This window comes from Zingiber officinale, chromosome 9B (genome assembly GCF_018446385.1).
Source record: "Zingiber officinale cultivar Zhangliang chromosome 9B, Zo_v1.1, whole genome shotgun sequence".
NCBI lineage: Eukaryota > Viridiplantae > Streptophyta > Magnoliopsida > Zingiberales > Zingiberaceae > Zingiber > Zingiber officinale.
In genome coordinates this window covers 86416732-86560910 of record NC_056003.1, presented here as the reverse complement: position 1 = coordinate 86560910, position 144179 = coordinate 86416732, and the positions used below count along the sequence as shown (strand labels likewise).

At 37.0% G+C, this 144179-nt stretch overlaps 5 protein-coding genes and 1 long non-coding RNA gene across 14 annotated transcripts; 5 read left to right on the top strand and 1 right to left on the bottom strand.

The window, feature by feature from the left end:
• The first annotated feature begins 35902 nt into the window (after window positions 1-35902).
• LOC122023612 (calpain-type cysteine protease ADL1-like) lies at window positions 35903-60988 on the top strand. 4 transcript variants are annotated; one of them, XM_042581821.1, is made up of 33 exons: window positions 35903-36109; window positions 36478-36661; window positions 37942-38192; window positions 39198-39380; window positions 39571-39706; window positions 39853-39983; window positions 40089-40203; window positions 40282-41314; window positions 41421-41531; window positions 42019-42077; window positions 46421-46577; window positions 48047-48320; window positions 48441-48591; window positions 48673-48784; window positions 48885-49050; window positions 49145-49215; window positions 49365-49456; window positions 49620-49782; window positions 49894-49965; window positions 52061-52438; window positions 52515-52630; window positions 52716-53013; window positions 53596-53915; window positions 54072-54423; window positions 56331-56651; window positions 56761-56865; window positions 57024-57152; window positions 58052-58432; window positions 58511-58648; window positions 58773-59009; window positions 59090-59540; window positions 60528-60580; window positions 60654-60988. In XM_042581821.1, exons 2-31 carry the CDS (start codon window positions 36534-36536, stop codon window positions 59393-59395), a joined length of 6486 nt encoding a protein of 2161 aa, XP_042437755.1. In that variant the 5' UTR covers window positions 35903-36109; window positions 36478-36533; the 3' UTR covers window positions 59396-59540; window positions 60528-60580; window positions 60654-60988. The 4 variants fall into 4 exon arrangements, with proteins under 4 accessions (XP_042437755.1, XP_042437753.1, XP_042437754.1 ...); XM_042581819.1 differs by having other exon boundaries at window positions 60430-60580; XM_042581820.1 differs by having other exon boundaries at window positions 60528-60988.
• Window positions 60989-70003: 9015 nt separating this feature from the next.
• On the top strand, window positions 70004-87074 carry LOC122023922 (histone acetyltransferase HAC1-like). 4 transcript variants are annotated; one of them, XM_042582354.1, is made up of 17 exons: window positions 70004-70530; window positions 71990-72263; window positions 74879-76467; window positions 77346-77481; window positions 77621-77836; window positions 77975-79509; window positions 81038-81361; window positions 81444-81722; window positions 81987-82115; window positions 82222-82422; window positions 82528-82670; window positions 82753-83038; window positions 83424-83563; window positions 84539-84617; window positions 84690-85073; window positions 85903-86114; window positions 86195-87074. In XM_042582354.1, the coding sequence occupies exons 2-17, from the start codon at window positions 72236-72238 to the stop codon at window positions 86286-86288; spliced, it is 5775 nt and encodes a 1924-aa protein (XP_042438288.1). In that variant the 5' UTR covers window positions 70004-70530; window positions 71990-72235; the 3' UTR covers window positions 86289-87074. The 4 variants fall into 4 exon arrangements, with proteins under 4 accessions (XP_042438288.1, XP_042438287.1, XP_042438289.1 ...); XM_042582353.1 differs by having other exon boundaries at window positions 77346-77547; XM_042582355.1 differs by lacking the exon at window positions 71990-72263 and having other exon boundaries at window positions 77346-77547.
• Window positions 87075-88244: 1170 nt separating this feature from the next.
• Window positions 88245-102436, top strand: LOC122023363 (ATP-dependent DNA helicase homolog RECG, chloroplastic-like). 2 transcript variants are annotated; one of them, XM_042581425.1, is made up of 18 exons: window positions 88245-88414; window positions 88684-88778; window positions 89015-89097; window positions 89175-89310; window positions 89983-90561; window positions 90646-90758; window positions 91110-91341; window positions 91942-92099; window positions 94210-94291; window positions 94680-94769; window positions 96122-96355; window positions 97230-97301; window positions 97419-97571; window positions 97649-97792; window positions 99695-99853; window positions 100825-100908; window positions 101442-102014; window positions 102135-102436. In XM_042581425.1, exons 2-18 carry the CDS (start codon window positions 88737-88739, stop codon window positions 102225-102227), a joined length of 3027 nt encoding a protein of 1008 aa, XP_042437359.1. In that variant the 5' UTR covers window positions 88245-88414; window positions 88684-88736; the 3' UTR covers window positions 102228-102436. The 2 variants fall into 2 exon arrangements, with proteins under 2 accessions (XP_042437359.1, XP_042437360.1); XM_042581426.1 differs by lacking the exon at window positions 88245-88414 and adding an exon at window positions 88453-88588.
• A 2052-nt stretch (window positions 102437-104488) lies between these two features.
• Window positions 104489-113023, top strand: LOC122025643. Its single transcript, XM_042584481.1, has 3 exons — window positions 104489-104706; window positions 106204-106361; window positions 112658-113023. The coding sequence occupies exons 2-3, from the start codon at window positions 106214-106216 to the stop codon at window positions 112798-112800; spliced, it is 291 nt and encodes a 96-aa protein (XP_042440415.1). The 5' UTR covers window positions 104489-104706; window positions 106204-106213; the 3' UTR covers window positions 112801-113023.
• A 6100-nt stretch (window positions 113024-119123) lies between these two features.
• LOC122024143 lies at window positions 119124-119743 on the top strand. The gene is made up of 3 exons (XR_006123346.1): window positions 119124-119260; window positions 119334-119424; window positions 119516-119743. It is a non-coding gene; the product is annotated as an uncharacterized LOC122024143 (long non-coding RNA).
• A 66-nt stretch (window positions 119744-119809) lies between these two features.
• On the bottom strand, window positions 119810-123719 carry LOC122024142 (proline-rich receptor-like protein kinase PERK9). Of its 2 annotated transcripts, none has more exons than XM_042582698.1 (8): window positions 122111-123719; window positions 121577-121972; window positions 121391-121477; window positions 121230-121300; window positions 121064-121140; window positions 120831-120978; window positions 120287-120448; window positions 119810-120184 (listed from the first exon to the last, which is right to left on the bottom strand). In XM_042582698.1, exons 1-8 carry the CDS (start codon window positions 123081-123083, stop codon window positions 119999-120001), a joined length of 2100 nt encoding a protein of 699 aa, XP_042438632.1. In that variant the 5' UTR covers window positions 123084-123719; the 3' UTR covers window positions 119810-119998. The 2 variants fall into 2 exon arrangements, with proteins under 2 accessions (XP_042438632.1, XP_042438633.1); XM_042582699.1 differs by having other exon boundaries at window positions 119810-120126.
• Window positions 123720-144179: the final 20460 nt, after the last annotated feature.

Sequence of the window (144179 nt, the reverse complement as noted above, 5' to 3'; positions counted from 1 at the left end):
GAAAAATCTAATTTCCACAATTTTCAATAACAACGTAAATTTTTTTTTTAAAAAACTAATTTTTGTAAAATTTAACTTTCAAATCAAATTGTCAAAATTAAGTAAAATCAAATTTTAAGAACTAGATTCAGGACAATTTTCAAAATAAAGTTAAATTAAATTTAAATCTTTACTTTTAGTTTTCAAAGGAGTTTGGTAAAATTAAGATCATATTTTTAGAATGTTTTTGTAAAATTTGTTTTCCAAAATCAAATTTTCAAAGTTTAAAAGTACTAGTTTCAAAACCATGGTTTAAAATACTTGAAAAGTTCAGTTTTCAAAGACTAAGTAAAAAGGATAAAAAGTTTGTGATTTAAAAAAATTTTCACAATTTTAAACAAGTTGTTTTTAAACTTTGATTTTCAAAATTAAGTTTAAAATTCAATTTGGAAACCTAAAGTAGTTTTATTTCTCCCCCTGAATTTGATACTCCTTTAATTTATTACTCTCATTTAATTTATTAAATTTTCTAGGGGATTTAAAAAGAAAAAATTGAACCTCCCCCTGAATTGGTTACTCCCCTTAATTTAATATCTCTCCCTTAAGTTAATACTAAGGTTTGGTTGTGTTAAATTTCAAAAGCCCTAACACATTTGTCTAATTTAGTAACACTTATATTATTATCTCTGTATCCTTGGTATAACTGTTTATTTGAATTTAATTAATCAATTATTAATTAATTTTAGATTGCGCTTAAATTTAGTTTAAGATTAAATAAGATAAGATTTTATTAATTCAATAACAGTTAAGCATTATCAATAATTTATTGATTAGTTTTTACTTGATTTAATAATTTAATACTTAGTGAAATAATTTAAATTTCATATTACCTGATTGAGTTGGTCAATAAAAGTGTTAGTTATAATTATTATTATTATTATTATTATTATTATTATTTATTTAATTTTTTTTTAAAGGGATTTCTAAAACAGCATTTAAAAGGAATTTAAAATGATTTTTATAATATGTTTTATGTCAATTAACATACGTTTGATTCAGTTTTGATTTTAAATTTAAATTAATATTAGTGGTTAATTTAAGTTTAAGTTTAATTTTAAGTTTAGTTAAAAAAATTTTAATTTTAATTGTAATTTTAGTTTTAATTTAAGATTTAATTTTCAGTTAAGTTAAATTAACAAATAATTTTAAGGTTAAAATGGTGTTTAAGATTAAAAATGAGTTTAAAGTCAAAATAAAAATTTTTAAAGTGAAAATAATTTATTATTATTACTATTTTTTAAGTTAACAGAATTTTATTAGAGTAAAAAAAATAAGAATAATTTTTCAAAATGATACATAATTTTTTAAAATAGTTTTAAAATGATTTTTAAAATAATTTTTTTTTAATGATTTTTAAAAGGTTTTGAAAAAAATTTTAAGTTAAAATAATTTTAAAGATATTTTTTAAGTTAATTAAAATAATTTTTATGTTAAAATAATTTTAAGATAAAATAATTTTTAAGTTAAAATGATTTTAAAAATATTTTTTAAGTTAAAATAAAATGATTTTTAAAATAGTTTTTAAAAAAAAATTAAAGAATTTTAAAATAGTTTTTAAAGAATTTTTAAAATAGTTTTTAAAGAATTATTAAAATAGTTTTTTTAAAGAATTTTTTAAAATAGTTTTTTTTTTAAAGAATTTTTAAAATAGTTTTTAAGGAATTTTTTTTTAAAATGTTTTTAAAAGAATTTTTAAAAAAGTTTTTAAAGAATTTTAAAAATATTTTTTAAATAATTTTTTTAAAAAGAGTTTTAATGAATTTTTTAAAATACTTTTTAAAGAATTTTTAAAAGAGGATTTAAAGAATTTTTAAAATAGTTTTTTAAAGAATTTTTTAAAATAGTTTTTTTTTTTTTAAACAATTTTTAAAATAGTTTTTAAAGAATTTTTTTAAAAATGTTTTTAAAAGTTTTTTAAAAAAGTTTTTTAAAGAATTTTTAAAAAAGTTTTTTAAAGAATTTTTAAAATAATTTTTTTTAAAAAGAGTTTTAATGAATTTTTTAAAATACTTTTTAAAGAATTTTTAAAAGAGTTTTTAAAGAATTTATAAAATAGTTTTTAAAGAATTTTTTAAAAATATTTTAAAAGAATTTTTAAAAAAGTTTTTAAAGAATTTTTAAAAAAGTTTTTTAAAGAATTTTTAAAATATTTTTTAAATAATTTTTTAAAAAAGAGTTTTAATGAATTTTTTAAAATAAGAATTTTTAAAAGAGTTTTTAAAGAATTTTTAAAATAGTTTTTTAAAGAATTTTTTAAAATAGTTTTTTTTTTTTAAAATAGTTTTTAAAGAATTTTTTAAAAAAGTTTTTAAAAGAATTTTTAAAAAAGTTTTTAAAGAATTTTTAAAAGAGTTTTTAAAAGAATTTTTAAAAAAGATTTTGAAGAATTTTTAAAATATTTTTTAAATAATTTTTTTTAAAAAGAGTTTTAATGAATTTTTTAAAATACTTTTTTAAAGAATTTTTAAAAGAGTTTTTAAAGAATTTTGAAAATAGTTTTTTAAATGTTTAAAATATTTTTTTTAAAAGAATTTTTAAAATAAGTTTTAAAAATTTTTAAAAGAAATTTTTTTTTAAAAGGTTTTTTTTTTTAAATAATTAAGTTAAAATAATTTTTAGGTTAAAATAAATTTTTAATTTAAAATAATTTTTAGGTTAAAATAAATTTTTAAGTTAAAATAAAATTATGTTTTAAAATAAATTTTTAAGTTAAAAAAAATTAAGTTTAAAAATAAATTTTTAAGTTAAAAAAAATAAGTTTAATTTTTAAAATAGATTTTTTAAAAAATTTAATTTTAATTTAATTTTAATTTAATTTGAAATTCGAAATTTAATTTTAATTTGAAATTCGAAATCTAATTTTAATTTAATTTGAATTTGAAATTCAAAATTTAATTTTAATTAATTTTAATTTAATTTGAAATTCAAATTTTAATTTTAATTTATTTTGAAATTCTAAATATAATTTTAATTTGAAATTCAAAATTTAATTTTAATTAATTTTAATTTAATTTGAATTTGAAATTCAAAATTTAATTTTAATTAATTTTAATTTAATTTGAAATTCAAAATTTAATTTTAATTAATTTTAATTTCTTTTGAAAATTAATTAATTTAATCTTTATTCATCTCACCCGATCTAGATTATCAATCATGGAATCTTATAATTTTGTGAGATGAATTAGATTTAATTACAGAGTTTGGTTTAACTTGTGTTAGATTCAGGTTTAGCTTTGGTCTTAACAAATAGGCATTCTTCGGATAAACTTCTAAGCTTGGTGAGTCACTTGGACTTCATTAGAAGTAACCAACCTTTCGAGGTTTTCCGAATAGTTCTATCCACGGAGCTTAGTATTAAACCTTGGTCTAACTAGTTAGGATCCATTTAAAGGTAGCTTCGGTCGGTTCCACTTGGCCAAATGCACTAGATTGAAGCCATATCTTTTGTAACGACCACCCTTCTTACTACTACTACTCTCTAAGAGTGACCGTTACTTAACTACTAACTCTACTTAACCGGTATAATTAAAAACCACGAGGAATCTCTACCGAAAAATTTCGGCAGAGTCTCCCCTGTACCAATGACTAAATCATCAATACAAACAAACTATACTCAGCCACAGGCGGCTGGAACATATATCTTCACAACCACGCAGTATAATATCACAAATAAAAGAAGGAAACTACCCTAATAATAGCAAACAACAATATCACTCCATCAATAGAACTCAACTACAAATGCGGAATAAACTTAATTACAATCTTGACTCATAATAGCATTTAAAGAAAACTAAAGAACTCTAAATAGAAAAGTCTTAACAATTCCTTAGCAAACTCTTGATCTCCCCATAGTCCAGCCATCACACACCTTCATCACCACCACCTTGTCGCCTTCCTTGCTAAATCCTTTCCTTTCCTTTATCTGCAGTAGGAGGAAGTGCAGTCTATAAGCATAAAGCTTAGTGAGCGCTATCTACTCACAAAAACTCGATATGCATGTATATAAATAAAAACATGCTAAAACTGAATGCTAACATGTAAAGCTACTCATACTCATAAATAGCAAAGGAATCATACTATCTGAAATACTAAACATGTATAGCTATTCATGCTCAAAATCCAATAAAGGAATCATACTAACTGAAATACTAAACATGTATAGCTGATCATGCTCATAAACCAATAAAACTATAACTGCATGCTGAGAGCAAATAAAGCTAAACATGCTGAATAATCTAATAGCAAGAAACAAATAAAACTACTACTGCATACTTCAAATAACAAGAAACTAAACTTTCTAATTCTAAACATATTTGAAGCTTGTTTCATTTGTTTCAAAACTTATACTTTAATACTTTAAAATAATAATCAACTTCTCTTGGGCCCGGCATTGTACCACTTTGCGCGCATTCTTAATAAGAATCGAGGTAGCTAATCCCGAAACTACTAAGATACTTCTAGGCCTTGTGCCTAGGGGCAACTTGGAGCCCATCCCTTGGACCTTGTGTCCGGTACATGCCCTTTAAAAGTAAAATACTTATTATCTTATTTACTTCTTTAAATGCCTTGGCATATTAATAAGCACCTTGTGTGCTAAAATCCCTAAAATCTTGACTTTGGGATTTAATTAAGGCCCTTGGCCTTTTCTTTCTTTTCTTTTTCTTTCTTTTTACTTGTTAATGCTTCTAAAAGAATTTGATAAAACTCTTATTTTCCCACTAGAATACATGGTTGTTCATGCTTATTAAAATAGCAAATAAAAACTAAAGAAACTGCTCATGTGTATCTAGTAATAAAGAAAACTGATCATGCTCAACTCATAGCAATTAAAAACTGCACATGCTCAATAATAGCAAATGAAAACTAGAAAATCTGCATATAAGACTAACACAAATCTGCGCTGTGAATGTTACAAAATTCTGCACTACAATGCTTATTAATATTTCCAATAAAGGAATGCTTCTACAAAACGAAAATGTTTAAACAGATTCTAAATCTGATATGCTTAAACAACTCTAAACTTGAAAAGCTTAACCAAAGAAAAAAAAACATGAATCTGCATATCTAAACTTCATGCTCCAATTTGACATAAGTAAATTCTGGAATTTGAACTACATTACTCAAACAATGACTTAAAACTACAACCCAAGATTTGCAAGGCTACACAACCAATTTAAACTGACTGTAAAACTAAAACAATACTAATATAAAACTTATTCACAGCTATACTTTTATAAGAAAATCATAACCTTTAAGCCTGTTACAACTTGGTCAAAACTGGATTGCTAAGATACCGGCTGTTCTTATTCCTTTCCTACTGAATTAGAATTAACTTTAGAAGGAAGAACCACATGACTTTATATCTGCTACTAGGAGAACTAAAAGTGAGGTTAATGATTCTATTAAATCTGTTCCAAACTAAACTAAAGAAAAGTTTAAGCATGGCATCTATAGCACATGGTATTATTAACCCAAGCAGAGCATGAAACAAACTAATTCATTATTACCTACTTATGTTAACTACTCCCAAAACCTTTATAGAGCATGGCTACAAACCATAACCAAACTAGATGCTAAAGAAAAGATAAATCTATACTATCTCATGTTCCTTTCCTAGTAGTAAAAATCTCAAGAAATCTGTAAAACTCCACATGAACTAAACATGCCCATTATGATCCCAACAGGAAGATCTATATCAAAAAGGAATCTGAATTCCTAACTACAAAGCCTGAAGAAACCAAACCACATGCTAAACAAACAAATCAATCTCCTTTCTTTGAGATTCTCGGCAGCAACTTCAACCGGAAGCAAAACTTCTGAAACAAAGAAATTAACAAGAAATAAACCTCGGAGCTATCCTACTGCAGGTGAGTAGCAACTCACCTTCATTTTCTTGGACTTACAACCGAGAAAGAGAGGTTCTAGGGTTTCGGTAGCTCGACTTTCGGCTCCTCCTCGTGCCCACAACCTCTCCTCGACGAGAGGATCTCAACGGTGTGAAGAGCTCTTGGAGAAAAGTGCTCGCCGGCCGCCGGAGACGAAGCCCTAGCCGCGGCTTCGTTTCTGCCCGAGAGGAATCGCCGACGCCGCGTGAGAAGAGGTGAGAAAGAAATTAGGTTTCGGGAAACCTAAATCCTCTTCATATAACTAGAGTTATTTTTGGTTCCAACTATAGCTTATATATTTGCCGCTGCCTATTCAATTAGCAACGATCACTAGTCCAGTTGGTCCGTTGGGCGTTGCTCGAAGCCAAAGGTTTGTGCTTCGATTCTCAGCCGCGCCCCTTTTTCTCCAATTTATTTCAAACGTTCCAGCTACTGCATATATATATTTCGCTCCATATAAGGTTAACAAAAATCGTGTAGCTCAGCTGGTTGGGCTGGTTTTGGCTGAGGTTCGGCTCGGGTCGAGGTTGTGGGTTCAAAACCTGGATTATATTTCTTCTTTTTTTTTTAAAAAAAAACTTCTTTCTCTTGGTAAAAATGTCAAACGAACTTCAAAAATTATATAAAAATACTCTAAAAATCTCTAGAATATTTTAAAGGTATTTCCAAATATTTTTATGGACTTTTAGAACTTGAAATAGGGAAAATTGGGTCGTTACATCTTTCTAGACATGCGATGCCCAAGCTTCCCTAACGTACTATCATCCAAAAATTTCACCAGTACCATGATTCAAGTTAAACTTTGTCTCTTTTTAACTAATCCTAATTACCCTGCCGGGTTAGTTTGTTTTGGGTTACCCTGTCGGGTAAATTAGTTTTGGAGGTGCCAACTATTCTGGAGCCTCCCCCTGAATTATTGGCCATTAATTTAAATTTTGGTTTTAGGTTTGTGTCGATTCTTTTTATAGTTATGGTTAACTTGGTGATAATTTTGTTGATTTTTAAAGTGTTTAGATTTTGAATTTGATTTAGGTTTGTTTTTGGATTTTGGTTTGGTTTATTCGATTTTATATAATGTATTTTTTCTTTAGGTATATAATATTGATTAAGTCCTACTTGCGTGGTCAGACACGCTTTTGGAACCCAAGCTTGATTAGTTGATTTGTATTGAGTTATTAATGACTTAAAAGTTTTATTTGAGTTTGACTTGTATCCGAGTCCGGTTTTATTATAACATGCTTTTTGATTGTTCAGGATTAAGTCAAGATTTTTTGATCTTGTTGTGAATTTTTCTAACATTTCTTTTAAATTGTTAATCTCATTTTTAAGTGATAAATTCTCCTCCTCAAGTGTTAAATCTTGAGTTGGATTTGAATTTTTGATTTGTTCTTTGAGGTTTTGATTTTCCTCAATAAGTGACTTGTTTTCATTTTCTATTTTAGTTAATTTACTATTTAAACAGGAAATAATTCTAAAAAAAAATTTGTTTAAATTAAAATATACCTCATTCGGGCCTTCGGAAACGAGTATGGACTCGTGGCTTGTTTCGGGTTCAGACCCGTCTTCATCTTCCGACTCGTCTTCTGTTTCATCTTCGCGGGCCATCAGTGCGAGGTGACTCTGATGTTTCTGCTCTTCTTCCTCCGATTCGTCCGAGGAATCGTCCCACGTTGCTTTGAGTGCCTTCTTTTTGGTTGGCTTTGGTTTGCCGAACTTCAGTTTTGGGCATTCGTTCTTGTAGTGTCCCTTTTTATTGCAGCCGTAGTAAGTTACGTTCTTTTGTTCTGAGGGAGAACTGATCTTTTGAAGCTCTTCTTTCTCCTGGTGAACATTTTTCTTACCAAGTTCACCAGGTGTTCTTCGTCTTCAGAATCTTGGTCGGAATCTTCTTCAAATTCAGGCTTGCTTTTCTTTTCTTTGGTGGAACCTGCAAATAAAGCTATACCTTTCTCGGCTCCAGCATTAGTTTGTTCATGTAATTCTAATTCACAGAAAAGCTCATCTAACTTTAACTTAGAAAGATTTTTAGAAATTTTGTATGCATCCACTATTGATGCCCACAAACTATTACGTAGAAAAGCATTTAATGTGTACCTTATTAAGTCTCTATTTTCCATCTGGTGGTCTATCGCATGAAGCCCGTTGAGGATGTCCTTGATCCTCGCGTGGAGCTGATTCGCCGTTTCACCTTCCTGCATTTTTATATTAAAAATTTTATTTAAGAGCAAGTCTCGTTTGGTTACCTTGGCATCGCTCGTTCCCTCATGCAGCTCGATCAATTTGTCCCACAGCTCTTTAGCGTTTTTGTGTGGACCGACTCTGTTTAGTTCTTCTCTTGTTAATCCGCACTGTAGAGTGTTGATTGCTTTATTTTCTGTTGATGCCTTTTTCTTCAAGTCTGCTGTCCAGTCTTCAGGATCCAGTAGATTCCCGGAGTTGTCCACTGGAATTTTGTAGGGTCTCGTAATGCTCATCCACTGGTCGAAGTCTGTTTTGAGGTAGACCTCCATTCGCTTTTTCCAGTACGGAAAATCATCCCCGTTGAAGAGTGTAGGTCGTACTGTGCTGAATCCTTCTGTCTGAGACATTTTAGTCCTGCGCACAGACGAAAGAAATAAAAAAAATCCCAAGACTTGGTCTTGGATTAGTAGTGCGGGAAGAGAAAATAGTAGAAAAATCTAGATTGGTGTTGCACCAATTTAGATTTAATTGAAAAAAAATATTAAAAAAAATGATAAACCAGTTTGGAGTTTAAGTGTAAAACTGAAGAACACAAAAAAATAAAATTTCACCCCCAGTATGATTGATGGTTGCACCAAATCAGAGCGGTACCTGCTCTGATACCACTTGTAGGACCGTTAGATTCGATAGAGGGGGGTGAATATCGATTCGAAAAGTCGAGTAAAAATACGCAGCGGAAAAGTAAATGAACACAGTTGTTTTTACTTCGTTCGGAGCCTGTGACGACTCCTACTCGAAGGCCCGTGGTCCTTGACCACTTTCGTTGGGCAATCACTAACAATTCGAATATGATTACAAAATGAATACAGGGAATGCTAGTGAAACAAAGTAATACCGACAAGGAAATTAATTAAAAACCGAAGGAGCACTTTGTCGGAGCTTTGTTGGCGTCGCAGTAGAGCAGCAGGACCAGCAGTAGAAGAGTTCTCAGATTGATGATTGATTCTCTGAAGCTCCTGCCTGGGGCTTCTTTTATATGTTGCTCCGGGCGCTTGGATTCCTACCGGGCGCCTGGAATGTGACGTAGCTGCTCAAACCGTGATGCTCCACGTGGCGACGACTTGGCTGGATATAATTTGCCTTCCGGGCGCCCGGATCCCCTCCGGGTGCCCGGACCACCTTGTTCCAGAAAACTCCCTTTTCCTGCAAAACAAAGTTAGTCCGAGGCAATATATAACCTGCAACATAGATTATTAGCACATTTTATAATAGTATGAATTAGCACAAATAGTATGACTTAGATTCCGTCTTTCCGAGACCGGAATCTAGTCACGATCTCGACTTAGATATCCGAAATGGATCTAAGCCGGATCGACGCCTAATGTTCCCTTCCCGGGAACGCGTCCTCGCAGTCACTCCCCTCCAGTGACTTACCTCACTTACCTGCCAGACGTCCGGTCAGCCCGTCGACCCGTCTGGACTTCTCGCCAAGCGTCCGGTCAGCCCGTCGACCCGCTTGGACTTCTTGCCAAGCGTCCGGTCAGCTCGTCGACCCGCTTGGACTTCTCGCCAGCTATCCGGTCAGCCCGTCGACCTAGCTGGACTTCGTGCCAGACATCCGGTCAGCCCGTCGACCTGTCTGGACTTCTCCTGCACACTCGATCAAAGTGTCAGACAACAACAAAACTAACTTAACCTATTTGTCATTCATCAAAATCTGGGTTAAATCGTTACTGCTAACCACACCAACAATTTTAATATCCTCTTCCCCACTTTCTAGTGTCACGATCCTAAGTTTAGCTAGAAATGCCTAATCAAACCAACAACATAGCTTATATTAGGACGAGTATACAACATAGTATACATCAAACTGTCAATATCACTAGCATATAATTTTTTCTCCATTTTGACTATTTCTTAAAGAGTCTTGGGATACAATGCTCCAATCTGATATATTGAAGTGTTGTAGCATCTTAGTAATATAAGCCTTTTGAGACAAACCCAAAGCCTTTTTGATCGATATTTTATGATCTTCATTCCTAAGATATACTCAATTTCTCTTCAAAAATAATACCCTCTGTTTGGATATATCCTTTTACAACTAGTTAAGCTTTGTATCGATTAATCGATCCATTCACTTTCTTCTTGATTTTGAGAATCTATTTATTCCCAATAGCACTTCAGCCCAGAGAAAGATCGACTAAATCCCAAACTTTATTCTTTCTTATTGACTTCATTTCCTTATCCATTGCAACTTTCTATTGTTTCTCTAACTGAGTATCTTAATGCTTCCTCAACCATTCAGGTTCATTGTCATCAACTGAGAGTGTTATAAATGCCTCATTTTCAATATTAAACCATTTTCAAGGTTTCATCTTACGAACACTTCTTTGTAAGTTAAGTTATTGAGAAGTCTAACTTATGACTTAGTAAACTACTCCCACTAAGTTGACTAGATTCAGACACTTCTAGTGATTCATGATTTGTTGATAAAGGAACATTATCCTCTTCCTCTATTTTAAATAAAGAAATTGTCTTAATAACTTTACCTCTTGTTGGGAACTCAATTTTAAGAAAAGTAGCATACCTTGACTCTATTTCAGATATGGTTCCATCTTGTTACTTACCAATGAAGACATTGTTGGTGCAATCAGCTTCAAGAGTTTTAATGTTTGATAATATACCTAAGTTTAGTTAGTTAACCAAGGATTTATCCAAACAGGACTTAATGTTTGGAAGAGAGAGGTCTAGTTAGGACTAAATGACTAGCAAAAGTCTTAACTTAGGCAAGGGTAAGTTCTAGTGAGTGAAGTTAGACAGTGGAAATCCTAGGGGAAGGTAATCTTGATGGTGGAAGTCCTAGTGAGTGAAGCTTGGTGGTGAAAATCCTAGAGGGAGGTAACCTTAGGTGGTGGAAGTCCTGATGAGTAAAGCTAGGCCCTAGTGAGTAAAGTTAGGTGGTGAAAATCCTAAAGGGAGGTAAACTTAGGTGGTGAAAATCCTAGTGAGTGAAGCTAGGCAGTGAAAATCCTAGGGGTAGGTAACCCTAGGTAATGGTAAAGTCTTGGATGTTGTCCAAGCATGAAGCCTAGCAGATCGGGTATATTTACAAGAGTGCGGCTTGATCCTAAGGGATTGACCCTTAGGTGATAGAGTTGGAGGAGGGACTTCCAAGCAAAAGGTAAGCCTAGTGGGTTAAGCAGATTTACAGATATAGGCTAGGTTGCCTGTTTGTGTTTGTATGATTATTTTACAAGAATCTAGAGCTAGAAGCAAAATAGAGAAAAGATAAACACAAATGGATGAACCAAACTTGACTCGGGTCAAACTGGACCCAAACCGATTTAATAGATCGAACCAGCGGTTTAGTAGACTGACTGAGCTTGATCCAAATTGCTAAGTTGTGAAATGTTAATATGGAAGATGATGTGCTAAAAGATTTGGTTTATCTTTATGATTTAGATGAGGATAAGGATAAGCCAGATGATGTGGATAGAGGGAAGGCTTAATCCATATATTGCTTTATCCAGATATACTTCATCTAGATATAACTTTATCTAGATAAGAGTTGATCCAGATAAGAATTTCATCCAACTCTATAAAATGAGATGAAGGCTCTACGTTCAAGACATCACTTCTTCTACTACTCATATTTTGTGTGCTCAAAAGGAAGGCTACAATGCAAAGCTTTGCTACCAAGGAAGCTCTAGGAAGGGTGTGCTACGCTCGGGACTTCCGGATCGGCTCAGTAAAGTTTTTGCTTGTATTTATTTTATTACAAGCTAAATTTACTTTATCATTCTTTTATGCTTGTATTTGATAAATTGTAAGACGGGTTTCTCCGCCTCCGGAAAGGAGACCACTAGTGGACTCGCGCTTGAGTGCATAGGCCTTGGACGTACTGACCATGGGGGGTTGGGAACCAAGTAAATTCCGCGAGTATTATTTTTCCCGTACTTTATTTTATATTCCGTTGCTACTAACGACTTTCATAGAAAGAATGGACGAAATGGAAAAGTAAGCGACAAGTCGAGATTCATCCCCCTCTCTTGACCACACCGATCCTACAGACATAACTCTTAGAAGTCTTAGAATACTTTATAAAGATATACTTCTTACTTTTGAGTCTTAAGTTTTTATATTTGTGAATCTTATCATGAATATAGGCAGTTGACCCCCAAGCTCTCGGATTACTCAAATCTAGTTTTCTGCCTGCCCAACATTCATATGAGTAGATAGAACAAATTTAGAAAGCACTTGGTTAAGTATATAGGTTGTAGCTAATAACAAATCTCCCCAATAGATCCCCAATAGGAAATTGACAAATTAGCTTGAGCTATCATAGACCTGACCATATCTAGAAGAGTTTAATTTCTTCTTTCAGCAACTCCATTTACTGTGGAGTTTCAGGAATAGTGAGTTATCTAATAATCCCTTTTATTTTTACATATTATCTTGAACTGATCAGACAAATATTTACTTCCACGGTTAGTGTATAAGGTTTTAACCTTATGTTTCACTTGATTCTCAACTTCATTCAAATAACGTTTGAGACAATCTAATGCTTTAAATTTATGAGAAATCAAATACACATGACTAAATCGTGTGAATCCATCAATAAATGTAATGAAATATGTGTCGGTCCTGTTCGGTCGGTAAGAGGGGGTGAATTGTTTGAAATTATAAATATACCCTTCTCACCACTTTCGACTTTGATTAAAAAACACTTGTTAGAAAATCAAAAATAAATTGTATAAAAGTAAACGAGGCTACTGGATTTACTTAGTTTGCAACTAAAGAGATTACTAATTCAAGACAAAAGAAGTGCCAACTTAGAAAAAGTTATAAGATTTTTTTAGTATTTTTAATATTAAAAATTAATATTTTATAAAAAAATTATAGAAAATCCATTAACGGTTAGAAGATTTCTAAAAAACGTATTCTAATAGAGGATTTACTATCTTATCACTAAAAATTTTGATTAAAAAAAATTCTAACAGAAAGTTTGCAAAAAATATTTTTCTAAGTAATGCAGTTACAATCTAGTAAATCAATTAAATTTAAAGGGAATTTAAACTAGGCATGATTTTATAACCCAATATACGTTCTTACCTATTAGATTGATAAGATATTTTCTAGAAATAAATTTTTATAATACTTTTATAATTTGACCATTATGACATCCAAAATATCGTTTAAGCTTACCATGATTTCAAAAATTTAAATTTTGGAAAGAGCCTGAATTTAAACATGCATCATTATTTTTCAAGAGTTATATTTGTTCTTTTAATTATTTTTAATTTTAAATTTATCAGAATATTCTAATTGATAAGAGTTTGATAAAGTTACTTTTAATTTTACATTTTCCTTTCTTTAATTTATTATTTTCTATTTCTAATTGATAAGAACTTTTAGAAATTATTTTAACAAATTTGTATAATTTATCGAGAGGTAGAGATCGTACTTCATTTACCTTGTTGATCTCGTTGTCCGACACTCTCCCTTCATTACTACTTCCCTCTGAAGTAGTTTCCCCTTCGTCGATGCTCTTAAAGCTCATTTCAGGTGAGCTTGCTTCATCGTCTTTTTGGTGGCTTGCCATCAGTGTAAGTCTGGCATAGGCTTCAATCTCCGACTCTGATGACAACGTTTTGTTCCACACCACCTTTAGGTTCTTATGCTTTGTCTGGGTTGGTCTTTTGTGTAGGCCCCTTGTGGTCGGCAAGAGGGGGTGAATTGCCCTGCATAATAAAACAAACCAATACCTTTCTCAAATAATTAGGCTTAACACAATTACACACTTAATTAAACAGAATAATAGAATCAAAATAAGTATGAGACAAGCAAGGTTTTTACATGGTTGACAATCAAAGGATTGCTACTCCAATGAAAGTAGGCTCAGTAAGAAAATCTCATTCTTGAATAAAACATCGGAAGCAGAGAAGCCTCGTACATGAAAATGAAGCTCGAAAGTGAAGAACTAAATAGAACTTAAAGTACAGAGTGTGTTGTTCGAAAAGAAAAAGACAAGGGCTCTATTTATAGCCCACTAGTCAAAAACAACTGTTTGCTGATGTGGCATGGTCTAGACGCCTGGACCCTCTCCGGATGCCCCCAACGTGGCAAATCTTATCTCCTCGTAAACAGCTACGCAATGGGCAAAAGATAATATTTTATCTGGTCTGGATTCCTGGACCGCCTTTGAACATGGGCTCCTCCGTGAGGTGCCCCCACCCGGATCAAAGTGGTCCGGGTGCCCGGAACTATTGACATTCTATCCAGAAAATCTACTCCAACTTCGCTCACTTGGGTGATCTCGGTCATTCGGAATATGACTCACTTAAACCCATTTTTTAGCCTTTTTGAGCAATCTTCCGTTCCGGCTTCTCATCCCTAGGAAATATTGCGTGCTTCCTTCTCGTTCGTCAGTGTACTCTGTTAGAATCGATTGATGTTGGAGGGGGTGAATAGCTTGTCACGCTCATTGTCTTGCTTCGTGATGATGATTTACAACGGTATGAAACACAAAATACACTTACAATGCTAACATAAAGGATTTACTTGCTATCCACCTCAAGATGAGATGACTAATCCAAGGATCCACACACGCAAGTACTCTTCACTAAGAAAAAAATACTCCTTCTCAGTAACTACCGGAGGTAGAGAAACCTCGTACAATACTCACACAACATACAGCACAACGCAAGAAGAAAAATACAAGCACACAAAGGAAAAAACCTCTTTTTGCTTGACCTTGTTGTAGTTGATCGCCTCTTGAACCTTGGAAGTGTAGCAGCACTTGTCCCCAAGAGCTTCCAAGAACTGGCGATGAGTGTCGAAGAGGATCGCGTGAGCTGGAGAAGAAAAGTTACAGCGTTTGAATTTGTCGCCTTTATATCTGCGCTTCTAGGGCTTCCAATCGATTATCACGTCAGATCCCAACGATCTCGACCATCCAAAACCTACATCCTATGCAACGATCATATCCCAATCGATCAATCGATTGGGGAGGCTTGAATCGATCGGTTGATCGATTCAGAGCGCCTCTGTGCTCCTCACTGGAAAAGCTTGAATCGATCAGCTGATCGATTCAGCTTTCTTGCGTCACACATGATTTCCAACCCCCAATCGATTGGTTGATCGATTGGTGGTGCCCAATCGATTGGCTGATCAATTGGGGAGGCTTCTTTTTACGTGATAAACACCCCTAATCGATCGACCAATCGATTGGGCTGCTGTTTATCGCAGCATTCTCCTAATCAATCTGTTGATCGATTGACCACCCTTGACTTACTTAACTCAAGCTCAAGGGTCCCCAAATCCAACATCCGGTCAACTGTGATCTGTTGGAACTCCTTGTGCCTAGCATCCAGTCAACCTTGACCTATTGGGACTTCTTCACCAAGTGTCTGGTCAATCCTTTAACCCACTTGGACTTTTCTCCTTGTGCCAAATGTCCGATCAACCTTAACCCACTTGGACTTCTCGTTTCGTGCCGAGTATTCGGTCCTTCATAACCCACTTGGACTTCCACCAGATGTTTAGTCTCCCTTGACCTATCTAGATTTCCTCGTGCCAAATATCTGGTCAATCCTTTGACCTACTTGGGCTTTCCAACACTAGGTGTCCAGTCAACCTTGACCCACCTAGATCTCCACGTGTCTGGCTTCACTCACCAGGTCTTTCCATTTGCCTAGCTTCACTCATTGGGACTTTTCATCTGCCTAGCTTCACTCACCAGGACTTTCCATCTGCCTGGATTCATTCACCGGGACTTTCACCTAGCTTCACTCACTAGGATTTTCCCACTGCCCGGCTTCACTCATCGGTACTTTCACCTACCTAGCTTCACTCACTAGGTCTTTCACCTGACTTCATTCACTAGGATTTCCAACTACCTGGCTTCACTCACTAGGACTTTCCCTTGACTAACCTCCAGTTAGGGTTTTCCCAGTCAAGTATCCAGTCAACTCTTTGACCTACTTGACTCTTCTTCACATCAGACTGATCAAACCTTGACCAGAGGGGAATTGCTTCAATAATCTCCACAATCAGACGATCACTCCTACAATCTCCATATATTGTCAAATATCGAAACTTAAACATCAAGACTCAAGCTTGAGCCAATTCAAGTTCAGTCAACCAGGTCAACCTTGACCCAGGGATATTACACCAACATTCTCTTCCGCAATGCCTTGTCCCTCGGACTAGACCTTACCACGGTTCAGAACCGACGGTTCGACGGTTCCAGGCAGGTCGACCTTTAACCTTAACCGCCCAAGACGGTTACGGTTCACGGTTCAGAACCGCCGGTTCATGGTTCGGTTCACGGTTCGCCACCGTTCAAGATTAATATGTTAAAAAAAATTAAAAATTAAAAATTAAACATTAAACATTAAAAAATAGAAATTAAAATTTATTGAAAAAAGGGCTTACACTTATTTAAGTTGCCTACGTATCCCTTTAGGGGAATCAAAGCCCACGTAGTTCTTTTACATTTTTATCCTTTTACATTTTCATTAACTTCCATTTCCTGTTCCTGTCGTATTTGTTCCTTCAGTATCAAAATCTTCAACTTCGTCATCTGAAAGTTGCATTCCTTGGATTCTTTTCTCCGCTCTGGTCCAATCGTCCAGTAATGCTTGGGCTTCTAATAAGTCGGGAGACAAAGTTGATCGTCGTTCATCTAATATGTTGTCGCCGGCACTGAACGTCTGCTCCACAGCAACAGTTGACACTGGACAAGCTAAAATTTCTTTTGCGATCACGGAGAGAACGGGAAAACTTTGAGCCTTCTGTGACCACCACTTTAAGATATCAAAGTTTTCGCTATCTGCTTCATTAAAATCAAAAGAAGTCGTAAAATAATTCTCAAGTTCCTGTGTGGAACTTGAGGATCCTCGTGGACGTTTTGTCCATTCTTTTAATAAGAGTTATGCTTTTGTAAGTTTTAAATTACTACTAGTAGTTTGTTGAATTTCAGAAATATTAATTTGTGTTCCATATTTTGCATAATATTGATTATAAATATTATATAAATAAAATCTAACATTATATATAATATTAACTGGTTAGGGGAAGAAGAATCTTTAATTGGAATTAAAGCATCATAATATAAAGTTAACATTTCTTGTAAAACTTCTAATTTAAATCTAGGATCTAAAGCAAATGCAATTAAATAAATTTCAGGAATTAAATAAAAAAAAATTTCCCATTTAGTTTTCATAGCTAAGATGCAAGGAGATAAAGATTCATTATTAATATGTTCATTTAAAACTAATACTATATTAGAAAAATTTTCTAAAACTAATTGAGCAGTGGGATAATAAACACCGGAAAGTTGTTCGGTTGCATCATTAAATACTTTTAAAATTTCACAAATACTACTACAAATATTCCATTGTTGTGAAAATAAATATATATTAGTATTAGTGTTTTGTGCAAAAAATGAACATAATAATTCTTTATATTGAAATGAATCTTATAATAATTGGTATGTTGAATTCCAACGTGTTGGTACATCACGTGGAAATTTTTTAGGTCTCATTCCATTAATTTTACAAAACCTACCCCATTGTTTCATTATAGATGGATGAGACCATAAATAAGAAATTGCAATTCTAATTGGTTTAATATAACTTTCTAAAATTTTTAAACCATCTTGAACACATAAATTTAAAACATGGCATACACAACGAATATGAAAAAATAAACCTCCAATAATAGGTTGACAAACAAATTTTAGATCATTTATACAAGCGGTATTAGAACTAGCATTATCTAATGATATTGAAAATATTTTATGAGTTAAACCATATTCTTCTAAAATTAAACATAATAATTGTGTGATATTATGAGCATTATGTGATTCATCAAAAACTCAATAAGCTAATAATCTTTTTTGGAGGTTCCAAGAGTTATCGATCCAATGGCAAGTCACATCCATATACAAATGTGTTTGCCAATGATCACTCCAAATATTGGAACATAAAGAAACTTTATTATCTAATTTACTAAATTCATCAATTAAATTCTTTTTTCCTTGTTTTACTAATTTTTTAATTGTACGAGTAAGTGTAGTCCTAGGAACACGTTTAGCACATGGATTAAGAGATTCTTTACAAAAATCTTCAAATGTGCATTTAGATCCAAAACTAAAAGAAAGATGTTCTACGGAAACAAATTTAGCTAATGATTCTCTTAATTTATTATCCGAATATAAAAATAAATCAGAATCGGTACTACCGCCAGTTGAAGAAAATCTTGATAATTGTGTTTGAGAACGGTCGAGTCCATATTCCGTCGGGTGCTTCGTTTCTACATGTCGTTTCAACAACCCATAGCCGCCGCCGGCTTTGAATTTGTAGAAAGCATTGCAGTGCTTACATTTTGCACGCATTTCTCCCGACGGAAGAGTGACCTTCTCAAAATATTTAGTAAAAATAGAAGACTTTAGAGGAGGAAGTTCCCGAACCTTAGAAGTAATTGCATCGGTACTTCCTTGTGTTTCAGGTGTCGGATTCGGAAGATGCTCGATCTCATCATCGGTGGATTGAATGTTGGGGTCCTCCTCCCGCGGATTCATTATTTGCTTTCCCTTCCGAGCTCGAGATGATGCACCTCCGCGGCCTCCTTCCATTGTAATTGAAAATTGAAAACGAAAGCGTGTAGAGATTAGAGAATACGAAAATGAGATTAAGAGTAGAGAAGATGTGTGTAAAAAATGATGAAATGAGCTCTCTATTTATAGAGTTTTGATAGTAACGGACACTAAATCATAATCATTGATCAAAAACCGGTCAAATAATCCTAACCGTTGAAAAAAATACCCAAAAAACCCTCCCAACGGCTATGAACCGGCAGTTCACCGGTTTTACAATCAATGAACCGGAACCGGAACCGGCCCGGCAACTTGCCGGGCAGGTTCCGGTTCGACCCGGCGAACCGGGTCAACGGGCAACCGGCCCGTTGACCCGGTTACGGGCTCGGGCCGGGTCCGGGCCAGACCCGGCCCGGGGTCGGGTCTACCTCAGATGCACCGAGCCTGTCGACTCTCTCCCATGTTGTCCTTCTTGCTAGCTGCGTCTTTTGCTCGTCTTCATGTGCTCCTAAATTTTTGCACACTTAGACACAAGACATCAAAAGATAACAGAACCTAGCTTGACTTAGTTGATCACATCAAAACTATCACGAGGTATTTACAATCTCCCCTTTTTTTATGTAAACAACCCAAGTTAAGTTAGGGTAAACAAAAAATAAATAACAATGAAATAACAAGTACTTAATATGCAATTTATAACATTTAAAAAAATTACCCTCCTCCCAGATTTAATCTCTAACTCTCCCCCTTTGGTCAAATTAAAAATAGGAGAAATGTTGAAAAATAATTTGGAAATAAATCTGAATTAATCTCCAAGGGTAAAAAAATGACGAACATTAAAAAAATAAACATTAAAATTTGAAAATATGAACTTTTGCGATTTATAAAGTAGTTCTAGAAAAAAGAATTTTAAATTTATTTTTAATTCTTCAAAATTAAAAAAAAAAATTATAACAATTAAGTTGACATGCCTAAAGCTGTGATAAAATTTTCATGAAAAAATGAAATTAATTTAATCAATAATAAACTATTTTCTATAGAAAGTTATATTTTCTAAAAATATGCATAAAAATAGTTTATAAGCTTAAAAACTTGTGAAATTTTTTTTGAGAACTTAATATAGCAAGTATTTTTATAGAAAAAATATTTTCCTAATAAATTAAATCTTTGAGAATTTTTAATAATAAAAATTAGCATTTGGATAAATAATTCATAGAAAATTTAATAACGGTTAAAAAAAATTAAAATTTTTTTCTTGGACAGAGAACATGATAAATTTTCACAAAAAAAATAAAGTTTGCAAACATAACACTACAAAATATTTTTAAATTAAAAAATGTAATGTTTGTTCAAAAAAATTATAAAAAAAAATTTAATGGTCAAAAAATTTAAAATTTTTTATACTGATAAGTAATTAAACTCTCTTTCTCAAAAAAATTAATATCTAAGTAATTTTGAAGAGAAATCATACGAAAAAAATGTTAGACAACTTTAAGCAAATAATTATAAATTTAAAATAAAATAAAGCATGTATCATGATTTTTAATTTATGCATGATTTTGAAATACAATATAGGTTCTTACCTACTGGATTAATTCAAATTTTTTTAATATATTTTGGTAATAATTTTCTAATTTCGCCCTTATGATATCTAAAATGTCAATTAAGTCCTTGATAATTTCTAATTTGTTGAAAATGTGAGCATCCATAATTCTTCAATGTTTTATTTTCAATTTTTATCTTGTCGAAATCTTCTAATCGACAAAATGTTGCTAAGGTTAATTTTAATTCCTCATTTTCCTTTTTAAAATTTTCATTTTTAATTTCTAACTTACAAAAAATTTTCAACAACATTTTTATAAATTTAAATAACTTATCAAGAGGTGAGATCGTACCTGACTTACCTTGTCGATCTCGTTATTTGATGCCCCCCTGTAGTGCTACTTTCTTCTGACATTACTCCCCCTTCATCAATGCTCTCGATACTCATCTCGGATGAGCTTGCTTCTTCATCTTCTTCATGACTTGCCCTCAGTGCTAGTCCAGCCTAGGCTTCAATTTCTAACTCTGATATTTTATCCCATGTCACTTTTAGGTTCTTGTGCATCTTTAGGGTCAGTCTTTTGTCCTTATCGTTATTCTTCAGTTTTGGACAGTTATTTTTTATGTGACCTTCTTTATTGTAGTGATAACATCTCATTCTTCTTTTTCTTCTTTTGGCCTACACTTGATTGAATTTATTAGCTTTAAAGAATTTTTTAAACTTCCTTATCATAAATGTCATTTCGTCATCGTCAAGAAAAGTTTCAGACTCTGGTTTATCTATTTTTGCCTTTAAAGCTATATTTTATTTAGACTCATTCTTTAGATCTACACATCTTGTTTCATGTATTTCAAATGTAGAAAATAATTCCTCTAAATTACTTACCTTCAGGTCCCTAGAGATGTAATATGCATCTACTAGGGTTGACCATTTAAGTTTTCTAGGGAAAACATTAAGAACATACCTTAGTGAATCTCTATTGGTTACCTTTTCTCCAAGATTCGTGAGTTCGATGACTAGCTCCTTTAGCTTGGTGTGCGGTTAAGGAACTGTTTCACCTTCCTTTAGTCGCAGATTTACCAGTTGGTTCTAAAGTAGATCTCTCCTTGTGAACTTGGCTTTAGATGATCCTTCGTGAAGCTCTAGAAATTTTTCCCAGAGGTCTTCTGCAGACTCGTAGACTCTGATTCGATTTACCTCTTGTGGTGGCAGTGCGCTTAACAGATTAAATTATGATTTTCCATTTGCCATAAATTCGGCTTATTCCTTCTTCGTCCAGTGTTCTTCTTTTTTCAACTTGTCGTTATTATCGGTAACTACTGTAAAACCATTTTTCAAAATTAAAAATATATAAAAATCAGTTTTAAAATATATCTCCATTTTTTTCTTCCAGTGTGCAAAGTCTCCTTCAAACTTTGGCTAGTGGATGTTTGTTCCGGCCATCATCTTTTGCTTCAGTTGGTGGTTAGTCCTTCTGAGGTGACCTTGCTCTGATACCAATTGTAGGTCCCTTGCGGCCGACAAGAGAGGGGTGAATTGCCCTACATAATAAAATAAACCAACACCTTTCTCAAATAATCGAGATTAACATAATTACACACTTAATTAAATAAAATAATAGAATCAAAATAAGCATGAGACAAGCAAGGTTTTTTACTTGGTTGACAATTAGAGGATTGCTACTCCAAGGAAAGTAGGCTCGGTAAGAAAATCTCTTTCTCGAACAAAACTTCGGAGGCAGAGAAGCCTCGTACACGAAAATAAAGCTTGAAAGTGAAGAACTGAATAGAACTTGAAGTACAGAGTGTATTGTTATAAAAGAAGAAGACCAGAGCTCTATTTATAGTCCACCGGTCAAAAATGATCGTTTGTTGACATGGCATGGTCTGTGCGCCCCCAGCGTGGCAAATCTTATCTCCTCATAAATGGCTACGCAATAGTTAAAAGATAATATTTTATCTAGTCTGGGTGCCTGGAACAACTCCGGGCGCCCAGACGGCCTTCAAACAGGGGCACCTCCACGAGTTGCCTCCGCCTGGACCAAAGTGGTCCGAGCCTGGACTCCAGTCAACTCAATGTTGACTTTTTGTCTGGGAAGTCCGCTCCGGCTTCGCTCACTTGGGTGATCTTAGTCATCCAAAATAGGACTCACTCAAATCCATTTTCTGGCCTTCTTGAGCAACTTCCCGCTCCTACTTCTCGTCCTTCGGAAATGCTGCGCACTTCCTTCCATCCACTAGCATACTCTTCTACAATGCCTCGTACCTGGACCAACAGAGCCTGTCGACTCTCTCCCATGTTGTCCTTCTTGCTAGCTATGTCTTTCGCTCGTCTTCTTGTCATCCTAAGTTCCTACACACTTAGATACAAGGCATCAAAAGATAACAGAACCTAACTTGACTTGGTTGATCATATCAAACTATTATGGGGTACTTACATTTTGTTCTTGCCCTTGTCCTTCAATTTTGGACAATTGTCCTTGATGTGCCCTACTTCTTGGCAGTTATAGCACCACACCTTTCATTTGCTTCGTGAAAGTTTCTTAGCCTATAACTTGTTAAATTTGTTAGATTTAAGGATTTTACCAAACTTTCTTACCATAAAAGTAGCTTCATCTCCGTCGAGTGATGTGTCTGAATCTGGTTTGCCTTTCTGGTTAGCTTTCAGTGTTAGGTTTTGAGTTATCTTTTCTTCTTTGTTTCTTAAGCCCACATATCTCAATTTGTGAAGTTCAAAAGTAGAAAATAAATTTTCAAATGTATTCACCTTAAGGTCCTTAGAGATATAAAATAAGTTAACTATGGATGTCCACTCGGGTGTTCTCAAAAGCGTACTTTAATGAATCTCAGTTTTGTTGGGACCGAAATGTAGCTAGAGGGGGGGTGAATAGCTCATCGCGTGCTCGTGGTCGGCGTTGCTTCTTTCTTCAAAGATGTGCAACAGAAATATACAAGAAACAACACACACAACGCTAACAAGTATATTTACTTGGTATCCACCTCCAAAGGAGGTGACTAGTCCAAGGATCCACACACTCACACACATCTCCACTAATAAACACTCCTTTTCGGTAACTACCGAAGGCAGAGAAGCCCTACAAGTTCACACTACAAGAAGAAAGGGAAAGGGAAACAAAATACAACACAAGCTTACAAGGAAACCCTAACCCTAGCTTTCTTCTTCAGCTGTAGATCCGCCTCTTGACTTGGAAAACCTCCAAGAACTTTCAAGAACTGGCAATCTGAACTTTGTGGAGAAGCTGTGGAGTTGCTGAAATGATCTGAGATGAAAGCCGAGAGTTCTGACGAAGAAGACGCACGCCAACGGCCTTTATCTACGCCAACGGTCGGATCCCAATCGATTGGATTGCTCCCAATCGATCGGCTGATCGATCCAGAGTGCCTCTGTGCTCTCAGGAATACGCCTGGATCGATCGACTGATCGATCCAGGGCTTATCGCGCAACATCGCCATCTCCCAATCGATCCAGAGGCGTTCTGTGCGCTCTGCGACTTGCCCACTCGAGGCTTGTCACGGGGACCTTCCCAATCGATCGACTGATCGATTGGGCATCAGCTAATCGATCGGTTGATCGATCCAGACATTGGTTTTTGCCCAAAACCAAGTTCCAAGCCCCCAAACCAACATCCAGTCAATCCATGACCTGTTGGTTCATCATGCCTAGCATCCGGTCACCCTTGACCTGCTAGGACTCCCTCACCAAGTGTCCGATCAATCCCTTTAACCCACTTGGACTTTTCTTCATCATGCCAAGTATCCGGTCACTCCCTTGACCTACTTGGACTTTCACCAGATGTCTGGTCAACCTTAACCCATCTGGATTTCCTTGTGCCTGGCTTCACTCACCAGGACTTCCCTTCTGCCTAGCTTCACTCACTAGGACTTCTCTTCTTCCTGGCTTCACTCACCAGGTCTTTCGCCTAGCTTCACTCACTAGGATTTTCACCTGGCTTCACTCACCAGGATTTTCTTCTGCCTGACTTCACGCACCAGGACTTTCACCTAGCTTCACTCACTAGGATTTCCTCTCTGCCTAGCTTCACTCACTAGGTCTTTTCTTCTGCCTGGCTTCACTCACCAGGTCTTTCACCTAGCTTCACTCACTAGGATTTTCACCTGCCTTCACCTGCCTAACATCCCAGTTAGGACTTTCCCAGTCAAGTATCCGGTCAACCTTGACCTACTTGACTCTTCTACAACCAAACTGATCAGACCCCGATCAGAGGGGAATTGCACCAAACAATCTCCCCAAATGAACAACTGCACCTGCACTTGTCCATATCATCGAAGTCTTGTATTGCCAAATATCGAAACTCAAACCAAGACTCAAGCTTGGTCAACCAGGTTAGCCTTGACCTGAGGGATATTGCACCAACAAGTTTGTTACCATTTCTCTGAGACTCGTGAGTTCGGTGATCAGCTCCTTGATCCTTGAGTGTAGATGTGTGATTATTTCACCTTCTTCCATTCAGAGGTTCTTGAGTTGGTTCCGGAGCAGATCTCGTCTTGTGAGTTTTGCCTCTTTGGTTGACTTGTAGGTTCTGATCTGACTGACTTCTTGTGATGGTAAAACGCTCAACAGATGGAATTCTATTTTTCTATTTGCCACAAATTTAGCTTTCTCCTTCTTTGTCCACAAATATTCTTCTTTATCAGCTCTTTACTGATCTTTAGGTGCTACAATACCATATTTCAGTATTAATAATAAATTAAAATTTATTTTGAAAAATATCTTCATTTTCTTTTTCCATGTTGTGAACTCCTCCTCGAATTTAGGTGGGTAAATGTTTGGTCTGATCATTTCTTGTGTGCTTTAGTCGATAGTTAGTTCTTCTGAAATGTCTTCACTCTGATACTAATTGTTGGTCACATGTGACCGGTTAGGTTGCTAATCCAAGATAAAAGAAGTGCACTATCTAAACTCCTTCTTCGAGCAAATTCTCGGAGGCAAAGAAGCCCTGTACAATGATTGATAGCTCAGAAAAATGAAAACAGAACTCAAAGATTTGAATACAAGTGTTGTTGTTTTGAATGAAGATAACCAGAGTTCTATTTGTAGCCCACTAGTCAAAACCAGTCGTTTGTTAACGTGGCATCTCCGAGCGCCCCCAGCTGATCGTCCAACACCTTTCTAGAGTTAAGCTCACTCGAACCTAATTATAACCTTCTCCTCGAGTAGTCTTTTGCTCCAGCTCTCGTCTGTCGGAAGCGTCGTACGTACCTTTTCGCTCCATCGGTGTACTCTTCCTCAACTTCTCGTCTCTCGGATGCACTAAGCCTGTCAACTTGATTCTCATGTCATCCTTCTCGTTTGTTGTGTCTTCCGCTCGACTTCTTGTGTTCCTAAGCTCCTGTACACTTAAACATAAAGATTAAATACACATGACCTAACTTGACTTAGTTGATCACGTCAAAACTAACACAGGGTACTTACAATATGAACTTCCATTTCTAGCCTTCACATTCATTGGGTCACAAATATCTGAATGAATTAATTGCAATGGTGACTCAGCTTTAGTAGACATACTAAATGGTTTCCTAATTATTTTTCTAGCAAGACAATGCTCACATACAAATAAGTTAATCTTAGCATGAGCGCCTAATAGACCCTCTTTAGCTAATCGATTCATTTGTTCTTGTCCTATATGTCCTAATCTATAATACCAAGTTTCATCATTTACATCGACATCGTTAGTAAGAGCAATGTTTGAAAAACAACTATTATTGTGATAATTAATATCTGGTTCTACATAAAAAACCATGAAACCATCTGATATATGACCATATCATATTCACACATAGTTAATTCTCAATTCCACATAATGACTGTAAAGTTTATACAATAACCCAAATCAAGAAGACTATTAACGAAAACTAGATTCCGTCAAATCTGAGGAGCATACAGGAAATCATGTAGAAACAAGATATATCTACTACGTAGGTTGAGTTTGTAAGTGTCAACTCATTTGACTGCAATCCTTGCATTGTTTCCCATATATATCTAGTTGTTGCTAGCTGGTATCCAATGGTACTCCACGTATGTAGCTTGATCACGAGTTACATGGTTTGTTGCTCCTTAATCTATAATTCATAAATGATAAGAATCAGCTAATAACACTGAACTTGCAACATAATGCCTATAGAAAGAAGATAAAGATATATCTATCTTTTTTGGTTCAGTACAATCCCGAGCAAATGACCATTCTTACCACAATTATAACAAGTCAACTTACTCTTAGGTTTTTATCCATATTTATTTCCTTTCTTCTTGATTATGTCTTGCCCAGCAATAACACGAGCTTCTTTTCTTTTTCTTTTTCCTCTCTTAAACCATCTTTTCTTATTCTTGGAAGCATAACCTTTAGCTACAAAAGCTTGTCTAGTAATCATTGCGAATTCTATTCTCTCCGTCTCAAGTTTAACATGACGTGAGATATCAGTAAAAGTCTTGATACTTTCACAGTGTGTCAGATTTTGTTTCATTGTTTCCCAAGAATTAGGAAGGGATTGGATTGCTGCTTGAACTTGTTGTTTATAAGTCAACTTATTACCAGCAGTCTTTAGCTACTAAATCATATTTGTCATTTTCCTCAAACATTGGGTCATGGTGGCATTTGGGCGCTTTTTACATCTGTCACACTGAATTGTCAGTTGACGAACCTTATTGAGACTTACTCCACTGTACTTCTCTCTAAGGGCTACCAGACAACATGAGCCAATGGTAATGACTCATACTCAAATACCAGGTCATCCACCATTGAACTAATTAATAATCCCTTAATAGTGGAGTTCTTACTTTTCCATACCTTATAGGCATCAAGTTCACGTTTGTGTTGTCTTGTAGAACCATCAGTCGGTTCTTCCATGAACTAATTTATGGCCTCTAGAACTTCTTGCTCCTCAAGAACGTATTGTATCTTGAGGTGTCAGATTTTATAGTTATCCTTATATAATTTCCCTCTCTTATTGAGTTCAAGTATGATGTTCTTAGTTACCATAATTTATAAATAAACACATTATTTAGTTATTCAGTTTAATTTATATGTGTGTAATATATGATTAACTCAATGTTAATTTGAATTGGTTTACAAAATCAAGTGATAACTATGTTTTCACTCATTATTCGCATGACAAATTAAATCAGCATTGATCAATACTATTACACACATCCCAACTAATAAACTAATCATTATTCAAGTTTGTTAACAAATAGCATAATTTTTCATAAAATAATTCTATTTGTATATAACAACAGTAACAATAATAGAACTCTAATAAACTAGTTAGGCAAACACCACTCCCACTAGGACAAACACTAGGACATATACTAGTGCAGTGACCAATATTATCCCTTTTATCCTGGACTTGATAAGGGCAATCTCAGGTAGACCAACTTTAGGATTCTCTATTGGATCTACATTCGGATCCTCTTGTAGATCCTCTTCAAACTCTTCGGGATCCTCTTGATCCACATGGTGAAGTAGTTCCACACACAACTGTGCATATAAGATTCATCCTTCAGAGAGTCTCCGTAAATGGTGTGTTACTTCATTAAGGTGTATTGGTAGTGATCAGACTAAAACCCAAATCCTATAATTATCTAGGATTGAAAACTCTTCCTACTTGAGCTTCCAGAATAATCGATCGAGTCATCCAATATGTCCTCTGAGTCCATAAATCGGGTCATACTCAATCTCCTCTCTCAGCTCATTGCATCAAATGTGTGATGGGTCATTGTGTATATCATCCTCGACATCTAGAATTAAAAATAACAATGTTAGTATAAAATCGACAAATCAGTAACAAAACCAGTTAATTTCAATTCACATATATGCATAAAACTAATTAGGGTTGTATATGAACCAAGCGTTCATGAACAAGCTTGATGTTCGACTTGGTAAGAGCTTGTTTATGTTCGTTCAATATACACGAGATTAATTAAACAAGATTGAATAACTCATTAAACTAAATAAACAAATTTAAACACATATGTGTTCAGCTCGTTAATGTTTGTGAACAACATTAATAATAAACTTAATGGCTGCCAAAATAAACTTTGCCGAAATATATGCACGAAACTTAACACTTGGTACGAAATCTAATGCTTCGGTTTTTGTTCACTATCACCCACGCCGCTTTTCTCTTCTTTGTCACCAGCACCCGCGCCACCATCACCTCCAACCCCCTTCGCCCGTCGGTCATAATTAGAGGACTGACCTCCTAATTGTCCACCAACTAAAAATGGAGATAAACTTCGTGGTTATTATCTGCTGCGCTCGGGGTTCAGCGATGGTCGCAGATCACGATTGTGTCTAGTGATGGGCTCGGCAACGACAGAATCGGATAGAGAAAACTCCGTTGATGATTCCTCTGGAGATGAATAGGTGCATACCATTCGAATAGATCTACTGACATATCTTACATAGATCCTTTTATAGTAACATGATCTACAAGCATAAGAGATCTTATGCTTTCACGGCAACATGATCATATGGTAAGTAGAAAGTGTTGGAACCCCAATGTTATTTTTGTGTGATCAACAAGTTAAGTTAGGTCCTGTGGCATGGGATGCGACCGAGGGATGAATAGTGCGGATGAGTACGCTGGCGGATGAGAAGGAAGCATGCGGCGATTCTAAGGGACAAGAAGCCAGAGCGGAAGCCTACTCGAGAAGATCGGACGTTGGGTTCGGGTGAGCCCTATTCCGAATGACAGAGATCACCCAAGCGAGCGAAAAACTCGGACTGAGGTGAACGGAGCCAGAGCAGAAGACCCAGGCTGGAAAAAGTCAACAGGGTTGACTTTTTCAGCCGGGGCGCCCGTAGTTGACTTTTTGACCAGATCGCGTCAATCGTGATCTGAACGTTGGGGGATAAAGTTTTATCCCCCCTCAGGGCGCCCGGAACCCCTTCGGGGTGCCCCAACCAAGGCTATAAATATAGCCTTGGTCCAGAAGCTTTTAATTAACTCAGAAATTGTAATTCCAACACTTGTGTGCTTCTTTTAGAGTTTAGCTTCTTTCGTTTTGCGCTTTTATTATTGTAAGAGGCTTCTCCGCCTGAAGGAGATATTCTAGTGTGACATCTTCCTTGGATTAACAATCTCCCCAGTTGTAACAAAGTAAATCTCTCTGTGCCTTGTCTTTTTAGTTTTAATTTATTGCTTTCTTAATTTATGTAAGTGTTAGTTTAAGAAAGTTCGAGAAAGGTCTTTTTTTTGTTTACAAGTTATTCAACTCCCCCGTCTAGCCGACCACCGTGATCCAATAAGTGGTATCAGAGTCAAGGCGCTTCAGGAGGACTAACCGCCGAATGAATGCAACGATATAATGGTCGGACCAAACATCTACCCACCGAAGTTCGAAGGGGAATTTGCTAGCTGGAAAAAGCGAATGCAGGTATTCTTTAAAATTGATTTTGATTTAATGTTAATTATGGAATTCGGTTTTACAGCACCGGAAGGTAAGGAGAAATACCACTGGACGAAAAAGAAGCAGGCCGACTACGTGGCAAATGGCAAAGATGAGTACCATCTACTAACCATTCTTCCGCCACAAGAAGTCAACCGGATCAGCAACTACGACTCCGCGAAGGAACTTTGGGAGAAGTTCCTTGAACTACACGAAGGAATGTCCAAAGCAAAGCTCGCAAAATGGGATTTACTCTGCAGCCAGCTCACCAGCCTGCGACTTGGGGAAGACGAGACAGTTGCGCATCAGCACTCAAGGATAAAGGAAATCATCACCGGACTTTTGAATCTCGGAGAGACGGTAAGTAACCGAGATTCGCTAAGGTACACACTAAATTCCTTTCCTAGAAATTCAAAATGGGCGTCACTAGTAGATGCCTTTTATATTTCAAAAGACTTAGAAAAAATTGCATTAGAGGAATTCTTTTCTATATTTGAAGTGCACGAATCAAGATGTGCAGGTATGAAGGAGCCCAAGAACAATGTCGCCCTCAAAGCATCGAGAGACGAACCTGAGTCGGAGTCTTCTCTCGACGACGAGGAAATGGTAATAATGATAAGACGATTCAAGAAATTATGTAAGTCTAGAACTACTAACCATTTGTAGAGTAGAAAGAAAAGGACCATCCGCTGCTACCACTGCGACGAAGAAGGGCACGTCAAGGACAACTGCCTCAAGCTGAAGAACAAAGATAAAGATAAAGGTAATAAGCCTGTTCAAAAATGCAAAGCATTAAAAGCGACGTGGGACGATACGTCGTCTGAATCGGAAGTCGGGGCATTCTTCGGGCTCGCATTAATGGCGAGTCATCAAGACGACGACTGCGGGTCAATCTCTTCCAAAATGAGCATCGAGAGCATCGATGAAGGGGGAGCCACGTCAGAAGATACTAGCAGTTCAGGGGGAGACACGGACAATGAGATCGACAAGGTAAGTCAGGTATGATCTTTTCTCCCGATAAACTCTTTAAATTCGTTAAATTATTAACAAAAGATTGCTGCAAATTAGAAAAAGAAAATAAAATTTTAAAAGTAATACTAGCTAAATCTTGTCCTCTAGAAAATTTAGACAAATCAAAATTAGAAAATGAAAAATTGAAATCAGAAAATAATAATTTGAAAATGCAAATAGATAGTCTAAAAAATCATGCATGTTCAAATAAAACATATTTTAGAAAATACAACAATTTAAATTGATATTTTCGATATCATAAGAGACAGATTATAATTATTTCAAAGAAAAATGTCCCTAAGAAATTCCTAATTAATCCAGTAAGCCAAAACCTATATTGGGTTCCTAAGTCTTGTTTAACTTGAATTTTTAATCAGATTTAGAGCTTTCAGTGAGAAAATTAGATATTAAAATTTCTCTATGAGGCTTTGTCTAAGGAAGTGGTTGTTGCTCCAATAACCAAGAAGGCACTTGGAAGCCAAAATATTAAAATAAAATGTTTAATTAACTTTATGATAAAGCATTAAGATTAAAATTTAATAATGCTTTAAAAAGTTTGTTTAAACATTTTTTTAAAAAAAAAATTCTTAGATTTTTTTTTTTACGTAAAACTTTTGCATAAAAATTAAAAGTTTTTCTGAAATTTATGCTTAAAATCTTTACTTAGAAAAATTTTCAAAGATATTTTTGCAAAATTTCTTAAGTCAGAATTTTTTTTCTCTTACTTAAAGCTTTACTTAGAATTTTTCCTTAGAAAATTTTCTTACCTAAAAAGTTTTACTTATAAATTGTTTAACTTAGAATATTTTCTGCTGAAAATTATTGCAAATTCTCTAATTTAGAATTTATTCAACTTAGAATTTCTTTTAAGAAAGTTAGAATTTTTTTTTAACCCTTAGATTTTCTTCGGAACCTCATTTTTTTTGTGATCAAAGGGGGAGAAGGAAAAATATAAGTCTAGGGGGAGGTAAACTAATTTTTCTATCTTTTTTCACTTTATTGCAAAAATAGTTAGTTTATTTTTTTATGCCTATTTACCCTAACTTAACTTGGGTTGCTCACATCAAAAAGGGGGAGATTGTTGGGAACCCAAGGTTGTTTTAATGTGATCAACAAGTTAAGTTAGGTCCTATGTGTTTTTAACCTTGTGTCTAAGTGTGCAGGAGCTTAAGAGCACAGGTAGTCTAGCGGAAGACGCAGCTAGCGAGAAGGACGGCACGCGGTGCGCCCGAGGAATGAGGCGCTGCGAAAGAGTACACCGACGGAAGAGAATGAAGCGTGCGGTGGTTCCGAGGGACGAGAAGCCAAAGCGGAAGACTCCTCGATGAGCAAGAGACGCAGCTAGCGAGAAGGTCGGCATGCGGTGCGACCAAGGGATGAAGACTGCAGATGAGTACGCTGGCGGACGAGAAGGAATCACGCGGTGATTCCAAGGGACGAGGAGCCGGAGTGGAAGCCTGCTCGAGAAGACCAGAAGTTGGGTTGGGGCGAGCCCTATTCCGGATGACAGAGATCACCCAAGCGAGCGGAAGACTCGGACTGAGGTGAACGGAGCCGGAGCAAAACACCCCGGCTGAATAAGTCAACGGGGTTGACATTCCCAACCGGGGCGCCCGGAACCCTTCCGAGCGTCCGGAGTTAATTTTTTGACCAGATCGCGGAATCATGATCTGAACGTTGGGGGATAAAGTTTTATCCCCCCAGGGCGCCTCGACTAAGGCTATAAATACAGTCTTGGTCCAGAAGCTTTTAATTAACTCAGAAATTGTAATTCCAACACTTGTGTGCTTCTTTTAGAGTTTAGCTTCTTTCGTTTTGCACTTTCATTGTTGTAAGAGGCCTCTTCGCCTGAAGAAGATATTCTAGTGTGACATCTTCCTTGGATTAACAACCTCCTCGGTTGTAACCAGGTAAATCTCTCTGTGCCTCGTCTTTTCATATTTAATTTATTACTTTCTTAATTTATCCAAGTATTAGTTCAAGAAAGTTCGAGAAAGGTTTTTTTTTTTATAGGCTATTCAACCCCCCCTTCTAGCCGGTCGCCGCGATCCAACAGAAAGTTCTATCATGCATTCAACGTTTGCTCCGATACCATCGTTGATCTAAAAACATAAAATATAGAAATATGAAATTTATAAAATTTATAGCGATCTCCCTTAGTAGATTTTGATCTTTGCTTATCGTCGGAAGAATGATCACGAATGAATCGAAAAGTTCTTCAAGATTCCACGAACCAAATCTCAAGCCTTCTCTTGTGTTCTTCCTTCACTCTTATGATGAATTCCTTGGGCAGACTTATATAGGAGAAGAAGGTGAACTTTTCACCTTCCAAGCTTTTCACCTTCCTCCATAATGTAAGCTTTAATTTCACATAATGGATGGGAGAGGAAGAGGAATGGACAATCAATCAATACTCATTCTTCCATCAACGTGTGAAGTCAATGCGCACACGTCCAACATCTAGTTCAGCTGATCTACTAGGCTTTCCTTTTACCTAGTATCTACTAGGATTTTTTCCTTACCTAGTATTGCTAGGGCTTTCAGGTTGAACTACCTACATACTTAATCAATCTCATTAGATCACAATACAACTTAATTTTGATCCTTTGTTAATATAGATCAAAATCAGATTTGATTATCTAGTGTTTTGTGTATCAACATATATTTTTTTTTCAGATCTCATTTAATACAAATAAAGGATAACCAATAGTCGTCGTTATAAGAGGATATTTAAATAATTTAGATACTAAAAATTGGAAAGTTTTAACTAGATTGATATTATATTGTAAGTACGATCAGAATTGAAGTACTTTCACGGTGTGATGACCTCTTTTCTTAAAGTGAAAGGATATCAACATTCCTTTCAAGAATAATCTTTCATTTCCTAAATAAATAATCAAATAATAATCAAATAAATAAATAAGTAATAATATACCAAGACAAAATCAAAATCAAAATCAAATAATTAGTGCGGCTGCCAGCGCTGCCGCCGGCCTACGGCAGTGGCCAAAGCATCGTGTGACCGCTGCTGCATGAGTTTGTCGCACGCACAGGTGCAAGATAAGAAAGATACTATTAATTAACTGTGATATGTCCCCTTAAAAATAAATTTTGAGTTGAGCAATGGGGCTAAGTTATATATATAGCGCATGAGATGTTGTCATCATGAGATTTGGAGTTCGAATCTCAGCAAAGTCGAGGTAAATATATCCCTTATGTGTTAGTCACTATTCCAAAGACTAGTAACCGTCCGTGATTTATCTCCTCCGTGTTAGCCCTGAAATGAATTGAGAGGACGCTATAAACGAACGTATTCATCTTTTACCACCATATATATAGCACGGTATAACTCCAATGAAAATCGGTAGCTATGCGCTGGTATAGGATTCTATTGCTGTAGACAGCATCAGCCCAACGTACATGGTGCGATGGTCCAAGTGGGTTTATCCGGGCTACGTCAATATTCTTTTGCTTGATCTTCCCGGCTCGACACCATTAGAGTTTGGTTTATTTCAGTACCTATTTAACTTTTGAAACCTCGGTTTAAAATGTTGTTAGGCCATTGCGACTGATACTAAAACAAGCACGTAGATCGGCCATTTAAAGTGACTAAACCATAAATATGATAATTATTTTATATTAAAAAATCACAACGCAATAGAGAAAATTACATTTTCAGTCCTGTAACTTGTATCTTTTCAATTTTAGTCCTGTTATGAGTTAGTTTACGTTCTTAGTCCTGTAATTTATAATATTTTTCAATTTCAGTATTTTTTCCTCCAAAATTAAAATTTTTCAACGGAAAATGTCTAGTTTGTGGTTGGAATATAAAAAACACATGAGTCATAAAAAATCAAAATTCCCAAATTCAATTTACAACTCATCATTTTCCGTTGCAAAATTTCAATTTTAGAGGAAAAATGATTGAAATTGGAAAATATTACAAGTTACAGGACTAAAAAAGTAAATTGACTCATAACAAAACTAAAATTAAAAAAAGTATAAATTACAGGACTAAAAATATAATTTTCTCCAACGCAATAACACTTAAATGTGAACAAACTAAATGAAAAAAAAACAATATAAATAGTAAAATACATATTAACAATTGAAATATTTAAAGTTTACCTTTTTAATAGAACACAACCTGTCAAGCGTGGAAAGAAAATGAATCAAGTTTAATCATATCATTATTCATGTGTTTGATAAAATTTAATTTAGATTTGATCTAAGTTTCTAGCATATGTATTATTGTTTTATTTGATAATTTTGATGTTTGATTTGATTAATTCTAAAAGTAAATAATATGTTCACCTATCCCCATAAATTTAAAATACATATTCATGCTCATCTGTTTGATCATGTGCTGACACTAAATTTCATAGGTGGAAAAATCTATGAGTTTATCTTTGCAAGCGAAGTATGATTCAAATTGGTTGGTATTTTTCGAAAAATCTATGAGATTGTCTTTGTGAGTGAAGTACGATTCAATGTTAGTTAGTTAGTACTGATTCAATGTTAGTTAGTACTTTCTCAATTATTTGATAGTCGATGAAAATTTTTTATAATATTAAATTGGTCATCTTTAAAATTAATCAAGATTATAAAAAAAATATATGTATTTATTATTTATGTATTTTTAGGGTGTGGACTTGGACTCGCTAATGTAGACAGACATTCGTTCTAATAAGTCAATTGGCAGCATAGTTTTTAAAATATTAATCTTTCTTGAGACTCAAATTTTTGATCTACTTCTTTATTTATTTTTTTGTATTTTACTACTACATCACATCACCGTCCATGGGGAAAAATGTATCCATTATTTGATAAATAGTGTAGTTGTTTAAAAAAGGGTAAATTAATCTCACACTCATAAAAAGATTTCTTAATAAATATATAATTATCTTTTATATATTTTGTTTTCCTTTTTTTAATTCCTTAAAAATATTTTTATTGTCAGAATCACACCAACCAAAAGCAATTCCTGAACCATTGTCGTACACTAGTGTCTCTTAAATCCACCCGCTCATTTCGGCGACACTGCTGAATCACCGTTGAGAAATTTCCGAGCAAAATTATCCTATGTCAATTGCGGCGCCCACTGATGACACCTAATCGAAATTTGGCACGTCACCCAGAATCATTTCATGGGTGATCCTGCCGCGAAACAGTTAAGCGCACTTCCCTCAGTCACTTTGTAGCAGCACACGAGTTGACGGAGGTCACCTTGTCTTCTCACTGGGGCGACCCACCGCCCCTTGCTCTCTCTCTCTCTCTAACATACGCACGCACGCGTCGTCAGCTCGATTTCGAGGGTTTTCTCGCGCGGAGGAAACAATCTCTCGCTTCTCGCTGTGCGCCTCGCTCGGATTCGGACTCCGGCACCTCCGTCGAGGAAAATCTCGCTTGCAGGAGCCAAAGGTACGGCCTCTCCCCTCGCTTCCGCTTCTCATCTTTGCCCACCAAACGCCGCTGCCTCATTTAGGGTTCCGTCTGCAGATCAAGGTTCGTCTCGTTGTTCTTTGTCCCGAGAGTTCGATGTAGGATCCTTTTTACTCGGTCGGCTTCCGCGTGTCCTTTTTTTATCTGCAGCTTTTTTTTTATTCCTTCTGAATTTTGCACTTTCGGTCATTCGCGGAGCCATTGTTCAAGAACTGATTTCGGATCGTGGGATTGGAATGTGGAAAGTGTGGTATTTGTGCATTTTGTGTTGCTAGGTCGGATTAGTGTTTTTCTTGCATTTGAGTGGTTCGGTGCGGAAATTCAACTGTTAGTTTCTTTTGCTCTAGGCATCTATTCCTGTTGCCATGGTTTGACTGGAAACTGGGTGGTGGGAGAAGAAGGCATGGAGGGAGATGAGGAGCATCAGGTTGCTCTGGCATGTGCCATCTGCGGTGCTCTCTTCTGTGTCTTAAGTCCTCTCAGTTTCTGGATTCTCTGGTCTGTAAATTGGAGGCCGTGGAGGATATACAGGTTTTCTATTAACTTTTCATGTGGTGCTTATGCGTCAGGCTTAGCTTGCGGAATGATACATAACTGGGATAGTTATTATTTTTGTGCTATCATCATAGTGCTTCATAGAATGAGGCTGTATTGGTTTTTTCTGATCCCTAGACGATGATTGTGGATAATTATAACTAAATCTGAAATAATATTTATACACTTACTCAATTCATTTATAACTTGCCCATTCAACAGTTGTAGTGATAATCTGATGTCCTATTTTTAATTGGTTAATGAGTGATTATGATGTGCCCAGCACATTTTTAAGCTTGGGTGCAACAAAGATAATGGAGCATTGGAATGGCAATGCATCTCTGTTATACTCTAGAAAGCTTCTTATCATTTTGCTTACTTGAAAAAAGATAGATTTCTAAAAATAGATTAATGTGATGCCTTGGACTCATTAGGTGTTACTCTGAATCCTTTTAAACTTAGACTATTTCCCTTGTGCATGCAAGCATAGTTGTTCAATTATTTTAATTTGTGTATCTATAATTATTTAAATTTGTTGTCGGTTCAGCTTATTTCCATTCACCCTAGTAGGCATTTTAAAATGAACATGGGGTACATGCCATTCACTATTGCTCTTCACCATAATCTTTTGTTTTGTGATTAGAATTCAAATTGAAGTTACACATTATTGTGTCAAGCAAAAGACTGATTTTGTCAACTATGCTGCAGTATTTTCTAAGTACATACTTCTTGTCTCCAGGATAGGATATCTGTAATCCTTAACTCTTTGTGAAGTATGGATAGATACGGTGAATTATTTAAGTAGGCTGGCCATCTTGTTTTGGGTATTTGTAAATGAGATTTCCTAAGGCAAGAGAAACTGCCTGTAAGCCTAGTTTGGAGATGTGGTTTTCTGGCCTGGCAAGTCAATTATGGGCCACCAAACCTCGAGAAACAATAAGTTTTTGGGATGAATATGAATTGCTAGCATATGGCTGCTATTTTTTCTCTTTTCAAATCTATTATTGATTTATTTTTTTAATCTCCTTGAATGAATAATACTTTTTTTTTCTTGTTGATTAGTTTACTTAATATTGCTCAAGTTAAAAATATGTGGCTTCTGTAATATTTTTTTTGGAAAATTTCTTTGATGATAATGTGTTTACCATAGTCGTTGTTTTATCACAGTTTTCTTACCTCACGACATGTAGTTTCTTACACTTCTGCGTTATACTGCTTTATTTAATATTCATTGCTTATTGTTGAATAATTTTCTCCCTCTGAACTATAATTGTCAGTTGGATATATGCAAGAAAATGGCCTGATATTATACAAGGACCTCAACTAGGCATGATTTCTACTCTTCTATCACTAATTGCATGGGCTATTGTTCTTTCTCCCATTGTTCTGCTAATAACATGGGGAGGCATAATTATTGAACTTCTGAGACGCAATATAATTGGTTTGGCTGTAATAATGGCCGGCACGGCTCTTTTATTGGCATTCTATTCTATAATGCTTTGGTGGCGGACACAATCACAAAGTTTAAGTATGTATTCTCTTGTGTTAGCATATTATGATTTGTTATTCTCCAGCACCCATATATGCTAACTTTATCACAAACATTGCCTGAATGTGTGAAATTCATATTTTGATATTTCTCATTGGATTGATGATTTTTTAGATTGGATATCCTTATATAGCTTACATAAAGCTCAATTGTATCTTGCCTGCTTTATGTTGTTTTCTTTTCCTTTTAGTTCATATGATGATTCATATTATTTTTTACTACTTTTGTTTGAATTAGTTTACTTTAATTATTTAATTCATCTAGTTGTTTGTTTTTTACTAATCAATATACACACGAATTGATTATAATCATATCATATATATCATACATGTACTGTAGCAGAGAGTGATGGATGCACGAAAAAATATTAATATCTGAGAAAATTATTTATAGCTTCAGTAGATTGTAAAACAAGAGAAAATAGGTTGAAATAGGATGGATATGTTCAAAGATAAATTCTATAGTTAGAAGAGTTGGATCAATTAGATTGGAAGATATAAAGCGTAGAGTGACAAAGGAAAACATTAATAGTGTAATGAATTATGATATAATTTATTCAGATGTTACTAATGATATAGCATTACATAATGCTCAATAAAAGTTTAAGATTCATGTAGCCGGCCCTGAATAGTTGGGACGAACATGACTTGAAGAGGATGATGAGGAGAAGATGTGAATAAAATGTTCATCTTATTTTAGATTAAATTCCTCATCTAGTTAATCAGTATTATCTGCTATATGCTGCCTAAACTAATATTGATGTTCAATGTGGCATTAATGATTTTACTTGATTGAAAAGGGATGGATGCACTTGACTATATGGGGTTCCAGTGTGAATGGTGACCAATGTTTAACATTGGTGTAACTTGGGATTTTGGGTCCCATTTATGTTAACAATTTTAAGATAACCCTCATTTCACTCAATAAATGAGGACTGATATATCATCTCTGTTTGGTTCACTAGCCCTGAATTCTTCCTTGCAGGGGGAGCTGCTTATATTCTTCTTCTGGCTGTGACATTACTTTGTGCCTATGAGCTCTGTGCTGTCTATGTAACTGCTGGTGCGAGTGCCTCTGAGCAATATTCACCATCTGGCTTCTTCTTTGGTGTTTCTGTAATTGCACTAGCAATCAATATCCTCTTTATTTGCAGAATTGTCTTTAATGGTAATGCTTGCTGTTTCCTTCTAGTTTGGTCTGTCATAGTTATACTTTCTTACTTCTCATATGGATGAGTAATATTAACTTGGAAACCATAGAATTGCTATTTTTCAATATTCATCTAGCTTCTTTATGTGCTGTAAACCAGTTTTCATAATTGATCTTATGCACTCTAACGATCACTTATTCTGTTAAGGAAATGGGTTTGATGTTGATGAATATGTACGGAGATCATACAAATTTGCATATTCTGATTGTATTGAAGTCGGAGCTGTTGCTTGTTTGACTGAACCACCAGATCCAAATGAGTTGTATATGCGTAAATCTAGCACGTAAGTTGTGTTCACTTTTTGATGAAATTCATTTGTTAGCTACTTAGCTTATATATGATGTCAATATTGCTATTTCTTCAATTCTGTTGGATATGAAGTTCATTGATTTCACATTTTCATTCTTCCCATTAAATGCTTTTGTGCAGGGCTTTACATTTAGGACTTCTGTATCTTGGTTCACTGGTTGTTCTTGTAGTATATACTGTTTTGTATGGGTTGACAGCAAAGGAAGCTCGTTGGCTGGGGGCAGTAACTTCAGTGGCTGTTCTTGTTCTTGGTAAATGTTTGTTAGTGTTTGTCTGTCTTCATAGTTTTGTCCCCTTTGTTTGTTGTCTTACAGACACAATCATCGAGCCTCGTTAATTATCTCTTTCTGTGGTAGATTGGAATATGGGTGTTTGCTTGTTTGCATTTGAGATAGTTAGAAGTCGCATAGTAGCATTGGTTGTTGCTGGAATTTCCAGAATATTCCTCATCTGCTTTGGAGTGCATTACTGGTACCTTTGTTTCCTTTGTCTCTTTTCCTGATATATTGGGATTTATTCCATCCTGTTTATAAGCAATCCATCCTGCAGGTACCTGGGTCATTGCATAAGTTATGCTTTTGTAGCATCAGTCCTTTTGGGTGCAGCTGTTTCTCATCGATTGTTTGTCTCCAACCCATTGTTTGAAAGGAGAGTTGCTTTAAGAAGTACTGTATTACGGCTTAGAGAAGGATTCAGGCACAGTGGACAAAATAGTTCCTCGAGTTCTTCTGAAGGTTGTGGATCAAGTATGAAACGTAGTAGTAGTAGTGTTGAAGCAGGTAATCAAGCTAATTCTGTGGAGGATATTTATGGAAATAACCATCTTTCTATGAGTGGCTACCACAGGAAAAATATGCTTTTTGGTCGTTCTCGCAGTTGCCAAGAAGATGTTAATTGTGAAAAGAATGTAGATAATGGGAGTGCAAGCATAGGATTTCGTAGCAATTCATGCCGCTCTGTTGTACATGATTCTGAAGTGGTCAGAACTACTGATAGACATCTTGATCACAATAGTTCCCTTGTTGCTTGTTCTAGCAGTGGTCTAGAAAGCCATGGCTGTGGATCAAGTGGATCAGGTGCTCCATCCGGAAATCACTCTGGTTTGGATGTGAATATTGCACTACTTTTGCAGGACAGGCTGAATGATCCAAGGATTACATCTATTTTGAAAAGAAAAACTGGGCTTTCAGACCATGAATTGGCTAGTCTTCTTCAAGATAAGGGTCTTGATCCAAATTTCACCTTCATGTTGAAGGAGAGAGGGCTTGATCCTAGGCTTCTATCCTTGTTGCAGAGAAGTAGTTTAGATGCAGGGAGAGAGCATCAAGATGCTACAGATGTTGCTGTCCCAGATTCTGGTAGACTGGACAGTACTGTCCCAATTCAAATATCCTTGTCAGAAGAACTTAGGCAGAAGGGATTAGAAAAGTGGCTCAGGTTTTCTAGGTTCATGCTGCATCAAATGGCTGGTACTGCTGAACGTGCCTGGATCTTTCTTACTTTGGTTTTCATTGCAGAGACAGTGCTTGTGTCAGTTTTCCGTCCCAAGCCTGTTAAAGTAATTAATGCTACACATGAACAGGTGATTTTGTATATGCCAAGCCTAAAATAACAGCTTAAATGTGATTGTAAACTCACCAGTTCCATACTTTATTGTTTTTAAATTATTTGTTTTCTTTTATCTACAGTTTGAGTTTGGTTTCTCTGTTCTGCTTCTGTCACCTGCTGTCTGTGCAATCATGGCATTCCTGTGGTCTCTACATGCAGAAGGGATGGCCATGACATCTAGGCCTCGCAAGGTATACAGGGAAAAAGTGGTTTCTTTGTTTTGCACATATTGTTTTGGGAGAATACGTTGTGTACCTTTTTTTCCGTGCAGTTTATTTAGCAGTTAATGATTATATTCATTTAACTGGATCAATATTTTGGGTCTGTGCTATTAGTATTACAAATAACAATACTATTACATTGTGGACTGGAATATTTCTGAAGGCATCATATGTTTTTCTCTCTTATTAGCTTTTCCCTACATTGATCTTGGTTCTTAAGTTTTTTATAATTTTACTTAGTATGGCGTGTTGTTTATTCATTCATTCTGTTGTTACTTTAATTTGTTAGTTGCAATTGATCCATTACGTCTCCTCTGAACTTAATGTGCAAATTTATATTATGTTTATTCATTCTATAGAATGTGCCTTTTGTTTTCCATAATTATGAAGTTGAAATATTTGTTAATCAAGTGTATTTTCTCTTTTGTTATCGTGCTGACATATCCTTTCCCTTCAGTATGGTTTCATTGCATGGCTCTTGACTACGTGTGTAGGGTTGCTTCTCTCTTTCCTAAGGTATCCAAGTTCATTTTTGCAATGCCTTCTTACATTTTTTACCTTAATAATCCGATGTCCACTGTATGTGAGTCATTTGAATTATGAAATTATAGTTGGATGTTGGTTTGTAACTATTATCTGTGCTAGTCTTCTGTGGATTTCTATTTTCTATTTGTTCAGTGGATAACACCTGGAAAGTAAATTAATAGTCAAGGTAGTGATGAGAAAAGGCTAGAATGCAACATTACTTGTGTAATAAAAGGATTGTTCATATAGCCACTCTTATGACAATGTTTACTATTTGTTTAATAGATAACGCCTGAGCTGTTTATTTATGGTGAAGCTGTTGATAAGAAATGGCTAGATAACTTGTGTAATTAAAGGGTTAATATAGACACTCTTATGATCATTGCAATTGCCAACTAATACTGTGCTGACATAAATAGCTAGGTTTAGGATAAACAATTTCCAAATTCTTCCAGATATATAAAATATTTATGGTGAAGTTGGTGATAAGAAATGGCTAGATTATTTGTGTAATAAAAGGGTTATTCATACAGACATTCTTATGATCATTCCAATCGCCAACTAATACGTGTTGACATAACTAGCTAGGTTTAGGATAAACAATTTCCAAATTCTTCCAGATACATAAATCAAAGTGTTAGCATATAAAATATAGAAAGGAATAATGCTTAACTAGACAAACAATCCAAACTTCACTTTTTTTTTTAAAAAAAAGAAGCATTGTGGTTGAATGCATGCCACATGAAATTCTACTTTCAACACTTACTTTTTTGTCCACCGATGTCTTTGCATGAAGAAACAGTCCCCTGATTTTTATTAATGGTTCTTTGGTGGATAATCTACTTTAATATAGAGCAATAATCATCATTTTTTGTTTGTTCTAGTCTTGTAATTTGGTCTACTATTCTAAGTTGCTTATTATGTTTTTCATATCTACTTTTCATTTTAAAAAAATCCATTTTCTTGCTTGTTTCTTTAACTTATTGCTTTTAAATGTATGTGATTTTGTTTGAAAGTGGTGGAGATGGCGCGCTGGATAGGTGGTGCTGTTGTTAACCGGGAGATGACTCTGCTAGGGAGAAACAATGACGCCTGACACTTCTTCGGGTTCCTCTCTGTGCACACTTGAAAGAGTAAATAGAACGTTAGGGTGAAAACCAAGGAGGGAGTCCCTGGCGTAGACCCTCCGACACTCAAGTGTATAGTGGCCTAGCGAAAAGTGGAGAAGATAAGCAATAAAATGCGAGTGCATAATGTTGCGTATTCAAGCGTAAAACATAAAGTATCAAGCATACAACATACCTCGCCAATGGAGAGAACCCTTTTTTATATCATCTCTCATAACCTCCGTAATATTGAGATGACAAGGAATATTCGGTGCCAGAAGATGTCGGGTAATGGAAGGCGTATGATCTTCCTCCGAGGAAACTTCAGTTACAAGTGTATGAACAATCTTTTGTAATCCCTGCAGTAATGATAGAAGCTGAGTAGCCATTCTCATAAGAAAGTTCCGTTGCATTTATGTGTCAGATATCAGAATATTCCCTGGTGAATAACTATTATTCTTTGACGGATTGTTACGATTCGCTAATAATGTTGTCCCTTGAGGTAATCCGATATAACCCATATCTGACTGACTATATGTAATAGGCGACTGTAATAAGAATGAGGAAGTAAGTCCCTCTAGTTCGACCAACTATTAGGTCGACCGGGCTGTATGCTGAGCTGCATTGTAATAGTGAGCAATGAGCTATCTTTTAAGTCCGAATGACACTGTGTCCGACTGGCTGCATACTGAGAGTGCTTTTGTTGGGAAGTGGGGAGGACGGACTTAGACACTTTAGACCGAGCAACCATATGTAACAAGATTTGCCCCTAAACTATTATGTTGGAATTTAGAAGTCCGACCGGATCTCATCTTGGCCGGCTGTATGTTAGGAGATATTGCTTTTGTTGTATGTTGAGAGAATCTTCTGGAGGATGGGGGCTAAGACCCATTTGCCCAGTCGAAATTATGGTCGTAGCATCAAGTGGAGCGATAAGTCCTCCCAGGCCGGTCCCTAGGGTCGTCCGACCATATACAGAGAGACTTGTACCCAAAGAATGAGGAATTGAGTCCCTTAAGTCTGACCAGCTTTATCCTGCGAGCCATAGCGCTGAGTGAGGAGTTGAGTTTTGGTGAGAATAACCCGTTCAGATGCATCCATTCTGACTCTAACAGCCACCTCACCTTAACTTTGACCACTACCTCATCATGACTTTGACTTACACGTCATTTCTGTGTTCACTTACAACACACCGTATCACTAACCTTCCCCTCAAGTCTAGTCGAAGGAGGCTAATGTCCGACTGACTAGACCCCCAAGTCTTATTTCCATCCGATCGTCTAATTTACTGGTCTGACCGGCTGGCCGTGCTTTTGCTTGTCCATTTCTGTTACCGTCAACATTATTTTCCTTGGAAAAATGCGTGTCAGATGCTTGACATGCTAAGCAATGGGTCGATGATATGCGGGAAAATGCTTTTAGCGAAATGATTTGGGTTGTCTTGTCCATCATAAATATCCATTTATGGGCAAGTGCCACGTGCCCTACTATCTTATTCTCTGAAACGACAGTTGACACACGCCTTTTCGTATGGACCGACGGTTGCTTCTTTTCAATCTGACAGTCCCGGATGATCAAGTTGTTTTGGTTAGACGGTTGAGATTGAAAATTGCTTAAGACTTTGATTTAAAAAATCCTAAGCGTCAATTATCTGTGCTTCGTCTTCTCCAACCATTTCTTCCGGTGATTTTTGTCGACGAACTTCCCCTTCTTGTGACTTACAGTAGTAAATTCCGCCTCCAATCTTCCTTTGTTCTTCTTTCATCTTCCTTCATCCATCCATGGCCCAAGAGATATTCGCTCCTTGGTATACCTTTACTCGATCGGACTTTCATAGTTGTGACTTAGAAACGCTTCGTCTATCCCTGAAAATCCCCAAAAACTATCGCATCCGCATTCTTACCTCCCAAGACCATCCTTATCATCCTCCTCCTCCTCTTGGTTTCGTCATCTTCTTTAAAGATCAACTTCTAGCGGGTTTGCGGTTTCCAACCCCCTCTTTTCTTTCTGAAATAAGTTGTTACTTCAACATTCCACTCCAACCACTTGCACCAAATGCCTTTCACACCATATGCGGAATGTATATTCTATTTCGCCTTATGACATTCCTCTATCTCCCTATAGCTTCCACTATTTCTCATACCCTAAGAAATTGGAAGCAGGGTTTTTTTTGTTCCAATCTCGCCTCAAGGGCAATATCTCTTAACATACAATCGGCCCGAATGAGATCCGGTTAGACTTCCAAATCTCAGCATAATAGTTGGCAAATCTTATTACATATGGCTGCTCGGTCTAAAGTGTCAGACGGATCTAAGGCTGGGCTCCCCACTTCCCAGCAAAAACACTCTCAGTATACAGCCGATTGGACGTAGTGCCGTTCGGACATAGAGGACAGGTCATTTCTCACTATTACAATACAAAGCATATAGCCCGATCAACTTAAAAGTCGGTTGGACTAGAGGGACTTAGTTCTCCATTCTTATTACAATCGCCTATTACATATAACCGGCCAAATATGGGTCCTGTCGGATTACCTCTAGGGACAACATTGTCAGGAAATCATAACAACTCGTTGAATAACAACTATTCACTAGAGAATATTCTAATATCTGACACATACATGCAATGAAACTTTCTTATGAGAGTGGCTACTCAGCTTCTATCATTACTGCGGGGGTTACAAAAAACTGTTCATACACGTGTAACGAAAGATTCCTCGGAGGAAGACTGTACGCCTTCCATTATCCGGCATCTTCTGGCACTGAATATTCCTTGTCGCCTCATTATTATGGAGGTTATGAGAGACGATATAAAAAGGGGGTCTCTCCGTTGGCGAGGTATGTTGTATGCTTGATACTTTATGCTTTACGCTTGAATACGCAACATTATACACTCGCATTTTATTGCTCATCTTCTCCACTTTACGCTTGGCCAGCATACTGACTTGAGCGTCGGAGGACCTACGCTAGGGACCCCCTCCTTGGTTTTCGTCCTAACATTCTGTCTGCTCTTTCGAGTATGCACAAAGAGGAATCGTAAGGAGTGTCGGGCGTCATCGTTTCTCCCTAACAAAGTCATCTCCCAGTCAACACCTGCTAGCGCACCATCTCTATCGCTTTCAGACATGATCATATGTGTGTGTGTTACTTTTCTAAGAGGAATGCTATTATTGTCTTGTTTATTGCTAAATTTATATCCACTATTCCTAATTATTGTATAAAATTGTAGCAAATCATCTCTTATTCTGGGCTTAGCTCTGACGCTCCCACTCATGGTGGCAAGTCTTTCTGTTGCCCTCCCAATTTGGATGCGTAATGGTTATTGTTTCTGGATATCAGGAGGATTTGAAAGTCATGGAAACAGGCATCAATCCTCTAGGAAGGAGGTCAGAATTGTTCTTTGTACTTCGAATCTGTCGTATGGAACTTTATGCTTCATCAGTATTTCTAATGGTGCTTGAGTACGACGCTCTCCTTACAATTCCCTTTTATCCACAATGAATTGATTTACTTGTCTCCGTCAAGGGTTTACCATTGTTGCTCCTGCACTTGCTCTGCACCGGACAGGGAATAGTGTGGAGGTACCTTAGGTTCAAGGCCAAGGAAAAATGTTTTGATTTACTTGAATCAAATTTAGGTGTGATACTTATTAGATTAGCATCTTGATGAACCATGCATGACGCTATTAAATACTAAGATTTTGTAGATTTAGATCCATAGTTGGAAAAATTAGTGGATCCCAATTGGCCAAGTTAGATTTGGATGAGATGAGTTTGTCTTGAGATCTTGGGCAATCAAGAAGAACCCTAGGAATTGTCATAGAAAACTCCATGAAATTGCAGATTGGGTAAAAATCCGCAAAAACTAGAATTTTGCAATTGGAATCTGGCAATATCAAGATGAAAATAGAAGAAAGGAATGACAAAGTACCTTAAGGGGAGGAAGCTGCAAGCAAATATAACATTGGAGAGGTGGAGAGGTTTTTAGGAGGTTCAACAGGGGAGGAGAGCTCAGCAAGAGAGGATGACTGCAACGACATTGTGAAGCTTTCTGAGTTGGGAGTCAAAAGGTGTGCAAAAGGTTGGTTAGGGTTTTACTAATATCTATAGTATTATTTGGCGAAAAGAGCCTTGAGTTAATTTTTTTTTCAAAGGATACCCTTTTTTAGAAATTATAGAGGATAGCCGTCAGATATTGCGTTCCTACTTGGGAATACAAAGAGGTTCATAGTACCTAGGAATACAAAGAGATTCATAGGTTCAAATCGCATGATCAGAACATAGGATCGAAAAATCTTGCATGTGTAATTGAAACCCTTTTAGAACTATATTTGACTTTGTAATTTATCATATCCATTAATTTCAATATATAGCATTCTTTCAAACATTTTAAATATTATGATTCTAATATCACAAGGACAAATAAAATTGTTGACTTTATAATTTATCATATCCATTAATTTCAATATTTAGCATTCTCGTAAGCATTTTAAATGCTGTCATTCCAATATCAAGAAGGATATATAAAATTGTTGCAATAGTAAACATAAGAAAAATATAGTAAAATTCTTAGTACTACATATTTAATATAGTAAGTAACATCTTTTCTGACATGAATGTAATTATAAGATAGGTAGAATGATAATAATTATAAGAATTCGTCTACTTAAAAAACATTATATAAATTGAAAATTTTCTTAAATGCAATGACATGAAAAATGAAAATATTTGCTATAGTAGATATCAAGTTTAAAATTTTAATTGAACGTAGACATGTTCTATTTTGTCATGATTTTTTGGGATCAAAATTTTATCATCTACTTGGTTCTTATCTTATGTCTGTTTTGTTTGTTTAGGCCATTATACTTGCAGGCAGTCTATTCATATTTATGGGATCAGTTGTAGCCCTTGGTGCAATCATATCTGCCAAGCCCTTGGATGATTTAGGCTACAAGGGTTGGAACACGAACCAATACGGCACATACTCTCCTTACACAACTTCTATGTACTTGGGTTGGGCTCTAGCTTCAGCAATCGCACTAGTATTTACTGCTGGAATGCCCATTGTGGCATGGTTTGCAACATATCGTTTCTCATTCTCTTCTGCTATATGTCTTGGTTTTTTCACTGGTAACTTTTGAACTGCATAATGCTTCTGCACTGCTGTGGCATATCTAGGATACTTTAGATGATGATATCATTTTAGTTACATTGTAATAAAAGTTGCCATTTTTCTTTTTCTTTTTCTAGTTGTTCTTGTTGCTTGTTGCGGCACATCGTATTGGGGGGTGTTGAGTTCTCGAGATGATAGAATTCCAATGGAGGCTGATTTTCTTGCTGCCCTACTTCCATTGTTTTGCATCCCTGCCTTTTTATGTCTATTCACTGGTTTGTATAAATGGTAAGGAAAATATTGACTACAATTTCATAGCTGAGTCTTCAGATGTACTGGAGACTGAAACTTCAGACATTTTGTTTGCAGGAAAGATGATGATTGGAAACTCTCTCGAGGAGTTTATGCCTTCATTTGCATTGGCTTTATGTTATTACTTGGTGCTGTTTCAGCTCTGACAGTTATGGTAACACCCTGGACGGTGAGTGTTGTTCTATTGTTTCCTGTATTGAGATTTTGTTTTACTTTGCAGTGCCATTACCATTGAATATTCTTATGGATTTCTTTGTTTCACTTGACAGGTTGGAGTAGCTTTCCTTTTAGTTGTACTTCTTATCCTTCTTGCAATTGGTGTGATTCACTATTGGGCATCAAATAATTTCTATCTTACAAGGACTCAAATGTTGTTTGTTTGCTTTCTTGCATTTCTTCTGGCACTGTCTGCATTCTTTTTGGGTCTTTTTGAAGGTGTGTATCACCAGTATTACTATCCTTTAATTTTTTTTTGTATTGGGTTCAATTTCTCATTTTGGATTACAACTTATATTTTAACTTCATACAGGAAAACCTTTTGTTGGTGCATCTGTTGGATACTTCTCTTTTCTCTTCCTGCTTGCAGGGAGGGCATTGACTGTAAGTGTGTCCTTCTAAAACTGCATTTTTTATTTGTTGAAAATTGTTTTGTCAAATATCATATGTTGTGTTCCTGATTTATTTTTCTTTAGGTTTATTTCTTTCTGATAATTAATGGCATTGATTGTTTCTTTTTTAAATTTTCTCAGGTACTTCTTTCACCTCCAATTGTCGTATATTCACCTAGGGTTTTGCCTGTTTATGTTTATGATGCTCATGCTGATTGTGCTAAAAATGTTAGGTTGGTTTTGAACCTTCTTTTTAATGTTAATTATTTTCATTCTATGGAAACTGGGCTTTGTTTTTTTAGGGTTTTCTCCTTTCTGCTCCTGTGGGATTAGTTTATATTGTTCATGGTTGGCTGATTAATTTTTGTGTTGCTTTTGAAATTCATTATGCTTCAGTCATGCCATTCTTGTTCTGTTTGGTGTTGTTTTGGCAATTGAGGGATGGGGCGTGATTGCTAGCCTGAAAGTGTATCCTCCTTTTGCTGGTGCGGCCACATCAGCTATTACTCTTGTTGTTGCCTTTGGTTTCGCTGTATCTTGCTCTGACTTGACATGTAAGGTTGGTACATTCCTAATCAACACTAACATGAATATCTGCCCAAGATTTTTTCTGTTTGGCTTAATTTGAAGGTCTTTAGTTTGTCTTGCTAATGAAAACATTCATGCACAGATGATGGAGGATGCTGTGCATTGTCTTAGCAAGGACACCATTGTGCAAGCAATAGCACGTGCTTCCACCAAGGTAAGCCTATAATCTTAATTAACTGTTATGCAGTAAATTGTAGTTTCTTGGACTACGAAGTTTCTCTCTCTTTTTTTTTTTGGTTTCACACAGCTTTTATTTGTTTTTACTTGTGTTTATGGATTTCTTTCAAGCCCTTATCCACCTTATTCATAGAAATGTAGTACTTCAGCTTCAACTTTTGCCCGTTGAGATCTCAACCAGTGATTTCCACACTGATTATCTTTTCATTTAATTCAGATCATCAAACTTCTATGTGTTCTCAGTTTGTAAGCTCCATTTGGTGTGTGGAAATTTAAGCCCGAATTATTCATGACATTCAAAATTTAAATAGTCAAGTTCCAGAGGTCCTCCTAGGTAGCTATTAAAACTGATGATTATAGCTTTTCCATTTGCGTAGCATACGACATATTAGACGTTGAGAATCTCTCAGCTAATAAAAAAAGGAAAACCTTAGTTCATAGAAATTCTACTTTTAATTTTTTAGGAATTTTGGGATTTAAGCTATGTCAAATATAAATCTATGAATTAGTGGGAATTTTCTATCAGAACATATTTTCAACATGAATGATTATCTATAAATTCGTGATATGGTATGTATTAGTCTCCTCGGGATGGATAGCTGGCTAGCGTATGGTGGTGTTGCCACCATGAGGTCTGGGGGTCTAATCCTGGCTAGTAGCCGGGTGCTTGCCCTCCCCATGTACTATTCAGCTGCCCAAGGCTAGTAGCCACTCGTGATTTACCTCTTCCGTGTTAGCGGGATGGGCACAGAGGCACTGAGGGCGAGCAAATCGCCTTTTACCACCGTGATATGGCATGTATTAGAGTGTTCGTTAGAAGTTTTTGTCTTTGGGATTTGTTTTTTTATGTCTTAACTGTATGGAAGCATTTTTGTGTATTTATTGGGATAGAACTAATACTTTTTTTTTCTTTTCCTATTTTTCATTATAATTTCTCTCTATACACACACTCTCTATATTATATCAAATGCTGTGCTGTTAAATCTCCCCAGGTTCCACTTTATTTGTCCTGTGCATTGCAAATAGGCACTAAGATCTTTGCAGAATTATGCATCGCTAGGCACTTGCTTGATCATGTTTTTTCCCGTTTGCTGCATTTCATCTGTGATTTAGTAACTTTCTATGGATTTCTTTTGTGCCTTGAGGATTTTACATTAGTATGTGGAACATGTTATAATGTTAATATATTTTGACACAAATATCCACATCTAACCACGGCTACTGAAGTTGTTTAAAATATTGGTCTCATATTCTGTGCTTTCTCTTTTCCCCTTGATATATGCAGTTTGATTGATGATCTCTTAGCATTTTAGCATTGGAAATGCTAAGCACTTGTTATATTATTTCTACTTGCTAAATGCTAATTATAATATATAGTAAAATCTCTGCGCATAGCTTGACTCCCTACTTTGTTGCTAGTATGCTTTTATACTTCAAAATATGGCCAACTGAAGGCATCCATGTGTTGTTATTATCTATTTAATTGGCCATGTGGCTATCATTCTATTAACCCATGCCATGGGCCAAGATGATTACCAACTATGGTAACTTCTAGCAATTCTTTTATTCTCACCTTCATTTATTTATGGGACTCTATCCTATTATTTTTTTAATGATCATAGTTATCCATGCTTTGTGTATTGTTATTGTGATTTAATTGCACATATAGTTACTTTTTGACTTCATTTTGAATTTGTTACAAATAAGTCAATTGTTTTCAATATTAAAACGTACATTATTCATAGAGAAAATCTTATTTTGCACTTTTTAAAGGCTTTTAGTAATTTTTTTCTGGAGTATCAATATAATTGACATACTCTTTATATTCATATTCTACTCATTGTACATGTAGTTCTTTTTTTGCTGAGTTACTAATCCTACTAATTTTACCTTATTCAAGCCCTAATGATTTTAGGGATGAGGGGAATTTTTGTAAAGACTTGTAATATGAGAGATTATTTAAAGTTTTGGGAAATAATTATTATAGTATACATTAGTTTATGTAAATTTAATGTTTTTGATAGTATATCTAAAAATGCTACATGTCTTCATTTAATTTGGTTGGTATGCAGACACGAAATGCATTAGCTAGCACTTATTCAGCACCTCAGAGATCTGCCAGTTCAGCTGCTCTTTTAATTGGAGATCCTACAGTTATGCGGGACAGAGCTGGAAACTTTGTGCTTCCGCGAGCTGATGTCATGAAGCTGAGAGATCGTCTCAGAAATGAAGAAGTTGCTGCTGGTTTATTCCTTTGTGGAACCAAAAATGGCCTAACATATTGTCGTGAGTCTCTGAATAATGCCAACTATAAGAGAAAAATGTGTGCACATGCACGGATTTTAGCACTGGAAGAAGCAATTGATACTGAGTGGGTGTATATGTGGGACAAATTTGGTGGTTATTTGCTTCTCTTGATGGGTTTGACCGCTAAGGCTGAACAAGTACAAGTACGCAAATGCATCAGCGTAGTGTTCTAGTGACATCATTTAAGGTTTATCTTTGATATTTTAAATCTTGTGCCAGGATGAAGTCCGTCTTAGGCTTTTCCTTGATAGTATAGGCTTATCGGATTTAAGTGCCAAAGAGATCAAGAAATGGATGCCTGAAGACAGGAGGCAGTTTGAAAACCTTCAGGAGAGGTAAGACTCTAATTCTTTAATTGTTATTTCAAGTTTCAATTTACTAGCAGCAACTGTCATGTTTTAAAAATGGTTAATTTTACAGCTACATAAGGGAAAAAGAGATGGAAGAGGAAATCTTGATGCAGAGAAGGGAAGAAGAGGGGAAAGGAAAAGAAAGGAGAAAAGCGTTGTTGGAGAAGGAAGAGCGAAAGTGGAAAGAAATTGAAGCCTCTCTTTTGGCTTCAATGCCTAATGTAGGAAACAGGGAGGCTGCAGCTATGGCAGCTGCAATACGTGCTGTTGGAGGAGATTCTGTTCTGGAAGACTCCTTTGCTAGGGAGCGAATCTCGAGTGTCGCTTGTCACATTCGCACAGCAGAGTTGGCTCGCCGAGCAGAGCAGGTTTCTTTTCCATTTTTCAGCTTTTACTTCTGATGTGAAATTTTCTGCACATAACTAGCAAATGTCTTACAAAGCATATAAAGGGTATTGTCATATGAATCATATTTTGGATTTTTTGCCAACCATGTTAACTTTTTGGTCAAACCTCTTACATAAAAGTAGCTAATAGTTTTAATTCAACGGATTGTTTAGTGGATACAAGCTACCAATTCACAAGCAATGTTAATGAGGAAATTCAGTCGGCAGATTCTCCTCTTTGTATTAACTCAAGTGTTCAAGGCTTAAACTACTGTAGTTCTTATTCTCCAAAACTTGGCGGTATGAGGAAGTTGTGGGTACAAAATCTTATTGAGGCGTTAATAAGCATGCTTAGTAACCTGGCATCTCTTTGGTGCCTCTAATCTTGACCAGGCGTATCTGTTTCTGACTATGATCGTAATTGGGCAGACCTGTTTGATGCTATATAGGCATGTTTTTATATGCTAAGTGCATTTGGTGGGATTTGAAAATCTTCTAAAATTTTGTTTAAATATCTTTTAACTCTGCAATTACAATTCTGTGGAATTTGTGCTATTTTCTCAGACTGGCATCCTTGGTGCTGTATGCATTCTCGATGATGAGCCTAGAAGTTCAGGTAGACATTGTGGACAGATCAATCCAAGCCTTTGTAATAGTCAAAAAATTACCTTCTCTATCACAGTGATGATTCAGCCTGAGTCTGGTCCAGTCTGTCTATTGGGGACAGAATTTGAGAAGAATTACTGTTGGGAAATTCTTGTTGCTGGTTCTGAGCAAGGTATTGAGGCTGGACAGGTTGGTCTCAGATTGGTTAACAAGGGTGATAGGTTGACAACTGTTGCTAGAGAATGGAGTATAGGTTCTGCCTGCATCACGGATGGAAGGTATACACTACCAATAAAGCAACACAGTCATTTTTTGGAATCTCAAATTTAATATTATGATACAATAACCTTCGATACTGTTGTAATTTTAGTTCTTGGTTATTTGTACTAGCATACAGTCAAATGGTCATGATGCAAGCTTATAATTTTCTATAGGTGGCATATTGTGACAGTGACTTTAGATGCTGAGTTAGGTGAGGCTACCTCCTATGTTGATGGAGGTTATGATGGATGTCAAAGTGGCTTACCACTCCATGGGACTAATTGCATATGGGAGGAAGGAACTGGTGTTTGGGCTGGCATTTGGCCACCTGTAGATTTGGATGCTTTTGGAAGGTCTGACAGTGAAGGTGGAGATTCTAAGATGCAAATAATGGATGCTTTCTTATGGGGAAGGTGCTTGACTGAAGATGAGATTGCAGCACTCCATGCTGCCACAAGTGCTGCTGCATATGATTTGATCAATCTCCCTGAGGATGGTTGGAACTTGGGTGATTCACCTTCAAGGGTATATAACTAAATATTCTACTGCTTTTAAATTCACGTTCTTTAGTCATGTTAAAATAGTATTATGTATCTTATAAACTTTACCATTGGCTTCTTATCCATTGTGCTTTCATGATTGACCTTGATTCCTTTTGTTTTTTGAGCCTTTTCTATACACATCTTTAGTTTTTCAAAAATTTCTTTAAATATTCAATTCTATCAATGCATTTAAGGATGACAATGCAGTGGGACGAGAAGAGTTATGGGATGATCTTTTCTTTCCCTTCCCTGCTCTATCCTGCTTCTTGTTAGGGGCGGATTGGTCGTGGGTAACAGTATACATGAGATAACTCATAAATATACATAAATTATATTAAATTCCATGCTGGAGAAAATGGAGTAGACATAATAATCTTTCTTCATTCCTGCCCCACTTGCGTATTGCAATTTTGCATCCATTCCAACCCCTTCTTCAGTGGGGTGTAAATAGAAGTTCATTGGTGTAATTCCCTCAAGTTTTCTGATTACTTTTGATCAGTGAAGAGCCTCATAACTTCAGAGTATCATTTCCATATCTATTTTCAGAACTGGATCCAATCTCTTTCCTTTTTTTTTTGATGAAAGGATCTAATCTCTTTCTTGTGTGGCAAAAAGGCGATTTGCTCGCCCTAGCGCCTCCGCCAACATGTCCCTAGGCCAATACGGAGGAGGTAAATCACGGGTGGCTATTAGCCATTAGTCCGGGGAGGGGCGGGGGGAATGCACGCCGAGTTTTGACCCCAAGACCTCATGTGGTAACACCCCATGCCTTAACCACCGCACCACCCCGAGGGAACGATCTAATCTCTTTCCTGGTGGCAAAAAGGCGAATACGCTCGCCTCCAGCGCTTCCGCCAACCCGTCTCAGGGCCAACACGGAAAAGGTAAATCACGGCCGGCTACTAGCCTGTGGAATAGTGACTAGCACATAAGGGAGGTATTTACCTCGGCTTTGCCGAGATTCGAACCCCAGACCTCATGGTGACAACACCTTATGTGCTAGCCACTAGACTATTCCTACTTGCATGGAAAGTGGTTGGCAAGCTTATCTGTTCATTACCACTAATAAACTTTTGTAACCTACTGAAACAATACTTCGTTTCAAGAAGGATCGATAACTCTTTTACATCTTGTATCATAGTCTTTGTGTTAGGCCTTTGCTGTTCTTCAGATCTCCAGCGATGCTTTTATTCTTACAGAGTGACTGGCTTGATTGCATGTATATCTCTTTTATGCAGTGTTGCTTCCTTCGCAACACATCTTAGCCTAACAGAATTAGTCATTGTTTATTGCTTTTCAGTACATACTACACTTTGTTATTCTTTTCATTCATTTATCTTAAATGTCTTGATATTTATATTGTCTCAGGTAAAGGTTACTTCCTAAGGATTTATGTTAAATGGTATTTTAAACTTTAAGAGATGCAGTTCTGTGAAAAATTTGCTACGTATGTGACCAATTAATTGGAATTAATGCTTGTTTATCTCATCTGGAGCCAGGATAATTGTAGATCATGAAAGGGTTGATTCAACTTTGTATTGTCCAATTGGTGGATACTGCAGTAGGGTCTATGTTAAATGGTATTTTAAACTTAAGCTATGCATTCTGTGACTTTCTTAGGTGACAGCTAGTTTCTAAGGATTTGTGTTAAATGGTTTTTTGAACTTAAGAAATGCATTTTGAGAAAAATTTTCTACATATATAAGTAAAATATTAGTTGGAAATAATGCATGTTTATCTCATCTGGAGCCAGGGTAATTGTAAATCATCTAAGAGTTGACTCAACTTTATAGTGTCCAGTTAATGCTTATTTAAATGCAATTTATAGAATTTAGATAGGATCTACAATATGAACTTATACTTTTGCCCATGCCTTTACATAATTATTAGGTAGATGACTGGGAAAGTGAAGAAGCAGAAGTAGATCTATATGACAGGGAAGATGTAGATTGGGATGGTCAATATTCAAGTGGTAGGCAAAGGAGGTTAGGATATGAAACTGTGACAATAGATGTGGACATCCTTATGAGAAAACTGAGGAAACCTCGGTTTGAAACTCAAGAGGAAATAAATCAGCGTATGCTATCTGTTGAAATGGCTGTGAAGGAAGCTCTTCTGGCTAAAGGGGAGAAACATTTCACTGACCAGGATTTCCCACCTGATGATCGTTCTTTGTATGTGGATCCAGTAAATCCTCCTCCAAAATTGCAGGCAAGTAGCCATGTTGATTTATTTTTTGTACCAATTCAGTATGTTTGAACAACTTACAATTTCATATCATTATGTGTCTTTCGTGAGTAATATATACTCTTGATCTCAGGTTGTTTCTGAATGGATGAGACCAACTGATATAGTGGAATTAAGCTGTGTTAGTTCTCGGCCCTGCTTATTTTCTGGTTCTGTAAATTCTTCAGATGTTTGTCAGGTATTGGCCATCAGCTGTTATTATCAAGAGATTTTTGTTTTAACTATTAGGCTTTAGTTTTCATCATAAATTGCAAGAGGAATACCTCATGTGACCTAATTTAGAAAGTAATTTACTTGAGAAATTACTTTTAAAAAATTTGAAAAATAATTTTGCAGGGTAGATTAGGTGACTGCTGGTTTTTAAGTGCTGTTGCTGTTCTGACAGAGACGTCTCGTTTATCGGAAGTAATAATAACACCTGAGTATAATGAAGTGGGGATTTATACAGTTCGGTTTTGTATTCAGGTGCACACCTTCAAACTTTCATCAATTATAGTGCAGAATGCAGTAGCATTTTCTGAGGCTGTACTCTTATGAGCAGTAACAATGATACATTCGCTAAATTCTGTTTGATTAAAAATGTGGCTGTGATGATAAACCTTTTCAGTCAATACTAGTCAATCGATTTCCTATCAATATTTGTGTATAAATGTTAGTTTATGAGAAATTATTGTTCATATAGAACCAACTTATACTTTAATTATACTCCAGCTCTCTTTTTTATTTGCTCAAGTAGGATTTTAAATTTTGATTTTTAACTATCATTTTTTATAATTCAAGATGATATTTGTCACAACTGAAGTCACATCAATCTACATTATCTCACTCCACTGACAATTTGAATTTCGTTTTTTTTTTTCAGAATTTAGTAAGATAATCCATTATTATTTTTTCCCATTTTTTATGTTAACTTATAGATTCCCTGTATGTAAAAACTAGTGAAAAATTTATCAAGGATATTTTTACTCTATTCTTGTTCTTCCATGGCTAATGCCAAATTGATTTCCATAAATAATCATCCTATTACCTTTGTTTTTCAAGCATTGTCTCCCAATGTCTGTCTTATGTCTGATCAATTAAGGTCCCTTGAGCAAATCTAAGTTAATTCTGAAAGAAGTTTCTCTTTAGATAATTAGTGACTGCTAAATCATTCTAGAGTTTGCCTCAAAGTTTAAAGAATTACAATAATTGTATGTTTTAACTGCATGTTTTACTATTTTATTGGAGGATAGAGTAGAATTTGTTTGGAGCTTAAGGGTTACTATTTTCTGTATCATTGTTTGGAGTAGAATATGTTTTGACTGCGTGTTTTACAATAATTTTTGTTTGATCATTGTTAACTTCTAAAACTGAACTTGTTGTAGGGTGAATGGGTCCCTGTTGTAGTGGATGATTGGGTTCCTTGTGAGTCTCCTGGGAAGCCTGCATTTGCAACTAGCAAGAAACGGAATGAACTCTGGGTTTCTGTTTTGGAGAAAGCGTATGCCAAGCTTCATGGTTCTTATGAGGCATTGGAAGGTGGGCTTGTCCAAGATGCACTGGTTGATCTGACAGGAGGGGCTGGTGAAGAGATAGACATAAGAAGTGCGCAGGTGCAGATTGATCTTGCAAGTGGACGGTTATGGTCTCAACTGTTGCATTTTAAAAGGGAAGGATTTCTACTGGGTGCTGGCAGTCCATCAGGGTCGGACGTACATGTTTCGCCTAGTGGAATTGTGCAAGGTCATGCTTACTCGATATTGCAGGTACACTGGTTGATCAACACTCCTTTTTCTGCATTAGACTTGCTGTAAGTATACTGATTTCCTACATTGGTCATCCAGGTAAAAGAAGTGGATGGCCATAAGCTTGTTCAGGTTCGAAATCCATGGGCTAATGAAGTTGAATGGAATGGCCCTTGGTCCGACACATCGCCTGAGTGGACAGAGCGGATGAAGCACAAGCTCAAGCATGTGCCTCAGGTGCCCCTCTATCTAATTCTATCACGGGTTGCTTTCCGATATGCTTTCCTTTTAACCCTTTTGCTTGATGAGTATAAACATATGGTACAAAAAAATAATTTCTAACTTTTTCCTTGTCTGACAGTCAAAGGATGGGATATTTTGGATGTCTTGGCAAGATTTTCAGATTCATTTTCGGTCTATATATGTTTGCCGAATATATCCACCAGAGATGCACTACTCTGTACATGGGCAGTGGCGTGGTTATAGTGCAGGAGGTTGCCAAGATTACGAGTCATGGCATCAGAATCCTCAATTTAGGCTTAAAGCAACTGGCCCAGAGGCATCTTTCCCAATTCATGTGTTTATCACTCTCACCCAGGTATTCATTTTACTCATTTGTACACGAGCCTCATTCTGAATTTAGTCTTGTTCTTATAGTTATGATCACATTTATGTTAGGGTGTCAGCTTCGCTAGAAAGAGTAATGCTTTCAGGAACTTTCAGTCTAGTCATGATTCTTCATTGTTTTATATTGGACTGAGGATTCTCAAGACTCATGGGCATCGTGCTGCATACAATATCTACTTACATGAGTCAGTCGGTGGTACTGATTATGTCAACTCGAGAGAAGTTTCATGTGAATTGGTCTTGGAACCTTATTCAAAAGGATACACCATTGTGCCCACAACTATACAACCTGGAGAAGAAGCACCATTTATTCTGTCTGTCTTTACAAAAGCAGCAATAACTCTAGAGGTTCTATGATGCATAGTTTTAACACTTTCTGGCAGCTACTTTTGCAGACAAGGGGTGAGGGATTCAGTATTGCTTAACTAGCTTCGGTGCCATTCAGACTCCGGCCTACCAGTAGGTCGAGTATGCCACAAAGTAGCTCGGATGTGGATCGATGGTAGAGTTTCTTTTATCCACTCGTTCCATGCTTTTTTGCTTCTTATTTAGTTTGCTTTTTCAAAAATGGCAACTTTGAGTCTTGTAGTTGGAATGCTGAGTCTTGTAGTTGGAATGCTTAGTAACTAAAACACCTGACCCAACCCTAAAAACGGAACTCAGCCGACCAAAAATTTCAGGCTTTCATGTCAGGTCAGATTTGGGGAATGAGATAAGAGGGTTTTGGGTTTATGTTAAAGACCCAACAGAACTGACCTGAATTGGTTTTGATGCTTATTATTAATTATACACCCATATATATCAAATATATGAAAACATTATAATCACCCAAAACCCCTAAAGAATCTGGAAATGCAACAAACTTGAAATTGGTAAAATTTCAAAAACTTCCCAAAAGTGAAGTGCCCATAAACCTAAATTTTTTGAAACCCAGCTTGTTCTGATCCCCAAAAGTAGTTTTTTCCCTCTATAAAAACAAAATTGAGTTTAAGGTATGTATTTGCGTTTTTTATACCCCAAACCAATTTGGATTGGATCGGATCTGGTTCCTTATCCCGACTCAATACGTGATGTGGCCACCCCCAATCCCTTTGGCTTGTTAAAATTGTAAACTTAGTTCAGAATGTTGCGGTCATTGAGCCATAAGTCCCACCTGCCTGCCTTCTCGATACTTTGAAGTTATTATCTTGAAATTTTGATAATCTTTTAAGCTTAAAAATGCCATTGCTCATTTGATGATATCAGTAATTAATACATTTCAGTTTTAGATATTTGATCTATAATTTAGGATCAGAATTTTTTCGTTACTTATCTTTTTGTTGCTTAGTTCTTTAGTTCAGTTGTTTTTGTGAAGTTTGGTTTCATTCTTATTTCGGCTCCTATTTCAACAGGTTGGAGCTCATTGCTATTTACATTGCATTAGCAAAGCCCTGTAAACCAACACGTCAAACCTTTATTCTAAGAATTACATATCTGTATCTGAATTCAGGTTACATAATGCGGAGGCATAAAAATTGCTCGTTTTGATCGCAACACTTCCTGGTAAGATTGTTGCTTCTTGAAGCTTGCATCAGCACCCCTTGACCTATTTTAGATTCGAGTCTGTATATAACAGTGGCGGTCTGGTTTGAAGAAACAGCGCCTGATAGGTGTAGGTATCATCCATGATGTATAGAAAAATAGGAAACAGGAAGTGGAAAATAGCTAAAATATGGACAGTGTTAACAGAAAGGATGCAACTGAAACTGTTTCAAGCGGATTGTGCTGCAGCTGCAGTTTTGTAATTCCCCCATTTTCTTCATTATCATAGGCTTAGTTTTTTAAAAAATATTATTATCTCTTTTGTGTGTATTCTATTCTCATTTTGTTGTAATGTTCAATTAGGTTCTTGATTCTTGTTGTCCTAATCACGTCTTATAACTCATTGAATGATCTGTTTTTATTTTTCAATTGCTTTTTAAATCCCTTCCGAGGCTTTGAATTTGTGAAATTGGCCTGTAATTTTTTTCTCTTATTATTTAACATTTTAATAAATGGTTTGGCTTTCATTACTCAGAATAAGGACTTGATAATAGCTCTACATTATCATTTTGTTTAGGAAAGTTATGATGCTAGTGTTTAACATTTCATATAAAACATGCAAATAGCTTACAAACATAAGTATTTATGAATTAGATAAGTTTTATTTCTTTAATTTTTTTTTATGTTCAATAATATATTTGCATTTTTAGATTTGCATTTGTAGTAGACTTCTTACATACTTTAGTTTATTATATATTATTAAAAATGTTAAAGATTTATTTATTGGACTAATGATTAGTCTAAAGCAAAATAAAAATTCAAACTTTATTAGCTTTTGAAAAAAAAAAGCTTAAAAAATTTGATAAATAAATAATAATTATGAGAACCATCAAACTCAACTCTTTCATTTGATTCTTGATATAAAATTGAATTCACAATCACAATGGCTAAGATATGTTACAATGGGTCACATATTTGTAAAATTAAGGGTTTATTCTCAATAAGGTTGATGGAAATTTTCTTGTGTGGTGGCTTGTTTGATTTTTTTTAATGATGACCATGGGGTCAATCATATGGGGGCGTCGGAGGTCATCTATTGTAGAAAAAAAAATATGATATTACATCCCCCCAAGGTGTGGCTTTCTAGCAAATGATGGGGTATTTTTTTACCCAAGAGGCGAGGGTTAGAATCCAATAAGAGCACTATTGAATGTTTGGTATGTATGAGTGACGTATCAAGAGTTAAATTCATCTTATTTGTGTTGGTGTGTTTAGTACTAACGGTCTAATTCAAGTTTTGATAAATGATAAATAGATTAAGTTAGTTTGTTGTGATCTAATATTTTGACTGAGTGTGCAGGAGAAATCTAGCTAGGTCGACGAACCGATCGGATAACTGTGTGAAGCCTAGCTAGGTACACGGGCCGATCGGATAGCTAGCGCGAAGTCTAGCTAGGTCGACGGACTGATCGAATAGTTGGTACAAAGTTTAGACGGGTCGACGGGCTGATCGGATGTCTGGTAAAAGGTAAGTAAAGGTAAGTTACTGGAAGAGAGTGACTGTGAGGACGCATTCCAGTTGAGGGACAGTAAGCGTCGATCTAGTTTAGGTGGATCTTTAAACTGAGATCTTGATTAGTTCCTGATCCTGGGAGGATAGGAACTAATTACTCCATTTTTATATTGTGTTAACACTTGTCTTGCAGGATATTTTCGACTAACACATTTATTGCAGGGCAAGGAAATAAGTAAAGAAGCAAAACTGCCTTCGGGTGAACAGTACCCGAAGGCGTCTTCCATGGTTATGGAAGGCGCCTTGGTACTGTTCTTAGAATGCGTCTTCCACTGGATGAAATTTGGTCAAAGTTAAGGATAAGCACCGATCACTTCGAGATGGATTTTGCCTCATTAGAGGCGCCTTCCAAGCCTTTTATAAGGCAATTTCGAAGAGGCATTGGATCATCAAGTACATTTGAGCTACTACGCGTACATTTGAGCTTACGATTGCTTCTGGTTCTTTTTTTGACTCTATTGCGAAGCTGCTGAACCCGACGACTGCTCCAAGGAGTTTCAATCGCGCTCGACAGACATACATCAACTCAAAGTGCTTTGTTATTTGATCCCTAAAAGTGTTGGTAATATTTTTCTATTGTACTTAACTATTATAAAGACAAGTGCAGGCTTTATTTTTATTGTACTCAATTCTCTCTTCCGGGGGTATCGGAAAAATTTCAGTGGATTGTCCATCGATAGGTCCGTAGGACCTGGGCCTTGGAGTAGGAGTCGCCGAAGGTTCCGAACTAAGTAAAAACCGCTCATGTTTTTCTAGTGTTGCTTTCGTATTTACTTTCCGTTGCTTACTTGATAACTATTTTCAACGAACACTATTCACCCCTCCCCCCTCAAGTGTTTTCACTATCCAATAAGTGGTATCAAAGCAAGTACCACTCTGATTTGGTGTAACCATCAATCAAGAAAGGGGGTGAAAGTTTTTTGTTCTTTTTCGATTTTAAGTTTTTTCGATATAATTCAAACTGGTATTATTACCTTTTTGGAAACATTTTCTTCGTAGCAAATTAAACTGATCTGGTGCAACACTATTTCAGTCGGAATATTTTTCTTTCTCCCACACTACTAATTCAAGACCAAGTCTTGGGACCCTCTCTTTTTTTCTCTCTTTGTGTGCAGAATTCATGACCCAGACCGAGAGTTACAGCACCGTCCGCCCTCCCCTATTCAGTGACGGCGACTTCCCATACTGGAAGAAATGAATGGAAGTTTACTTGAAGACCAACTTCGACTAGTGGTTCAGCGTCACCGGAGGCTACAAGACACCTATCGACAACTCTGGAAATCCAATGGACCCAAAACATTGGAATCCGGAAATGAAGAAGAAAGTCCAGATCGACTTCAAGACGCTCAACACACAACAATGTGGGCTAACAAAGGAGGAGCTAAACTGAGTTGGCCCACACAAAAATGCGAAGGAACTGTGGGACAGACTTATCGAACTGCACGAAGAAACTAGCGACGCAAAGGTAACCAAACAAGATCTGTATTTAAATAAATTGTTTAACATTAAGATGCAGGAAGGAGAATCTGTGAGTCAACTCCACGGGTGGATCAAAGACATTCTCTTCGGGCTTCATACAATCGACCATCAAATAGAGAATCGTGATTTAATAAGGTACGACCTAAACGTGTTTCCTCAAAATACATTGTGGACATCCATCGTGGATGCCTACAGGATTTCAAAGAATCTTTCAAAGTTAAAATTAGACAAATTGTTTTGTGAACTTGAGCTACAGGAGCAAACTAACGTCAGAACCGAGAAAGGTACTGCTCTTTTTGCAGGTTCCTCCAAGGAAAAGTCCAGAACCGTTCCTGGATTCGAAGGTGAGTTAGACCAAGACTCAGAAGACGAAGAACACCTGGTGAACTTGGTAAGAAAAATGTTCTCTAGGAGAAAGAAGAACTTCAGCAGAAAAGACCTACAGAAGATCAACTCCACTACCGAATCAAAGAATGTGACCTGCTTCGAATGCAACAAGAAGGATCATTACAAGAACAAGTGCCCAAAGTTGAATAACGACAAAACCAAGACAACAAAAAAGAAGGCACTGAAAGCAACATGGGACGAATCGTCTTCAGAGGAATCGGAAGCCGAAGAGCAGAAGAACTGAAGCTACCTCGCGCTGATGGCCCACGAGAATCGGAGGACAAATCGGAAGACGGGTCCGAACCGGAATCAAGCCACGAGTTTGTACTCGTTTCCGAAAGTTCCGATGAGGTAAATTTTAATTTAAGCAATTTTTTTTAAAATTTATTTCATGCTTAAATAAAAAATTAACTGCAATCAAAATAAATTGCTCCTTGAGAAAAACCAACAACTCAAGGAACAAATTGAAAAATCAAATCTAAATCAAGTCGTAAAACTGGAGGAGGAAAATTCAATACTAAAAATTGAAATTAACAAGCTTAAAGAGTTATTAGAAAAGTTCACAACTAAATCTAAAAATTTGGATATAATATTAAATAATCAAAAAGGAGTATACAACAAATCTGGACTTGGATACAAGTCTAGCTTAATAAATAAATCATTTATTTCACTTGTATCTCAAAATAAAAAACAAATCAAAGCTTGAGTTTCGAAAGCGTGTCTAACCATGCAAGTAGGAATTAATCAATACTATATACCTAAAAATAAATTATATTACGTAAAATCCAAAAACCCAATTCAGAATTCTAACTATAAAACTAAATCAACAAAACCGAAATCAAATAATAGAAATAACTACAAAACCAAATCAAATCCAAATTATCATCAAGTGCATTACAATTATAAAAGTAATCGACATAAACCCAGAACTAAAATTTAATCTAGATCAATAATTCAGGGGAAGACTCCAAATTAGTTGGCACTAGGGGTGATCACGGATCGGGTTGGTTCGGTTATTGGGATAAAAAACTATCCGGCCCTATTAGATCAGATAATGCAAAATCGGGACCTACATCCGGCCCTATATCCGACGGTTCTTATGTTTCAGATATCCGACGGGTTGTCAGTTATTTGGATATCCGACCCTATATCCAATGAAATATAAAATATAAATATAAATATATATATAAAAAAATTAAAATGATAATAGACATTACTCATTACACGTTATAGCAGCTAATCAGAAATAACTATTACAATTGGTTCGGTTATTGGGATAAAAAACTATCCGGCCCTACTAGATCAGATAATACAATATTAGGACCCTACATCCGACCCTATATCCGACGGATTATTTTTTTTCGGTTCGGTTCGGGTCGGTATAAGCGGGTTGGTCGGTTTGACGGATTGACTGCTCACTCCTAGTTGACACCTCAAAAAATAACCTACCCGACAGGGTAATTAAAATTAGCTTAAAAATGGACTAAGTTTAACTTGACCTATGATACTGGTGAAGTTTTGGATGATAGTAGGTTAGGGAAGCTCAGTCTATGCATGTCTAGAAAGATATGACTTCAACCTGGTACATTTGGCTGAGTAGAACTAACTGAAGCTACCCTTACGGATTTTAGCTGTTAGACTAAGGTTTTGTATTAAGTTCAGTGGATAAAACTATTTGAAAAACCTCGAAGACATGGTTACTCTAATGATGTCCAGGTGACTCACCATAGCCTAGAAGTTTATCCAAATAATGCATGTTTGTTGAGCCCAAAGCTAAACCTGAATCTAACTTAAAATTAAACCAAACCTTGAAATTTAACTTGTCTCATCTTACAAAAATTATAGGATTATCTGATTGAAAACTTAGATCGGGTGAGATAACTAATGACCAAAATTAAATTAAATTAAATCAACTTAAATTAAATTAAATTAAATTAAATTTTAAAAAATTAATTTAACTTAAAAGATTAATTTAAATTTAAAAAATATTTTAAAAATTAACATAACTTAAAAAATTATTTTAAAAATTATTATAACTTCAAAAAAATTATTTAAAAAAATTAACTTAAAAAATATTTTAAAAATTAACTTAACTTAAAATTATTTTAAAAATAAACTTAACTTAAAAAGTATTTTAAAAATTAACTTAACTTAAAAATTATTTTAAAAATTATTATAACTTCAAAAAAAGTATTTAAAAAAATTAACTTAAAAAATATTTTAAAAATGAACTTAACTTAAAATTATTTTAAAAATAAACTTAACTTAAAAAGTATTTTGAAAATTAACTTAACTTCAAAATTATTTTAAAAATTAACTTAACTTAAAAATTATTTTAAAAATTAACTTAACTTAAAAAAAATATTTTAAAAATTAGTTTAAATTAAAAAATTATTTTAAAAATTAGTTTAACTTTAAAAAATATTTTAAAAATTAGATTAACTTAAATAAATATTTGAAAAATTAATTTAACTTAAAAATTATTTTAAAAATTAAATTAACTTAAAATTTTATTTTTTAAAAAATAAATTAACTTAAAATTTGATTTTTTAAAAAATAAATTAACTTAAAATTTTATTTTAAAATTATTTTAACTTAAAAAAATATTTTAAAAATTAATTTAACTTAAAAAATTATTTTAACTTAAAAATTATTTTGACTTAAAAACTATTTTAACTTAAAAATTATTTTAAATTTAAAAAATTATATTAAAAATTATTTTAAACTTAAAAAATATTTTAAATTAATTTTAACTTAAAAAATTATTTTAACTTAAAAAAATTATTTTAACTCAAAACAAATTATTTTAACTTAAAAATTAGTTCAAAGCTATTTTAACTTAAAATTTATGTTAACTTGAATTTTTATTTACTTTTAAAATATAAAAAAAAATACTATCAGATTTAGGGAGAGTATTAATATTTTGCAAACTACTTATATTTTTTAAAAAAATTATTTTTAAAATTTTTATTTACTTCCTTAATCTTTAAAAGCTTTAAAGATAAGTTTTAAAAATCAATTTGTCAAAATTTTTGAAAACGACTTGACTTAAAATTTATTTTTGAAAAGATATTTTTTGAAAACATCCTGTATATCTTTTTCAAATTTCAAAATGTTGTTCAAATTGTTAAAATGTTTTCCAATTTTTTTTTCCATTTTGAAAAATGTTGTTTTAGCATTTTTTGTTAAATTTTATATCTTTTGAAAATATAATAAAAGATAGTAATTGTGAAAATTATGTGAAATAAGTGTTGGTACCCCAAAGTTATTTTGATGTGATCAAACAAGTTAAGTTATGTCCTGTTGTGTTTAACCCTGTGTCTAAGTGTGCAGAAGCTTAGGAGCACAGGAAGTCGAGCAAAAGACGCAGCTAGCGAGAAGGACGACACGAGAGAGACCCGACGAGTTCGGTGCTTCTGAGGGGCGAGGTGCTACGAAAGAGTATGCGGGTGGACGAGAAAGAAGCATGCGACGTTTTCGAGGGACGATAAGCTGGAGTGGAAGGTTGCTCGAGAATGCCGAAAGTTAGGTTCGGGTGAGCCCTATTCCGGATGGTCGAAATCACCCAAGCAAGCGGAGCTAAAGCGGAAAACCCAGACCGAGGTGAGTAGCATTGGAGCAGAGGGTCTGGACCGAAAAAAGTCAACACTGTTAACTTTAAGGGTCCGGACGCTCAGAATCAGTCCGGGGGCTCGGATCAGTCCAGGCGTCCAGAATGTGATATTATCCAGATCGCGTTTGACCGCAATTCGTTGCGAAGGGGATAACATTTTATCCCCTTCCAGGTGTCTCAACCAAGGCTACAAATACAGCCTTGGTCCAAGAAACTATATATAGCAAGCAATTCTTGACACAACACTTGTGAGCTTTTCTATTTTGTTTAGCTTCTTCCTTTCTGAGCTTTCATTGCTATAAAGAGGCTTCTCCGCCTTAAGGAGAAATTAATACGCATCATTTCCTTGGATTAATAACCTTCCCGGATGTAACCAAGTAAAACTCTCTGAGTCTCTATCTTTCAGTTTCTTTTATTTATCGTTTATACAAGTGTTCTTTTAAGTCCGAGAAGGGTTCGTTTGTTTTGATTTTGTACAGGACTATTCAACCCCTCCCCCCTCCTTCTAGCCAACCAATGGATCCCAACAATAAGTAGACTTTGAAAATTATTTCTAACTTATTTGAAAATCTGTATTTTGAACAAGTTATTAACTTATTTTTATAAGTTTAAACTCCCCCATTATACGTGAAAATTTTTTGTTGTCCAAAATTTCTTTCCTTAGTTAATTTTTTTTTTACACTTGTCAATGCTTATTATTTTTGATGAATGTCAAATGGGGAGGGTTAGGTGGATTAAGTTAATAAAAACCAAATGATACTTCAAAATCAGACTAACTTAAACCATGTCATATGTTTATTTATTTATTTTTTTTGCATATTTTTCACTAACTTAACCCAGGTTGTCATTGCATCAAGAAGGAGGAGATTGTTGGTGCAGTTTGCACAAATGGTCTAATTCAGGTTTTGATGAATGACAATGTAGGTTAAGTTAGTTTGTTGTGATTTAACACTTTGACTGAGTGTGCAGGAGAAATCCAACTAGGTCGACGCCCCGACCGGATAGTTGGCACGAAGCCCAACTAGGTCGACGGGTCGATCGGAATATAGTTAGCACGAAGTCCAGACTGGTCGACGGGCTGACCGGATGTCTGACAAAAGGCAAATCACTGGAGGAGAGTGATTGTGAGGATGCGCCTCAGTTGAGGGATAGTGGGCGTCGGTCCAGTTTAGGTCCATTTTGGATCCCTAAACTGAGACATTAACTAGTTCCTGGTCCTGGGAGGACAGAAACTAATTACTCCATTTTTTTATTATGCTAACACTTGTCTTGCAGTGTATTTTTAACTAATACATTTGTTGCAGGGCAAGAAAACAAGGAAAGAAGCAAAGCTACCTTCAGGTGAACAGTACCCGAAGGCGCCTTCTATGGCTATGGAAGGCGCCTTGGTACTGTTCATGGAAGGCGCCTTGGTACTGTTCATAGAAGACGCCTTCCACTGGATGAAATTTGACCAAAGTTAAGGATAAGCACCGATCACTTCGGGATGAGTTTTGTCTCATTGGAGGCGCATTCCATGCTTATGGAATGCACCTTCCAAACTTTTTATAAGGCAGTTTCGAGGAGGCATTGGATCATCAAGTACATTCGAGCTACTATGCGTACATTTGAGCTCACGATTGCTTCTAGTTCTTGCTGTGACTCTGTTGCGAAGCTACTAAACTCGACGATTGCTCCAAGGAGTTCCGATCACGTCCGACAGATAAATATCAACTGAAAATGCTTTATTCTTTGATCCCTAAAAGTGTTGGTAATATTTTTCTATTGTACTTAACTATTATAAAAGGCAAGTGTTGCACTTGGCTTTATTTCTATTATACTCGATTCTCTCTTCCGGGTGTACCGGAAAAGATTTTTAGTGGATTGCCATCGATAAGTCCGCAGGACCTGGACCTTGGAGTAGGAGTTGTCGAAGGCTCTGAACTACGTAAAAATCGCTCGTGTTTTTCTGATGTTACTTTCGTATTTACTTTCCGCTGTTTACTCGATAACGATTTTCAATGAATACTACTCACCCTCCTTTAGCGTTTTCACGATCCAATAATTTGGAGCTAGTAATTTATCATTGAGTTTATTACCATTTTTATCATGCTAATTTTATCTAATTTTATTTTTTAATATTTATTAAATATTATTTTATCATATTTAAATTTTGTATTATTTAAAAATTTTAATACAATAAAATAATAACCGAATTAATAAATTAGAATCTGAATTTCAAATAAAATTAAAATGAATTCATTTGGTAGACATGTTAAGAAAGTTAAATGAATTTACTTGAGGATCAATTTATTTCCTTTAATAAATTTAAAATCGAACCGAATTTTATATACGTAGATTCGATTTCGTAGATCGTTAATGTTTTTTAACGAGTCGGCATTATATAATATCTGTTATCACTCTTCCCACGCGTACTCACACGAACCCTACCCGCCGCCTCTCCTTTCCTTTCCCGATCTTTTTTCCCTCTCACGACGTCGCCGGCCTCCTTCCGCCGGCAGTCTCTCCCTCACTATCGCTATCTATTTCTCTCTCGTTTCACTCTCTCGCTCTGCTCTGCGTGTGCCCGGCGTGCGGTTGTCTCCGTCGTCGCCTGAGCACCCACTACCGCCGGAGCCGAGAGAGGCCGCTTCAGGCCATCTCTTCCCTCCCTTTCCTTCCTATTTGTCTACTTCTCCCTCTCCCTGTGCACCCCTGGCCGCCGGGAGCCTAGAGGGACCGAGCCCGGACCACCATCTGGTGCTTCTCAGAGCCAGGGCACAGCCAGGAGCTAGGGCAAGCAGTCGGCCTCTCCTTGTTGTCTCTCTTAGCCACCGTCTGGTCCATGTGCCCTTGCATGAAGCCACCGCTCTTGTTGCTTTGCATCCAACATATCACCGCGATGAACAGATCTTGCCTTGCGCGTTGGTCAAATTAAAGGTCAGAATTCAGTAATATTTTTATGGACATTTTGTAAGATTGTTTAATTTTCATTAATAGTTAAATGCTATTTATGTTTGATAGCCTCAAGCATTTTGTAGCATTGAAACACCTATCCATTTCTGTTCAATTGAGGGAAAATTGGAAAATAAATACATGGTCTTAGTATATTCATGTCGTTTGCTCATTTTAGTACCTAGGAGTGTATTTTGGATTAGCAAGGGAATAAAAGGTTGTTTGTTAGCAGTGTGAATTAAGTTTTATAAATAGGGTAGTGTAGAGATAGGTACCTCAAGATTGGATCTATCAACTCTGAAGTTTAATTATTTTTTATTTTGTGTTACTATGGTAATTAGAAATTTATCTTAATTTTTTTTCCTACAATATTTTTATTTTTATATTTCTAAATATCATTGATGGGAGCACATTAACTTTTAGATCCTCAATCCTACTTGCTACTTATATATTTGACATGGATAAATCTATAATTGAACTCATTTGCATCTTCTTTGTGCATACATATAAATATATGTAAAAATAGATTCTACATATGTAGCTATAACTTATTTGTAAAAAAGCATAGAACATTAAAATAATGAAATGAGTTTTATTTGAAAGTAAACCTTGAGGGGTTAAATAACTCATATTTTTTCATGTTGTATATATGTGGGTGATTATATGGGGATTAACATAAGAAGAGTTTGATTTCATTAGGTAAAAATTGATACTGTGTTACTTCTTGGCTAAAACCTATCTTTAGACTGGATTACCCTTCATGCTACTTGTTAACTTTTGTACACCTTTAACTAAAGATCATATGCTAATATACAATTGAATTTACATAATTATTATAAAAAGATTAAATTAGGTCAGTTCCTTAGACTAACTGATACAATGTAAATCCAAAATAAAATGCTTGTGTATAAGGATTTAAAGTGAAACAACAATGATTATAAATGGACGAGAATATAAATACTATAGAGTGAAAACATTGAGCATAACCTTTTATAAGAGTACTTGATTGGCTACATGATGAAGTTGTGGCATCATGATGTCACTTGCACACCACTATTTATTTACACGATGATGCTAGATCATTGTATTTAACTAGTGAGTGCTTTAGCCCCATATGTTAGATGACGCCACTATACATTGAGAATTTTGTGATTAACTTAGTAGGTTTATTGGTGATGATTAAAAGGTTACAATTAAAAATATATTAAATTGTGATAAATAAGTGGAAACAAAAATAAAATTTTGACTATATATATATAACTAAAGACCAACTTTAAATTTATGCACATCTTTTTTGATTTATCTATCTAACAATTTGTGCTCAATATTGATTTTGCCTTAGTCTCCAGATTTATAGACAAAGGTTGATTTTAAAGTCATAATTGGTTTCGGTCAGTGTACAAAGAAATGTTAATTTGGAAGTCATTGTTGTTGTTTTTTATAGGTAAAATTTTATAGCACGAATCAAATTACAAAAAACAGTCTTTAGGAGTTCCTCATGTTTGATGAAGTATCAAATCAGAGAAAGCATACACCCAAGGACTGGTACACAAGAATTTTCATACACTTGAAGATCCTTTCAATATCTAATTGCCCCTCACCAAAGAAACTTCTATTTCGATCCTTCCATACAAAATAAATCATAGATGACAATGCAAGATGGCGAACCTTCATCAACATTCGGCTCATAATGTCTTCCAAAGACTCAACGTCCGTTGGTATGGAGCCTATCTCTGATCCTCCTCCATAATTATTGTAATAGGGGGACACCCGAAGAATAAGTGCTCATGTTGCAGAAATGTAACAGTAGACGTCTCTGTGTCAACATCTAGAAAGTGACTGCATGACTCAATTGTAAGTAAGTTTTCCATGCTATCCGAGCCCATAGTTTCTTAGGACTAGCATGCCAAAAAAAAAATCATATGCCCTTACTACCCCTCCATCCTGATTGAACCAGTCTGCTAGTCTTTGTCCAAGAGCCTCTGGGACCCTATAACCAATAATATAAGATCCCGTATATGTAGCAGTCGCTTAATTAGAGAGGAATCCAAGTGGGTTGCCTCCCATGTCCATAAATCAACACACCTCAAGGATGTATGATGTGCCCATTTGATCCAAAGGGCATCTTTCTTCGTGTGTATTTGCCACAAAACTTTAGCCCGGAGGCCTAAGTTCCAAGCCCGTAAGTCTCGAAATCCCAAGCCACCTTCTTTAGGCCTGCACATATCTACCCATAACACCGGGGATGCTTAGAGGTCCACATGAAAGACGTAGATGCGGTCAATGATGCTCTGCGATAGAAGCAATATGGATAGTCAGTAGCATCCCACTCCCTAAAGTACAAAAGTGATGAGTTGTTCCTTGCTAGCGTAGGATAATGTCTTCTGTGGCCAAACATTGATCTTTTGAACCAAAGACTCAAGTAGAGGGGTATAGTCAGAAATCCGAAGTCGCTCAGTAGCTAGCGGTATCCCCAAATATTTGAAAGGCATCATGCCCTCCTGAAAACTAGTGATGGAATGCAGCCTCCCGTGTGTCGTGTCATCAACTCCTGCCGGATAAATGCTTGACTTCAGTTTATTCACTTGAAGTCCCATTGTTGCCCCAAACTCCTGTAAACAAGAAGATAATATGCCAATCGAGTATCTCCCCTGCAAAAAAGAAGTAAATCATTTGCATATGCCATGTGTGCTAATTTGAGGTGGGCACATTGGCAGTGGAACCTGAAGCCAGGTCGTAATGTACTTTGTTGTATCTACCATCCAAAGATCTGACAGAGATACTAAATAAATATGGCGATAATGGATCCCCTAGCGCAGTCCTCTGGCCCCCTTGAAGAGTTCAAACATCCCCCTGTTGATGGCCACCGAAAAAGAAGTGGTGGTCACACACTCCATAATCCATGCAATAAACTGCTCAGGAAAATAAAGTCCAAGAAGAGCCCCAGGTAAGAAATCCAAATGTACTTTCTAGAGATCAATCTTCATAATGCATCTCTCTAGATGTGTTTCCTGTTATATTTCTGAAAGAGCTCTTGTGCTAAGTGGATGTTATCAGTAATAGCACAAAAACTGAGACTGGTGAAGGATACAGTCCTATATTTTGGTGATATCCAAGCTGCCAGAAGTTTGGAAATAACCTTGTAGAACAATGTTCAACAAGAAATAGGTCTCTAATTTGTAGCCTTGCATGTGCTGATGTTGGAACTAGGGCTATCAAAGTATGATTCCATCTCTGCAACAATTTGCCTATGTTGAAGAACTCCAAGATTGCGGTAGTAAAATCTGCCCCTACTGTCTCCCAAGCTTGTTTGAAAACTTAGAGCCGTATCCATCTGAGCCAGGGGCTCACTGATCTCTGATATCAAAGAGCGCCGTATTTATGTCTTCTACTGTTGGTAACCAAACCAGCTGAGCATGCTGGTCTACTGAAATAAGCCAGCCAAACTGCATGCTGGAATGTGAGAAAGCTGTTCGATCAGGTGCTTTGCCAAGCTGACTTTTCAAGTGGACTGTGAACACACGAACAACCTCCTCAAATGACATTGTGATGCTGCCATTTGAGGTTTCAACTGCAGTGATTTCTTTCCTCTGGTTGTTCCTTTTAACTAGAGCATGAAAAAAGGAGGAATTGCGGTCTACTTGTTTGGAATACTCCACCTTTGCTCGCTGCATGCAGAAGCTGTGTTCAGCAGCGCTGAGATGAGCTGCGGTTTGCTGGATTTCCTTGTAGTTGTCGGCCATTATGCAAAGTTGCTTAGAGATACTTGATGTACCAATAGTGGGCTTAACTTTATTTGTTGCATTTTTTGTTCTATTCGTATAACATTTTGGTACTATATTCTGTTGGAAAAGAAATGAGCATATATGTTTTGCGAACATCTCTTACTTATCTTGCTTTATCGATTGCTGGTATACTTCGTAGTTATTATTATACCGTCACTAAGTGGGTACATCTTGGTAAATGGAATTACATCCTGGATCTTGATAATATTGGCTTGAGCAGGATATATGCCTAACAGGCACCATCATGTAGTTACCCATGCATCTCTTTTAGTTCCGGAGAAACCTTGCACCTTTGTCTGAAGGAACTCTGAGTAGTCTCCATTTTTGTTGCCAAACATCAGCAGAGCAATGTTGATCAGTTTTCCTTGAAAATAAGGGTAAAGGGATGTGTTGCATGTCTCAGATGCCTTTCTACAGCAATAGTAATAAGTTTGATAAATGATAGCATACCTCTTTCTGGGGCTTGTATTGATATCTTTTATGAGTTTATTTCTTTTCAGTCCAGAATCTTAATTTTTTTGACCTACCTTGGTAAATTGATTTGTCAGGTGATACCTGCTTGAAGTTCAAATGGAAACTATCCAATTTTAAAAATTCCAGCATGCACATGTCAGATGCAACCAAAGATTCTAGTGTCACAAATGTGTCATTTATAGGATCTAACCAAAGATTGCCTCACAAGCTCGGTCGGCAACAACTGTCAGATGCATCAAAAAGCACTCCAGAATCTTTATATTTACATTCACAGCTGCATGACACAGAAGAAGAATCTGTATGTCGGAGTCAGGAGTCTCAGTCAATGTTGCTAAGGCCTCATCAAACATATGATCCAATTGGGCAGCCTCAATTGTTGCATAAGGGTAGATATCTAAAACGACGGCACATATTAGTACAAAAATGTGATTTTGAGCCCTTGCATTTGCAAAGCAATACCAAAGTTTCACATTCAATTAATTGCAATAATTTGTCAGAGCAAATGCCGGGTGGGCCTTTGATAGCCCATGATATGATTAAGCAGGAGCTACCTCTGGGAATGAAAGAATACATTTCATCAAATAGTTCTGTTCTTACAGATGTTTTATTTGGTGATCATTCCATGTTCCCAAGAAAACCAGCACAATATCAAGCAATTCAGAATCTTCTATTCCTGTATGAACATGCTAGGAACTGCCAAAATCAAGAAAATCATTGCAATTTCTTCCAATGCAGGAATTTGAAAAGTGCTCTTGCTCACATTTTACATTGTAAAGATGCTAATTGTGCCAAGGGTTGCTACAAGTACAAGAACCTCTTTGATCATTATGCAGAGTGCTCTAATAATTTTTGTAGTATTTGTGGTCCTGTGAGAGCAAGAATAGAAGAAGTTTCTCAAAGGAATATTAGCAATGGTTTCGCAGATTTTAAGACTCCTCTAGCTACTGTTGCAAGCATGGATCAAGAGGAATCTGCCTGCAAACGTGCCAAAACTACAAGTCATTTTGGTCAAAACCAAATTTTTGGGGTCAATGTAGAATCAACAAAACCAAACCATCATTTTGGAGGAGAGCTGCAAGCAGACCAACTGGTGAGACTGCCTTTAGACACAAATACTGGGAATCAGAAACTAATAAAAACTTGCACACTTGGAGATGCAAATACTACTAGTGCAAAACTAGTGGAAAGTCAAAATACGGACTCCATCCTTGGAAATTCTGGAGAAACCTATGGTTCTACTGAGGACGCCCAAATTGAGATCAAAGAAAATCCTAGCGTGGAACCTGATGAGTTAGCAAATGTGGCTATATGCTCTGAGCCAGCAAATGAAATTCAGCTTGGGTTTCCTATGGTTGAAATCAGTGATGGTAATGCCGAATCATCTGCATCTGCTAATGTGGTTGAGACAAGGATTGGAACCCCACTTAGTGTGGATAATGATGAGTTAGCAAATGTAGCTATATGCTCTCAACAAACAAATGTAGTTCAACTTGGGTTTCCTATGGATGAAATCAGTGATGCTGGTAATGTGAATCTATCTCCTTCTGCTAATATGGCTAAGACAAAGACAGGATCGCCAAAACGAGTGACTTCTAATCTTGATACATCCACTTCGGAAATGCATAGGGTTCACATAGGCAGTTTCGAGCAACATGTGGACCAGGTTAGTCTTCAATTTAGTGGAAATTGGGTCTTTAATTTATTTAGCTATTGTGATGCTGACTTTTCTTGCTTCCTCTGCGAAGGTAATTGAGGCATATGTTTTTAAGCATTTATGCTTAGTTTTGTTCAAGATGGTAGCTTTCATCGGGTATGGATTGTCTTGTCATCATTGGTTATTATTTTAATGAAATTAGTTTACTTTCTGACCCTTTATTTTTACCCTTTTTTCAGTGCTTAAGTTATTTAAGGAATTGATATTAATTTGTTTTTGTTTTGAACAAGGATTGTTGTGGCAAAGGATGCACTTTTATTAATTTTTATCTTGCTTCAAGGACCAGTCCATCTGACTATTGGTTTACAAGCACGGACAAACTAAGCAAACAACTATATTTTGGAAAACTACATGAGCATGAGGAATAATGAAACCAACAACTCAACAGTATCCTAATCAAATTGAATGTTAACTATGTATACTATTGAGTCAGTATACCATCCCTCCATCGTCTTTTAAAAAATCTTATTTCTCAAGGTTGAGTAGGAATTCATTCTGTAATGTGTTCTGTTGCTTTCATGATTTGTTCTCATTGATATGTGTCATGGCTTGTTGCATCCTCTTGTTATTTGCTACGCTGAGCTCTTTAATCTCATGGCAATTTGCAGTGCACTTAACTTCTTTACATGATTTGTAGAATATTTTAATCTCTATTATATTGTATTTTGTCTTGAAACCGAAGAATTAAGTTCAATGTGAGATAATACTTTTTCTGTTTATTGCATTATCAACAACACATTTGCTATAAATGATCTTGTTCTATGTACCTGAATACATGGCTACTAGAATGGAATCTTAGAAAAATTCTTTTATATGGTTTCATACAGCATAGAAGGAACATGCTTTTCTCCTCCCTGATGTCCAATCCGCATGTGGGGAGGCTAGAAAAACCCCAAGAGGTGAAAACAGCCTCACCAACTTCAAGCACCAATGAAGAGAAAGTATTATGCGACATGTTGCCTGGTATCTCGTTCAGTAATAATACATTTAAGAGCCCTGTGATTGGTGATCTATGTTCTGCTTCCCAAAGTGTGTAGATTTATTAGTATCAGCAATTTTGTTATATTTATTTCATTTAGTTACTTTATATTGGCCTGTGCAGGATATATACCTAATGAGCACCATCGTGTAGTTGCCCATGCATCACTTAGTTCTGGTGGAAACCTTGCGCCTTTGTCTGAAGAAACTCTGAGTAAACACCATTTTGGTTGCCAAATGTCAGCAGAACAATATTCTGATAGTCAAAATGATCAGTTTTCAAATGAAAATAGGAGTAAATGGATGCCTTGCATGTCTCAAATACCTTTCTACGGCAATGGTAATAAGTTTGATAATGATATCATACCTCTTTCTCGGGCTGATACTGATATGTTTTATGAGTTTATATTGCTTTTCAGTTAATATAGATCCAGAATCTTAATTTTTCTGACCTTACCTTGCTGAATCGATTTGGCAGGTGACACCAGTTTGAGTTTCAAATGGAAGCTATCCAATTTTAAAAATTCCAGCATGTATGCGTCAGATGCAACCAAAGATTCTAGTATCTCAAATAGGTCATCTGTAGGGTTTAACCAAAAATTGTCTCACAAGCTCAGTCAGCAACAACTGTCAGATGCATCAAAAAAGACTCCACAGTCTTTATATTTACATGCACAGCTGCATGACTTGGAAGAAGAGTCTGTATGTAGGAGTCACGAGTCTAAGCCAATGTTGCTAAGCCCTCATCAAGCATATGATCCAATTGGCCAGCCTGATTTTGAGCCCTTGCATTCGCAAAGCACTGTCAAAGTTTCACATTCAATTAATTATAATAATTTGTCAGAGCAAATGCCAGGTGGGCCTTTGGTAATCCATGATATGAATAAGCAGGAACTAGCTCTGGGATCGAAAGAATGCGTTTCAACAAATAGTTCTAATCTTACAGATGTTTTATTTGGCGATCATTCCATGTTCCCAAGAAGACCAGCACAATATCAAGCAATTCAGAATCTTCTATTCCTGTATGAACATGCTAGGAACTGCCAGAATCAAGAAAATGATTGCAACTTCTTCCAGTGCAGCAATTTGAAAAGTGCTTTTGCTCACATTTTATATTGTAAAGATGCTAATTGTACCAAGCGTTGCAATAAGTACAAGAGCCTATTTGATCATTATGCAGAGTGCTCTAATATTTTTTGTAGCATTTGTGGTCCTGTGAGAGCAAGAATGAAAGAAGTTTCTCAAAGGAATATTAGCAATGGCTTTACAGAATCTAAGACTTCTCTAGGTACTGTTGTAAGCATGGATAAAGAGGAATCTGTCTTCCAACGTGGCAAAACTACAAATCATTTTGGTCAAAATGAAACTTTTGAGGCCGGAGTAGAATCAACAAAACCAAACCATCATTTTGGAGGAGAGCTGCAAGCAGGCCAACTGGTGAGACTGCCTTTAGATACAAATACTGGGAATCAGAATCTAATAGAAACTTGCACACTTGGAGATGCAAATACTAGTAGTGCTAAACTAGCGGAAAGTCAAAATACGGACTCCATCCTCAGAAATTCTGGGGAAACATATGTTGCTACTGAGGACACACAAATTGAGATCAAAGAAAATCTTACCGTGGAACCTGATGAGTTAGCAAATGTAGCTATGTGCTCTGAGCCAGCAAATGAAATTCAACTTGGGTTTCCTATGGTTCAAACCAAAGATGTTGGTAATATCGAATTTTCTGCAGATGCTAATATGATTGAGACTAAAATTGGAGACCCACTTAGTGTGGAGGCTGATGTGTTAGCAAATGTAACTATATGCTCTCAACAAATGAATGTAGATCAACTTGGGTTTCCTATGGATGAAATCGGTGATGCTGGTAATGTGAAACTATCTTCTTTGGCTAATGTGGCTGAGACAAAGACAGAAGCCCCCAAAAGAGTGACTTCTCTTCTTGATACATTCACTGTAGAAATGCTTAGAGTTCACATAAGCAGTCTTGAGCAACATGTAGACCAGGTCAGTCTTCAAGTTAGTGAAAATTGGGTCTTCAGTTTACTTAGCTATTGTGCATGGAAGTGGCAAGGCCATATGCAGTTTTAGATTTTGACTGTTCATATAATTTTATGCATGATTTTCAAGATTTTAGTTCCAGTAACTTAACATCCCAAATTCAATAAATTTCAAATCCTAATGCACTCATCAGGATTCCAACTACCGATGAAGCTTTTGTTTTCTGGGTCAATTTCCTTGAAATGTTTCTTATTTTAAATCTGCATTGTTTTTTTTTCTCTGAATTTTGTCTCCATCCTACAGCATATAGTTGTTTCTACTATTGCACTAACATTATTTCATAAATATGTTTGAAATACCTTTTTTGAGATACCAGTTTGGCTGACTTCTTCATATGGTAGTCTTCCATTTCTTCATTTGACTGAGTTCTTCACGAATATTTTCTTCATTTGACTAGGCAAAATGCTAGTACAAAATTCAGAAACACAGCTGTTGTTTTCAGCAATGCATATTATTCTAAATGGCTGCTGCCTAGGCATATTCGTCAAGCAACCACCTCACCTAGCTGATAACTGTTAGGAAGCGTATTAAAAAAAAAGACCTAGACGGACTTCTTAGACAGCATGTGTGGACTGCTTAACATCCCAGACAGATGGCTTAGACTGACCGGATGGCATGCCCAGATGGCTCAAGAGGGTGTAATGTGTTTATTTAAAATTTGTTGGTTAATCCTAATTCTCCTCTTAGCCATGTTCGTTGAGCCTTCTATCTCTTGCACTTTTGCCTCCCCTTATTACCCAGTGCCAATGGTTTGTACCAATTTTGACCATCTTTTCTTCCTTTACTTGCTTAAGTGTGTTCCCTATTATTTTCTCTATTTTTTCTTATTCATTGCTAAAAATTCTCATTTAATTTAGATGCATAAAATTATTTTTTACTCTAGATATTTTGACACTGTCAGCGATCAGAGTATTTTGTTAAAGTTCCAACCATAAATGTACATGTATCTACTTTTTATCTGAAATACAAAATTTACTTGTCCTCGTACAAAAAAAATGCATCAGGTTCAAGCATTGATGTTGTTCAACTGAATATATTATTAAAAATTAATAAACTAGAAGTAATTGCAGTGGGAGAACAGCCTATTCAATGCTTGACGTTTGAAGACACTGTTAAAACATTTAGCTGCACCTCTGTTTTCTAATTAAATGTTGTGTATGGAGGTTTATTGATTCTGTACATATCAACTATGATTATTTTAGATAATTTGATTAATGACATGAGCATTATTGAAGCTTTGTGAATATTTGGTTATTGGTTGCTTCTTCTTTGATAAATTCCATTCTTGCATAATGTTGCTGTATTATGGGTTTGGTCTCAATAACTAAATTTTCCTTGATCATCTGGAACTGGAGAACTTGTGTCTTTTATTGGCAAACGTGCTTCTTATCTCATTGTTCCTGATTTTTTTTTCTGTTGCGAATTAATTTGTTTGCTTGGTTGTCTTATTCTGCAATTTGGTCATGTTATTTAGGATAAAGCAAAGAAAGACAAATCCCAGGATATGGAACACCTGGTAGATCAGAACTTATGCAGTTTGTGCAGGATGGAGAAACTTACTTTTGAGGCTCCACCTCGTTATTGTTCATCGTGTTACAAGTTAATCAACCCTAGGGGAGTCTATTATACTATCAGAAGTTTGAAGTACACGGATTATGAGTGCGGTGCAAAGATCTCTTTCTGTAGCAAGTGCTATGGTTCCTCTGGTGAGAGTATCAAGGTTGCTCGTCAAGAAATACGAAAGGTGAATTTGGAAAGGAGGTTGAACTATGCTGAGAGTGATGCTGAAAATGAATGGGTAGGAGTATCTGAACATCCCAATTTTATATTTTTTCTTCATTTCTAAATCAACTGTCGCTTTACTGATGAATGTTTTCCAGTGGGTCCAATGTGATAAGTGCAAAGCATGGCAGCATCAAATATGTGCTCTTTTTAGTGGAAAAAGGAAGGATGCATTGCAATCCGAATACACTTGCCCAGAGTGTTGCTTGCGCGAACTGGAATGTGAGATGCATAAACCAGTACCGCGAAATGCAGTTCTTCGGGCAACTGATTTGCCAAAAACTATGATGAGTGATCATATAGAAAATTGGTTATTTGAGCACCTTCAACAAGAGAGAGAAGAAAGGGCAAGGAAATTACAAATAACTGTTGATGAGGTATTTTATTTATATCTATAGTGAGACTTATATGTTATATGTCAAATAATATTTAAGGGCAGCCCGGTGCACGAAGCTCCCGCCATGCGGGGTCCCGGGAAGGATCCATTGTACGCAACCTTACCTTGCTTTTTGCAAGAGGTTGTTTCTAGGATTCGAACCCGTGATCTTTTGATCACAAAGCAATAACTTTACCGTTGTGCCAAGGCTCCCCTTCATGTTAAATAATATTTGCTTAACTATATTTTCCGTTCTTCTTATCAGGTGCCTGGGGCCAATGATCTTGTCATTAGAGTGGTCTCATCAGTTGACAAGAAAGTGGAAGTAAATCCAGGTTTTCAAGAGGTTTTTAAGGAGGAAATGTATCCTGCATATTTTCCTTACAAATCAAAGGTGTGATTTTGAATCTATACTTTGTTTTCTTACATTTTTTTCTCCACTTTTAGTTGCATTAGTGTAATAATATGGTATTTTTATGATGAATTTGTTTGCCTTTCAGGTTATTCTGTTATTTCAGACAATTGAAGGTGCAGATGTTTGCCTTTTTGGCATGTATGTTCAAGAATATGGTTCAGAGTGTTCTTTGCCAAATCAAAGGCGCGTTTGTATTTCATATATAGATTCTGTCAAATACTTCAGGCCTGAAATAAAGGCTGTTACAGGAGAGGCTTTGCGGACCTTTGTTTATCATGAGATCCTGGTAAGTAAATTTGTAACTATTAAGCTTACTTCACATTGCCTTTTTCTATTACCACCAAAAGTATTAATGGATGATGCTCCAACATTACCTGTCCTGTTTATCTAGATAGGGTACCTTGACTACTGCAAGAAAAGAGGTTTCACCAGCTGCTATATATGGGCTTGCCCATCTCTAAGGCAAGACTATTATATTCTATACTGCCATCCTAAGACACAGAAGACACCAAAGTCTGAGAAGCTTCGAGAATGGTAAGTACTATCCCATTTCATGTGCCTCAAAGTTATGCTCTAGCATGATTACCAAGCCATTAGCTTAATCTGATGATAACAGGTACCAAGTTATGATACGCAAGGCCATAAAGGAAAAAGTAATTCAGGAGCAAACCAATTTATATGATCATTTCTTTGTTCCCACTAGTGAAAGCAAAGTTAAGGTTACTGCAGCTCAGTTGCCATACTTTGATAGTGATTTCTGGCCTGGAAAAGCAGATTTTCTTCTGGAGGACAAGAACAAATCTCAGGCCAAAGGCACAAAGGCAGTGATCGAGAGAGCGCTAAGGGCTGCCAAACGGGATGCATCAACTGGAAATCCAAAGGATATTCTACTTATGCACCAAGTGAGTCTCTTCTTCTCTTTCTGTTTTCCCCACCTTTTTACTTGCTTCATTCTTTATTTGCTACATTTCCATATTCAAATTTTGCTATTAGACTTCTCTTTGGCCTCTCTTTTCCCACTTCATCAGGTTGTCTCATATCTGTTTTAGACATAGATTCATATGGCATGCATAATTGTGTACCACATGCTTTTCTAATGCTTGTGTGAATTATCCTTGGCCTTGCCTGTGGAGATGCTTTGCAAATCTCGCTTCTAGTCCTTGACGAGCAACCAGATTTTGCATGCTGATTCCTAAGCTTATCAGACTCCGACTCCAAAGATTTTTTTTATCTTTCAAGGCATGAAGCAATTACATTTTCTCATCATATTTCTTGATTAATCAACAGCTTGGAGAAGTTATCCGCCCAATGAAGGAAGACTTTATCATTGTCCACTTGCAGCACACCTGCAAATATTGCTATCAGCCTATTATGTCTGAAAAACTTTGGGTCTGCAGTGTCTGCAAAAATTTTCAACTGTGTATGCAGTAAGTAGTTTATCTCCTTTTGTGCCAGTTTCCCTCCCTTTGGCGCATATGTGATTGTTTATTTGATAATTAAATTTGACTTTTTGCTGGATATATACCTGTAAACTTGTGGCTATTCTCTTTCACTATATCTGTAGAATGATCATGTATCAATACACTTTTTAAACTTTAGGTTACTTTCAGTCACATGACGAACTAAAATTCCATTCAATGTTTAGTGAAGTTGAATAAATGAAAAATACTCTGATTATTTAGAAAAAATTATTATGCTAGTTTCACAATATTGTGGCCCCATCCCTGACCCCAATATTTATTTGAATTTTAATGTACACATGAATGAAGCAATGTGAAATTTGCTAAACATATATTTTATTTTATTTACCCCAGTGGATTGCTGTGCCATGTAGCTATTACCATCAAACACGTTCATATTACAAAATGCAGCCATTATATTTCATGTCTACTGGACTTGCTACACTTACATCTTGTAACATATTGGGCTTATCTAAGTAGTTCTATTTATCTACTTTACTACTTCTGGATGTGTTTCTGCATTCAGTTACAGATTCTAAATGCTCTACATTGTCATATTTGTCATTCATGTGCTCTGGTATTTTGTCCAAGCTTAGCTACATTTTTAGTCAGTCAAATATCTGTCACCTTACAACTTAATGTTTATTGCATAGCTCAAGTGCAAATCTGTGACGCCAGACTTTCTTTGTTTGGGTTTTTTAGGATTCATTGTTGCATGGCAGGTTCTTTCTTGAGAATGCTAAATTCTATTTCTAACACTGAAATGCTTAAATAAATAAAAAAGAAATAAAATAGGAAAAACAAAACCTGGAACAAGCAAGTAAAATGATATGGCACGTTTACAGAAAGGACCTTTTGTAATTGATAGGTGGTTTACTTAGATGATTGCTGTTGTTTTCTAATTCTGTGTATTTTCCACTTGATTTTGTTCTGGTATAACAGGTGCCATGATAAGATGCAGGATCTTGATAAGAAGGATAGACACCCTATTACTGCTAAGGAAAAACATTCCTTCCAATTAGTGAGTGTCTAAATTCTGTTTACTTGTAATTTTATCAAGATGCTTTCTCATCTTCCTGTTTTTCTATTTCAGGTGGAGATCGATGTTCTTGCAGATACTCATGACGAAGATGGAACTATAGAAAGCAAATTGTTTGATGTGCGAACTGGTTTTTTAAATTTTTGTCAAAATGAACAATATCAGTTTGACACCCTCCGTAGAGCAAAGCATTCAACTCTGATGATCCTTTATCATCTTCATAATCCAATGGAATATGTGTTTACATCCTCATGCGCCATGTGTCATGGTAGCATTGATGGTGGACAAAATTGGCACTGTATGAACTGTCAGGGTTACCGCCTTTGTGATTCTTGCTATTTGAAAGGGACTTCTCACCATCAGTTGGTTAGTCACACCATGTTGCCTGGGATCAATCTGCAGCCAAAGCAACAAAGAAGTGGAAGATTAAACGTTCATGTAAGTCCAACTTTTTTATGCATTTAAACTTGAAATCAGAAGATAACATTGCTTCTAAGAAACCTTCTCTGTTAAGAGTTGAACAAATACCTTCATCAGAGTGATCTCTATATGCACCAAAGCCCTCCAAGAACCCCCACCTTGTCTTATATTTTGCTCTCGACTTTTTTCAAGACCTTTCGATGTTTAATTAGTCATGTCTGGTTCATCTTTTACTATCTTAGCTGCTGCTACATGCACCACTTGGTCTTCTACAATTTGGACTAGCTCCTCAAATGCAAGTTTATTGTCTTTAGGTGCATGACATCCTTGAGTTCCAGTAATTCCGTTGCTAGAAAATTCAAATCCTTGTATATCTTGTCAGTTTCTTGTAACATTATGAACTCAGTCAATGTCTGTTGATCAGTAAGAATCTGTTCCTGAATGAAATAGAACAGTTTATCAAGTATCATATCAGTTTTCATGTTTTGGGGTTTAATTTATCTAGGTTGCTATGTTTATCTTTCCTTTCCTAGTATAATAATATATCTAAGATGGGAGAACTATAATCCTGCAAGCATATCCTGGTCCACTTACCGTTTATGAAAAAATACATGTTTTTCATTTGAATACTATTTTTTTTATACAAATATGCAAATTATTATGTTATTGATAATTTTTGTTATGCATAAACATCTATTCTGTCTTTTAGATATATTCCTGGTATTCTGTATCCATTGTTTTAGTAGTACATAGTAGATCCTAATCAACTAATTGCTGATATGGCACTCTGTAAACTTTCCAGTAATATACTTGAACTGCTTTAACGGTAATATCTGTCAAATATCAGATTGTCCTTGATGCATTGCTTCATGCTGCAAAGTGCTATGCTCCTCGATGCACATATCCATATTGTTTGAAAGTCAAAAAGCTCTTCCTCCATAGCAGGAGATGCAAGGTGCGTGTTCCTGGTGGTTGTATATCATGCAAGAAGATTTGGCTGCTACTTCAGCATCATGCTTGTATTTGCCAAGACTTAGATTGCCATATGCCTCGATGCAGGTAAATATTAGCTACTTTTTTCATTTGCTGTTCTTTCTTATTAAATCCTTAATGGTCATTGTTGGTTTGTTGATACTTAGGGATCTAAAGGTCTATAAAATGAAGGTGAAAAATGTAACAAAAGAAAGAAACAGACTACATGCTAGGGTTTCTGCATCTGCTACTTGGAACTGACGTGCAGTTTCTGAGTTTTAGGAAGGGTATCTTTCGAGTTGATAAGAAGATTTATTTATTTGAAGTTAGTGGACTAGCAGTGGAGTTCTTGTGCAGAATGATGATGGCGGCACCACTACTGTCGTCTATGGATTGTCACTGCGGCCTGACTAAGCACTGCTTGACCTGCTACTGATAATTTGTTAGAATAGTCATCCTTGGAGGTTGCTAAGATGATTCAATTACCAAAGCTGATAAACCCGCAGCTGCTGTGGATCGACCTTGGTTTTTTTAAAACTTGCAAATCTGAAGGTATACGCAGAAGATGAAGAACATGGTGGTGTTTTTGAATCCACTATTGACCAGATGAGCAGTTTGCAAATTTTGCTGGAAAATGACATTATCAGAGAGACATTAGGAGTTAGATTTAATTATCCAAGTATGTAAACTAGCAATTTTAGTCTGATTCATGCCTGGATTGGAAGTGAAAAGGACCCTAATTCCCTAACGGCTTGTAAATATGGAGCCCTGGAGAACCGGCATACTTTGCCTCCGACAGTAATTCAGCATTCTAGCTGCACGTCAAGGAAAAATAGCCTAGCAACTAAGGAGCAAGGAAATGAAAACCAAACTTGAGGGTGCAATGACTAAAGGATCAGTTGTCCAAGCTTCTTGGATAACATGTGCATTAGTTTGAATTATGTATTTGCATTTGATTCTTTTTATATGATCAATAATTTTGTGACCGGGCAAAATTTTCATAAATTGATAGATTTCTTTAAACGTTCTTCTGTGTTTGATGGTAAATGTGTTTTGCTCCTCAATTTTTTTTTAGGAGTGATCAACAATCTGAGTCTTGAGCTTGCATTGTGTTGTATAATTGTGGATTCATTGCTTCACACAATCAAGAGCTTCTGATTGATAAAGCCTTGATGCATTGTGTTCGAAGTTGTATAAACTAAAAACTGTTTTAATAAATTTTAACTTGTTATTTGGCTCTAAAGTTGTAGTACTCATTAAAGGGAGATAAAAAGTATTTATTATACTTGATAAAAATGAAGGTTTACTGTAGATTTATTATATTATTATTATTATTAGTTGATATTAGGTATTCTATTTATTCTGATTAATTTTGGGGTTGATTCGTCCGATTTTATAAAAAAAAATATAAACTATAAAGATAAATCAGTCCGTAGTCAAATGTTCATTAAATAAATTTTTTAACTGTTAATTTACTGGAGTTGAAGCAGTACATATTCTCTTGTCCGTAAATTATGGATCAGGGATGATCTATTACATGATGATCTTTGATTTGGATAGACTCCATTTTTAAATAGATGGGGTCTATTCAAATCAAGAGTCTAAAAAAAAGGATCATCGTTTAATCCGCAATTTACGGACCAGAGTATCCATCCTCGAGTTGAAGCCCAATCTCCTGCCACTACGAGGCAGGATCTCCTGGACTACTTTTTGTGGTCCAGGGGATGTGTCGCTCGCATTTGTAGTCGGATCACGGTCGCGATCCAACCGCAAATGATTGTGATCCCTTCTTGGATTTATCGTCTCCACCAGGTTATAATTTTTGTTCGGAACGGGCGGCCGAAGGCCGCCCGGAGGACACTCTCACTCGGTGTCTAGTAACCTAGCCACTTATCCATCACCGGAGGTCTTCAGACGGCCTCTGGCCATTTGTTCCGAATAAAAACTATAACCTGATGAGGATGATAAATCCAGAAGGATCACAACTATTTGCGACCGGATCATGATCACGATCCAACCATAAATACGAATGGTATATCTCCTAGACATTAAAAAATCACTGCACTATTAAATCATGAAAAGTTCTTTTTCAATAGATGTATTAATGTATTATCATTATTATTTCTTCATTTTGCTATTAAATAAACTCTTAAAATACCACAATTGGATTTGGGCCTCTTGATGTGTCCTCGGACCGGGCCACTGAAAAAAATATGGCGAAAACCCGTTCAATCTCATCGTTTCAAAAGCCATGGTGATCGCCAATCTTTCTAACTGACAGCGTCGCGTGTAGCCGTAGTATTCCCTCCTCGTACCTTTGCCTCAATCCATTTTGAGTCTTAAACCCTGCTCTGTTGACACTTCAACGTGATCGCTCTGGTGATTGGGTATGGTTGCCCGTCTCATCGTATGATTTGGGTTGTTTTTTTGTTGTATTTGTACAAGGAAATGTGCCGAAGAAGGGAAAAACCCTAACTTGCGTTTTATGTTGGAGGATTGAGCCACTCCATTGCCTCTGAATGCGAGTTCCTGCCATAGCGCACCTTTTATGATTTATTTTTGTAATAAAAATGACTACTGCAAGCTCTATTTGATGCTTGATATTACTGGGTTGCTGAAACTTGTCTTTTTTTTTTTTTTTTTTTTTGGTCCTCAGCTCTTATGCTTGACGTTGGCACACCCTAGAGGGGCTTTATAACCTTGCTGTAGATGACTCAGTTGGCCGCCTCGTTTGTGCAAGCATGTCTCAAGGTATGATCTGAAGGAAATCTATACAATTTCTTTTCTTGCCTGTTGGACTTTGTATTTGCTTAAGCTTATCAAGCTCTACTATGTTCGAGATATCTATTATTTTTGACACCAGATTATCACCATTGAGTCTTCTCTATTATGTTTCTTTATATTGACTATAATTGTACTGTATATGTTTTTTATATGCTTAGTTATGCGAGATAAGCTCGAGTTACTGAACTGGAATAATTTTTTAGGGTTTCAATGAACGCCATCTAACCAGTGCTATATATTTTGAAGCTGAGAGTGGGTTCAGAAACACCCTTAGTAGGAGTATGAGGTAATATACATGTTTCTCGTAGTTGAGTTCAAGTTTCAACAAATATAACCCTTGTTAGTTAACCATTACTCTGGCAGGTTTAGCAATTTTCTCCACTCTAAACTTCTGACATGGTCTTCCCGCCACAATCATATGTCTGCAAAGAAGCTATTGGATGAAGTTACTAATTATAGCACAGCAAGCACAACTGAACGGTCACAATTCTTAGATAAAGTACATACTGTTGTCATACTCTTTTCGGAGTTGATTTTTTGGAATTGATTGATACAAATATGTCAATGAGTCTGAAGCTGCATTTGGACATAAATGACTTTATATCATTAGTTATTTAGATAATTTCTTCGATTCTATGTTCTTTTCTTGTACTTCATTGCTGCTAATATTTTGTTGAATTTATGTTGTACAATACCTTTGTCATTGCCAGAATGTTTAATTTTCTCCTGGTAATTTCCTCGTTCGCGTGTATAATTATATAGACAATCTTAATGTTCAGACTTGGAAGCAGCCCAAAAAAAATGAAAAATAAAAACTGAAAGAGTGAGGCTTAGGTAGCATGTGAAGCTTGCATCTAATGTACTAAATAAAATATTCAGTTTTTTATGTTTTTATGTACTTGCTTATATCCTCAACAACAATGACTTTAATGGGTAAGAGTGACAGATAGGAGTTCTTTATCTTCAGGGCTATAGTGTCATAGTGCTATAGTTGTTTTGTATTCAACCAATTTAAGATATACATATCCTAGATGATGACCATGATTCAGTGCTGATAAATGTGCACAATGTTAAATTAATATTTTAATTGTTGAGCCATGTTTTGTTCTTTTGTTTCTCTTGGGACTTTCACATTTTATGTTAATTCCTGTTGCAACCTTGTTGCTTGTAGATCTCAGTTTTTATGGGTTACACTGACATCAAAGATCTAATTGAGCAAGAAAAAAATCGACAATTGACCACTGTATCCATGGATGATGCATTTAAAGAATTTGATTCAACACTGATCTGCACAAAGTTTCCATGTATTAAAGTGGGCAATGCCTCTTCAGTGGGACTGTATGAGGAGGTTCCACATGCCGTACAAGTGAAGCTTCTAGGATCTGATAGCTGCAATGAATATCTTCCTATTACCAGACCTAAATGGGAAGAACTTGATAAATTTGCCATTGATGGTTTGCAACCATTCGATCCACTTACTGGTGTAGATTCTCTGAATCCCGAGGAAGATAATTCAAATGTAATGCTATTTGATTCTCAAATAGCACAGTCAGATGATAATTCAAATGTAATGCTATTTGATTCTCAAATAGCACAGTCAAATGCAGAAACAAAGGGAAACACACAAGAAACTAGCCAAATGTTACTTGAATCTACAACTAGTGAATCTGTTTTAGACAAACCCATTAGAAGTTTACCAGGGATAACCAGCAGAAAGTGTCAACAGCTTGAAGATAGTGGCTTTTACACGGTGAAAATTTTGTCAGACCATTCAGATCACCTTTATCTCTTCTTTAGCAATTTTGCCTGTGTGATCTTTGTATGCTTTATGTAGGTACGGAAGTTGTTGCATCATTTCCCTCGAAGTTATGCTGATCTAAAGAATGCCCAGGGTGCAATAGATGAAGGGCAATATCTTATGTTCGTTGGAACTGTTTTATCTTCTAGGTCAGTTATATTCAAGAACTAAAGCATGCAAATTAAATCTTGATATACCGCTTCATAAAGCTCTTTGTGGTCTCTTTTGGCGAATGTTGATGATGCTTTATGGATTCTTAGTGTTATTTGGAGCAACAATCAACTTAAGTTCCTTTGTTTTCTTTTTAAAGTCCATATATTATATTAATATCAATTAAGTGGTCTGTAGTTCTCGTTCTCTTTAGTTTTTAGTTTCTTCTTTTGATTGATATTTGACTATGCAAACTAAGGAAAACTAAATCTTAAATAGTGGCTGAAAATGATGCTTAATTGTCTTTTTTATTTCAATTTATTTATTTATTTTATTGAACATTCTACCAGGGGAATCAAAGCTAGCTCATCTTTCTCTTTCCTTGAGGTTGTTGTTGGTTGCGAGCTCCTAAAGAATGGACAAGATTCCAAAATTGAGAATGATTGTGGCACCGAAAATAAGAAGATGGTTTACTTGCACTTGAAGAAATTCTTTCGTGGAACACGCTTTACATATCATGGTTTTCTTAAAAGTATTGAATCAAAATATAGAGAGGGGGATTGCGTATATGTTAGCGGTAAGGTGAGTAGGGCAGAGGTTCATGTTATTGATTATCAATTGATTATTTCATGTTAAATTGATCTCCATCTTTGTCAAATGGTACTTTCAACAGTTTTTAGCATTCTTGTTCATCTTTTATATTAAATATTTTAATTATGTTCTTTAGCTTCCATTTCATTCTATCCATTGATATCTTGATCGTACCTCTCTGTGTGGTGGTCTGACCAAGGCTTTAAAATAACATCTTCATCCATGTTTTTCCTTGTATTTCAACTAAACTGAGAAAGGCTTCAAAATAATCTGGCGTTTCCTTTAAGTGTCTCAGTAAAATTCTCTATGCTAAAAATAATATACTCGAGTGCCATCATGTGGAAGGTTTAGTTGCAAAACAGTATTGATAGCATCATAACTGCTTCCGTGTGATGGTCCTTGATAGCCATGGCGCGTTGCACAACAATAAACTGCCCAAGGATCACATTCCTGAATGTGATTCTCCAAACAACATAATCAGTAAACATGTATGATTGAACCTGCTAGCTGTTTGTAGCAATTCTATCATAATTCGTGAGTAGTTACATGTCTTTGCTTCTTATCTTATCATCTGAAACCGTGAATGTTTAGGTTTCGAAGAAGCGAACAGAAGACCATTATGAAATGAGGGAGTACAATGTTGATACTCTTGTGGAGGAAGGAAATGTAAATCTGCAAAGAAGGCCATTTCCTCTCTATCCTTCAAAAGCTGGTTTAGATCAAAAAATTTTCAGTGACATGATCTCGAGGTTAGTTCACTTATCACTGTTTCCACCTAATATTGCACTATTTCCCTCTTTTGTTTTCATAAGGAGAGCTTTCGTTCCTATAAATATTGGTGTGTTCTACTGTTGAATGCATTGATCAACTTTTTTGAGTATCGATCCTCATCAAAATCTCAAATTATATGGCTTTGCAAAATGGCAACCTTGTATTGATACATAAACCTTTTTTCCATTTGAAGAAGTTTATCATTTTTAGTGAGGGGGTCATAATTCTACAACCTTTATTCTCTTAGATAGTAACTATCTATGAGAATATTGATATGCAATGTCGTTCTAATTATATAGGTATCAAGTTGATGAAACATACCAAGAAATTTTGGAAAATTATTAGTGGGAGGAGAATAAGAAGAGATGAGATGATGATTTTAAAAATTAATTAATTTTCTATGTCTCGTGCATCTTCTATAGACATTATATGACTTGATTGACTTGTAAAAAAATTATCAAAGAGCCCCTATACAGCTACTAAGGTGGTAGGTTTTCAAGAAAAAGGAATATATAACAACTCTATTAATATGATAAAAGATATGTATGGTAATGTAAGCCTACCAAGGGTCAACTAAGAATCATATTCAAGATACCACCTCTTTGGTATTTGTTATTTGCAATGTTGTGTTAATTGATGGGAGTATAACTATTGTAATTCGAAGCTTGATTTTGGTAGGAAAGCATTTTGAAACTAAGAGGCATAAAATAGGTAGAACCATAATTGAGTATTTTAAATGTAATATCATGGATATAAAATAATTCATGAAATAGTTAAAATAGATGAACATGGAATCTTTTGTAATCAAGACTTTTAGATATCTTTGATTTCTTGTTCAATAAGAAAAGAATGTTGATCAAGGTACTAGAATAAAAAAGGGGCTGTTGAGTGGAAACTTTAAAGTTTTGTGTGACTGTCCTGTTTTTTGTTGTATAAAGGAGGAATTTATAAGATTATGGTATAGTGTGTGCTACTTTATGGTCATCCTTGGACTAAGGAATTAACATGTGGCAGAAATGGAAATGCTAAGGTGGATGTGTGAACTTATTAATACTTGAGAGAAATTAGGCATAGCTCTAGTAGACTATTAAATGAGAAAAAATAGGTGAAGATACTGCAAAAATGTTCAAAGACAATCAATAGATTATTTGAAAATTATTTCTTATATAATTTTATATAGAGCTCAATGGAGGGATAATATTTACGTAGCTAACCTCAAATAGTTGGGATAGACATGGGTTAAGATTAATGTAGTGTTGATTCCAAATATTAATATTACATAAGATATAATCAAGTATTTATATCAAGACATAAATATGTGGAATGTAATAGTTCCTAATACTGGTACAATCAAGTTGCCATGTCCATATACTCAGTGCATACCTTCAAATCCAGTATTCCATGGGAGGTCAAAAGTAATACCTTCATCTGAGGGAAATCCAATGAAATTGCCACCTTATTCCTTAGCTCTAATAATCAATTAGATGATTAATTAAATGATCTGCTAATCAAATCCTTTCAGGATCTTCAAATTAATTATATATGAATTCTCAAATTAAATATATATGTAACAAGCTGAGGTTAAATAATACCTTTGGATACACTTGGGGTAGTGTTATAGACCTAGTTGTAAATATGTTAGAGATCTCAATGTAAATATCATATATTCGAACGGGTAGATCCTAATGTTACCAAATGAATACAAATAAAGTAGAGGAGGCTACCTAGGGTATCAATCCCTAATAATTCCCTGATTAGCTTCTTCGGCACCAAACTTTCAAATAACAGTTCAATTTTCAGTTTGACTTTCCCAAAATGCAGATTTTGGGCCTATATGTTTATGTATTTCTTGCAGACAACATTGCTCATTTTAAGCTCTTACATATTTTTCTCGATAGTAATAGTACAATAGGCTGTTAGTCTTAAATTGTCCTATTTGGAGCATGCTGCATAGAACTGATCCTCCATTTAACTTAATATAAGATTATACTGCTACAAGGGTCAGTTGTTTTAAATCATTTTTTATAGTAATTGTCAAAGTCTGATGAATATGCCATAGCATGTAATACGTTTATCTTAGATATGCAGAGTCTTGAAGATGTTGACTGCCAACATGGATCCCATTCCCGATGAGATTCTCAAGGAGTTCAATTTACCTAACTTACGTGAAGTAACCAACTTCTCTCTATATTCTTTTTTATTCTGAACGTGCTTACTTAGCCATTTAACCATAAAGATTGAAGTTTTCATTATTGACTTGTACTTGTTATGGTACCTTAACGTTTCTTCTGGCAGGTGATGTGATTGGACTACAATTTAGCATTATGTTATCTTAACTGACTTTAAAAATATGTTGTGAAAGAATGATTTTAGGAATGATTAAAAGTGACTTTGTCAACAGTCGAGAATTTTTTTTATTTAAATGTTTCTTTTGTTAACCAACCAGAGAGCAATTAGGTTAGTTGTTTTCTTTCCTTCTTGCATTATGTTTCTTGACACAATTTATCATTTCTAGACTAAAAGCATATCATCTGACATTTCTTCATCACAAAGTGCAGGCCTATATGGGTATCCATCAGCCAATGAACTTAGATGAAGCTGAGTTATCTCGGAGAAGATTAATATTTGACGAATTCTTTTATCTTCAGGTATATTCTTTGTTTTATAGTAACTGCATCCTATGGAAGCTCCAAGTGCATACTCCTTGACTTATCCTTCAGCAATTACCTCCATATCTTTGGGACACCCTTTGTAATTTAATGACCTTGGTAGGACCTTTGAAATTAAGTTAAAACACGAAATTTATGGTCTCTATCATATTATTTCTAAGAAGGGAAAAAAATGACATCTTGATCATATGTCACACAAATGTTTTAGTTGTACTCTCTCTCATTGACTCTTGTCTACATGACACATTAGACAAATTAGACTGTCTAATGTTACTTCTAAATCTTGGATGACATGATCATAGCATATAGAGCTTCCATAGTGGCTCGGATGCTCGTGCCATTGCATGACGTTTGGCAACTTACATTTCTGCAGGTTACCAAAGTGCTTTGGCAAATTTTGCAATTGGTGCACCCCAAAGTTAGGAAATTTCTAAAGGGTGCACCAAGCTCACACAACTCTTAGTTTTTGAAAGACAGAACTTTATTATTTTGGACAAATGAGTGCACCATTACATTCTTGAGAGTTAGATCTTTTTTTTTTGTTTGTTTTTGAGTTTGAATGGGTTCTTATGGGTCATCAATGTAGTTTGAGTCAAACCACTTGGATGGATCTGAAAAGGTCAAATGGCTGAGGTCAAACTACCAATGTGCTCTTGGTGCTTCCATGAACCCATCCATACTCTCACCTCAACTACCTGGCCATCTTAGGTCTATCAAGGTGTTTTGGTCCAAACTAATGTGTTCCTCATTCTCCCAAAAACATACCCAAATCCTCACCTTAACCATTTTACTTTCCTATATCTATCAAGGTGGTTTGACTTAGACCACCATAATGGAGTCTTCATAAATTTATCTTTCTAATTTTTGTGTTTGAGGTGAAAATTTATTGGTTTGGACAAATAAGAGTATCGTTGGATTTGTAAGTGTGAGATCAATATAAATTCTTCTTTAGTTGAAATGAGCTGTTTTTGGTCATCAATGAATCACTCTGCTAACAAGTTGAGAGGCAAAATATCTCCTTTCTCTCGCTCCCATTGTGTGTGAGTGTGTGTGTATATATATATATATATATAACCAAATATGATATTAAACATATACCACATAACTCTAACATGATTTCCCTTTTTTTGGATAATCCTTACTGAGACAAGGGTTTTTTTAACTTTGCCACTGATGTGCTGAATTCTGATTTTTGTAGTTGCTTTATATTTGGGTTCATCTGCAATAGTTCTCTCTGTTTGTGAATTGGATTTTATCTACTCGAAAGGTTCGAGTGATAGTTGGGCACTGCTTTTCTAAATACATTGGCATTTGGGCTGAATATGTTGCAGCTAGGAAAACTATTTCAGATGGTTGACGCACTTGCAACACCAATTGAGAAGGAAAGGTTGCTGGAAAAATATAAAAACCATGAGTTGAACTCTGTTTGTGTTGAGGATTGGTCTGAACTTACCAAGAAATTGCTAAGAGCTCTTCCCTATTCACTTACTCCCAGCCAGCAAAATGCAGTTTCAGAGATTATTTGGGATCTTAAGAGGCCAGTTCCCATGAATAGACTTCTACAGGTAACCTTTTATTATATTAAATATAAATATTTTTCTCTGACTTTAATGTTTATTATTGTTGTCTTCATACTACCATGCACAAATTTTGGAGTGGACAAAAGTTCCTAGCAAGACACTATGAGCATTTAGGTTTTTGTAGGAACTTATCAGGGTCAAGAATTTGGGATCTAATATCAGATCTTGTGTTTTAGAATCTGTCTCAACTGAAAAAACTATGATTAAGGAATCTGTAAAAAAAAACTGACCCGAGCTAGTTTTAATTAAACAAAGAAAGTATATGCAGGAATCTTGTAAATCAAAAATAACGTGAGGTCCTAACATTAGACGAATCTTACTTGATAGATAAAGAAACTTGAGTCTCTTAACTGAGGTCGGATTTTTTTAGCAGTAAGGTTGGTTCTGTTTGGAGGTCAAAAACCTTAATTTTGATTAAAAGCCTATCCAGAATGGCATTAGAGTAAGATGTTTTTTTGCATCTCGGTTGTTGATGTTTGGTAGATATTATTAGCGGGAAAATTCTATTTGATAATACATAATGCATTTTTTGCATTCTTTAACAATCTATCGGCCTATCAATGAAGTGCCAAAATAGTTTGTTTCATGGCTGATGATGCATACAAATTACTGACTGACAAATATTCTTAATAAAAAATAATGCATTAAATGTTTCATTACATTAATAATTTGGAACTGAACAACAGTAATTTGGAACCGAACAACAGTAGTAACATGTACTGTCCTAGTTTGCCCTTAAACTGTTGGCTATTTTTCATATTTTGCCTCCAGACCTAATAGTTCCTGAACCGGATTATACCAACAAGTTTCGTCTACTCGTAACTTCACAGTAATAATGAAAAGAGAAGTTCTTTTACAGGGAGATGTCGGCTGTGGGAAAACTGTTGTTGCATTTCTGGCTTGTATGGAAGTTATCAGCTCTGGGTTTCAGGTTTGATACATTGTGACTTGCTATTGTAATCATTTGAATACTGTTTTTTGTAAATCCGCTGCCTCTATTTCAAAAAGATTGAGAATATTCACAATCTAATAGCCTAATTTTGATTAGGCTGCTTTTATGGTTCCCACTGAGTTGCTTGCTATCCAGCATTATGAGCTTTTGCTTTCTTTGTTGGAGAATATTGGGCAGCCTGATTGTAAACCTTCTATTGCCTTACTAACCGGATCTACATCCAGAAAACAGTCACATTCTGTCCTTAAGGCACGTGCTTATTTTTTTACTTATTTGCTTCTTGGTTTAGTTAAATATCATAATATTTAATTCTTGGTGATTAGCAGGGTCTCCACACAGGAGAAATATCAATGGTTATTGGAACTCACAGCTTAATAGCTGAGAAGGTCAAGTTTAATGCTTTACGTCTTACAGTCATTGATGAACAGCATCGCTTTGGTGTCATTCAACGAGGAAAGTTTAACAGTAAGGTATTTTATTTTCCTTCTCACTGAGCATCCTTTTCTCTCTGCATTCTGCATTCAGCTTCTCTACTTATGATCATTTGTCTATGTTTTAGTGTTTATATTGCAATATTTTATAGTGGCTTAGAAATATACCCTAGCAAGTCCACTTCTAAATTGACTGTTTTTTTCTTCCCCTTTCCATCTTTAACATCCTTACATCTTCCATTTTCCTAGTTGATTCTTGTATGTTAGCATCTTTTTACTAGGAGCATTTTTTTGCTGTCCTTTCTTTCCCTTTTAGTGTCAGTTAAAAACTTGTAGAGAAGTGTTTCTGATGGGAGGGGATGATTTCAACCTAGTCATTTAATCTTGTTACATATGCTGATCACTTACCACTAGTTTTCCAGCTCAAAATGTCTTCAAACTGAAAACGGAATAAATTTCTATACCTAGGCTCTGTTGGTAGTAGAGAATGCCCTCAGTCAAGTCTTTGAAAGAATAGGTAAATCATCTAGGTTTTCTGTGAAACATTGCCACTCTCTTCCTAAGCATACTGTCAATGTAAAATATTTTTTTTCTAAACTAAGTGTAAAGGACAATTGTTTCAAGTGCAGTAATGTTAACAGTAGGATGAGACTTATTTAAATGTGAACTGAAATTGAGGAGCCTGTTAAAGGTTTAATAGGTGAATGGTGTAGACAATCAGGAACCTCTTGCAGTTTCTGGAAGGTAAATTTAAGTCAACATTATATGGGCTAACTCAAATTCTGCTATAATATACTATAACCACAACCAAGTCTTATCCCATTAGGTGGGGTTGGCAAATTCTGCTATAATATATTGCAGGTTATTTAAAATTGAAACAATATAGAGAATGCCTCACTGAACTTGTTGAAGTGAACATAAAGAATATATTTTACCTTTTTTCTTTTTAAGTTAGGAAATACATGCAAAAGACGAATGCATTATATTTCGTCTGTTATTCATATTGTATATTTGCAAAGAATTTGGGAGAGTATACCCCAACAAAACCTGACATTACTCTAAGAGGGAAAGAGAGTTATGAAAAATGACCATTTTGGAAGATTGAAAGAATTTTAACATTGGTTCTCCAAGAGGAAGGTCTCTTGACCGGTACTTGATAGAGCATACATTTGACATCTGTAGCCTTAATTTGTTGTTGTCTTGATCGCTAGGACAATTAATCATGTTTTTCTTTTAAAATTCCTACTCAGCATTTGTTTAGATGCCAATCTATCTCTTTCTACAAGTAATATATCTAGCCTATTTACATTTTCTTCAATATTAAATTTTATTTTGGGTTACTAAGGTGCATTACCATGCCATTAATATAGTATTCAATGGACAAGCTAAAGCTGTGTTTTTCTTTATTTATCTACAAGTGTGTACTGTCGCTATTTCTAAGACATTAGTATATCTTATCAGCATTGAGTCTTTTTCCTTGGTGCTTTGATTTCAGAATCAGATGAAAGATGAGTAAAATATCTTCTTTGTATTTTAAACATCAAAGAACTTGTACTTTTAACGTCTCATTTCTTTTTCTTACTATTCTCCCTTTCCATTCTTATTAATTATGCCATGATCCCTTGCAGATTCTTATGATATTCTCATTTTCTATTTTCTGGTATAGGGATTGCTACTTATTGCTGCACCAACGTTCATGCAGTAACTTAAAGTTTTATTAGATACATGTCCCAACTTTTTGTGTTACCCTCTTCGATATCTGCAGATTGTGTTGGTCAAGAGTGTAAACGTTTTTGATATAGTGGGGCAAGCTTACTATGCATGAATAAATTTATTTACTTTTTCAAAGGAATACAATTTCTCTTCCACAATTTATGATACACACTTATGGTTATAACTCGAATGAAATCCTGCTTACAACCCTATGTGTTTTTTTAACAGTTATATTCTGCTTCCCGAAGAATAAAATTGAATTGGAGAAATTTGGATGATAGTGTTGAAGAGAAAGACTATATGGCTCCACATGTTCTTGCAATGTCAGCCACTCCTATTCCAAGAACATTGGCTTTGGCTCTATATGGGGATATGTCATTAACTCAAGTACACAAATCCATTTGTTCTTTCTGCTTACGCATGAATGATCCTATCCCTTCCTGATTACATTGTTATATCAATTGATTCATTATTTTGGTTGTCTTGCAAATCCTTGAATACGGCTGCAATAGAATGTCTACTTTCTTTATGTGATTGTTCAAAACTATCTTGGAAGCTCAGAATTGAAAAGTTGAAAAGAAGGAAAAAAAAATCAAAATGTTTATTTTAGCTGATTGAAGCTCAATTATTTTCTCCCATAATTTTAACTTGCTAATAGCAACACTTTCCAACTAACATTATCATCGTGCCATTGTTATGACAAATAAGGGGAATTATTTCAAATAAAATCCCAAGATAATCCTCCTCTAACTATATATAAGTGCTATTGAATAAGAAATATTACTAGTAGGTCAATTATCCTTACATATTTATAGATAGACTCTTTACGAATTTAAGCTTCTAACGCTCCAACTCAACTAGTTACCAACATATTTAGCTCTACATCATCTTAACAATTTGATTAACAAATTTGCTAATTGATTGTGAGCATGATTTGCCTTGTCAAAGAACATGGTATTTGAGCTATATCCATTGCAGTTTGATTGTCATAGTAAAGCTTTATCAATTCTACAAGGGCATGCCCTAGCTTGGCCATCAGATGCTTAACACATAGACTTGCATATTGCTAAGGTTAGGTCATGACTCTATATTTTGCCTCCCGACTTACCTTACTGCCATCTTAGGAGAACACATACGAAATAAGATATATTTTCCTGGAGCACTTATCAAGTATTGTAAAATAAGGTTACATTATCACACCTCGCTGAAGTCGTAGAAAGATTGTCTAGTTTCAAGTTTTTAGTACACAGCGTATTTATATTTTAACTATTTATCATAATGCAGATTCTAGATCTTCCAGTTCTAGTGCACTTTAGTTTTGATTAATTGTCCAGTCCTCTGATGTTTTCCCTTTATAGATCACTGATATGCCCCCAGGACGTGTGCCTGTGCAGACCTTTGCATTTGAAGGGAACAAGATAGGTTTCAAGAAGCTATTTCAGGTAATATTACTCTTCTGAACTTAGTCTATCAGCTATAGCTGTATCTGACGTGTCTGCAAAACAACAAAAGTGGATTCCATTTTCTTAAAAGCAGACAGAGATAAATTATTATTTACTTTGTCTTTTTGTTGCTAAAACTCACTATTATGGCCTTAAGTATTTAGAATCATAGGGCCATGAGGTAGCTCATCTTTGTTTATGAAGGAATGCATTTCATATATCTGTGTCTCCACAGACGACACACACCTCTGTAAGTCACAAATCTGGGTGCTAACATTGAATTCTTAAACAAACACACACAGTCAAGGAAATATGTACTTATTTTTGTTTCATTTAGTTCGAAGTTTTTTTCACTCATCTAGTCGAGTCGTTTTTTTTCTTTTTCTTTCTAAAATTCAAAATGTTTTTCTTGATTTTCCTCCACCGTGCTCCTAAGATATCAGATTTTTATCATGCTATTTTGTGGCTAGGAAAATGATCTATCACTTTTTTTAAAAAATGTCTTCGTTGAAGCAAATTGCATATCTATACAGATGATGAGAGATGAGTTAACAGGAAGTGGAAAAGTTTATCTTGTTTATCCAGTAATCACAGGTTCTGAGCAATTGCCCATGCTTCGAGCTGCCACTGCTGAATTTGAGTCAATATCAGAAAGGTTTAAAGGTTACCAATGTGGCTTGCTGCATGGGCGCATGACCGGTGATCAAAAAGCTGATGCACTGAGACAATTTAGATCTGGAGAAACTCGTATACTCCTTGCCACACAAGTTATCGAGATTGGTGTTGATATCCCAGATGCTTCTTTGATGGTGGTTATGAATGCTGAGAAGTTTGGAATCGCTCAGTTGCATCAGCTTAGAGGACGAGTTGGGAGAGGAGAAAGGAAATCTAAATGCATCTTCTTGTCTTCTACTTCTGGTGGTCTGAATCGTTTGAAAGTTCTTGAAAGATCATCGGATGGATTTTATCTGGCAAACGCTGACCTTCTACTTCGAGGGCCTGGTAACCTGCTTGGTAAGAAGCAATCGGGGCACATTCCAGAATTTCCAATTGCTAGGCTGGAGATCGATGGAAATATTTTACAGGAAGCTCAACTGGCTGCTTTGGTAATAATCTCTCTTCTCTTTCCAAGTCTATCTGATATGCTCAAATAATTAGAACAAACACAGTTTAATTGATGCTCCTACTGCTAGTTTCTGAAAGCCGTTTTTTTTTTCTGGTTGCAGAATGTTCTGGGGGCTAGCAATGATCTTCAGCTTTTTCCCAAGTTGCTAACAGAACTGAGCATGAGGCAACCCCTGTGCATTTTGGGTGATTGAACTTTCATTTACTAAATGTAAAGGATGAAACATGCTCGATGAAACCCTAATGGCACGCGAATTTCTACTTCGTCTCAAGTCTCGGTAGTAGTAGAAGAGCCGAGGCCATTTTTTTCTCCTGCTGGACTTGGGTTCGGCTGATGATTCCTTGTATCTTTGTGACGAAACTATATCACATTAAAGAGCATGCCATGAAGGGCCTTTGTGTTTGTTCTTTTGGTGTTGGTTGAATGGTTCCTTTGGCAATGCCGAATGATGTGGTGATGAGGGGGATTCACTAAGTGCCGGTTAAGGGTGGAGATAGTAGTTGATGTATAAGTCAAAGTCGAGGCGGTCAACGTCAGGGAATCAACGGGCTCATCGAAAGTGGGTTGAGCGGAGTTTGACTTCAACTGTCGATCGGTTTTGAAGGGTCCGATTGGCCAGAAAGTTCATCGAAGTAGATCATTCGTCCGGACGTTATTATAAAGAAAGAACATCAGATGGTGCACAATTGATCGAGCGAGTGCAGGTCGATTGGAGCTCGTGTCCGATCAAGTAATAAATAATCTGCCGAACCGATGTACTACAGAGAAGGTAGTTGAAGTCGATCGGAGCTTGTGTCCAGTCAGGCAATACACAATCTGCTGAATCGATGTACTACGAAGAAGGTAGCTGAAGCTGACCGGGCGGGGGGTCCTGGCCGAGCGACTACCTTGCTCGGCCACACAATGGGCTCCTCCCATATCTCTTGATATCATTTTGGGAGGTAATGTCGCTGACAACAGGGCATAGTCAACAGGCAAATCGTACGACGGAAGCTTCTATTGTCATGTCAGGAATTGACATGTCCTATTAAGATATGGTGTCAGAGACATTTTTTTAATATGTTCTTTCATGGGACAGTTTAGGGAACGTGCCCATACACTAAGGAACATGCTGCAGCACTATATAAATTTTGCGTAAAGCCTTGATGATATCTCACCCGTGAGTTTCTCTCCCGATAGCATTGCGCCTCATAACCTAGATGATATCCACCACAGCTAGCTACTCCATCGGAGGTAGGGTGTTCAGGTTGTCACCCAGGTACCCGCGGTTCGAGCGCTAGCTATGACGAATTTGTAAGAATTTTTTTTCCAAATGGGGCACGCAACTAAATGACACTTGGCTCATGGGCTACCCACTGCGAGTGCTTCTCGATTTATCCTGATGATCGATAGAAAATTTTCATAGAACTAAACTAGTCATCCAGACTCGATGTTATCCAACCTTATTAATCTTTTTTTTTTTTTCCCATCGGAGAGAGACCTGCCCTCCTTTCATGTCCCTCTGTTGGTAGCTTTTGGGTTCTATAATCATCGAGCAATGAATTCTATATTCTGTATTTAATTTAATCATTTAATTAAATTTATATTTTTAAAATTAAGATCGGAACGATTTAACTAAAATAATCGATATTTTCATTTTGAACTGGAATTTTATTCGCCTCTAATTATACCCCGTCATATCATTTCAATTTATTCTTAATTTCAAATATCTATAAATAAATATTATATTTCAATCTAGGGGTGTAAGTAAATCAAGTCGTTCATGAGCTATTCGAAACTTGATTCAATAAAAGTTCATTTGAACTCGTTTAATGAGACTTATTAAGATAAACAAACTAAGCTCAAGCTTCACAATATTCGGCTCGTTAGCTCGTGAACATGTTCGTTAAGCTCATGAATCAATTTTTAAATAAAAAATAATAATTTTAATATTAAATTTATAGATTTTACACTCTTATGAAACAAATAAATAAATATATTAAATTTATTTATTAAAATAAAATTATAAATTTTAATAAGAATATATAATTTTCTCTAAATATATAATTTTATTTTTAATGAATATTTAAATTTATAATTTATATTTATTAAGCTCGTTTAGACTCGATAAAAGTTTGAATAAGTTCGTGAGCCATGAATATATTCGTTAAATAAAGCTCGAGCTCGGTTCGATTATAAATAAATCAAATTCAAACATTTAAGAATTCGACTCAGCTTGACTCGATTATACTCGTATTTCAATCTATCTCATTTTTTCTTCAATTAACATTTCATTCAATTTTAACTTCTCAAATAAATAGAATTAATATCATTTATGAAATCTAAGCCTCTTTAGACTCTCATTGGACCTAAACCAAAGCCTTTTTAGCTGACCCGATTTGAACTACATTAGATCGAACCGGATTGATCTAGCTGGCCGGGTTTAATTGAATGGAACCTTCTAAAACCCACCCCTGCTCCTCCCAAACCACCTCTTCAGTTTCCGCCGCGCCTCCGTTCCCAACAGCTAGCAGGAAGCCGCGAGGTCGCGCCATACCAGCGAGCGTGCTCCTTGTAGAAGAAGATCTTGCCAGCTCTTGGTGATCGAACATTGATCGTAGCAGCAGGGGAGCGATCTCCTCCCATCCACAGCGGCTTGTTCCTTGTTAATTTGGTAAATCGCAGGATAAGAGGTACCTTTTTTTCCTCTTTCTAATTGAATCGGAAGGGTCATATGGGACGGTTATAGTAGATCGTATGGAAGGATTATCGTACGGAAGGACTTGTAGTTGCTTATTTATTTTCTCTGATCATGTGTATCATCTGCATCATGTTATTCATCTCAATTAATTGTTATGGTGTATTGTTTTGTTAATTATATGTTGTTATTATCAGCTATTAATTATTTTATGTTATGTGGTAGTTTAGATTTATCATGCAGCTTTATTCTTGATGTTGGTTGATGTATAATATATGTTTACATTAGGCTAGGGCATAACACAAATAATTGGATGATTTACCTGTGGATGCAAATTACATAGTGTATGATAATTTTATTGTGGATGAGAGTTATGACCCCTTAGGGTGTTTTACCATTTTAGCAGTATCACAAGCAAAAGAGTGTGACTAAAAACCTAAATTTGTGAAACCAAGGGAAAATAGTAGATTCATCTGTTATGAGTTCAGGATCATCGTAGATAAATCTTTGCATACTTTGCCTAACAGATGATTTCTATCATTCTCTGCCTCTTGTTTAAGTTGATGAACTCATTTATCTGCACTCGCATGCTTTGTTTCTTGCTATCACTGCACACTTTCCTTCTTGCGATCCTTCAAAGTATTTTTGCCTTTTGATTTTGTTCATTTTGAGGGCTGGTTGTATTAAAATGCCACATTCTACTTTACAAGTTAATTTCATAAGAGTTGAAAACCAATTCTGGGATTGCAGACATTGTGTATTTAGTCTATTGACTTGCCTCTTGTCTATTATGAACTCAATTGATATTTGCACTTGGGAAACTTAGTTTTTAGTTGACATCTAAGATGTAAGTCCAGTTATTTGACAAACATTGTGTATTGAGTCTATTGACTTGCATCTACTTCATTATGAATTTACCGTTCATATTCGTGCTGAGTATGGACAGGTCTAACTTGTCTTGGATATATGCTTCTCTAGGGAGATAGTTTAAGTCACATGCAAGATAAGTTTGTTAGTATATGAACTATGGAGTTGAAACAATCAAGGTTAAATTGACCTCTTGTGGAATTATTTTTATATTTTAACTTGTTTAAATGTTTGTTATCTGCACTAATGCTTTAGTCATTAGCTTAGGAAAATGAATTGTGCCCTATTTTGAAGAGGAATGTATTCCTCATTATGTATGGGCAGTAAATAAAAGTGCCCTTGTGATCCTAATCCAATTATATCGTGTTCAATTATTTTAAAAAATGGCTCAGATGTTTTGTTCAAGTAAAGCATTTTGGTGAAAAGATATGTGCATTTGGAGAGCTAGAACAAGGTGCATTTAGCTGAAGTTTACATATATAGTGTTATTATAGTTAGTTATTTTTTGTGGGGATTACATATCTTCTCCTTGACAACCACTCACTCCGTAGTTCATTGCTACTGTGTTTCTTCTCCCACATGTGTAGCATCATATTCTCCTATTTCCTATTGTCTTTTTTTCTAGACGAGAGAGAATGGCATTGAGGCGTCCATTGGGATTGTCAAATGGGGAGTTGATGCGATCAGACTGCAAGCCTTGCACGCGTTTGATGCGACACACAGCTGGCATCTTCAGTGTTGGTGGTGCCCTTTCATTTTGGATCCTTTGTCGTATCCACTACGGTATTTTCCCTCATCCTCTTGCACCTCTTGTGGTTTTCTTCTTTAGTTCATCAGCCTAGTGAATATCAAAAGTAAATGGTAAATTACTAATATCAGTTATTTTCTAACTTCCATGTTTATTGGTGATATGGTAGAAAACATTTTTTTCCTTCAATGGAACAATTAGGTTTTCTGATCATTGAAGGATCAGGCTTAGTGAAATCTTGACTATGCTTTCTCAAATGAAATGTTTCTGTCATAGCCCAAGAACAAAATTTAGACCAACAGGATTTTCTTCAAACTAGACCATAATGTAGTCGTTATGATATAATTCTAGGATCAAAAGTGGCGACTATAGAAAGGTGGTGAATAGCTAGAAATCTGAAATTAAAAAATAACCTAAACATATCCTAATTAAAAAGTTAGATTATGTAATTATAGGTGGGAGTGAGAGTTATGCTGGTATTTATGTATAGATTTATGGGTCTAAGAGTTTCATTCTCTCCCTCAATATTTCTACTTCCAACGTGCCCCTTCAAGTCTAACATCAATAGAAGTGAGGACTGAGGACTTTGATAACCATGTTACATGAACCCAATCTAAAATGTCAAGACACTGAGATTTTTGTTTTTAAACATATTAATAAACCTCACTTAGCAACGTGATTCGTCAAAGCTTTTTTTTTTTTTCAAAATTTCTATCAGCCAGTCCTATTTTTACTTGTTTCATTCTTTAGCTACGCTTCTCTTAGCTTTTTATTTGGGCAAAAGTGAAAAGGGTGTCCCTTTTTTTCCAAATTCTCAAAAGGGCATCCCACTTTGTTTTTTTTATCAAAAAGGCACCTCATCCCTGTATAGTGACATAACTGTCCTCCAGTACTACAGCTGAGCTGCGCAATTGTAGTAGCTACGGTTTCATAGCTGCTACAACTGAGCTACCAACATGAATGTTAAACCCTAAACTTTGAAAGATCATAATTTTTGACTCGGGTTGAACTATAGGACGCACAATATATCAAATTGAAGCTCGTTTAGAGATCTACAACTGGTTACGAGGTGGAACATGTCATGGCCCTATTTCAAGCTCAAAAAACGTTGTTTAAATCTTTTTAGGAAGCTCCGAACAATTTTAGTCTTAACTTTTTTTTCCCATGTTGTAGCAACTACGAAACTGTAGTTGCTATGGTTTCGGAGTTGCTACTGTAGGACCGTTGCGGCCGGCTAGAAGGGGGGTTGAATAGCCCAGAATAATAAAAACAAAAACATCCTTCTCGAACTCTTAAACTAACACTTGTAAATTAAAGTAAGCAGAAAGTAAATCAAAAAACGAGGCACCGGATTTGACTTGGTTACAACCAAGGAGGTTGTTAATCCAAGGAATGTCGCACTAGTGTCTCCTTCGGGCGGAGAAGCCTCTTACAGCAGTGAAAGCGCAAAATAAAGAAGCTAATCTAAAACTGAAGCGTACAAGCGTTGGAAATGAATTACTCTGAGTTGTTGAAAAGTTTCTGGACCAAGGTTATATTTATAGCCTTGGTCGGGGCGCCTGGAGGGTTCCGGGCCCCCTAGGGGGGGTAAATTTTATCCTCCAACGTTCAGATCGAGTTTTGACTCGATCTGGTCAAATATCAACTTCCGGGCGCCCCGGTACGTTCCGGGCGCCCCGGAGGGGTCCGGGCCCCCCGGTCAGCTCCGAGCGCCCCAAACCCAAAAGTCAACTCCGGTTGACTTTTTCGGTCCAGGTCTTCTGCTCCGGCTCTAGTCGTCTCAGTCCGGGTCTTCAACTCCGGATCCACTCGCTTGGGTGATTTCTGCCATCCGAAATAGGGCTCACTCGAACCCAACTTCCGGTCTTCTCGAGCGGGCTTCCGCTCCGGCTTCTCGTCCCTCGGAATCGCTGCGTGCTTCCTTCTCGTCTGCCAGCGTACTCATCCGCAGTTTTCGTCCCTCGGCCGCACCTCGTGCTGACCTTCTCACTAGCTGCGTCTCTTGCTCCCCGAGCAATCTTCCGCTCCGGCTTTCGTCCCTCGGAACCACCGCACGCTTCCTTCTCGTCTGCCGGTGTACTCTTCCGCAGCGCCTCGTCCCTCGGACGCACCGCGTGCCGTCCTTCTCGCTAGTTGCGTCTTCCGCTCGACTACCTGTGCTCCTAAGCTCCTGCACATTTAGACACAAGGTTAGAAACACACAGGACCTAACTTAACTTGTTGATCACACCAAAACAACCTTGGGGTTCCAACAATCTCCCCATTTTTGGCGTGAGCAACCCAAGTTAAGATAGGGTAAAAATAGACATAAAATAAACTTAACTAAATTTGCAATTAAGTGCAAAAACAAAACAAGTTAAATTTTGGTCTACCTCCCCCTAGACTTATATTTTTCCTTCTTCCCCTTTGATCACATAAAAAAATTGGGTTTTAAAAAAATCTAAAAACATAGAAAATTTTGAGATCCTTAAAAAAAATTTTGCAATAATAAACCGTCTTTGAAAAAAAAATTTTAAGTAAAAATTTAAGAAAATTTTCTAAGTGAAATTATAAAAAAAATTCTAACTTAGACAGTTTTTGAAAAAAAAAACTTAAGCAGAAATTTTCAATTTCAGAATAACTTTTAACTTAGACAAAAAAAAATATCTTCTGAATTTTTTTTTTGAAAGTATAAAGGAGAATTTTTCTAAAAATAAAATTTTTTAAGTAAAAAAATATTTTTGAAAAGAAATTTAAGTTAAAAAATATATTTTTGGAAAAAAATTTAAGTTTTTGCTATAAAATCCTAACTTAAGATTTTTCTAAGTGTAAAAATATCTTGATAAAAAATGTTTGAAAAACTTTAAAAGCATTAATTAATTCTAATTTTAATGCTTTGACCGAAAGTTAATTAAACATTTATTTCAATATTTTGACTTCCAGGTTGTGGCGAGGCACTAGGTTATTGGAGCAACAACCACTTCCTTAGACAAAGCCTCATAGAGAAATTCACTGTTTAATTTTCTCACTGAAATCATTAATTTCGTTTAAGATTTAGACTAAGCAAGATTTAGGAACCCAATATAGGTTCTAGCCTACTGGATTAACTAAATATTTCTTAGGTACATATTTTCTTGGAATATTCCTAATTTGTCCCTGGTGATATCTATAATACCAATTTAAATTTTAAAATTTTCTAAAATTAGATGAGCATGCATGGTTTTTCAAATTATCTACTTGAATTTTCAGATCTTTATTTTCTGATTTCAATTTCTCATTTCTAATTTTGATTTGTCTAATTCTTCTAAGGGACAAGATTTAGCCAAAATTATTTTTAAGTTTTTAATCTCCTTTTCTAATTTGCAACAGTCTTTTGTTAATAATTTAACAAACTTAAAGAGTTTATCAGGAGGAAGTGATCGTACCTCACTTACCTTGTCGATCTCGTTGTCCGTTTCTCCCCCTGAACTGCTGCTTTTTTCCGACGTGGCTCCTCCTTCATCGATGCTTTCGATGCTCATTTCGGAAGAGCTTGACTCGTAGTGGTCGTCTTGATGACTTGCCATTAGAGCAAGTCCGGAGAATGTCTCGACTTCCGACTCCGACGACGTATCATCCCACGTTGCCTTTAGGGCCTTTCGCTTTTGGATAGGCTTCTTACCCTTCTCCTTGTCCTTGTTCTTCAGCTTGGGGCAGTTGTCCTTGACATGCCCTTCTTCGTCGCAGTGGTAGCAGCGGATCGTCCTTTTCTTTCTACCCTGTGGATGGTTAGTTTTTCTAAAATTGCATAGCTTCTTAAATCGCCTTACCATCATTACCATTTCCTCATCGTCGAGAGAAGACTCCGACTCAGATTCCTCTCTCGATAGTTTGAGGGCGACGTTGTTCTTAGGCTCTTTCATTTATGCACATCTTGACTCATGCACTTCAAATGTTGAAAAGAATCTTCTAATGAAATTTTTTCTAAATCTTTAGAAATGTAAAATGCATCTACTAATGATACCCATTTGGTATTTCTAGGAAAGGAATTTAAAGCGTACCTTAGCGAATCTCGGTTACTTACCTTTTCTCCGAGATTCGAGAGTCCGGTGATAATCTCCTTACTTCTCGAGTGCAGGTGCGCAACTGTCTCGTGTTCCCTAAGTCGCTTGCTGGTGAGCTGATTGCGAAGTAGATCTCTTCTGGCGAGCTTGGCTTCGGACGTCCCTTCGTGCAGCTCGAGGAACTTCTCCCAAAGTTCCTTTGCCGAATCGTAGTTCCCGATCCTGTTGACTACTTGAGGCGGAAGAACGCTTAGCATATGGTATTCTGTTTTGCCGTTCGCCACGAAGTCGGCCTGCTCCTTTTTTGTCCAATTGGATTTCTCCTTACCTTCCGGTGCTGTAAAACCAAATTTCATTGTAAGCATTAATTCAAAATCGGTGGTAAAGAATACCTGCATCATCTTTTTCCAAGAGGCGAAATCCCCTTCGAATTTCGGTGGGTGGATGCTTGGTCCGACTATCTTGTTGTTTCGTTCGGCGGTTAGTCCTCCTGAAGCGCCTCGGCTCTGATACCACTTGTAGGACCGTTGCGGCCGGCTAGAAGGGGGGGTTAAATAGCCCTGAAAAATAAAAACAAAAACACTCTTCTCGAACTCTTAAACTAACACTTGTAAATTAAAGTAAGCAGAAAGTAAATCAGAAAAACGAGACACCGGATTTGACTTGGTTACAACCAAGGAGGTTGTTAATCCAAGGATATCGTACTAGTGTCTCCTTCGGGTGGAGAAGCCTCTTATAGCAGTGAAAGCGCAAAATAAAGAAGCTAATCTAAAACTGAAGCGTATAAGCGTTGGAAATGAATTGCTCTGAGTTGTTGAAAAGTTTCTGGACCAAGGCTATATTTATAGCCTTGGTTGGGGCGCCTGGAGGGTTCCGGGCGCCCTGGGGGGGGGGGGGATAAATTTTATCCCCTAACATTCAGATCGAGTTTTGACTCGATCTGGTCAAATATCAACTTCCGGGCGCCCCGGTACGTTCCGGGCGCCTCGGAGGGGTCCGGGCGCCCCGGTACGTTCCGGGCTCCTCGGAGGGCTCCGGGCGCCCCGGACCCAAAAGTCAACTCCGGTTGACTTTTTCGGACCAGGCCTTTTGCTCCGGCTCTGGTCGTCTCGGTCCAGGTCTTCAACTCTGGATCCGCTCGCTTGGGTGATTTCTGGCATCCGGAATAGGGCTCACCCGAACCCAACTTTCGGTCTTCTCGAGCGGGCTTCCGCTCCGGCTTCTCGTCCCTCGGAATCGCTGCGTGCTTCCTTCTCGTCCGCCAACGTACTCATCCGCAGTCTTCATACTTCGGCCGCACCTCGTGTCGACCTTCTCGCTAGTTGCGCCTCTTGCTCCCCGAGCAATCTTCCGCTCCGGTTTTCGTCCCTCGAAACCACCGCACGCTTCCTTCTCGCCCGCCGGTGTACTCTTCCGCAGCACCTCGTCTCTCAGACGCACCGCGTGCCGTCCTTCTCGCTAGCTGCGTCTTCCGCTCGACTACCTGTGCTCCTAAGCTCCTGCACACTTAGACACAAGGTTAGAAACACACAGGACCTAACTTAACTTGTTGATCATACCAAAACAACCTTGGGGTTCCAACAACTACAACATGCCAGACCAGTTCGAGATTTAAGTTGGAGATATAGGCAGGATAATAATGAGAACATTTGTATCATTTTAAAGAGATGTAGGGAGCGTCCTTTTGATAAAAAAAAATCAAAGTGGAGCGTCCTTTTGATAAAAAAAAATCAAAGTGGAGCGCCCATTTGAACATTCGGAAAAAAGAGCGCCCTTTATTTTTGCCCATTTTATATTATGTTTTCATTGATATCAAAGTATATGAAGGGGAGCCTTGGCTTAACGGTAAAGTTATTGCCATGTGACCAAAAGGTCATGGGTTCGAATCCTGTAAATAACTTCTTGTAAAAAATAGGGTAAGGCGGGACTCCGTATGACGGGAGCTTCTTGCACCGGAGTGTCTTTTTTTTTTTTTTAATTGATATCAAAGTATATGATTTTTTTTTCCCACTCGTATCCTTCACCTTACAAATTTAATCATGAACCATGATGATCTTCAAAGTATTACTTTTCAAGTACATAGCATGCAATTAACTACTTCAGCTTGTTCTGTATTTCTATATTGTAGAACACAAAAGCATCTGCTGTGTGCTTTTCCTATAAGCATAAGCAAATAAGCTTGATAACTCACGATAGCGATTCTCATAAGACTTCCTGTTGATCTTTTTTTCCTGCGTGTTATTTAGATAATAAAGATCATATTGTTAATCTTACTGTAATACATCTTGAACTTTGTTGTGCCTATGCAGGTCCACGGATAACCATCCCACGAACTCTTCGGTGGGCTTCATGTGGTGCAATAGCGGTGAGTTCCTCGTCTGCTCTGCTTGTTCGGCTCTTTAGTCCAGAATGTGAACCTCAAAACATTGCTGCTGTTCAACTCCCTAAGTGAGCTTTCGACTTCTCCGGCGGAATGTCTCACTTATCCTTAAAATTAAGGACATGCGAATTGAACTCTTAAATGATTGTCAATTGTGGTGTGATATTTAGACGGTGACTTCCAGACCCATGCAAATTGAACTTCAAGTCGAATGTATGTTGAGCATTGCAGTCCTGGAAATAACTTAATCGACGATCCTTAAGCTCCCACCAAAAGGATCTTTAAAGTACACAAATGGAAGCATTTACAAAATGTTAGATCTGTTGCAACGTCGTTTAAAAAAGGGGAAAAAATTGCCTCTTCTAAGAGGGTTGCAATTGGGGGATTGTCTCATTCGAAACAGGCTTATGTCGTGCTCAATTCAGGGCCGTTGCTTTCAAACGTTCATGTCAGAGAATTTGGTTTTCTGTTCGATAGAATTTATTTACATATAAAAGATTTGTTTATGAATACAATTATATATATATATATATATATATATATATATATATATAGAGAGAGAGAGAGAGAGAGAGAGAGAGAGAGAGAGAGAGAGATATATGAATTATTCACGAATGAACATGTGTTCCGTTCAGTTGATTTTGCTCACTGTAGATACATAAGGGGTTATTTTAATAGATTTTGAGGTTAATTTTTAATCGATATAAAATATTTTATTCGATATTTGACCTCCCTAATATAAAGAATCATTGTATTAAGGTAAATATCCTCATGATTTATATTCTTTTAGAGAGTGTAGGGTTGTCCGGGAGGAACCGTTAAGATGAAGACTTTATTTTTTTGCTCCGATGAATAAGATTGTGAAATTGTTGTATGTCAAAGCTTAGTGTGGTTATAAGAGGTAAGATGTATTTTTCTAACAATTACAAGATACATAGTATAACATGAGGAGTCACCATACTTTCAAATTTATTTGGTGAGAGGAATATAAAGTTGGGACCGTCAAATTTATTTGGTGAGAGGAATATAAAGTTGGGACCGTCTACTAAAGATTAGTCAGGTTATAAGATAATGGATAGAAATAAAATAAATAAGATTGTGAAATTATGAATTATTGGATGAATATATAAAAATTTTAAAATAAATACATAAATTTATATTATAAGTTAATAATTTATTTATTTTTTATATATTATAAGTTAATAATCAATCAAATAAATTTAAAATTATAAAAATTTTAAATAATTAAATAATTTTAAATTAATAGTTAAATATGTGAACAAATCTATATCAATAATTTAAACAATCAATTCAATGATATCTGTGTTAGACTGGACTTGGCTATCTATCAAACATACACTAGCATGATGAGATGAGTAAAGATTTATTAAGTATTTATATTCTCCTTATTTAGGAGAGAGAAGATTCATGAATGTAATATATGTTTGAGAGGAAAGTAAGGATAATGAAAGTTAGATATATAAAGTTATAAATAACTCTCACTTTTGTTAAAGACTTACGCGTTCAAGAACCTAATTCATCTTACATATATTTATTGGTTAAAACTTATGCATTCAAACATTTGTAGCTCATTTGTTAAAGTCAACGTCGGGGTCGAAATCAGCATCGGTATCGATGTCGGTGTAGAAATCGGTGTCAACATCAAAGTTGGTGTCGGCATCGAAATCGACATCAAAATTTACGTCAAAGTCGCATGTCAACGTCAAAATCAACATAGGTGTCAATGTCGATGGAGTGTAAACGTCGGATGGTGCGAGTCGAACGGTGAGAATATTTTCATTGTGACATAAAAATATTTAAAATAATAATTTTTAGAATTAATATAATAAAATAAGAATATATTTTTTTTCACGGATAAAAAAGATTAAAGATTACCATCCTTGCATTTTCTGTCCGCAGCTATTACTCGTTTATATTACCGCCGTGGGGTCCGAACACAGCGCCGCCTAGCGACTCCGAAGCAGTTGCCGTGTCCCGACGATCCAGAAGCCGTAGCTGTCGCATCGCCCGCACGCAACATCTGCGTCCCCCGCTGCCTTTGCTGCATCATCGGAAGCAGTAACGAGGTTTTGTTCCCCTTCCCACAAATCACACCATGTTATTGGTAGGTTCTGTTAGATTATATAATTAATTAGAATTATTTGTTTATAGCCTTGAGGGCAATTTAGTCTTTTACCTTTTCAGTTAAGGTTTGTTTAGATTTTTTCTTTAGACTTTTTCTTGTAATTAACTATATAAGGCCTTGTACTCTTTATCTTTTGATTCATACATATAAAGATGTGTACTCTTTTTCTTTGGCGTTAATTTCTACATGGTATCAGAGCCTTTATTTCTATTTTTTTGATAATTTGATCGAATCATTGTTAATTCGATCTACAATTTTCGCGGATCGTACAGTTTTGATTGGGTTTCTTTTGTTTTCGCAATACTTGATTTTGTTTGGTGTTTTCGCAATACTCGTAGAGAAGAACAACGTCTTGTCCAGTTCTTGATGGCTCTTCGCGATGACTTTGAAGGATTGCGTGGAACAATTTTACATCGTAGTCCTCTCCCTTCTGTTGATTCAGTAGTACATGAATTGCTAGCTGAGGAGATTCGCCTTAAGTCCCAGGTTGATAAGAAGACTATTGCGTCATCTACGCCATCAGTTTTTGCAACACCACAACGATCTATGCCACATAATCAAAGTAGGTCGACTTCGAAGGTTTCTATTGATGAGTGTGCCTATTGCAAAGAAAAAGGACATTGGAAGTCTCAATGTCCATTACTATTGAACAAAGGTAAACAACATCAGCAGCAAAGATCTCAGTCCCCACCATTGCAACATCAGAATGCTTCGTGGAAATCTAGTAATCAACCACAGTCTGGTAATGCAGTGGCTGCCCCCTCTTTAGATCCGCATATGCTTGAGCAGTTTCAACAATTCCTTGCTTCACAGCCCTCTGCCATGTCTGCTTCTTCTCATATAGGTTTGTCATCCTCTAGTGCATCAGGTATATCTTCCTCTTTATGGATCTTAGATTCTGGAGCCTCTCATCATATGTCACCTAACTTGTCATCTTTTATCTCCTTATCTTCTAATTCATCTGTATCAGTTATGACGGCTAATGGTACTCCGATGCCATTATTAGGTGTTGGTTCTGTTGTTACAACTTGCTTATCTCTTCCCGATGTCTATTTTATTCCTAGTCTTACACTTAATCTTGTTTCTGTTAGTCAATTGTCTGAGTCTGGATATTTAATCTCTTTTTCCTCATCCAATTGTTATGTGCAAGACCCGCAATCTCAGAAGGTGATTGGGATAGGCCGTCGGCAAGGGGGACTCTATGTTTTGGATAAGCTTCAAGTACCAGATGTTGCAGCTTCTAGTATCGATTTGTCATCTTTCCGATTGAGTCGTTCTTCTTCTGATTTTTATTTGTGGCATACTCGTCTAGGTCATATTTCAGCATCTCGTTTACAATTTTTAGCTTCATCTGGAGTATTAGGAACTTTAAAAAGTCATGATATTTCATATTGTAGTGGTTGTAAACTAGCAAAATTTTCTGCACTACCTTTTAATAGAAGTCTATCTTTTTCTCCTAATCCTTTTGATCTTATTCATTCTGATGTATGGGGGCCTTCTCCTGTTACTACAAAAGGGGATCAAGATATTATGTTTCTTTTATTGATGATTGCACTCGCTATACTTGGGTTTACCTTATGAAACACAGATCTGATTATCTTACCATCTTCAATAACTTTAAAGCTCTTGTCAAAACTCAACATTCAGCAGTTATCAAGTGTTTTCGTTGTGATTTGGGAGGTGAATACACTTCCAATACTTTTTCTCACTTACTTGCATCAGAAGGTACTATACATCAAACATCATGTCGAGAAACACCTGAACAAAATGGGATTGCAGAGAGAAAACATAGACACCTTATTGAGACAGCCCGTTCTTTCTTATTGTCTGCAGATGTTCCTAGTATTTTTTGGGGAGAAGCAGTTCTTACTGCTACTCATGTAATTAATAGGATTCCAACTTCTCACAATTCGGGTTTGTCTCCTTTTCAAAAATTGTATGGTCATGCTCCTGATTATTCCTCTTTACGTGTTTTTGGTTGTACCTGTTTTGTTCTTCGACCACACATCGAGCGTGATAAATTGTCCTCTAAGTCTGCTTTATGTGTCTTCCTTGGTTATGGTGTTGGTCAAAAGGGATATCGTTGTTTTGATCCAGTCAGTAAAAAATTATATGTCTCTCGTCATGTTGTGTTTCTTGAGCATATTCCTTTCTTCTCTATACCTCTTCTATCACATGACATGACTCATGCAGATCTTATTCACATTGATCCCTTCAGTACCGACACCGACGAAGCCTCCCCCACGGCTACTCTTCCACATGACAGCTTCATTGAATCTGGTATTCTCGAGACACCAGCTCCACCTCCACCTCCACCTCCACCTCCCCCTCCTGCGCCTGTTCCATCACCTCAAGAGATTGCGGACAATCCTATTCGTCGGTCTACACGTCCTCGTAAGTCTACTAGACTACCCGATTTTGCTTATTCTTGTTATTCCACTTCCTTTGCTTCTTTTGTTGCTTCTGTTCATCGTCTTTCTGAGCCTCTGTCCTATAGAGAAGCTGTTGGTAATCCTCTTTGGCAGAATGCTATGGACGAGGAATTAACTGCTCTGCATCATACTCATACTTGGGATTTGGTACCTCTACCACCAAGAAAATGTGCCATTGGTTCTCGTTGGGTCTATAAGATCAAAACTAAATCTGATGGTTCTATCGAAAGGTACAAAGCTCGTCTTGTTGCTAAAGGTTACTCTCAGGAATATGGCATGGATTATGAGGAAACTTTTGCTCCTGTTGCTAAAATGACCACTGTTCGTATGTTGATTGCTGTTGCCTTTGCTCGTCAATGGAAAATATCTCAGATGGATGTCAAAAATGCTTTTTTGAATGGTGATCTTCAAGAAGAAGTGTATATGATGCCTCCTCCTGGAGTTTCTCACCGTTCTGGTGAAGTTTGCAGGCTTCGCAAAGCTCTCTATGGACTCAAACAGGCGCCACGTGCTTGGTTTGCGAAGTTCTCCATGGTGATTACCTCACTTGGCTTTCGTTCCAGTAATCATGATTCAGCTTTATTTGTCAAGAGTACGCGTACAGGTCGTATACTTTTGTTTTTATATGTGGATGACATGATTATTACCGGTGATGATTTTAATGGAATTGAGTCCTTGAAGTTTGAATTAGCTCATTGTTTCGCTATGAAAGACTTGGGATCATTACACTATTTTCTGGGGATCGAGATTGCCTCTTCACCTAAAGGCTATCTTTTGTCTCAGTCAAAGTACATAGCTGATCTATTTGAGCGTGCACATCTCACTGACAACAGGGTAGTTGATACTCCCCTTGAGACTAATGCTAGGTACTCTCCTTCAGATGGTTCTCCTTTGCTTGATCCTAATCTCTACCGTACAGTTGTGGGAAGCTTGGTGTATCTCACTGTGACTCGTCCTGATATTGCATATGCTGTACATGTGGTTAGTCAGTTTGTCACTGCACCGACCACAGTTCATTGGGCTGTTGTTCTTCGCATTCTTCGGTATCTTCGAGGAACTCAGTTTCAGAGTCTTTTATTCCCTTCTACTTCCTCGTTAGAACTTTGTGCATATTCTGATGCTGATTGGGCGGGTGATCTTACGGATCGTAAGTCGACCACCGGCTTCTGTATTTTTCTTGGAGATTCTCTTATCTCTTGGAAGAGCAAGAAGCAAGATGTTATTTCTAGATCCTCCACAGAAGCTGAGTATCGTGTCATGGCTACCGCCACTTGTGAGATTGTTTGGCTACGTTGGTTGCTTGCAGATATGGGAGTTTTTCTTCAAAAACCTACTGCTCTTCATTGTGATAATCAGAGTGCCATTCAGATTGCGCGCAATACAGTTTTTCATGAGAGAACGAAGCATATTGAGATAGATTGTCATTTTACTCGTCATCATCTACAGCTTGGCACTATCACACTACCTTTTGTTTCTTCCTCACTACAGATAGCTGATATGTTTACCAAGACTCACTCCGCTTCACGTTTCCGATTTTTATCTGACAAACTCTCAATGCTTCTGGCTGTAGCATCGTGAGTTTGAGGGGGGATGCTAGATTATATAATTAATTAGAATTATTTGTTTATAGCCTTGAGGGCAATTTAGTCTTTTACCTTTTCAGTTAAGGTTTGTTTAGATTTTTTCTTTAGATTTTTTCTTTAGACTTTTTCTTGTAATTAACTATATAAGGTCTTGTACTCTTTATCTTTTGATTCATACATATAAAGATGAGTACTCTTTTTCTTTGGCGTTAATTTCTACAGATTCCTCTTCGCTGTTCCTTGAATCGAGTGGAGTAAGGAATTCTCTTCGGCCTCCTTTGGTCAAGTGTTTGGAACTCGGAGACGCCCGTGGCCAAGAAGCGAAACTCCCTTAGGTCTGTCAAGAAATCCAAAGGAGCTCCACAGCCAGAGTAGATATATTCCTTCTTTTCTTTTCTTTTCATTTTTATCAGTCGATCAATTCTTTGTTTTATTTCTGACCAGAGTGAGCTCAAATTGCTACGAAGCAGAGCGCCTCAACCATCTCCTCTAATAACTTCCTAAAGGAGAACTACCTGATAAGATACGGATCAAGGTTATCTTTTCTTCTTGTTCTTTGCTTTTTTTAGCTTTGGTGCTAATGATCATCGATTTATCAATTTTATTGTGGAATTTGTTACATGCAGCAACAATTTGCTATTGGGGTTAATGATGTCACGCGTGTTCTTGAGAGAATGATACAAGCAGATGCAGATTGCCAATCAAACGCTAGATAAGATTTTTGTAAGTTCTATTTCTCTAAAGAAAATTATCATAAATTCTTAAAAGTCAATAGTACTCGATCTGAATTATTCATGCTTTGAGCCTTTGCTGCTTGGAATTTAAATGTTTATAACATTAATGGACGAGGATGAATGTTGGAGTACGCATAGACACTTAATGGAATTGGCAATTTAATCCTTATAGGAGATCACTTTAGATTTCTTCAATTAACATAGAATTTATTAGGATTTTAGTTTGTAGTAGAAATATAACATATCAGAGACAGTGAAGACTAATATCTAATATCCTGATCAAAAGGATGAGAGGATAAATCATATATGATTAATCCATTTTGTGCTAAAGAATGGCCAGATGATGTCAAAATGAATAAGCGCTAAAAAAACCCTTCATAATTCTGATTGATTACTCCAACTTGACTGGCTGTGGTCGGGACTGAAAACTTGGGTACCGAATGCTATCCGCTGCAATAGCCGGATATCGCCGGACTCTAAGGCATTGAAGATTTCGCTTTGGCCTGGTTTGACACCATTGTTTATATCAACATCAGCTAAGGCATCAAGAACTCGTACAACCTGAATCAAATGATGTTTATGTCAACATTCAATGTGATAACTACATCATGATTTCAGGTTGCAGTAAAACACTGGGTAGGTGATGAATCATTCAGTGTATACCTTTCCCATTGAAGGTCTCATAGTTGCTGAATGCCGAATGCAAGCTGCTGCTGCTTCAATCAAACGAAACATTTCGTTTCCATTATAGTCATTTCCGAGCCTTGGGTCGGGTATTTCTCCAAACTCTCTAGTTTCAAGTGCATCGATCAGCCGTGGTCGTGCCTACAAAATTGCATATAAACTGATTTATGTTTACTGGCACAAAGAAGATAAAGTCAAAAGCCAAGTGGCTTATGAATTGGAGAATTAGGAAGTTCAGCTTGTTCTATTTAATCATGCTTCAGTGGATTAACCTTTATGAAAACATCTAAATCCATGTGGCTCTGAACACTAGCTAGCATCCTTATCCCAACTATTTCTTGTCAAAACCTATTTCTAGGGATTAGGTGAATTGGTCGAAATGCAGATACCTCAAAGACTAAAATAGTTAAACTACTCCAGACTATAATAACACTATGCATATGTACTAACACAATAGCCCCTAGTTCAAGCAACTACAACAATTCTCTAAAAAACATGTAAAGAAAGAAATGTTAAGTCTTACCCACTCAACAAGGCTCTCCTCACCCATAGGTTGAGTGTTGTCTACAGGTTTTCGTCCAGTGATGAGTTCCAAAAGAACAACCCCAAAAGAATAAACATCAGATCGGTCAGTTAGCTTGCCACTTGAAGCATATTCTGGAGCCAGATAGCTAAGTGGAAAAGATAAACATAATTGTCAAGGTTAAGTGATATCACATATTCGACAAGAAATAGGCAATTCATTGATTCACCTACCCAAAAGTTCCTACTACTCGTGTGGTTACATGCGTTTTAGCATCCAAAGCTAACCTTGCAAGCCCAAAATCAGAAACCTATGCCATGTATACATGCACATTAGCTATAAAGGCAAAAGAAAATGTAAACTGGTAACTTCAGAAAGTAATGTCATATCGAGGATAACCTGTGCTTCAAAATTATTATCCAATAGTATATTGGAGGACTTGATATCTCTATGAATTATCCTTGGGTAACCTAGTGAAAACCCCAAGAGCAGTCAGTGGTACTTAGTTTACCAACCAAAGAGTTTCAAAACAGATTACTAGTAACTAGTTGAAGTATTACAATCCTCGTGTAGGTAGGCAATGCCGCGAGCTGCCCCAGCTGCAATCTTAACCCTGGTTGGCCAATCAAGGACAGCGGTTTCTTTCCCTGAGATATTTAACGCAGAAATAGCGCAAGACAACTGATAAACTGATAATGCAATATAAACGTTTGTTTCTTACATATGAACCAGTAAGTTAGCCATACCATGAAGATGAGAATCAAGTGTACCATTAGGCACAAAATCGTAAACAAGCAACCTTTGGCTATCTGAAATGCAGTACCCTACCAGGGAAACCAAATGCCGATGGTGCACACGACTGATTATCTCAACTTCGGCTTTGAATTCCCTTTCGCCCTGTCCACTGCCAACTTTTAATTGTTTCACAGCAATTTCTCTTCCATAAGGTAAGCATCCTTTATACACACAGCCAAAGCCTCCTTCGCCTAAGAGATTCTGGGTCGAGAAGCCATTTGTCATACCATACAACTCGTGGTAAGAGAAGCTTAACTGAGCATTGCTAATCACCGCTTCAGATGCAACACTAGCAGACTTATGGTGATACACAAGGGGAGCTGTTGGGGACGTCAAATGGGGTGATTCTAGTGAGGAAACAAGATATCATCATCAGAGCAGACAAAGTTGAACAGCATTAGTGAATTGCTGCATACCATACTGAAACTGTATCAAGAATTGTAAAGCAAAGTCGTTCGATTCACCGAGATGAATTGTTGCATTACCTGACATTGCCGACGAGGTGAATGGAGAAGGCATAACAAACCCTGCAGCATATCCGTTGGCCGACTTCCTACGCCTTCTTACAAGCCAAAGAGCCAACCCCAGAGAAGAAAGTAGAAAGAGTGCCACTACAACAACAACGGGTACCATGGCTGTGCTTGTTCTAGTGCCACCACCCCCTTGAGTGTTGCCGGAAATTGTGCCAACTGAGTTCGTCGAATTGCCGGGCAGAATGCTGGGAGGAGGGGTCAAGGGAGAAGGAATTTGACCGGGGGAAGGAGCTATGGCACTGGAAGAATTGATGAGAGAAGAGGGTGTGGTAGTGGGTGGTGATGCAGAAGGAAGAGAAGGGGAGCTGGGAGGCGATGTCTTTGGTTGCTCAAGGATTGGTGATGGTGGCGGGGTGCTGGTTGGTGGTCCGCCTAAAGTTGGAGGTCGTGGAGAAGGGGGAGATGGAGTGGGGGTTCGACGAGGTGAAGGTGCGGAAGTCTGCGGAATGGTGTCTGGAATGGGAGGAGGAGGGGATGCTGCATTGGGCGGGGGAGGAGAGGCCGGAATCAGTGGAGGAGGAGGAGGATCTGTGGCCCTGGGAGTGGAGATTGCAGCCGGTAGTGGAGGTGGAGGTGGAGGTGAAGGTGTAGCAGGCGGCGGAGGAAAGGCCGCAGAAGTGGGTGGAGCAGACAATGGTGGAGGCGGGGGAGATGATGGAGGCGAATCGGCAACGGGCGGCGGAGAATTGGCGGGCGGAGCTGGTGGCAGTGTCGGCGGCGGAGAAGCTGGAGGAGGCAGAGAGGCCAGCGGTGGTGAAGAGGGAGGCGAGGCTGTAAGAGGGGGAGGCGTGCCGGAAACCGCTGGAGGAGAAGCTGGTGTTGGGTTCGTGATCGGAGGGGGCGAAAGCGAATCCGCCGGCGGCGGTGAATCAGAAGAAGAAGACGGCGGATTCGCAGAAGAAGAAGGCGAAGGGGAAGACGACATCCTCTGCAACTACAATGAAGCTTAAATGGTCGATGATCAAACCTGCAAACAACAAATCACCATGGCAAACCTCTGAGCTGCCATTGAAGCTACTTCCTTTCTCGATCCATCCACATTTCAGATCATTCAACCCTAAATCGATGCAAACTTACACAGCTCTCGGGAAGAACAAATCGGCAGCACAAACTCCCAAAGCTACTCGTTCCTATCACAGACTCCCGAAAACACTCCCCATCGCATCGCCATTCGCAGAACTGGATTACTCAGCGCCACATACAACAAAAAGATCAACTTCCAGCGGGCAAACCCATCAAGATCCTACTTTTTGGAGGGGGAAGAACGCGTAGCGTGCCAAATCGGGGCAGCCTGTTCCCACTGGATCAAACGGTGGCCCAAATTCTCAACTTCGCTAAAGAAACCACCGCAAGATCCAAACTTTCCCGAGATTGAGCGAATGGGGATCAAAACAAAGGGGGGAAAAAACAGATCTTGTGAACGGTTGACTGTAAATTGTTCGAATGTTCCGGCTGCAGCGATTAGGGTAGAACCGTAGAAGCAGAGGTCGACACTCAAAATTCTTCCCATGTGACTGGACACTGACAAAGGTAGTGGGAGTGAATGGTTCCTGAAAATGAAAAAAATAAATTGTTATTATATATTTATATGTGGCAAATTGCTTCTCCCATCCAGCACACCTCTATATATTTTTTAAATGACCTTCGTATCCTTTCTTCTTTACACTTCTTTACTTATATTTTTTTCCCAATTTTATTTAATTTAATCAACTTATTTATTATTATTTATTAAATTTTTTAATTTTTTATTTTATATAATTTTTAACCTACATTCTCTTTCATTACCTGCACTTTTATATATATATATATATATATATATATATATATATATATATATATATATATATATATATATATATATATATATATATATATATATATATATCAGAAATGATATGATGCGGACAAAGCCGAGCGGACCGCTGCAGACATGCTTCCTGATCGGTCACCAGATCGATCAGGGTGTTGGTTGCTACTCGGAAAGCCTAGAGGTTCCACTGTACAAAAATTTTGTACAAAGGTCTGAACCTTTTCCTAGCTACCATGTGTTCTTTTAAATTAAATTTTGGATCGCCTGCGGAACTTAATACATTTGATCCAAAGCTTAATCTATTTGTTCTTTTAGGTTTTGACTTGGATCTCCTGCGGAACTTAACACGTTCGACCCAAATCACCTTAAGTTATTAATTCCATTAAATATTAATTTCCATAATTGGTTCCTAGTACTGACGTGGCGAGGCACACGACCTTCTTGGATATGGGAGCAACCACCACCGACTAGACAAAACCTTTTATAGAAATCTAATATTTAATTTCCTAAAATAACTTTAGGTTAACCAAAAAGAACAATCAAATCACAAGGAAAAGAAAAAAATAAAAGAACACAACATCGAAAAATACATTCGAAATTCTAGAACGTAAGCCTCTTGTATTTGGTATTATTTCCATAAATAACTAGTATGATACGGAAAGAAAAATTACTAGTTATACCTTGTAGAAAAACCTCTTGATCTTCTACCGTATTCCTCTTCTAACCTCGGACGTTGTGTGGGCAACGATCTTCCGAGATGAGAAACCACCAACCACCTTCTTCTCCTCCTAGCTAGGTTCGGCCAATAAAGAAGCTTCACCAAGGAAGAAAATCAAAACACCAACCAAGCTCCAAGAGATGCTAGCTTTCTCTCCTTCTTCTTCTTCTTCTTCTCCAAGTAGTATCCGGCCGCCACAAGAGCTCCAAGCCTTTGAGAGATTCGGCCACCACAAAGAGGAAGAGAGGGAGATGATGATGATGATGGCCGGCCACACCAAGAAACAAAAGAGGGAGAGAAAATAATAGAGGTTGTGTCTTGTGAAGGCACCCTCACCCCTTCTTTTATATTCCTTGGCCTAGGCAAATTAGGAAATTTAATTACAATAAAATTTCCTTAATTTCCTTGACATGATTTAATTGAGAAAAATAAAATAAAATTTCCCAAATTAAATTCAAGTGGCCGGCCACATCAATGAAGGAAAAAAAATTAGACAAGTTTTAATCAACAATTAAAACTTCCTAATTTGTTTCCGGAAATTTTAAAAATAAAATTTCTCTTTAAAAATCTCTTCATGGTTGATAAAAGGAAATTTCTATAATTTTAATTTTATCAACATGTGGATAATTTTAAAGAGAAAATAAAATATCTCACCAATCTACAAATAAGGAAAGAGATCTAATCTCTTTCTTTAATCTTTTGTAGATCTTTTACAAGAGAGATATTTTAATTTTAATTCTCTTTAATAAATTATTTCTTCCACATAATAAAAATTAAAATTAAAATCCCTTTTTAATTTAATTTGGCCGACCCCCACTAGCTTGGGTTCAAGCTAGGGCCGACCACCCAATTTTATACCTAGGCCGACCCTAGCTTGGTTCCCAAACTAGCTTGGCCGGCCCCCTATTGGTGGGTATAGAAGGTGGGTATAGAACTCTATAAATAAGAGGCTACGATAGGGACCGAGAGGAGGAATTGGTTTTGGTCTCCCGATAAAATTAAGCATCCCGTGTTCGCCCCGAACACACAACTTAATTTTATCAATAATAATTCATTCCACTAGAGAACTATTATTGAACTACCGCACCAATCCCAAATTACATTTTTGGGCTCCTTCTTATTATGAGCGTGTTAGTCTCCCTGTGTTTAAGATATCGAATGTCCACTAATTAAGTGAGTTACTGACAACTCATTTAATTAATATCTAAGTCCAAGAGTAGTACCACTCAACCTTATCGTCATATCGGACTAAGTCCACCTGCAGGGTTTAACATGACAATCCTTATGAGCTCCTCTTGGGGACATTATCAACCTAGTATCTCTAGGACACAGTTTCCTTCTATAATCAACAAAACACACTATAAGTGATATCATTTCCCAACTTATCGGGCTTATTGATTCATCGAACTAAATCTCACCCATTGATAAATTAAAGAAATAAATATCAAATATATATGCTTGTTATTATATTAGGATTAAGAGCACACACTTCCATAATAACTGAGGTTTTTGTTCCTTTATAAAGTCAGTATAAAAGAAACGACCTCAAATGGTCCTACTCAATACACTCTAAGTGTACTAGTGTAATTATACAGTCAAGATAAACTGATACCTAATTACACTACGACCTTCTAATGATTTGTTCCTTTCCATTTTGGTCGTGAGCTACTGTTAATAATTTATAAGGTACTGATAACATTATCTTCTGCATGTGACACCACATGCTATGTTATCTACAATATAAATTAATTGAACAACTACAAACAAATGTAGATAATTTGACCAAATGTGATTCTTTATTCAAAACAAATGTTTACAAAAGCTTAGGCTTCCAGTATACACTCCAACACTCTAGGCGGCCGATATTTATCGTCATGGCTAAGTGTAAGGGTAAACCCTGAGCGGGGACCAGCTCGGGGCATGGAGCCAACTGAGCTCCAGGGCAAGATCACCCGACGTCACATCTCGCTAAAGGATCTCATAGGTGGCGCTCTATATGTTTACTTACCTTATGAGCTCGTGGTTCCTTCGAGTTTGCAACTGCACCGCTATTATCACAATAAATTGTGATGATTTTGGGCAAACCAGAATCACATCTAAGTCCATTAGAAAGTTCTGAGCCATACTGCTTCTTTAGTTGCCACATACTCGACTTCCATGGTTGAGTCAATCGCATTAACACTCCTCCATGAAATGGCTCCACCTCCTAAAGTAAACACATGCCTGATGTAGACTTCTGTTATCCCTATCGATTGGAAATCAATCAGTGTAATTCACGGGGCGGATAATGCGCTTGGTAAACTAGCATATAATCTCTAGTCCTTCTCGGGTACTTTAATATATGCCTTACCTCGGTCAATGTCCTTGTCGGTTACTCGATATCTGCGACCATGCCCGGCAAAGCGGATATCGTGTCTCGTATAGCATTGCATACATTAGGCTTCCTCCAGCATAAGGAGCTGCTTTCATGTCCTCTATCTCTTCGATGTCTTTGGAGACATCTCTTTAGATAGAGCTACTCCATGTCTAAAAGGTAAGAAACCTTTCTTGGAATCCTGCATGCTAAAACGAGCAAGGATTGTATCTATATATGAAGCTTGGGACAGACACAACATTCTTTTCTTACGATCCCTTATAACTTTGATCCCAAGAATGTGTGCACAATCTCCTAAGTCCTTCATATCAAATTGTTTGGACAACCATACCCTTACGTCTGATAATACCTTGACATTGTTGTCAATTAACAAAATATCATCTACGTATAGTACAAGAAATACCACCACGTTTCCGTTACACTTCTTATATACACAAGACTCATCCGGACTTTGAATAAATCCATATGACTGGATTACTTCATTAAACCGGATGTTCCAAGATCTTGAAGCTTGCTTCAGTCCATAAATGGACCGATTGAGCTTACACACTAGATGCTCTTTGCCTTTTTCAATGAACCCTTCTGGTTGCTTCATATGGATGTTCTCTTCAAGACTTCCATTAAGGAAAGCTGTCTTGACATCCATTTGCCAAATCTCATAATCCATATGAGCAGCAATGGATAAGAGTATCCGGATAGACTTAAGCATGGCCACCGGTGAAAAGGTCTCCTCATAATCGATTCCCTCTTTCTGAGTGTACCCTTTCGCAACAAGCCTAGCTTTGAAGGTTTCTACCTTCCCGTCTGTCCCTCTTTTCCTTTTGTAGATCCACTTGCATCCAACGGCTTTTACACCATTAGGTGGTTCTACAAGCTCCCAGACCTTATTAGAGTACATAGACTCTATTTCAGAATTCATTATCTTTTGCCAAGATGCTGCATCTATATCTTGGAGTGCTTCGTCATATGTTCGTGGATCAGGTTCATGTTTATCAGGGATCAAGTCCGAAGACTCTCCCAAAAACATGAATCTTTCAGGCTTCCTTACAACCCTCCCACTACGACGAGGCACTTTCTGTGGTTGTGTATTATGTGTGACACGTGTTGCAGTCTCTTGTGGTACTTCATCTTGTACTGTTGGTACTGAAGTAGACGTGTCCTCTCTAAGTTCTTCTAAAACAACTTTGCTACTGGGCTTGTGATCCATTATATAGTCTTCTTCTAAAAACTGGGCATTGGTGCTTGTTGGTGCAACCTTAGGTCAAGGTTGACCTGGTTGACCCAACTCGAGTTGACCTGACTCGAGTTGTATTTTGATGTTTGACAAGAACAAAAGAGTTGTATGTTGAAGGGAGTTTGGCATGGTGAAAAGTCCAAGCAGGGAGCTTGGCACGGGAAAAGTCCAAGTATGGAGACTTTGCATGGAAAAGTCCAAGCAGGGAGCTTGGCACGGGAAAAGTCCAAGTATGGAGACTTGGCACGGAGAAGTCCAAGTATGGGAACTTGGCAAGTGGAAGTCGGAGAGAGCTCGGTAGCTTGTTCTCCGGACTGTGGTCAGAAAGGGCTCGGTAGCTCGTTCTCTGGACCGGATGTGGAAGTCCTGGTGAGTGAAGCCAGGCAGTTGGAGAAAGTCCTGGTGAGTGAAGCCAGGCAGGGGAAAACCCTAGTGAGTGAAGCTAGGTGAAAGTCCTGGTGAGTGAAGCCGGGCAAGGGAAAATCCAGATGGATCAAGGGTGATCGGACATCTGGTGTTGAGAAGGTCAAGTAGGTCAAGGGAGTGATACTTGACAAGAGGAAAGTCAAGTGGGTCAAAGGATTGACCGGACACTTGGTAGGGAGTCTTAGCAGTCAAGGGTGACCGGATGCTAAGCATAATGTACCAACAGTCAAGGTTGATCGGATGTTGGTTTGGGAGACTTGGGACTTGGTTTGGGCAAAACCAAGCTCGGATCGGTCACCGGACCGATCGGTTGATCCGCTGTGTATTTGATCGGTCTGGCGACCGATCGGATAACAAACGAAACGCGCCGATTACGTGAGCTGCGATCGATGCGGGGACCGATCGGCATGAGCGATCGGGGCCGATCGAGCGATATCTGATCGATCGCCGATCGATCGGTGACGATCTTGAGGAGTGCGAGGAACCGCACTCAATAAGCCCCGATCGGTCAGCAGACCGATCAGGCCATACCCTGATTGGTCCCCACGACCGATCGAGCACGATCAATAGCTAGCGAGTTCGGGAGAAGCGCTGATCGATCTGGATCGATCCGTTGTGAGTGACAACGGCTAGGTTCTGCGTCTGCTATATTCTTCTTTTTCTTCGCAGGTATAAAAGAAGGCTGCTGCTACTTAACTTCCTCCTTAGAACTTCTGTTCTTGTGCTCTAGAGCTTCTGCTCTTACCTGCTATCAGAGCTTTGCTGAGCTCCTCGCAGCTGAAGCTTCGCGTGAGCTTCTCGACTGGATTCTCGTCAGCTGCTGCTGGTGTGAAGCTGCTGCTTCATCACTCCAGTCAACAAGAAAGGCAAGCAAGTGTTTCATATTGTCTTTTGCTTTCTTGTATCTGTTGTACTCCTATCTTGCTTGTGCAAGAAACATTGTGGCGAGGTTTCTCCACCCAGAAGGAGTATATTGTATTAGCCGGTTCTCCGGGGACTCATCCACCGACGGATTGGTAGGCTTCGTCCACCTTACGGACACGCCGAGGAGTAGGAGTTCATCTCCGAACCTCGTTACATCCATCGAGTTTGAGGTTTGATCTTCTCACCGTTTCCTTTCTACTGTTTTATTTTCGCTGCTAACTCGATTTGTAGAAAGAAAGCGAATTTGGGGTCGGCTATTCACACCCCCTCTCTAGCCTCCGTACGAAGGATCCTAACAAGTGGTATCAGAGCAAGGTTGCTCTTCGTCGGATTAACACCCGGAGGAGCACAAGCTAGAGAATGGATCGACTCGGAGAAGACATCACGTTTCCACCCTTCTACGAGTGCTGCGACTTCGCGTATTGGAAGGTAAGAATGAGGTATTTTCTTATGACTAACCTTGAAAATTGGAGTTGTGTTCAATTAGGTTTCAAGCCTCCGATGGACAAGAAAGGAGAAACCCTAGAGAAGAAGGAGTGGACCAAGGAGCAAATCCACCAATCAACCATCAATGATGAGGTAACGAAAATCATTGAATTTTCTTTACCTAATGATATTTTGTGTAAGATAGGAGGATACAATAATGCCAAGGAGTTGTGGAACAACTTAGCCAAACTCCATGAGGAGAGCCCCACTTCAAGCCATGAAGAGGAGCCTAGTGAGCCAAGTAGCTCACATCGTGGAGGTGAGGAATTAGAAGTTGAGGGCTACTCAACATCTAAAGAAGAAGAGGAGGTGAGTTCTTCTTCAAGATCGGAGCACGAAGAAGAAGCTTCTACCTCCGGGAGGGATGAAGAAGAGAGCATACATCCATCCTCAACCCTAGGTAACTCAAACACTTTAAGTTCAAGTAAATTGCATATAATGTGTTTTGAGTGTAGGAAATTTGGACATTACAAGAGTAAATGTCCAAAGAAGACTAAGAAGACTCCACCGGCGCTAAAGATCAAGGAAGTCGGAGTCCCAAAACGCAAGGGCAAGGAGCACGTGGTGTGCTTCCAATGCAAGCAACGGGGACACTATAGGAGTCAATGTCCAAGGGGGAGGCAATCTCACAAGGACAAAAGACCAAGCACGTGTAAAGGGGGAGCGAAGGCAAACCCTAAGGTATCCTCTAAGGTTCATTCTTGCACTTCTAATAAGATACATGCTAGTAGTCTTATTGCAATTGTCAAGAATGATAAGCATGATAATCATAGAAATCAACATGTGTGCTTAGGTGCTAAACATCTTAGCCTAGATAAGAACAATACTAGGAAGGCCAACCCTAGGATTAACTCATCTAAGGCTAAGGAGAACCTAGGTAGAAACCCCAAGACAACTAGACATATGCCTAGGAATACCTCAAAGAAGAATGATAAATTAAAGTTTGAGGTATTAGAGAAAGAAAATCAAGTCTTGAGGTCAAGACTTGACTCTCTAGAAAAGGCTCTTAAGGATTTGACTCTAGGGTTTAAGGGTCAAAAACCAATGTCCAAGGACAAGAAAAGTTTGGGTCACAAACCTAAGTCCCAAGTGGTCAAGCCCACTTATCATAATGTTCCATTCGATTATGGAACAAAATCTAGGGCTAGGAAGACCATCACCAAGGTCACAAGGGAAGTCACCCCTAGAGTTGATCTTGATGAGTCCCAAATGACCAAGGCTCCAAAGCCTAGGAGGGTCATTAGGAGGGTTGCTAGGGAAGTCATCCCTAGTGAATACTTAGTGAACCCAATGAGCTCCAATAGATATTGGGTTCCTAGGAGCGTGATTTCATCACGCTAGATGAGTTAGGGTGTGTCAACCTTACTTGAATAGGTAGTTAACCTAATCATGACAAAAGGTGGCACTTTAGGAATTTTCAAGGTGCAATCAAGCCTTGAAAATGAAAGTGAATATTATTCCTAAGGTGATTAGAATGTGCCAACCACATTTGAGGAATTTTCTAGAATCAATCTAGTTGGCACATAGTGATCTAAAAGTCTTGAGGATATGATTTTAGGTCTATTACACTTAGGAATATAGAAATTATGGCAAAATGGTCAAAATTATCAAAAATGGCAACTAAGGCTAGAATTAGGTATTTTCTATACCTTTATGTGCTATTTGCCATATATTGTTTGCCATATGCCATGTCATGACATCATATTTATTTTATGATCATTTAAAATGTCATGATAATGCTTAAGTTATTTATATGTCATGTTTTATTTAAGTCTCATACTTTATGCCATGACATCATGACATTGGCACATGTTATTATGTATGATATCATTTTATGCCATGTCATCATTTCTTGCATTTTTTTTTCAATGAAATTGATTTAAGGTTAAAAACACAATTTGATATGGAGATCAAATTGATGTTTAGAAAATGCATGAGACCTTAGCCTAAGATAACCTAAACCCATATCTCACATCGAAATTGACTTGGATGTGTTTGATACACCTTAGATGTGTGTGAGATATTAGAATGATGAGTTAGGAACAAGGTGCATAGTTCTTGTACCTAGATGAGCCTAATTCTAATTGGGGATCATAGGGAAAGCTTATGTACAAGTCATGTACATTTAGCCCTAAGATTGTGGTCCTAAATTAAAGGGTTTAAAATCATTTCAAAATTGATTTGAAAAACCTTGGTGAAGCTTTTCTAGTGATAGCATTCATCATTGAACAAAGTGATACAAAGTTTTTGAAACTTTGAGCTATTTCAAAACTTTTCAAACTTTGTATCAAGATTTGAAAATGGAAGTTATTTTCATAGAAAACTATTTTTCCTTGATAGTATATGTTATGAGGAATATATCCTCAAAATTTTATAATTTTTGGAATTTTCTGGAATTTGTTGTGAGTTTCTGAATTTCGGGAGAAGGAAATCAGAACTCGAGTCTGTCCAAGGCTTGATCGGTCACTGGACCGATCCAGGGAAGGCTGGATCGGTCTGGGGACCGATCCAGAGGGATTTTGATCGGTCCGGTGACCGATCAGGCGTGCTGAATTTGCTGAATTTCGACTGTGGTCTGAAATTTCAGCTGTGGGAGTTGAGTTTCGGGTTTCTAAAGGTTTGAAACTCTCCAAGACATTGTTGGTGCAATAGTCAAGGGGGAGTTGACCTTTAGGGGGAGTTTTATCTATTAGTCAAGGGGGAGTTGACTTTTAGGGAGAGTTTTTACTCCTAAAGACTTGAGTGATGTGGGATTATCACTAAGTTGATTGTTGAATTTAGTTTCAAGGGGAAAATTAAGAGTTTCAATGAAAGGTATGAGACTTTCATTAGGAAGAAACTCTTGACCTTGATTCACTCCTTTTGATGTGTGTCAAAAAGGGGAAGAATGTCTAGAGAATGTTCAAGGAAGAACATTGGAGTTAGTGGGAGAGTTTGTTGATCACGACGAGTGAAGTTGTGAACAACGATAACTTACTCTTCAGGGGGAGAGTTTGTTGATGTGTGCCAATAGGGGGAGAATGAAGGGTTTAAGTTAGGCCTTCATTATCTAAGAAGGAGGTTGCCTTCTTAGAAGGAGAATGTAAGGTTGTAACTTATGTTTCATTACCTAGTGGCATGAGGAAAGTTGAGGCTATTGGATTAGCCTAACTTAAAGGTATTGTCAAACATCAAAAAGGGGGAGATTGTTGGTGCAACCTTAGGTCAAGGTTGACCTGGTTGACCCGACTCGAGTTGACCTGACTCGAGTTGTATTTTGATGTTTGACAAGAACAAAAGAGTTGTATGTTGAAGGGAGTTTGGCATGGTGAAAAGTCCAAGCAGGGAGCTTGGCACGGGAAAAGTCCAAGTATGGAGACTTGGCACGGAAAAGTCCAAGCAGGGAGCTTGGCACGGGAAAAGTCCAAGTATGGAGACTTGGCACGGAGAAGTCCAAGTATGGGAACTTGGCAAGTGGAAGTCGGAGAGGGCTCGGTAGCTTGTTCTCCGGACTGTGGTCAGAAAGGGCTCGGTAGCTCGTTCTCTGGACCGGATGTGGAAGTCCTGGTGAGTGAAGCTAGGCAGTTGGAGAAAGTCCTGGTGAGTGAAGCCAGGCAGGGGAAAATCCTAGTGAGTGAAGCTAGGTGAAAGTCCTGGTGAGTGAAGCCGGGCAAGGGAAAATCCAGATGGATCAAGGGTGATCGGACATCTAGTGTTGAGAAGGTCAAGTAGGTCAAGGGAGTGACCGGATACTTGACACAAAGAGGAAAGTCCAAGTGGGTCAAAGGGATTGACCGAACACTTGGTAGGGAGTCTTAGCAGGTCAAGGGAGTGACCGGATGCTAAGCATAATGTACCAACAGGTCAAGGTTGACCGGATGTTGGTTTGGGAGACTTGGGACTTGGTTTGGGCAAAACCAAGCTGGATCGGTCACCGGACCGATCGGTGATCCGCTGTGTATTTGATCGGTCTGACCGATCGGATAACAAACGAAGCGCGCGATTACGTGAGCTTCGGTGATGCGGGACCGATCGGCATGGGCTGATCGATGCGCAAGGCCGTCGAGGATCTCAGTCGACGCGCCGGCGTCGGTGACGATCTTGAGTGCGAGGCGCACTCAATAAGCCACGATCGGTCGGCGGATCGAGCCATCTGATTGGTCCCCGGCCGATCGAGCACGATCGATAGCTAGCGAGTTCGGGAGAAGCGGTCGATCGTGGACGATCAGGCACTCTCGATCGATGCGTGGACGATCGAGGCACTGCGTTGCGGCAACGGCTATATTCCTTCGTGTTTTTCTTCGCAGGTATAAAAGAAGATACAGGGCTTCGTTGCTGTTGCTGCTTCCTCTTTAGAACTTCTGTTCTTGTGCTCTAGAGCTTCTGCTCTTACCTGCTATCAGAGCTTTGCTGAGCTCCTCGCAGCTGAAGCTTCGCGTGAGCTTCTCGACTGGATTCTCGTCATCTGCTGCTGGTGTGAAGCTGCTGCTTCATCACTCCAGTCAACAAGAAAGGCAAGCAAGTGTTTCATATTGTCTTTTGCTTTCTTGTATCTGTTGTACTCCTATCTTGCTTGTGCAAGAAACATTGTGGCGAGGTTTCTCCACCCAGAAGGAGTATATTGTATTAGCCGGTTCTCCGGGGACTCATCCACCGACGGATTGGTAGACTTCGTCCACCTTACGGACACGCCGAGGAGTAGGAGTTCATCTCCGAACCTCGTTACATCCATCGAGTTTGAGGTTTGATCTTCTCACCGTTTCCTTTCTACTGTTTTATTTCCGCTGCGCTAACACGTTTTGTAGAAAGAAACGACGATTTGGGGTCGGCTATTCACACCCCCTCTCTAGCCTCCGTACGAAGGCTCCTAACAGTGCTAACAATGACCTTCTGGTCTTTAGGACTATAAAATAAACCACCTTTCGTTCCTTTGGGATATCCTACAAACACGTGAACTTCTGTACGAGATTCTAACTTATCAGCATCTGGTTTCAGCACATGTGCTGGACTACCCCAAATCCGAATATGTCTTAGACTGGGTTTTCGCCCATTCCACAATTCTATGGGAGTAGAAGAAACTGATTTAGAAGGTACTAAGTTCAGAACGTATACTGCTGTTTCCAGAGTATATCCCCAAAACGAATTTGGTAATTCTGAATAACTCATCATCGATCTAACCATCTCCATAAGAGTCATGTTCCTTCGTTCTGCTACACCATTCTGTTGGGGTGTTCCAGATGCAGACAATTGGGATTGAATCCCGGCCTCTGATAAGTAATTCCTAAACTCTCCTAAGAGGTATTCGCCACCACGATCAGACCGTAGTGTCTTGATACTTTTACCTAGTCGTTTCTCCACATCAGCCTTGTATTCTTTGAATTTATCAAAGCACTCGGACTTGTGGCGCATTAGGTAAATGTATCCGTATCTTGAATAATCGTCTATAAAAGAGACAAAATATTCAAAATCACCTCTTGCTTGGACAGACATAGGACCTCACAAATCAGAATGAACCAATTCTAACACTTCTTTGGCTCTATACCCCTTTGCCTTGAACGACCTCTTGGTCATTTTACCTTCTAAGCAGGATTCACAAGTTGGAAAATTTTCCAACTCTAATGAACTCAAAAGTCCATCGGCTATAAGCCTCTGAATCCTACTTAAGTTAATATGACCAAGCCTTAGATGCCAAAGATATGCTTGGTTCATTTCCGAAGGTTCTTTTCTCTTATTTGAATTAGAAGATGAGTTATAAATTTCCATGTTTTGCTTTGAAGAAATTGGATTTAAAGTATACAAATTGTCAACTAATGCACCAGAACAGATAACCACTTTATTTCTTTTAATAACTACATCGTTACCAAAGGAAACTGAATATCCATCTAAAAACAGTTTAGAAACTGAAATTAAATTCTTTCTAAAACTGGGTACATAAAGACAATTTCTTAAAATCAAATTTCTATTTCTACTAAATGATAAGTAGACGTCTCCCACTGCAACAGCTGCCACCTTAGTAGCATTGCCCATGTAGACGGTAATCTCTCCTTCAGATAGTCGTCGGGTTTCCTGGAACCCCTGCAGAGAATTGCAGACATGATCAGTGGCTCCCGTATCTACACACCAGGTGCTGGTAGATAACACCGCTAAACATGTTTCAACAACTAGAGCATGAGATATACCTTTGTTTTGGTTCTTACGAGGACGATCCCTTCAATGTCTGCTTGCGAGATGAAGCATTGCCCTTGACTTCTTCACTCGGCTTTAAATCCGTACTCTGAGATTTATTCACTTTCTTTCCTGAACCAACTTGTTTCTTCTTCTTCTTTCCTCTCGGTTTAGAAGTAGAACCATTTTAGCATAGTGAATTTGAGCATTGTGCCGAAATAATCCTTCTGTGAAGTTCATCAGTAGTTCCGCTAATGAATAAATCCTCTTATTCATATTATAGTTCGGGGCTCAAAACTTCTTGGTAGCGTTTGGAGGATCATATCGATCTGGGTTTCCCATCAATTTCTCCTCCAAGGATCCGTATCTCGTTCGGATAAGCCATCATCTTTAGGATATGATCCCTCACAGGAGTACCCTCTTGCATGGTGGCTGCCATTATCTTTCTCATGGCTTCTTGCCTAGAAGCCCTATCCTGATGACCAAAGAGTTCCTTGAGATTGTTCATAATATCATAGGTTGTTGGTAAATCTTGATGCTGATGTTGCAATACATTTGACATTGAAGCCAAAATGTAACACCGCGCCATCTCATATGCTTTTACCCATTTCCTATGATATTCAATCTCCTCTTGGGTAGATTCACCAGTAGGTGCTTCAGGGCACTGCTCAGTTAGTACAAATTTATAGCTTTCAGCAGTAAGAACAATGTCTAGGTTTCTTTTCCAATCTATGTAATTAGGTCCAGTAAGTCTATTCTGTTGAAGTATGATGGACAGTGGGTTGAAAGTCATCCTAAGAATCACAAATAACTTTTGGTCAGAACTCTAAATTTAGAATAATATTGATTCCTCAAACAATACTATTTTAAATTAACCAACACCTCATAACGCCGTGAATTTTGTATGCCACGTTAGTGTGGACGTATACAAATTCAACATTTGTAAAAAGGAGGGTTTTAACCCATTAATTTTATTATCTTGTCAACCTAACTTTTTGACAAATAAAATTAATAGTTGGTATCATTTGGTCACACAAATAATAGCAGTGACTCCGATGGGGAGGATACTATTAGATGTGTCTAAGTGTATACCATTACTTGACACTAAGTCCATTAATAAGATTATGCCCCTTCCGTTGGGGAAGATCACACGCCTTTGAGAGATTCGGCCACCACAAAGAGGAAGAGAGGGAGATGATGATGATGATGGCCGGCCACACCAAGAAACAAAAGAGGGAGATGATGATGATGATGGCCGGCCACACCAAGAAACAAAAGAGGGAGAGAAAATAATAGAGGTTGTGTCTTGTGAAGGCACCCTCACCCCTTCTTTTATATTCCTTGGCCTAGGCAAATTAGGAAATTTAATTACAATAAAATTTCCTTAATTTCCTTGACATGATTTAATTGAGAAAAATAAAATAAAATTTCCCAAATTAAATTCAAGTGGCCGGCCACATCAATGAAGGAAAAAAAATTAGACAAGTTTTAATCAACAATTAAAACTTCCTAATTTGTTTCCGGAAATTTTAAAAATAAAATTTCTCTTTAAAAATCTCTTCATGGTTGATAAAAGGAAATTTCTATAATTTTAATTTTATCAACATGTGGATAATTTTAAAGAGAAAATAAAATATCTCACCAATCTACAAATAAGGAAAGAGATCTAATCTCTTTCTTTAATCTTTTGTAGATCTTTTACAAGAGAGATATTTTAATTTTAATTCTCTTTAATAAATTATTTCTTCCACATAATAAAAATTAAAATTAAAATCCCTTTTAATTTAATTTGGTCGGCCCCCACTAGCTTGGGTTCAAGCTAGGGCCGACCACCCAATTTTATACCTAGGCCGGCCCTAGCTTGGTTCCCAAGCTAGCTTGGCCGGCCCCCTATTGGTGGGTATAGAAGGTGGGTATAGGTGGGTATAGAACTCTATAAATAAGAGGCTACGATAGGGACCGAGAGGAGGAATTGGTTTTGGTCTCCCGATAAAATTAAGCATCCCGTGTTCGCCCCGAACACACAACTTAATTTTATCAATAATAATTCATTCCACTAGAGAACTATTATTGAACTACCGCACCAATCCCAAATTACATTTTTGGGCTCCTTCTTATTATAAGCGTGTTAGTCTCCCTGTGTTTAAGATATCGAATGTCCACTAATTATGTGAGTTACTGACAACTCATTTAATTAATATCTAAGTCCAAGAGTAGTACCACTCAACCTTATCGTCATGTCGGACTAAGTCCACCTGCAGGGTTTAACATGATAATCCTTATGAGCTCCTCTTGGGGACATTATCAACCTAGTATCTCTAGGACACAGTTTCCTTCTATAATCAACAAAACACACTATAAGTGATATCATTTCCCAACTTATCGGGCTTATTGATTCATCGAACTAAATCTCACCCATTGATAAATTAAAGAAATAAATATCAAATATATATGCTTGTTATTATATTAGGATTAAGAGCACACACTTCCATAATAACTGAGGTTTTTGTTCCTTTATAAAGTCAGTATAAAAGAAACGACCTCAAATGGTCCTACTCAATACACTCTAAGTGTACTAGTGTAATTATACAGTCAAGATAAACTGATACCTAATTACACTACGACCTTCTAATGATTTGTTCCTTTCCATTTTGGTCGTGAGCTACTGTTTATAATTTATAGGTACTGATAACATTATCTTCTGCATGTGACACCACATGCTATGTTATCTACAATATAAATTAATTGAACAACTACAAACAAATGTAGATAATTTGACCAAATGTGATTCTTTATTCAAAACAAATGTTTACAAAAGCTTAGGCTTTCAGTATACACTCCAACACAGGGAACCTCCTGATCGGTCTCTGGACCGATCAGGGAGCATATCATTTCGTGATCGGTCCAGAGACCGATCAGGGAGCATATCATTTCGTGATCAGTCACCAGACCGATCAGGGAACCTCCTGATCGGTCCAGAGACCGATCGGGAAGGCAAGTCCGCAGCGGTTCGCACGGTTTTGGTCCGCAGCATATCATTTCTGATATATCAGAAATATATATATATATATATATATATATATATATATATATATATAGTGTATTTGTTTTTTAATTTTTATCTGTTTTTTAATATTTTTTTAAAATTTTTATTTAGTTTTATTTTTTATTAGTTTTATTTTTTTAATAAATTTTTTTGTTATTTTTTCCATCATTTTTTTATTTTATTTAATTTTTGACACATGTCAAAACCTCTCAATTATCTGTCCTCAAATTCTCGACAACTCTTGACATATATCAGAATTTTTCTCTCTTTAAATTATCCTCTAACCTTACTCTCCTTTTAAATTACTCCATCCAACCCTTGACACATATCAAAATCTTTCTTTCTTTTAAATTACCCACCCTTCAACTCTTAATATATGACACATGTCAGAACCTCTCACTTCCTTTAAATTGTTCTCTCTCCAACCCTTGACACATGTCAAAATATTCCCCTCCTTTTAAATTACCCCCATCCTACCTTTGATTTATATTAGAACCTCCCTTCCCTTTAAATTACCTCCCTCTCTCTAATCCTTGACACATGACACATGTTAGAACCTCTCACTTTCTTTAAATTATCCACCCTACAACCCTTAACACATGTCAAAACACCCCCCTCTCTTTAAACTATCCTTCTTTAACCCTTGACATATGTCAGAACCTCCTCTCCTTTTAAATTACTCACCCTCCAACTCTAGACACATGTCAAAACATCAATCTCCATTTAAACTATCCCCTCCAACCCTTGACACATGTCAAAATACCCCTCTTCCTTTAAACTATCCCGCTCCAACCCTTGACATATGTTAGAACCTCTCCTTCCTTTAGATTACCTCCCTTCCAAACCTTAACACATGTTAAAACTTCTCACTCTCTTTAAATTATCCATCCTCCAATCGTTGACACATGTCAAAACACCCCCCTCCCTTTAAACTACCCCTCTTTAACCCTTAACATATGTCAGAACCTCCTCTCCTTTTAAATTACTCACCCTCCAACTCTTGACACATGTCAAAACATCAATCTACATTTAAACTACCCCCTCCAACCCTTGGCACATGTCAAAACACCCCTCTCCCTTTAAACTACCTCGCTCCAACGCTTGACATATATTAGAACATCTCCTTCCTTTAGATTACCCCCCTTCCAAACCTTAACACATGTTAAAACTTCTCACTCTCTTTAAAGTATCCATCCTCCAATTCTTGACACATGTCAAAACACCTCTCTCTATTTAAATTATATCCTCTAACCCTTGACATATTTCAGAACTTCCTCTCTCCTTAAATTACTCACGCTTCAACTCTTGACATATGTCAGAATCTCCCCTTTAAATCCTCCTCTCATACTTCATTTTCAGTCACACCTCCCTCCACTATTAGCTCCCTCTCAGCCTCTCCTCTGTTCCTAGAACATAGTTATATTCTTAGTCATTACTTTTCGTAATTCATAGAAGAAAATTATGGATGACTATTTGGATTTATTTTCAGATAGTTGGCTAATTGAGAATGATGTTCCTAGCGGAGAAAGTATCTCCAACAACAGTCCTGATTATACAACCGAATTTATCACATATCAGGTTAATTATTATCGATGTTTTATGCATATTCGTTATTTATTTTATAAGTAGAGAAATTATGTTAAGATTCGATAATGGTATACTTATATATCTTTGTTATATTTTTTATATTGATATTTGAAATTAGAGAATATATAATAAATTGGACAAAGACAGATGGTCTGAAGAATGATATTATAGTGGTTATTAAAAATTTTGTTAATTTAAAAGGTGACAAGTTGTCAAAGTGTCATCTTATGTGTAAAAGAGGTAGAAAGTATAAATCATCATGATATATAGTTGAGGGGCAATCCTTAAAAAAAATACCGGGACTAAAAAATGTAAATGCTCATTTGAGCTACGAGGTATATCAATATCTTCAAATGGTGTGATGTGGGATTTAAGGGTTGTCTGTGATTTTCATAATCATCAATTAGCAGAATATATTGATGGTCATGAGTAACCGTGTAGGTTAAAACCAATAGAGACGATGACCAACAATACCACACCTCGTGAAATTCTTAATATTTTGAAGGAAAGAGACTCATCAAACACTACAAGGATCAAAAGCATTTACAATACCATTTTCACAAACAAATCTGCTAAACGTGACAACCAAAATTCAATGCAGTATATCTTAGAGCAATTAATCAAGAAAAAATACCTCCATAATTACTGTATAAATCCAAACACCAACGAAATTATAGATATTCTTTGGGTTCGTCCAAAAAGTCTAGAGCTATCTGTTAACTTTTCGTTTGTATTGATCATTAATGCCACATACAAGACCAATGAGTATCGGATACCACTATTGGAGGTTGTGGGTATCACATCCACAATGCGAACTTACTCACTTATGTTCGCATATTTTAGTAATGAAAGGATAGAGCAACTGACATGGACATTTGATACCTTAAAGAAGTGGATGGTTGAAAAGAAGACATCGTTGCCATTGATGTTTGTTTCAGATCAGGATTTGACGCTTATTAATGCCATTGAAACATGTTTTTCCAATGCACGTTACATCCAATGTATTTGGCACATAAACCAGTGTGTAATGAAGAAATGCACCCTTATGCTTGGTTTGGAGTGACAACGTTTTTGTGCGTCATGATACTCACTCATTAATTCATCGACGCAGTGGTCTTACCAGCAAAAGTGGGATGTTATGCGCGAGGAGTATCAACAATTTGAGGGTGTTCTAAATTACCTTTGGGAGACATGGTTACACCCTTATAAAGAGCAGTTTGTTTCAGCATGGGTTGATACATGTATACACCTCGAGAGCAATTCAAGTCAAAGATACAGTCACTTTTGTTGGATTGTGATGCACATGAAGGGGGGAGTGAATTACGTGTTTTTTAAAACTTATTTTTTTAAAAAAAAACATGAGTACACAGCGAAAAGTAAGAAGTTCGAAAGTAGAAAAATACGAGAAAAACACAAGCGGTTTTTACTTGGTTCGGATCCTTCAGCGACTCCTACCCCAAGGCCCAGGTCCCGCGGACCTATCAATGGGAAATCCACTAAAAACCTCTTCTGGTACCCCCGGAAGAAAGAATCGAGTACAAAAAGGTTAGGTCAAGTGCAACACACTGCACTTGCCCTTTTATAATAATTAAGTACAAAGACAAAGTTACCAACACTCTTATGGATTGAAATGAGAGCTCTTCTTGTGTTGATGTTTGTCTTCCGGGCACGATCAGAACTCCTCAGAGTAGTCGTCGGGCTCAGCAGTTTCGCAGTAGAGTCACAGTTGGAACCGGGAGTAGTCGGAGGCTTAAATGTGCGCGCAGTAGCTCGTATGTAGTTGTTGTGTAAGTGCCTACTTGAGACTGCCTTATAAAGGGCTTGGAGGGCGCCTCCAATGAGGCAAAATCTATCCCGAGCATTCTGACACTTATCTGCGCCCGATTCCAAAAATCATCCTGCTGAGGGCGCCTTCCATAGCCATGGAAGATGTCTTCTATGAACAGTACCGAGGCACCTTCTATAGCTATGGAAGACGTCTTCTATGAACAGTATCGAGGCACCTTCTATAGCCATGAAAGGTGCATTCTATGATGTAACGACCCGGCCCTTTTGGCCTCTTGGGCGGCCCTTGTGGCCGCCCAACTGGCGGCCCTTATGTCGTCGGTCCATTTGGCGACTTCTCATGTCGTCGACCGACGACCCTTTGGCCGTGCCGTTACTCACTAGGACTTTCCACCCATGGCAGTGGATTTTTGCCTCCCCACAGGATTCGAACTCTAAACCTCCAGGCTTAAGTATTAGAGTTTATGAATCCTGGTAACCAAGTGAGATGGGGATTGTAACGCTCGAAAATTCTCAAAACTATTTTAGGAATATTCTATGATTTTTCTGGAATTTTTAGATATTTTTTCGGAATTTTCCGAGTAGCGGAAGTAGTAAAAATAATTAGAAGAATAAAAAGGCTTAAGCGGGAATCGAACCCGGGACCTCTCGGGTCCGCTAAACCTTTAGTTAGCCTTAGTAACCGGTGAACCCAGCAGGGCCGTGCTGAGAGAAAGGAGAATCAAATATATTTATAATTGAGTTGGGCCAAATTACCCACTTAATATAAATTAAAAACTTAAGTTGGTTTGGGTTATTTTTAATTTGGTTCGGCAACCTCTTCCCCTCCAAACCCTCACGTCGAACACCTCTCCCTCTCCTCCCTCTCTCGGCGCCAACCACAAGGAGAACTAGGGTTCCATCCCTAGGGTCCCAAGGTCACTTTCCGGCGACGATTTCAGCACAAGGACGTTCCCCTCCGCGAGTAGAGCACGTGGACGCGAGCGAATCGTCGAGAAGTCGTCTCCACCGGAATTTCTAGCGATTAGATTTGTAAGAAATCTAGCACACAAGGTAAGAAACCCCTCACCTGCAGTATAAGTAGCTCCGTTTGGTTTTATACGCACTAGTTTATCTATATGCAGTTTTTATCAACGCATAGGGTGAATTTGACCCTCCTCGCAGATTTAGGGATTTAGTGAGTACTTCTAGATGGGCCGGACACGTATTCCCTCTTCAGTGGGGGTTCCTAGACGTTTTCGGGTGCCTAGAAGTGGTCTCCCTAATAGAGGGGAGAGTTGGGGCACACTAGGTGTTCGATAAAATAGCTAGTTAAGTTAAAATGCAACTTAGGCATTTTAATAGCTCCGTTAAATGCATTAGAAGCATTTAAATCAGTAAATTAGTTTATTTTAGCTTATATGGGACCACGGTCCAATGGGTGGGCTCCCACAGTCGCCTCTAGGTTCAGACAACCTAGCTCTAGGTTCAGATAACATAGAAACAGC

What these genes read in the sequence shown, in the direction of transcription:
- LOC122023612 (XM_042581821.1), top strand. Translation starts at nt 36,534, where the DNA reads ATGGAGGGAGATGAGGAGCATCAGGTTGCTCTGGCATGTGCCATCTGC. An exon ending in TTATGGTAACACCCTGGACG is followed by an intron (nt 48,785 to 48,884) that starts GTGAGTGTTGTT and finishes TTCACTTGACAG; the next exon opens with GTTGGAGTAGCTTTCCTTTT. An exon ending in TGGGTGATTCACCTTCAAGG is followed by an intron (nt 54,424 to 56,330) that starts GTATATAACTAA and finishes CATAATTATTAG; the next exon opens with GTAGATGACTGGGAAAGTGA.
- LOC122023922 (XM_042582353.1), top strand. Translation starts at nt 72,236, where the DNA reads ATGTCTTCCAAAGACTCAACGTCCGTTG. An exon ending in TACAAATAACTGTTGATGAG is followed by an intron (nt 81,723 to 81,986) that starts GTATTTTATTTA and finishes TCTTCTTATCAG; the next exon opens with GTGCCTGGGGCCAATGATCT. An exon ending in ATATTCTACTTATGCACCAA is followed by an intron (nt 83,039 to 83,423) that starts GTGAGTCTCTTC and finishes ATTAATCAACAG; the next exon opens with CTTGGAGAAGTTATCCGCCC.
- LOC122025643 (XM_042584481.1), top strand. Translation starts at nt 106,214, where the DNA reads ATGGCATTGAGGCGTCCATTGGGATTGTCAAATGGGGAGTTGATGCGA. An exon ending in CCTTTGTCGTATCCACTACG is followed by an intron (nt 106,362 to 112,657) that starts GTATTTTCCCTC and finishes GTGCCTATGCAG; the next exon opens with GTCCACGGATAACCATCCCA.
- LOC122023363 (XM_042581425.1), top strand. Translation starts at nt 88,737, where the DNA reads ATGACTCAGTTGGCCGCCTCGTTTGTGCAAGCATGTCTCAAG. An exon ending in ATTTACCTAACTTACGTGAA is followed by an intron (nt 94,292 to 94,679) that starts GTAACCAACTTC and finishes CACAAAGTGCAG; the next exon opens with GCCTATATGGGTATCCATCA. An exon ending in GTTTCAAGAAGCTATTTCAG is followed by an intron (nt 100,909 to 101,441) that starts GTAATATTACTC and finishes ATATCTATACAG; the next exon opens with ATGATGAGAGATGAGTTAAC.
- LOC122024142 (XM_042582698.1), bottom strand. Translation starts at nt 123,083, where the DNA reads ATGTCGTCTTCCCCTTCGCCTTCTTCTTCTGCGAATCCGCCGTCTTCT. An exon ending in CACCTCGTCGGCAATGTCAG is followed by an intron (nt 121,973 to 122,110) that starts GTAATGCAACAA and finishes TTTCCTCACTAG; the next exon opens with AATCACCCCATTTGACGTCC. An exon ending in AGGAGAGCCTTGTTGAGTGG is followed by an intron (nt 120,449 to 120,830) that starts GTAAGACTTAAC and finishes GCAATTTTGTAG; the next exon opens with GCACGACCACGGCTGATCGA.